At 44.3% G+C, this 143,171-nt stretch overlaps 3 protein-coding genes and 2 pseudogenes across 6 annotated transcripts in view; all 5 read left to right on the forward strand.

The window, feature by feature from the left end:
• The first annotated feature begins 8,674 nt into the window (after window positions 1-8,674).
• On the forward strand, window positions 8,675-34,406 carry DDX21 (DExD-box helicase 21). 2 transcript variants are annotated; one of them, XM_055274519.2, is made up of 15 exons: window positions 8,675-9,504; window positions 13,138-13,581; window positions 15,386-15,461; window positions 16,595-16,773; window positions 18,725-18,842; window positions 20,368-20,553; window positions 22,467-22,612; window positions 23,695-23,844; window positions 25,361-25,522; window positions 27,014-27,133; window positions 28,140-28,213; window positions 28,838-28,997; window positions 30,147-30,281; window positions 32,847-32,891; window positions 33,850-34,406. In XM_055274519.2, the coding sequence occupies exons 1-15, from the start codon at window positions 9,418-9,420 to the stop codon at window positions 34,117-34,119; spliced, it is 2,352 nt and encodes a 783-aa protein (XP_055130494.1). In that variant the 5' UTR covers window positions 8,675-9,417; the 3' UTR covers window positions 34,120-34,406. The 2 variants fall into 2 exon arrangements, with proteins under 2 accessions (XP_055130494.1, XP_055130495.1); XM_055274520.2 differs by lacking the exon at window positions 25,361-25,522 and having other exon boundaries at window positions 9,324-9,504.
• Window positions 34,407-39,854: 5,448 nt separating this feature from the next.
• On the forward strand, window positions 39,855-68,805 carry KIFBP (kinesin family binding protein). The gene is made up of 7 exons (XM_055274526.2): window positions 39,855-40,499; window positions 53,187-53,285; window positions 57,736-57,815; window positions 58,420-58,603; window positions 61,513-61,597; window positions 63,577-63,692; window positions 67,364-68,805. Exons 1-7 carry the CDS (start codon window positions 40,074-40,076, stop codon window positions 68,237-68,239), a joined length of 1,866 nt encoding a protein of 621 aa, XP_055130501.1. The 5' UTR covers window positions 39,855-40,073; the 3' UTR covers window positions 68,240-68,805.
• LOC129480580 (mediator of RNA polymerase II transcription subunit 28-like) lies at window positions 41,841-45,690 on the forward strand (annotated as a pseudogene).
• A 5,572-nt stretch (window positions 68,806-74,377) lies between the features above and the next one.
• LOC129480581 (actin, cytoplasmic 2-like) lies at window positions 74,378-75,625 on the forward strand (annotated as a pseudogene).
• Window positions 75,626-107,810: 32,185 nt separating this feature from the next.
• Window positions 107,811-143,171, forward strand: part of SRGN (serglycin) — a 48,480-nt gene continuing 13,119 nt past the window's right edge. The window contains exons 1-3 of one of the 3 annotated variants that reach the window (XM_063637204.1): window positions 107,811-108,324; window positions 138,283-138,362; window positions 138,511-138,709. In XM_063637204.1, the coding sequence (XP_063493274.1) occupies window positions 138,631-138,709 (79 nt within the window). In that variant the 5' untranslated portion in view covers window positions 107,811-108,324; window positions 138,283-138,362; window positions 138,511-138,630. Of the gene's footprint in view, window positions 108,456-137,862; window positions 138,143-138,282; window positions 138,363-138,510; window positions 138,710-143,171 lie in introns of those variants that run through there. The other 2 variants (XM_063637203.1, XM_055274527.2) reach the window with 2 other exon arrangements.

A 143,171-nucleotide genomic window follows, 5' to 3' on the forward strand; every position in this document is an offset into this window, starting at 1 on the left:
GCACACGCCTGTAATCCCAGCTACTCGGGAGGCTGAGGCAGGAGAAGCGCTTGAACCCAGGAGGCAGAGGTTGCAGTGAGCTGAGATCGTGTCACTGCACTCCAGCCTGGGCAATAGAGTGAGACTCTGTCTCAAAACAAACAAAACTTGGTAGTCAAGCTAATCATAACATAAGATTACTTGGGTTTTACAAAATGTGATGTATTTGTATTCATATCATTCCTCCCATAGGTTATGTGATAAAAATAAGAAATTCCCTTCTACATTAAAGGGCTGTGTAAACTGTTGACATGGTTAGTTAGGTGTATCATTTTAGTCTAGATACAGTTAATTAAAAGGGTGTGCAAACAGTGCATACTCATTAATTTATTCCACCGATATTTATTGAATTTCTACTATGTTTCCATCACTATGCTAACCACTGGGGAGTATAGTTGTGAGTAAGGCATAATCACTATCCTTAAGGAACTTAGAGTCAATTATTACAGACTAACAAAGAAAAGCTAAGACAGTGGTAGGTATGGTATGCTAAGGACCTACTTGGGGTACACCTGACCAGTTTTAGGAGTCAGGAAGGCCTTTTAAAAGTGATACCCAACAGAGACATAAAGAAGTATCCATTTAGCCACATGTATGTACAGGTGGGAAGAGGAGTTAAGAAGGGAGAGGGTTTGCAGGCAGAGAGAACAGCATATGCGGACCCCAGAGGCAAAGAATAGCATGGTAAGTCTGAGGTTTCCATATGATAGAGAACAAGAATAAGAGACTGGTTTAGTATTTAACAGGGACAGATTTTAAAGGCCTTATGTACATTGTTAAGGAGTTTAAAGCTTTTCTTGAAGACAGTGGGTAATCATTTAAGGGCTTAAAGTAAGGAGTAACATGATTTGATTTACATTTTAGAAAGAATGCTGGCCACACTGAAGAGACTGGATTGGAGAAAAGCCAGACTGGAGGCCTGGAAACCTCTTAAGATGCCATAGGAGTAATCTATGGTAGAGATGCTGGTGATCTGAACTAATGCTAAGTAACATATTTTGAGGGATGAGAACTGAGGCACTTGAGGGGTTGTTACTTGTCCAGAATCATGCAGCTGGATGATGTGAGGTAAATGAGGATTTGAACCCAGAAAAATGCCTAGCTTCTGAACCAGCACTCTTAACCACTGTACTAAATAGTGACAGTGGACACTGAGAAACATGGATAGGTTTCAGAGGTTTTTTTTTCTTTTTTTAAATGGAGTCTCGCTGTGTCACCCAGGCTGGAGCGCAGTGGCGCGATCTTGGCTCACTGCAACCTCCGCCTCCTGGGTTCAAGTGATTCTTCTGCCTCAGCCTCCCGAGTAGCTGGGACTACAGGCACGTGCCACTATGCCCGGCTGATTTTTTGTATTTTTAGTAGAGATGGGGTTTCACCGTGTTAGCCAGGATGGTCTCAATCTCCTGACCTCGTGATTTACCGTCTGCCTTGGCCTCCCAAAGTGCTGCGATTACAGGTGTGACCCACCACGCCCGGCCAGTTTCAGAGGTTTTTAGGAGACAGAATTCTTAGGACTCAGATAGTGGATTAAAAGATGAGAGGGAAACAGAATAAAACCTAGATTTTTTTTTTTTTTTAAGATGAGGTCCCACACTGTTGCCCTAGGTAGAGTGCAGTGGCTCAATCCAGGCTCACAGCAACCTCAACCTCCTAGGCTCAAGTGATCCTCCCACCTCAGCCACTCTAGTAGCTGGGACTACAGGTGCATGCCACCAAGTCCAGCAAAAAACCTAGATTTTGTCCCTGAGACAGGGTACGAGGAGGAAGAGCAAGAAAAGTTAAGAGAGGTTGGGAATATGATTAGTTCAGGATTAGATATATTTTAATATTAAGTAGCCCATGAAATATGTAAAAGGAAATAAACTGTAAGCAATTAGATTTGTAAGTCTGAAGCTCAGGAGAGAGATTTGTTCTAGAGATAAAAGTTTGGGAATGATAGACCAAAAAATAATAATTGTAGCTAAGCTAGTAGATGAGATTATCCAAGTATGGTAAGAGCAGAGGACCGAGGAGGGAAGCCAGGGGGCTACCAATGTACTTAATTCCTAGAAGAAGAAAGAGGACTCCATTGAGAAGAGATGAGGAGGACAGAAAGCCCAGGAGTGTGTGGCTTTTAGAGGAAACAGGATGAGCTGGAAATGGCCATTGGACGTGGCAAAAGAAACTTCATAGGGAGCAACCATAGTAATAAGAGTATTGAGAATAGAAGCTAGTTAGCAGTGGGTTCAGTAGGAAATGGTAGATGAAGTGGTGAGAACAAACATGAAGATCTCATTCTCAAATTTGATTGTGAATAGGGAAGAATAAGCAAAAGCTGGAGATACAAGGACATGAAATTCTGGCAAGGATTTTCTGTGTATGTGTGGGAGGTGCGGTATTTGAGCATGCTGAAATAGGAAGAAGCCCTAAAGGAGGGAGGGCAACATGAAGTTTCAGGAGAAGGAATATATGGGATCAAGCACACAACTAGAGATTTTAGCTTTATTTATTCATTGTTTATTTTTTAAAAGTTTATTTATTAGGCTGGGCGTGGCGGCTTATGCCTGTAATCCCAGCACTTTGGGAGGCCAAGGCAGGCAGATCACCTGAGGTCAGGAGTTTGAGATCAGCCTGGCTAACATGGGGAAACCCCGTCTCTACTAAAAATACAAAAATTAGCCGGGCATGGTGGCAGGTGCCTGTAATTCCAGCTACTCAGGAGGCTGAGGCAGGGGAATCGCTTGAACCTGGGAGGTGGAGGTTGCAGTGAGTGCGGATTGCGCCAATGCACTCGCAGCCTGGGTGACAGAGCGAGACTGTCTCAAAAAAAAAGAAAAAATATATTTATTGATTGATAGGGTCTTGCACTGTTGCCCAGGCTGGTGTGCAGTGGTGCATTCATGGCTAACTGCAGCCTCGATCTCCCAGGCCCAACTGATCCTCTCACTTCAACCTCCTGAGTAGCTGGGACTACAGGTATGTGCTACCATACCCAGCTAGTTTTTGTGGGTTTTTTTTGTAGGGATTGAGTCCCACTATGTTGCCCAGGCTGATCTGAAACTCCCAGGCTCAAGCAGTCCTTCCATCTCGGCCTCCCAAAATGCTCATTTACAGATGTGAGCCACTGTGCCTAGGCATTTTTTTTTTTTTAATTGGCTGTGTTGCCCAGGCTGGTCTTGAACTGGACTCAAGTGATCGTCTTGTCTCAGCCTCCTGAGCATCTAGGATTACAGGTGCATGCCATTGTTCCTGGCTAGAGATTTTAGCCTTAGATAGAATAACATTTTGTCAGGCAGAAAGTATGATTATCTTGCAGATGTTAAGGTAACAACTACAGGTGGAGCAATTGAGTGATTTCCTGTATTAACACAGCATTCTGTTGTAGGAATGGAGATGAGGGATAGTTGATTGACCCAGGATTGGAGTTTTACTTTGTGAGTGAAAGGATGACGAGGTAAAGATGCCAAAGACTGGCAAAAGTGATCGGAGTAATGGTCCATGGAGTCTAGACTGCCTAGGGATTGAAGTGGAGATGGAGTTGATAACGGAGGATGTAGAGGAGGCAAGGGACTGAAGGTCCATGAAGGCTGTCTGAACTTGAGATTTCAAGAATGGAGCAACTGGGGAGAAGCAAGTGCAGGGTATGACCTTTGTTGGGACAAAGGTCACTTCAGTTGCGGTGGTCAAAGCAGTGGGTATGTGGGTGGTACTCAAGGACAGTGAGGTCTCCTGCGATGAAAACAAGCCAGGACTGCAGTGAGGAAGACTAACCCAATTCCAAAATATCAGTGAATGGTGGAGGCTGGGAAATTACCTGCATGAGGAGGGGTATAGGGTGACATTATGCCTTATCTTCAAAGGGATGAGAGCTTTTACATGAAAGTGGAGTAATGGTTTGGAAATAGATTTGAGGAAAAGAGGATGCTGACATCAACTGGGATATGTGGAATTTCAGGGAATGGGCAACATCTTGTGTGTGAAACCTGCAGAGGGTGTGGGTTTTCAGAAAGAGCCGGATTTCAGTTAAGCCAAGGAGGCAGGGAAGGACTTTCAGTGCTGGATTGTGGAAGGTGGAAGTTTTGATTTGGGGGGCTAGTGTTACAGACAGACACAACTGGGGGGAAAATCTCAGTCTGCTTTGCATTTGAGCAACTGAGTCGTAGCATAACCAAGATAAAACAGGGGCTCCATTCATAGTACGTTGCATGAGTACTAGTATGTTCAGTCAGATATGTTGTGTGCCTACAATGTCCCACGCAATGTTTTGGGTTAATAAGCAGTGCCCAGTCTCTGTACTCTGGAGCTCAGAATCTAGTGAAATAAGTGGACAAATAAACCTATGTCCATGGGAATGACTAAGTACAATGATTTGTGAATACTGAGCAAGGGCACCTGGTCCTGGAATGGGAGGAGGGGTTCAGGGAAGGTTTTTTAGACATGATGACTGAGCGTTAAGTAGGTAAAAGAAACAGGAAGCTTTGCATCCAGGCAAAGGCACAGAAAAGCTGATGAAACAACATGGTCTTAAGTATGGGGAACTACGAGTAGCTCTTGTTGCTGGGATCGTGACTGTGAGGAAGGCAATGGTGAGAACAAGGCAAGATGTGTTATATCTTGGAGGGATTTGTAGGTCTTGTTTTGGATAGCCATTGGAGGGTTTCAGGGAAGAGTGAAAAAGATAAGTATGTAGGTAAATGCCAACAGGGTGGATGGGTTTAAGAGATTCTACCTGCTAAAGGTCAGATGCCCTATTAGCAAGGGTCCTAACAAAATTAAATAATAGCTTTCCACATGTTTTGAAAGTAGGATGGGGCTGGGCAAATTTCTCATCAAATTCTCAGCTTTGGGCTGCACTCGGCCACTATTATCTTTACTCTTCTTCCTTTTAGAAGCCAGTACCTTCATGACTCCCTTTTTTGGCTTTTGGTCTCCTGTTTGGTACTCTGTGCTCTAGTCATTTAACAGCTATTTGAACTAGAATCGGTTACTCTGATCTTCAGTTTTTGAATTTATAAATGAAATAACATCTGCTTTATTCTCTCCAGCTTTAGAATTATGAATTCACTTTTAGGTTTAAATATCTTGAGTCTTCTCTCACATTGTTTTTGTTTCCCATATTTTGGGGATAGTGCTTAACAATAGTTTTTAAAAACCATACTCCTTTTTTTTTTTTTTTTCCTTATAAGTATACATGTCAGGCAGGGCGCAGTGACTCACGCCTGTAATCCCAACACTTTGGGAGGCCAAGACAGGTAGATCACTGAAGGTCGGGAGTTCGAGATCAGCCTGGTCAACATGATGAAACCCCATCTCTACTAAAAATATAAAAATTAGCTGGGCGTGGTGGCAGGCGCCTGTAATCTCAGCAACTTGGGAGGCTGAGGCAGGAGAATTGCTTGAACTCAGCAGCTGGAGGTTGCAGTGAGCCAAGATCGCGCCACTGTACTCCAGCCTGGACGACAGAGTGAGACTTCGCCTCAAAAAAAAAAAAAAAAAAAAAAAGATACAGCCGGGCGCGGTGGCTCACGCTTGTAATCCCAGCACTTTGGGAGGCTGAGGCAGGCGGATCACGAGGTCAGGAAATCGAGACCCCGTCTCTACTAAAAATACAAAAAATTAGCCGGGCGTGGTGGCGGGTGCCTGTAGTCCCTGCTACTTGGAGAGGCTGAGGCAGGAGAATGGCGTGAACCCGGGAGGCGGAGCTTGCAGTGAGCCGAGATTGTGCCACTGCACTCCAGCCTGGGCGACAGAGCGAGACTCCGTCTCAAAAAAAAAGATACATGTCCATTGTTGGGAATCTAAAAAAATAGAGAAGCAAATGGAAGAATATAAAAACCACCTACAGTCACATTACTCAGAAATAATGACCGCTAACATTTTATTTTGTAGACTTTTGAATTTGTTGTGTGTGTGTGTGTGTATACATGCTTTTAAAAATAGAAATTCTCCCTCTAATTTTGTAAAAACATTACATCACCAGATCAGAGGAAATGGGCCTGGCAAAATACTGATATTTAAGCATTCAAGGATATTCAACATTTCCTATCAAATTTTTTCTCTATTTCCTTTCTTTTTTTTTTTGGAGATAGGGTCTTGCTCTTTTACCCAGGCTGGAGTGCAGTGGTGCAATCTTGGCTCACTGCAACCTCCGCCTCCCAGGTTCAAGCAATTCTTGTGCTTCAGCCTCCCAAGTAGCTGGGACTACAGGTGTGCGCCACCATATCCAGCTCGTATCCAATTTATATAAGCTATTCTTCCTGTTGTTACTGAATTTTATACTGATGACAAGATAATTAATTGGCCACCTTTTGTCAAATGGGCCTTTTGCATGTTTCCTGGTGGAAATTTGGGTTTGTCCCTATATGCAGGTTACAATGGAACTTATTTTATAAGCTTTGAAAAGTTTTCCATTTAGTACCATTCTGGGGCTTACTCTCTTGTTGAATATCTCTTGATAATAAACATGTCCCTGTACTGTATGCAGTAGTATCATGTATATAGCAGGATCATGTAGTGTTGTGGTTTGTCAACCAGACTGCAGGTTCTTTGAGGTGGGGCCTGGGCCTCCACTTAGTATCTAAACTACATGATACAATGGTGAAACCAGAGATGTTAAGCATTTTGTTGGCCAATTAGTTGACTGCATTCATGCTTGCTCTCCTTTCTCCCAAATCTAACACCAGGATGACTCAAGTACTTTTGCACCTGGGCATATAGCTAAAATTTATTTCAAGGGGTTCCCCTCCACCATTGCCATGTTAACATTCAATAAACACTTAATTACAGATTACTATGTACCAGGCACTGTCTGAAATTTTGAGGACACAAAGATGAATAAATCAAGGCTCCTGACTCAGGGATATCAGAATATAAGTTAAAGCACTGTTGCACATTTTCACAAATTGTTAACAAAAATTTGAGACCATGGCTGGGTGCGGTGGCTCACACCTGTAATCCCAGCACTTTGGGAGGCCAAGGCGGGTGGATCACCTGAGGTCAGGAGTTCGAGACCAGCGTGGCCAAAATGGTGAACCCTCGTCTCTACTAAAAATACAAAAATTAGCCAGGCATGGGGGCGGGCGCCTGTAATCCCAGCTACTCAGGAGGCTGAGGCAGGAGAATTGCTTGAACCTGGGAGGTGGAGGTTGCGGTGAGCCAAGATCGTGCCACTGCACTCCAGCCTGGGCGACAGAGTGACTCCGTCTCAAAAAAAAAAAAAAATTGAGACCATGAAACATCAAATAATAGTTTAGGTGAAACAAAATTTTTCCTTGAAACTCTCAGATTAAAAAATGTGCAGTAGGCCGGGTGCAATGGCTCGAGCCTGTAATCCCAGCACTTTGGGAGGCTGAGGCAGGAGGATCATGAGGTCAGGAGATCAAGACCATCCTGGCTAACACGGTGAAACCCCGTCTCTACTAAAAATACAAAAAATTAGCCGGGTGTGGTGGTGAGTGCCTGTAGTCCCAGCTACTCGGGAGGCTGAGGCAGGAGAATGGCATGAACCCAGGAGGCAGAGCTTGCAGTGAGCTGAGATCGTGCCACTGCACTCCAGTCTGGGCCACAGAGGGAGACTGTCTCAAAAAAAAAAAAAAAAATGCAGTAATCAGAAATACAGAAATACTTTTCCAGCATTTTCCTTTATCATAAAATGTAATATTTTAAATTGTGTTTTCAAATCCTTGTGACACACTAAGTTTTAACAGTTTTCATTGATTGTGCTCTATGTGTCAGGCACTGCCAGACCATTTTCTGCCATTATCTTACTTAATTTTCTCAATCGATGAAGTAGGGTTTGTTATCCTCATTTCACACAAGGGAAACTTGGGTTCAGATTAGATAATGTGTCCAAAAATAACAGAGCAGACTGAGTATGGTGGATCCTGCCTGTAATCCCAGTACTTTGGGAGGCGGAGGTGGGAAGATCACTTGAGCTCAGGAGTTCAAAACCAGCCTGGGCAACATGGCAAAACTCCGTCTCTACAAAAAAAAAAATTAAAAAATTAGCCAGGCATGGTGGCACATGCCTGTAGTCCCAGCTACTCGGGAGACTGAGGTGGGAGGATCGTTTGAGTCTGGGAAGTCGAGGCTGCAATAAGCCGTGATCACGCCATTACACTCCACTCCAGCCTGGGCAACAGAGGGAGAACCTGTCTCAAAAAAATGAAATAGAGACTGGGCGCTGTGGCTCATGCCTATAGTCCCAGCACTTTGGAAGGCTGAGGCAGACGGGTGGATAACCTGAAGTCAGGAGTTCGAAACCAGCCTGGCAAAGATGGTGAAACCCCATCTCTACTAAAAATACAAAAATTAGCTGGGCGTCGTGGTGCAGGCCTGTAATCCCAGCTACTCGGGAGGCTGAAGGATGAGAATCGCTGGAGGCGGAGGTTGCAATGAGCTGAGATAGTGGCCACTTCATCCAGCTTGGGCAACAGAGCGAGACTATGTCTCAAAAAAAAAAGGCCGATTTTCAATGTCAGATATTACTATATTCTATCCCATTTTTGAAATTTATTTTTTCTTTTATATATATGAAATATTTTATGTATATATATGTGTGTGTGTATATATATATAGATATAGATATACAGACATAGGGGTTTTGCTGTGTCGCCCAGGCTGGTCTTGAAGTCCTGGCTTCTTTGGAGGCTGAGGCAGGAGACTCGCTTGAGCCCAGGAGGCAGAGGTTGCAGTGAGCCCAGGTCGCGCCATGGAACTCTCCAGCCTGGGTGACAGAGCGAGACTCTGTCTCAAACCCACAAGACCTCTCTCTCCCGCTAGTCTATAAAGCTTCTTGAGATAAAGCTTTTGTGTTTGCTAGTGAATACTACTCCTGTTTCTCCTACCTGATACAGTGAACGCTCATAAGATGTTTGAGTGCTCACATGAATGCACGACCAGACCCGACTGAATTATTTTTATTCTTCAGGCTCCTGAGTCTGGCCGACACTTTCAGAGTAGACGTTTCCAAGAGATGATTAAGAACACACATCCGCGCGTCTGTACATGCAAACTCGAGCAATACAACATAAAGCACTGAAGATGCGCCACTCAAAAGCAACTGGAAGCCTTCATTTATCAGGCTGGGGCTAGGGAAAATCCAGCCAGTGTTGGAGAGGTTCTACAAAGCTAATCTTTGTAATTCCTTGAGGTTCTACCGTTCCGTAGATGGCTTCTAGACCAAAGGCCGCAAGTGGTCAATTCACTAAATCTAGCCACAGTCACAGACCCCTGCTTTGAATTTACCACGCGGAGAGCAGCCTTTCCTGTGCTTCCTGCTTCCCCCGGAAGTGCCTTGCTACAGGAAGTGACGAGAGCCGGGAGGACCGAGGGTGGGGAACTACCTTTTCCTCTCCACGCGGTTGAGAAGACCGGTCGGCCTGGCAGACTGCGCTGAAGATGCCGGGAAAACTCCGTAGTGACGCTGGTTTGGAATCAGACACCGCAATGAAAAAAGGGGAGACACTGCGAAAGCAAACCGAGAAGGTGAAACGGAGGGACCTGGGGCCAGGAGGGACGCTGAGTGGAGCAGAACCCCTGGGTGCGGGAGAAGGGCCCGGGCTGGGATGGTGGGAGCGCGCGGCGGGTAACAGCGCGTCCAGACACCGGGCGTGGGTCTTGGCGGGCGGTCGCCCAGGAGTGGTGCGCTCCCCGGGCAGTGGACGCGTCGTTTGCCCGACCGAGCCAGGTCCGCCGCGCGCTGATCTCTTCCTCTGAGTTTATAGGCATCCACATGTCCTAGGAACTCTGGTAGAGAGGCCCTATTGGAGCTCGGGAGAAGGCCGGGTGTCTCACGTGGTCCCCGGCGACTTGGGCGCACCTCACACAGTGCGCAGAGTTGGACCTTCAGTCAGGCTCCACGTTGTTGGCTAAGACATAACTCCCGGCATGAGCGTGCGCGAAGGGAATTAGAAAGTCAAGTCAAAGTGGGGACTGGAGGCCGGGTGCGGTGGCCCACGCCTGTAATCCCAACACTTTGGGAGGCCGAGGCGGGCGGATCATGAGGTCAGGAGTTCGAGGCCAGCCTGGCCAACATAGTGAAACCCCTGTCTCGACTAAAAAATACAAAAATTAGCCGGGCATGGTGGCGCGCGCCTGTAGTCCCAGCTACTCGGGAAGCTAAGGCAGGAGAATTGCTTGAACCCGGGAGGCGGAGGTTGTGGTGAGCCGAGATCGCGCCACTGCAGGTCAGCCTGGGCAACAGAGCGAAACTCCATCTCAAAAAAAAAAAAAAAAAAAAGTGGGCACTGGAGCTTTAGAGTAGACTGGAGAGATCTTAACTTCATCTTCGCACGTGGGCCGCGTCTTTAGTGACTTTTTAAACTCTAGTAAGGGAAGTAGAGTTTGTTTTCTGGTAAGCCGCCCTGAGAAGATGACGTAATTCAGTTCTTCTTAAGAAAATCTGTTTTACAACTGTTTGACCCACATGAGTTGACTAGATTTCCCATGGAAATATAAAGGCATGTGTTGCGGTTCTGAGTGTACACCATATTTTTTATATAGGCCAGCAGTGTGCAGTAATTTTAACCTTGATAGCTGTCCGCTGCTTTGCTGTTGCTTCCTAGTGATTTAACTTGTGACTGAGTCTCTGTTCTGAAATCAAGTCAGTGGGAACAAAGATTGTCCTTGAACTTAGGTTGTACGCTACTTAGAATTAACTTTCCTTGTTGGTTTCTCTGTCTTTTGATATGGAGTTCTTACAATAGCAATATTTTAGAATTGTAGGAAGCCGCGGCAGATTTGTACTCAGGTGCAAGAAGGTCGTGGTCCTGGTTTACATTGCATCAGTCAATTGCGTTCAATTTGGCATGCTCAAATCCAGAGGTACATGACCAAACTCTGTTATATTCCAAAAGAGACCACCAGGATGGGAAACTCAGTCTTATTCGGTGGAACCAAGGGATGAAAACAAATTAAAATTTTGGAAGGAGACTAGCTTGTTTTTTGTTGGCAAGGAGATTATTCTTAATCTGTGATTTGAGAACAGAGACCAGGCCTGAAGTTTCCGGGAGGCAGAATTCAGCGTAATATGTACTTCCAAGATTGTTCTGGGGCTCTGCCAGAACAGGCTTCTAAGGAGGCTACAACACATGTCTAATTGTTTTCAGTAGTATGCAAAGTTGTAGAGGGTCAGAAAGTTCAAATAGGAGCCACAGTCATGTCTTACTTGGTTCTAAGGTGTCACTCCTTCCATATTCTTGTAACTTACTTTATTTTAAATTAAGCGCATCTTTTTTACACATGGGTGATAGACTGAGTTTTTATAACTTTTTGTTTCGTAAAGTGTCTCTTTTATTTATTTTATTATTTATTATTATTATTATTATTATTATTTTGAGACGGAGTCTCGCTCTGTCACCCAGGCTGGAGTGCAGTGGCGCAATCTCAGCTCACTGCAAGCTCCGCCTCCCGGGTTCATGCCATTCTCCTGCCTCAGCCTCTCCAAGTAGCTGGGACTACAGGCGCCCACCACCACGCCCGGCTAATTTTTTGTATTTTTAGTAGAGACGGGGTTTCACTGTGGTCTCCTGACCTTGTGATCCGCCCGCCTCGGCCTCCCAAAGTGCTGGGATTACAAGCGTGAGCCACCGCGCCCGGCCTTGTTATTTATTATTATTATTTTTTGGGATGGAGTTTTGCTCTTGTTGCCCAGGCTTGTTCTCCATGTTGGTCAGGCTGGTCTCAAACTTCCAACCTCAGGTGATCCGCCCACCTCGGCCTCCCAGAGTGCTGGGATTACAGGTGTGAGCCACTGCATCCTGCCCTTTTATTTTTTGTAGAGACAGAGTCTTACTGTCACCCAAGCTAGAGTGCAGTGGCATGATTATAGCTAACTGCAACCTTGAATTCCTGGGCTCAAGCAATCCTCCCACCTCAGCCTCCTAAGTAGCTAGGAGTATAGGTGTGTGCCGCTACACTTGGCTAATTTAAAAAAAAATTTTTTTGGGGGGATAGTCTTGCTGTGTTGCCCAGGCTGGAGTGCAGTGGCATGATCTCAGCTCACTGCAACCCCCGCCTCCTGGGTTCAAGCAGTTCTCCTGCCTCAGCCTCCTGAGTAGCTAGGACTACAGGTGAGTGCCACCATGCCTGGCTAATTTTTTTGTATTTTTAGTAGAGATGAGATTTCACTGTGTTAGCCAGGATGGTCTCCTCCTGACCTCGTGATTCGCCCTCCTCAGCCTCCCAAAGTCCTGAGATTACAGGCGTGAGCCACTGCGCCTGGCCTAATTTTTAAACTTTTTCAATAGAGACGGGGTCTCGCTATATTGTCCATGCTTGCCTGGAACTGCTGGCCTCAAACAATCCTCCTGCCTTGGCCTCCCAGAGTGCTGGGATTACAGGCATGAACCACTGCATCTGGCCCTAAACTGTCTTTATATAAATTCATTTGCTCTTGTGAGATACGCAAAGTGCAGAATTCCTGTTTTGGAGTTAGAGGTTGCAGTGAGCTATGATCATGCCTCTGTACCACAACCTGGGTGAAAAAGTGAAATTGTCTCTTAAAAAAACAAAAAAAATCCCTGTTGTTTTACCTGGGATTTTAGCAGGAAGAAAGAAAAGAAACCTGCTTAACATCATCAATCTGTAGATACATGGCCTTATTCTGTTGGAATAGAATTTGGACTTTTTATAGTATTGAGTTTGGAGCCTGTTGGAGTATCCCATGAGCTTATCCAAATCCCTTATTTCAAATCCCTTATGAATATCTGGTTTATAGGCCAAGCACGGTGGCTCATGTAATCCTAGCAGTTTGGGAGGCCGAAGTGGGTGGGTTGCCTGAGCTCAGGAGTTTGAGACCAGCCTGGGCAACATGGGAAAACCCCACCTCTACTAAAAATACAAAAATTAGCTGGGTGTGGTGGTGCGCACCTGTAGTCCCAGGTACTCGGGTGGCTGAGGCATGAGAATCGCTTGAACTCGGGAGTGGAGGTTTCAGTGAGCTGAGATTGTGCCACTTCACTCCAGCCTGGGCGACAGAGCGAGACTCTGTCTCAAAAAAGAAAATCTGTTTTATAACTGAAGTTGAAAATGATCTTGAAATAATCCAGAATTGATGAATGTTGCAAATGTATAAATGCCTTATTCAGTGTTTGTATTTTCCTTATAAATTTTTTTTAGAAAGAGAAAAAAGAGAAGCCAAAATCTGATAAGACTGAAGAGATAGCAGAAGAGGAAGAAACTGTTTCCCCCAAAGCTAAACAAGTTAAAAAGAAAGCAGAGCCTTCTGAAGTTGACATGAATTCTCCTAAATCCAAAAAGGCAAAAAAGAAAGAGGAGCCATCTCAAAACGACGTTTCTCCTAAAACCAAAAGTTTGAGAAAGAAAAAGGAGCCCATTGAAAAGAAAGTGGTTTCTTCTAAAACCAAAAAAGTGATAAAAAATGAGGAGCCTTCTGAGGAGGAAATAGATGCTCCTAAGCCCAAGAAGATGAAGAAAGAAAAGGAAATGAATGGAGAAACTGGAGAGAAAAGCCCCAAACTGAAGAATGGATTTCCTCATCCTGAACCTGACTGTAACCCCAGTGAAGCTGCCAGTGAAGAAAGTAACAGTGAGATAGAGCAGGTACATTTGCACTTCATTGGGTAGAAGATATCTTTCATTGTTGTTTCAGCTAAATAAGTAGGTAACTGCTATATGTACTCTTTAATAGTAGGAGAAAATGTGATGTGTCAGCACCTTGTGGGTTGGGGGATACCTTAGGCTGAGTGGGACTTCATCTTAAAAATTAGCACACGACAGGGCACGGTGGCTCAGCTAAGAGTACTCTGTCTTTTTTATTTTTTTTTTGAGATGGAGTCTCGCTCTGTTACCTAGGCTGGAGTGCAGTGGCGCGATCTCAGCTCACTGCAACCTCTGCCTCCTGGGTTCAAGTGATTCTCCTACCTCAGCCTCCTCAGTAGCTGGGATTATGGGTGTGTGCCAATACGCCTGGCTAATTTTTTGTATTTTTAGTAGAGGCGGGCTTTCACCATGTTGGCCAGGCTGGTCTCGAACTCCCGACCTCAGGTGATCTGCCCGCCTGGGCCTCCCAAAGTGCTGGGTTTACAGGCATGAGCTACTGTTCCCAGCGGACTCTGTCTTTAAAAAAAAAAAAAAAATTAGCATAGTGTCACAATGCCTCCTTTACAAATAAGCAGATACTGTTTAAGCTTAGGGAGAGTCTTGGTCTGCTTATTTGCAAGTCAGTCAACAGAAGAGATACAGTTTTGTAAATGGGCCCTAGTTTCCCTCTGAGGGGTTTAACCAAATAAGTTATTGGAATTACTGAAAAGGTTGATTGCATAAGTCCTTTTGGTTAGGCCATTAAGTAATCATCCTGGAGTTAAACAGGATGATAAAATGTCTGTCCAGAACCTAATTCTTTTATCTTTCAGAAACTCAGTTATGAAAGAAAAATACTAATTGTATTAAAAAAATTTTTTTTTTAGACATGAGATCTCGCTGCGTGGCCCAGGCTGGTCTAGAACTTGTGGCCTCAAGCAATAATCCCGCCTAAGCCTCCTGAGTAGCTGGGATTACAGGCACAAGCCACCACACCCAGCTGAAAAATACTAATTCTAATCAATTTTTTTTTGCTATAGATCATGGTCAACATTTATAATTTTTTTCCTGATTATAAAAAATATGTGATCCAGAGAAAATAGAAAATGCAGACATTTTGCAAAAAGAAAGAAATGCTTCCTGGAATTTCACCATTCATTTAGTAAATATTAATACCTGTACTTTTCAAGTACAGAAGTAATCTTGTTAATTTTTGGTGTTTCCTTGTAGTACTTTTAGGATATGCATCTATTATTTTTAATCAGATTAGGATTGTACTATGCAATCTTGTATCTTGACTTTTCTGTTTCTATCTAAGCATTTTCCTCATTAAGTACGCTTAATGGTTACATAATCCTTCATATAAATGTCTTGAAATCTACTTACTACTTTTATTGAGCATTCAGATATCTTACTATCAAATAATGCCACAGTGACTGCTACCTCATAAAACGTTTGTTCATTTTCTATGGATGTGTGTTTACGAGAGATGCTGCTTTGGAAGAGGGCTAATGACATTTCCAACAGTGTATTGTTGGTTATGGTTATGGAGTAGATCTTAGTTGAGATCTAGTCACACATAATATACCCAGTATATATTTGCCTCAGATTTTTCTTTTGTTGAGGTTTTATAGATTTATGACAATGCTTCCTTTTCAGATCTCGATTTACCTATCAAGGTTTTTGTGTTTTTTTGGTTGATTTTTAAAGTGATGTGTTTAGAAGAATTGCTTTAGGATAGCTTGTTTTGTCTCTTTCTCAGAAGGTTCTCTATTAATTTGTGTAGGTGATTATTGATTTCTTTCTGTGGCCCTTTACTTGATAGGAAATACCTGTGGAACAAAAAGAAGGTGCTTTCTCTAATTTTCCCATATCTGAAGAAACTATTAAGCTTCTCAAAGGTAATGTTCTTGGAAATATCATATGATGTTAGAACGTATTATTTTAACAGAAGCACTCCACTGTTTTTGTTAAGATGAACCAGGATGTATTCTTATTGTAGGCTGATATATGCAGTCATATAATGAAGTAGGCCTGTGTATTCAATATAGTACTATAGTAGTGATGATTCTTCATGCTTCTTAAACAAGTAGTTAAAATTTCTTCAGGCCCTCTGTGGTGGCTCACACCTGTAATTGATTGAGGCCAGGAGTTTGAGATCTTCCTGGGTAACATAGTGAGAACCTGTCCCGACAAAAAGTTTAAAAATTAGCTGGGCACGTGGTAACACACATCTATAGTCCTAACTACTCCAGAGGCTGAGGAAGGAAGATCGCTTGAGCCCAGGAGTTCAAGGCTTCAGTGAACTGTGATCACACCACTGCACGCCAGCCTGGGTGACAGAATGAAACCCTGTCTCAAAAAAAATTGTATTTAATACAGTATGTATTCAGAAGTGTAATGACTAATGGTGCAGGTGAAATTAAGCAATTAGGTGATGCCATGTTAATGTTTTATCTCTTTCACTTCTGAGGCATCTCTAGATTAATTAGCCTAATTTGTAGGCGTAAACCCAGAATTCATTTAATAATCTGCTTCTGAAGTAGCTGGAGTCACAGTTACTCAAGTAGGTGCTTCCTAAATCAGGAGCAGCACAGTTGCATTGCAAAGCACCAGATTTTCAGGCTTATGGATAAGACTTCAAATATTTACTATAATTGGATGCTTTACAGTTTGTTGATATTTTTCAGTCAAACAGATTCTTTACTATCAGAATATTTCTGAGCCAGGTATGATGGCTTGCATCTGTAATCCCAGCTGTCCATCAGTCTGAGGCAGGAGGATCACTTGAGCCCAGGAGTTCAAGGCTGCAAGTGAGTTATGATCACGCCACTGTACTCCAGCATGGGCGACAAAGCAAGACCTTGTCTCTTAAAAAATATATGTATTTGAGCCTAACTTTGTAGATGTTGACCAGAAGGTAGAATTCCTTAGTTCTACAGGACCAGAAGCATGAGTAATATACTTCAGTATGTCAGTATGGCTAATATTTTAAGAATTGCAGTGTGAGATAACACAGTTAATTTGTTCATAGGCCGAGGAGTGACCTTCTTATTTCCTATACAAGCAAAGACATTCCATCATGTTTACAGCGGGAAGGACTTAATTGCACAGGCACGGACAGGAACTGGGAAGACATTCTCCTTTGCCATCCCTTTGATTGAGAAACTTCATGGGGAACTGCAAGACAGGAAGAGAGGCCGTCCCCCTCAGGTAACTGTCTTAAATACAAGGGCTCTCAGTCAGCACAGGAAAAAACACCACTTGGGCATTGTGTACATACCCTACTATTTTGTATTGTGTTCTTATAGTCACCCATTCTATTTACTGTAGATCTTTATGTGAAAGTAATCCAGGACAATTCTTTTATATTTAATAATTAATATATACAGATCATTCTCTGTATATTTCAGTATTTTAATTTTTCCCACAGTTTTGATCATCTATATAATTAATGCTCATCATATTTCCTTCAAACCCTTAGATGTCCCTGGGGCTTATAGCTTTGGTCAAGTGTCTGACGATTTTTGCCTAGATGGAGAAAGCATTTTTGGTAGAAAAGCATGAATGGGCGGTGGCCCACGCCTGTAATCCCAGCACTTCGGGAGACCGAGGCGGGCGGATCACAAGGTCAGGAGATCGAGACCATCCTGGCAAACACCGTGAAACCCCGTCTCTACTAAAAATACAAAAAATTAGCCGGGCGTGGTGGCGGGTGCCTGTAGTCCCAGGTACTTGGGAGGCTGAGGCAGGAGAATGGCGTGAACCCAGGAGGCGGAGCTTGCAGTGAGCTGAGATCGCGCCACTGCACTCCAGCCTGGGCAACAGAGCAAGACTCCGTCTCAAAAAAAAAAAAAAAAAAAGCATGACTGGAAAGAAGGGCAAGTCAGAGGTGAAAAGGCCAAGCCCCCATATTAGGGTGAGTCCATTGGGCTCATTTCTAGAGAACTTGACATTTAACAAACATTAACCTCATTGAAATGACTGCAAATGCCCATGTTGTCACTTTGGCTGTGGGTTCTTGCAGTTGTCTTTCTGGCCTAACCTCACTTGCTCACTGGCCTTCCAGTGTCCATGTTCCCCCTTTGTTAATTTGTTTACTGCTGTATCCCTAGCACATAGAATAGTGCTTGGCCAATAGTAGTCATTAAATATTTTTTAGATGAATGTATTAGGTGTTCTTGAATCATATTAGTTTCATACCATTACCCTATTTTGAGGACCTGTAGCAGTTCAAGCAATTCTCCTGCCTCAGCCTCCCAAGTAGCTGGGATTACAGGTGTGTACCACCATGCCTGGCTAATTTTGTATTTTTAGTAGAGATGGGGTTTCACCATGTTGGCCAGGCTGGTCTGGAACTCCTGAGCTCAAGTGATCTACCCACCTCAGCCTCCCAAAGTGCTGGGATTATAGGCGTGAGCCACTGCACCTGGACTTTTTTTTTTTTTTTTTTTGAGACAAAGTCTTGCTTTGTCGCCCGGGTTGGAGTGTGATGGTGCAATCTTAACCTCTGCCTCGCAGGTTTAAGCGATCCTCCCGCCTCAACATCCCAAGTAGTTGGGATTACAAGTGTGAGCCACCACACCTGGCTCATTTGTATTTTTAGTAGAGATAGGCTTCCACCATGTTGGCCAGGCTGGTCTTGAACTCCTGACCTCAAGTAAGCCACCCACTTTGGCCTCTCAAAGTACTGGGATTATAGGCATGAGCCATTGCGCCTGGCCAGCAGTTTCATGTTTTATATATGTAGAGAGATCAAACTCATATTGCTCTAGGATTCAAAGCGCCCCTTACATTGTTGGTTCTACCTTACTTCTCTGACTTTGTTCTGCTTCAGATTTTCTTTACTGTAGAGGTTAAGACTATAGGTTTTGGAGCCCAATTGCTTGAAGGCTCTGCTCCTTCTTAGCCTTTGGGGCTTAGTCAAGTTATTTATCCTCTAATACCTAGCTCAAAAGGTTGCGAGAATTAAATCAGTATAATACATATAAAGAATTTAGTAGAGTCTAAGATCTATTAGACAAAAATATTAGCTAATGTTATTGTCATCATCAGTGTGAGACTTTGTTCAAGTCGTTCTTTTGCTGGAATGCTGTTCTTTAAGGACTAGATTAAGAAACAAATACTACACAGTAATTTGAATTCAATTATTTTTTTTTATCAGGTACTGGTTCTTGCACCTACAAGAGAGTTGGCAAATCAAGTAAGCAAAGACTTCAGTGACATCACAAAAAAGCTGTCAGTGGCTTGTTTTTATGGTGGAACTCCCTATGGAGGTCAATGTGAGTACATTCAAAAAGTGAGGGAAGTATAATGCCACCCATTGTTGACTGCTCTGATTGGATTTCTTTTCACCTTGACATCTGGCTTCTCTACATAGGATAGTCATTTATGGGGATTTTTCTTTTGCCATTGTGTAAACGTGGTCAAGAACATGATCCTGCTTGATGATAGGCAAATCCTATATATGGTTCTTAGGACTTTTATCTATTTATATTTATCTAGGGGCTACAAAGGTAACTTATTATTGAACTCAAAAAGACAGTCCATTTGGGCTCTAGGAAATAGGAAGTCAGAATTCGAGGTTACTCTTGTCTGTCAGGACCTTGGGTCTGTCCCTCTTTCTGCATGGTTGCTTCTTTCTTGATGTAGGCAGGCTTTCTTTCCTTGGGGCTCAAGGGCCAAATGTTACAGTCTCTGCTCTTGTATTCCATTACTTCCCAGTTCAAGGCCTTGGAGCTTTATTATGAGAGCAGATGTATAAATTAGGAAGGGATTTAAGGAATTAAAAAAATCATAGTTTTGGCTGGGCACAGTGGCTCACGCCTGTAATCCCAGCACTTTTGGGAGGCTGAGGCGGGCGGATCACGAGGTCAGGAGATCGAGACCATCCTGGCTAACACGGTGAAACCCCGTCTCTACTAAAAATACAAAAAATTAGCCGGGCGTGGTGGCAGGCACCTGTAGTCTCAGCTACTCAGGAGGCTGAGGCAGGAGAGTGGCGTGAACCCGGGAGGCTACCACGCCTGGCTAATTTTTGTATTTTTAGTAGAGATGGGGTTTCACCATATTGGCCAGGCTGATCTCGAACTCCTGACCTCGTGATTTGCCAGCCTTAGCCTCCCAAAGTGCTGGGATTACAGGCGTGAGCCACCGTGCCCAGCCGGAAGTAATTTCTTTCCTAGTGCTATTGTCCTCCAGTAGTGCATATTTCTTTCTTTCTTTTTTATTTATTTATTTATTATTTTTTTGTGAGACAGTCTCACTCTGTGGCCCAGGCTGGAGTGCAGTGGCGTGCTCTTGGCTCACTGCAACCTCTGCTGCCCAGGTTCAAGCGATTCTCCTGCCTCAGCCTCCCGAGTAGCTGGGATTACAGGCGCCCGCCACTGCGCCTGGTTAATTTTTGTAGTTTTATAAAAATGGGGTTTCACCACGTTGGCCAGGCTGGTCTTGAACTCCTGATCTCATGATCCACCCACCTTGGCCTCCCAAAGTGCTGGGATTACAGGCGTGAGCCACCACGCCTGGCTGCATATTTCTTTTATGTCACTTTGTACACTAGACTGTCATTTCAAATATTTACTATAATTGGGTGCTTTAAATTTTGTTGATATTTTTCACTTCTCATGTTTTTCCCACTAGATTAGGAGTGCCATGAGTATCTTTATCATTATTACTTAGCATATTACTTTGTACTTGTAGGTATTTAACAAATATTTTAGAGTAACAATACAGTTAACTGTGGTACCCCAGACAGATGAAAGTACTTACTAAAAACCCAGCAAATCTTATCATTGTTTTTTATAGTTGAACGCATGAGGAATGGGATTGATATCCTGGTTGGAACACCAGGTCGTATCAAAGACCACATACAGAATGGCAAACTAGATCTCACCAAACTTAAGCATGTTGTCCTGGATGAAGTGGACCAGATGTTGGATATGGGATTTGCTGATCAAGTGGAAGAGATTTTAAGTGTGGCGTACAAGAAAGGTAATCCACAAATTCAAGAAGCTGATAAAAAATACCAAAGGAAGGGTGGTAACTAAATAATTGTCTTTATTTATTTTGAGGCAGAGTTTCACTGTCTCACTCTGTTGTCCAGCCTGGAGTGCAGTGGCATAGTCTCGGCTCACTGTAACCTCTGTCTCGGGGGTTCAAGTGACTCTCATGCCTCAGCCACCCTAGTAGCTGGGATTACAGGCACCCGCCACCACGCCTGGCTAATTTTCGTATTTTTAGTAGAGATGGGGTTTCGCCATATTGCCCAGGCTGGTCTCAAACTCCCAGCCCCAAGTGATCCGCCTGCCTCACCCTCCCAAAGTGCTGGGATTAGAGGCATGAGCCACTGCGCCTGGCCTGGTGACTAAGTAGTTTCCTAAGAGATGAATAAAGCCTTGGGAAATTGGAAGGGGGCTTATTTTATCTAGAAACTTGGATTAAAAAAAAAAGTCATTACTCTGGGATTAAAGCGGGTGAGGAAAAAAAAAGTCATGATTTATCATATTACCACAATGGGGAAAACTTGGGAAAGTAAAAGAAGAAAAATACCATGTTCTGTCATCTTGATGTGGTCTGCTTTTGGTGTATTCCTGATGTTTTGCATTTTATTGTGTATATGTGTTGATTATACTCTGACTATACATATAAAAATTCAGCAAAAATACTGTATAAAGTGGTTGGCCATGACTTAATTCTACCATTTGCCTATTTTGATTTTTATTCAATATAAATAATTCTGTTTATATTTATTCAATATAAATAATTCTGTTTAGCCACTTTTATACAGATAGCTTCTCACCTCAATATCTGGAATTGTTTTTTTTTTTTTTTTTTGAGACAGGGTCTAAATCTGTCACCCAGGCTGGAGTGCAGTGGTGGGATCTTGGCTCATTGCAACCTCCACCTTCCAGGTTCAAGCGATCCTCCGAGTAGCTGGGACTATAGACGTGCACCACCATGCCCAGCTAATTTTTCTGTTTTTTGTAGAGCTGGGTTTCACCATGCTGTCCATGCTGGTCTTGAACTCTTGGACTCAAGTGATCCTCCCTCCCACTTTGGCCTCCCAGAGTACTGGGATTACAGATGTGCTCTACCGTGGCCGCCCTTTTTTTATTTTTAAGATAGGCCCTCACCCTGTCACTCAGGCTGTAGTACAGTGGCACCATCATAGCTCACTGCATCCCTAAACTCCTGGGCCTCAGCTTCCTGAGTAGCTTAGGGCTACAGGCGTGCGCCACCATGCCTGGCGAATGTTTTTATTATTCATAGAGACAGGGTCTCACTGTGTTGCCCAGGCTTGTCTTGATTCCTGGCCTCAAGTGATCCTCCTACCTCCACCTCTGAAAGCATTGGAATTACAGTCATGAGCCACTGTGCCTGGCCTGGAATTGGTTCTTTAGGATAGATTTCCAGAAGTGGAATTACTGAGCTTAAAAGTGTAAATAATTCATGCTCCTCAATATACACTGTCAAATTCTCTCCAGAAGGATTCTACCACACTTCTATTTGGAATGTTTGAGAATGTGATGGCACTCTTAAGTAGAATTGAACAAACAAAAATAGTAGCTGGACTCAATGATTGGACAAGAATTCTAAATTCATAAAATATTGAGAATAGAAATCTTAGAATAGATTTCGTTTGTAATTCAAAAGCCTAATGGTCAGAAAGCAAAACAACTTTAAAGTACTTTCACTATTTTAAGGATCTTTTAGATAAATTACCTAGCGGTATTTCTTTGCCCATTGGGGAACCTCTGTCTTCCAGTTTTGTGTCCTCAGTGCCTGACTTGGCCTCAGGTGGTTGCTGGTGAACGTTGATGGACTGTAGAAGTATTAGGTTAGGTGGAATACTATGTAGGCTTGTTTGGATTATTCATACTGACTTTTTTTCCCCCTCCTCAAAGATTCTGAAGACAATCCCCAAACATTGCTTTTTTCTGCAACTTGCCCTCATTGGGTATTTAATGTTGCCAAGAAATACATGAAATCTACATATGAACAGGTGGACCTGATTGGTAAAAAGACTCAGAAAACGGCAATAACTGTGGAGGTAAATTATTTACTTAGTTGCCAGAATATAAAATTGTATATTATTTTTTTCTTGTCTGTTAGTATTAAGACTGGCAAATATTCTTTTTCCAGATAAATACTAAATCCGTGTGAAAAGCCAAGGAAAGATATTTCTATTTGAGCTGTATATGATATCTGTGTTTTTATTTTTATTTTTATTTTTTGCGATGGAGTCTCGCTCTGTCACCAGGCTGGAGTGCAGTGGCGCAATCTCCGCTCACTGCAACCTCAACCTCCCGGGTTCAAGCGATTCTCCTGCCTCAGCCTCCTGAGTGGCTGGGACTACAGGCATGCACCACCACGCCCAGCTAATTTTTGTATTTTTAGTAGAGACAGGGTTTCACCATGTTGGTCAGGATAGTCTCAATCTCTTGACCTCGTGATCTGCCCACCTCGGCCTCCCAAAGTGCTGGGATTACAGGTGTGAGCCACCACGCCCGGCCTGATAGCTGTGTTTTTAAAATTTCATCATCGATGGCCTCATTTCATTTCAGAATGATTTGGAACTTAAATCTATCTGAATTATGTAAACATAAATCACACTTAAAATTTAAACATTAGAGGGCAGCAGAGAAATCTAGTGCTTTGTGTTTAAGCTTAAAAGTGTTAAAGTTTAAAATTTCACCTTCGATTCTGATACCTAGATGGATTAATTTCACTGAGGAACAGACCTGTATAAATTAATCTACTACAGATTGGGTTTTTAAGTAGATGAAAGGGCAAAACATACAGAAATTTGTTGGTTATTTGGTTTCCTGTAGAAAGCTAGGGAATGGCATTTCCTGCATTTTCCTGGTTGTCAGAAAATAAAGAAGTTAGATGCTCTTTAGAGAAAGGGGAGAGGCATGGGGAGATGGGCAGATCATGTTGCTTTCTGCTTTACTGGCTTATTTAGGTTTTTTTCTCTCAGTAGTGGCTGCAGACAGCTCTTATTAGGCTTGAGTAGTTGTTTCCAGGAGCAAGACATTAGAACATTAGTGTTGTGCTCACTCATCATTGTGTTGTGATTTTAGTTTCCAGCAAAGCTTTACTAAGTAGATGTTTTTTTTCTTCTTATATAAGCATCTGGCTATTAAGTGCCACTGGACTCAGAGGGCAGCAGTTATTGGGGATGTCATCCGAGTATATAGTGGTCATCAAGGACGCACTATCATCTTTTGTGAAACCAAGAAAGAAGCCCAGGAGCTGTCCCAGAATTCAGCTATAAAGCAGGTTGGTCCTTCCTCTTATGCCAGCAAAGCTGGGGATATCAACAAATCTTCACCTTGGGCATATCTGCTCTTGGTCTGATTTTCATTCATTCAGTGAATACCAGTTTAGTTTAGTTTAGTTTAGAAATGAGAGGAAGCTACTTTTTTTTTTTTTTTTAATTGAGGCAGAGTCTCACTCTGTTACCCAGGCTGGAGTGCAGTGGTGTAATCTGGGCTCTCTGCCTCCTAAGTTCAAGTGATTCTCCCACCTCAGCCCCCCAAGTAGCTGGGATTACAGGTGGGCACCACCACGCCTGGTTAATTTTTTTTTTTCGAGACGGAGTCTCGCTTCTTCGCCCAGGCTGGACTGCTATGGTGTGATCTTGGCTCACTGAAACCTCCGCTTCTTGGGTTCAAGCAATTCTCCTGCCTCAGCCTCCCGAGTAGCTGGGATTACAGGCATGTGCCAGCACGCCCAGCTAATTTTTGTATTTTTAGTGCAGATGGGGTTTTACCATGTTGGCCAGGTTGGTCTCGAACTCCTGACCTCAAGTGATCAAGTGATCCACCTGCCTCGGCTGCTCAGAATGCTGGGATTATAGGCATGAGCCATTGCGCCCGGCCTACCTTCTTTTTTTTTGGAGACAGGGTCTCACTCCCTTTGCCCAGGCTGAAGTGAAGTGCATTGGTGTGATCTCGGATCACTGTAGCCTTAACCTCCAGGTAGCAGGCACCACCATACCTGGCTTTTTTTTCTGGATGGTGTTTTATTATTGATATAATTCATGTGCCACATATTACCATTTTAAAATGTACATTTCAGTGGCTTTTAGCATAATCATGAGGTTGTGCCACAGTCACTACTACCTAATTGGGAAGACTCTTTTTTAATCTTCAGCTTTTAGGTTCAGGGGTACATGTGAGGATGTGCAGGTTTGTTACATAGCTAAATGTATGCCAAGGTGGTTTGCTGCACAGATCATCCCATAACCTAGGTATTAAGCCCAGCATTTATTAGCTATTCTACCTGATGCTCTCCTACCCACCCTCCACTAATTTTATTTTATTTTTTTAATTTTTTTTTTTATTTTTAGTAGAGACCGAGTCTTGCCATATTGCCTGTGCTGGTCTCAAACCTCAGGCTCAAGCAATCTGCCTGTCTGGGCCTCCCAAGTGCATGAGCTACTGCACCTGGCCTCACTTCTTTCTAATGATCAGAGTGTGCATGTCATGGCATCTCATCGCACAAATGAGGAAAGGGTGGCTCAGACCTAAGGTTACACTGATAAAATAGGTTTGATCACTCTTGTCTCATATCCTCAACTTCAATAAGTAAAGTTGGATACAGTTGGAATTGATAACTGTGGGTTTGGAAATAATATTGAGGCTTATCCATTCAAGACACATTTTCCCCTTTGTAATGTTTTCAACAGGCATATCACCAAAATATGAATGTCTTTTACAGGCGTAACTGATGAAGAGAAAAAGTACTTGTATTGTTGGAGCTGGTGTTCTTACATCCATTTATTTATTGGCAGGATGCTCAGTCCTTGCATGGAGACATTCCACAGAAGCAAAGGGAAATCACCCTGAAAGGTTTTAGAAATGGTAGTTTTGGAGTTTTGGTGGCAACCAATGTGGCTGCACGTGGGTTAGACATCCCTGAGGTTGATTTGGTTATACAAAGCTCTCCACCAAAGGTATGTGCTTTATGCTTAGATTTTATTTTGTTTTGTTTCTTTTGGGTATTAAAACAAATTGGAAATTGTATTATTTACTTTCATATCATTAGTATATAGCTATCTTTTGAGTGCTGGGATGCTAAGGGTGATTTTGAGAATGAACCTGTTATGAGACACCCCCCTCAGAACTGACACTTGAGTAGAAGTGCAATCAGCAGACAGAGGTTCAAAAGGTGACTTTGGGATATAGTGTGATTTTTGAGCCAAACCTTGAGATGGGTGGAGGGACTTAGATGGGATAGGGGTAAGTAAGATAGATAAATGCATGAGCCTAGAGGACAGGGGAGAGAAAGAGCCTGTAATTAACCTCTGTGGTTAGAGATGCTTAGCTTTGTGAGTTATAGGAACCTCTCAAGGAGGACCCTGAAGCATAGTTTACTTGATGTGGATAGTTCTTCACGTAAATAAAGGTTGTTCTAAAGGTATTCCAATCACTTCCAACATGAGGACCACAAAATCTCACCCAAATTGGCAAATCCCCCACGGTTAAAGGCTGCTTACAACAATGGGGAAAAATAACTGAAGACTATGAATTCACCAATTCTTAAAAAGGAAGTCTCATGAGTGTGTGGTATAAACATTGTTTCACGAGCCTTTAGACTTTTTGATATGGTAGCCACTAGCTGTGTTGAGCACTTGAAATGTAGGTGATCTGAATTGATCTGTGTACTGCAAGTGTAAAATACATAGTGCATAACTTTTTATTATGTGGTCTGGAGTTTGAAGACTTACAGAAAAAATACAAAATATTGCATTGGTACCCTGGTTTGTGTAGATAGTATATTGAAATGATAAGACTTGGATATATTGACAGGCATGGTGGCTCGTGCCTGTAATCCCAGCACCTTGGGAGGCTGAGGCAAGCGGATCACTTAAGGTCAGGAGTTCGAGACCAGCCTGGCCAACATGGCGAAACTCTGTGAAACCCTGTCTATACTAAAAATACAAAAATTAGCCAGGCCTGGTGTCAGATGCCTGTTGTCCCAGCTACTTGGGAGGCTGAGACAGCAAAATCACTTGAACCCAGGAGGCGGAGGTTGCAGTAAGCTGAGATCATGCCACTGCACTCCAGCCTGAGTGACAGAGCGAGACTCTGTCTCAAAAGAAAAAAAAAGACTTGATATATTGAGTTAAAATACATTAAGCTTCTTGAAGAAATCTTTTCAGTGTGTCTACTGGAAGACTGAAAATTGGAATTACATATATGCCTGTAATGGACAAGCACTATTAAGACAATGCTCTTTGTAAGTTTGCCTGCAGGACAGGGACCACCGTTCTAGAAGCTTTAAAAATTGCCAGAGGTCTTTAAATTGAAGTGCTAAGGGACCTTCTTCCTCATGTCCCCAGGCTTATAACCACAATTGCTAGTGTTCACTCACCTGCGTAGGCTACTCAGGTGTTTGTCTCTCTTTTTTGTTTTAGTGTTACTCATGTATTTTACTTCAATAGGATGTAGAGTCCTACATTCATCGATCCGGGCGGACAGGCAGAGCTGGAAGGACGGGGGTGTGCATCTGCTTTTATCAGCACAAGGAAGAATATCAATTAGTACAAGTGGAGCAAAAAGCGGTAAAACTATTCTTACCTTTCATTAAGCAAATGTTGAGTTCTAAAGTCAGTCTTTGGTTTCTTCAATTTTTATCCACTTTAAAATATTTTTATTTCTAGTGTGTGGCAATGACTGAAAGCTTATTGTTAGGTACATATGTTGTCCTGTGATAAAAGGCCCATTCTGAAGTTACTTTGCATTTGAAAACAGTGATTTTGTTTTCATATGTTTGAAAGGCAGTTTTCAGACAATGATAATATGAACCAGAGATAATTAAGATTGAGGGGCTGTAGGAATTGCTTGAAAATCAAATGAATGAGGGTATGTCAAAAGGATAAAAGGGAGAAGAGACTAATTTTTCCTCCAGGAGAATTGGAATAGTGTATGTAGATTCTTGCCCCTTGGCAGGAGCTTAACTCGTCTGCTTCCTCTTGAGTGGACTGCATTTAGGGACTTGCTTTCAAAGAATACGGTAAGGTGGGGAGTGAGGACTTTACCGTGGAGAGATGAACAAACACTACCTAGGCCAGCTGATCGTGGGTCATGTCATCAGTGATAGGCACATAGGCATGTGCCCCTGATAAGAGGTGGTGAGGTGAGCATTCATGTCGGGTATTCCTCCCCCAAATATATAACCCTGAGCATGAGGAAAACACCAGACAACCTCAAACTGAGGGACATTCTACAAAACTGTTGACCAGCACTCCTTAAAATTGTCAAAGTCATGAAAAACAAGGAAAGAAGGAAAGACAGACATGGAATAAAGTCTGGGGTTCGATTAATAGTTTAGCAATGTTGGTTTCTTAGTTGAAACAAATATACCTTAACAGTGTAAGATGTTAACAATAGCAGAAACCTGGAGCTCTCTGTACTGTCTTTGTAGCTTTTCTGTAAGTCTAAAATTAAAAGTTCATTTTTTAATGTAATAAATACATTTGGCCTATATTAAAAAATTAGGGGACTGCTTATCTTATTGGAAACAATTGATGGCCATTGTACATTAAACTGTGGTTCATTTTCCTGTAGGGAATTAAGTTCAAACGAATAGGTGTTCCTTCTGCAACAGAAATAATAAAAGCTTCCAGCAAAGATGCCATCAGGTATGTTCCCTACCACTGCTATGGTCTGTTTCAGTGTTTGTTCAAATATTGCATGTCTTTGTATAGTAATAAGATTTGACTTTAAAAAAAATTTTTTTTTAAATTTTTGAGACAGGGTCTCACTATGTTTCCCAAGTAGCTGGGACTACAGGCATGTGCCACCACACCCAGCTTTTTTTTAAAACTTCAGAATGGAAATAGGTTTTTTCTGATCCTAAAAGTAACACATGCTTCTTGTATAAAAACTCTTGACATTATTCATCATCACATCTAATGGTAGTATGACATTTTATTATGTCTGTTTTGTGGCTTATATAAGCAGCCCAGATGATGCACATTTTAAAATTATTTATACTTTTTGTATATTATAAGTAACACCATGGTGAACTTCTCGTTTTATTATTTCCTTAGGATAAAATGGTGGGGTAGGTGATAAATTAGAATTACATACAGTCAAAGGAATGGATTTATTACTATAGCAATATGATTATTATACACTGCATCAAAATAAATGTGTTACACATGTGAAAGATTTGGAAAGTTATTCATTTATCTTGAGATGTCTTAGAAATGAAATCTGTCCATTTCTAGTATCCTTTCTCCTAACACACTCTCAAACAACAGGCTTTTGGATTCCGTGCCTCCCACTGCCATTAGTCACTTCAAGCAATCAGCTGAGAAGCTGATAGAGGAGAAAGGAGCTGTGGAAGCTCTGGCAGCAGCACTGGCCCATATTTCAGGTGCCACGTCCGTAGACCAGCGCTCCTTGATCAACTCAAATGTGGTAAGGTTCTGCAGCACATTCCTGACACTTCATAATTTGGGGTATGAGCAGGATGTGAAAGGGTTTCATTTAAGCTTCCCAGTTGTTTTCATTTTCTCATGAAAGTAATAAAGTATTAATTGTATTTTACAATTTCTGGCCGGACACAGTGGCTCATGCCTGTAATCCCAGCCCTTTGGGAGGCACAGGCGGGAGGATGGCTGGAGCCTACAAGTTTGAGGTCAGCTTGGGCAACCTAGTGATACTCTGTCTCTACAAAATATAAAAAAAAATAAAAAATTAGCTGGGCCTGGTGACATGCTGTGGTCCCAGCTACCTGGGAGGCTGGGATGGGAGGAGGGAGGATCACCTGAGCCCAGGATGTTGAGGCTGCAGAGATCCATGATGGTGCCACTGCACTCCAGCCTGGGTGACAGAGTGAGACTCTGTCTCAGAAAAGAAAAGAACCAATAATTCCCATGTTTAAACACACACACATACACATTCAAATCCATATAGGCCGAAAATATGAGTGGTCCTGACTGGCTGTGTGGAGGGAGGAATGGCAGTAGCTAGTAATGGACGCAGGATTCTTTTGGGTGGATTATGCCATGTTCTGAAATTTTAGATAGTGCTGAATGGTTGCAGATCTTACAAATGTACTAAAACAAACAAAAAAAAACACTGGATTGTATACTTTCAAATGGTGAATTTTGTGGTATGTGATTTTTAATTGTTTTAATCCTAAAGTAGCCCAAACATATACATACATAAATGCATATAATACATTTAGCCAGCATACCTAGGAACTTTAGAAGGTGTATGCTTTTCTTTTCCTGTAAATTCAAATTTTTATTGAGATAATTGTAGATTTACATGTAGCTGTAAGAAATAATACAGAGAGATCCTTTGTATACTCTGCCCAGCTTCCCTAAATGGCAATATTTTGGAAAACTATAATACCACACCAAGATATTGACATTGGTACAATCAACCAGTCTTACTCAGAGTTCCCCAAGTAAAACCAGGGACTGTTTCTACTAATTGTTTGTGTGAGGTATACGTTTTTAGGAATAACTTTTCAAGAAATATTTTAGAATCACAAAAGCAGGTATTTATCAATTAGGTTTATTTTCAGCACTTTAATTTTATTCTCCTTTCTTGTGTAAGGGTTTTGTGACCATGATCTTGCAGTGCTCAATTGAAATGCCAAATATTAGTTATGCTTGGAAAGAACTTAAAGAGCAGCTGGGCGAGGAGATTGATTCTAAAGTGAAGGGAATGGTTTTTCTCAAAGGAAAGCTGGTAAGGCTGGGGTCTCTGTTGTAACCTTGATGGGGCTTTATGTGGGCAGGAAAACAGTGTGGTGTGGGTTCTTCCTGTTCTGTGGGGATGCTGCATCTCTTCACTCTCTCATCTTCCCTGGGTAATCTCATCTGTGATCCTCAGATGCCACTCTGCCACTGACAACTGCTGTACCTCTATCTCCAGCCTGAACCGTTCTCACAATGCCAGACTTGATCCAGCTGCTTCCCTGACATCTCCACCTAAACAGTTATTTAAAGTAACTTTTTCAGAATCTTTTTTTTTTTCTTAGCAATCCTATTTTAGCACTGGACTTATTCAGAATCTTGAATTCAAACGAAAAATGAAAAATTTTGCCTCCCAAACCTGGTGTTCTTTCTTCTGAGGCCTTCTCTTGGTTTATGCCATAGACTATCACAAGGATTCTCAAACATTTTGGTTTCACAATCCCTTTAGCAAATGTTAGGGACCCCCAAAAGCTTTTGTTTATATGGGTTATATCTATTGATACTTACTGTATTAGAAATTAAAACTGGAACCCTAAAACACAATATCATGTTCCATTAGCCATCAGAGCAATGATTTTATCACATCATATAGTGTCTAGGAGACTCTACTGTACCTTGAGGGAATGAGTGTGGAAAGGGCAGCATTATTATGAAAATAATTTTGACTTGGCGAAACCCCTAAAAGATCTCAGGTTTCCAGGTTTCCACTGGCCTAGTGAACCAGTCAGGTTTATCTTCAACTTATTGCATGTCTAGCCATGTTGTTTATCTCCTTAAGCAACTCCACAAAACTTGTGGGATAAAGTCTCAACCCTTTCATAGGAGGATAAGATCCTTCATGTCCTGGCCTTTGCTAGCCTTACAGCTTAATTTCTACCTCATTGCTACCAACACCATTTAATCCAGCAGTGCCCAGTACACCATGTTTTATCTCATCCTCAGTGCATGCTGAACCTACTATTTATAGTAATCTTTCGGCCAGGCGCGGTGGCTCATGTCTGTAATCTCAGCACTTTGGGAGGCTGAGGTGGACGGATCACCTGAGGTCGGGAGTTTGAGACCAGCCTAACCAACATGGAGAAAAGCTGTATCTACTAAAAAATACAAAATAAGCCGAGGATGATGGCGCATGCCTGTAATCCCAGCTACTCAGGAGGCTGAGGCAGGAGAATCACTTGAACCCGGGCGGCAGAGGTTGCGGTGAGCCAAGATCACGCCATTGCACTCCAGCTTGGGCAACAAGAGTGAAACTCCGTCTCGAAAAAAAAATTTTATATATATATATAAATCTTTTCCTCCAAAGTAGCTTTTATGACTTTGCTTAGCCTTAAATCTTACCAGGCAATGTTAGGGGCATCTTTATCTGCATTTCAGAGTCTTTAGGACACATGTTGATGCAGGTAAACTTTTACCTTGCTGTGTTTGCTAATGGAGAGCCTCAAGAACACTCAAAGGCAAAAACTGTTTTCTAATTGCCTCTATACCCAGTGAATGCCTGGGATTATACTCTACTTTGTAAATATGTAAGCGAAGATTCCCATGAATGGCAAAATCCACCAGTAGGTGATGATACCTATGTTATGATTGGGTAAATTTTGGGGTGAAAGGGGTGTTCCTTATAAAATATTGCAGTTGAAGACAGCAGGGGGAGGAGTGCCTGTATTAATTAATACATAGTTTGACTATATTTTTAGATGATTTCCTTGATTGGAGAGGATGGCACTTAATATTAAAGATGGTGTCCTGGCTAGGTGCCATGGCTTACACCTGTAATCTCAGTATTTTGGGAAGCTGAGCTGGGAAGATAATTCTTGAGACCAGCCTGGGCAATGTAGTGAGACCCTGTCTGTACCAAAAAAAAAAAAAAAAAAAGCCAGATGTAGTGGCATGCACCTGTAGGAATTCAAAGTTACAGTGAGTTGTTAATTGTACCACTACACTCCAGCCTAGGCAGTAGAGCAAGACCCTATCTTAAGAGGGAAAAAAAAAAAAAGATGGTGTCCCGTATTATTTTTTTCATACTCTTACAGAAGACTGAATTAAGAAAAACCAGAAAATCAACAATAGAAGATCACTTGTTTTTCTGCTTTTAATTAGGTCATTCTGAATAGCTGGCATTGCTTTTCTGATGGAAGGCAGTATATAGTTTAGACTATAGGTTTTAGAGCCATACAGACTAGATTTTAAATACTTGCTCCATTTAATAGCTGTGGGGCCTTAGACAAGTCAGCTAACCTTTGCAAGCCTGTTTGCTCAGCAATAAAATGTAGCTAATAGCCACTAGGGGGTTAGCACAGTGTAATAGCTAAGACTGTCTATAGTTAGAAAGTTCTAAATTGTTTGGGGTTCTTTTTTTCAATATTCCTTGTCTTTCTGCAGTGTACTTTTGGCAGCTATAATGTATTAGCTTTGGTCTAAAGTTCATCTAAAATTATACCTGGTGGTTTTTTTGCTTTATGTTTTTTGTTTTCTTTTTTTTAAAGAATACGTGGTCTTTTAAAGGGAGTATTTTTAATGTGCGTTGGTTGGATTAACTTCCATTTGCTTTGATTTCTAGGGTGTTTGCTTTGATGTACCTACCGCATCAGTAACAGAAATACAGGTATTCTTTTCCCTTAGATTTTAAAGTTAACGTACCTAAATTGTAGAATGTTAATTACGAAAATAGAGAATAATAGATTGGGAAACAATAGTTCTGGTTCCTTTAGTAAGAGATAATTGATAATTAAATTTTGGAATATTGCCCCCTAACTTTTTAATTCTGATATTTTTGTAGTTGAACCCACCTGGTTTCTATATTTCCTTTATACAAAGTTGTGAACGATATCCAGCTCTCCCCACCTTTTAACACTTACATATGTCATACAGATTTTCTGTGCGTGTGTGTGTGTGCATGCATGTGTGTGTGCGTTTTCAGACAGTCTCGCTCTGTCACCCAGGCTGGAGTGCAGTGGTGCAATCTCGGTTCACTGCAACCTCCGCCTCCTGGGTTCAAGCGATTCTCTTGCCTCAGCTTCCCAAGTAGCTGGGATTATAGGCCCACCACCACCTCTGGCTAATTTTTTGTATTTTTAGTAGAGGGGGTTTTGCCATGTTGGCCAGGCTGGTCTCGAACTCCTGACTGCGGGTGATCCACCCACCTCCCAAAGTGCTGGAATTACAGGCATGAGCCACCACGTCCAGCCTACAGGTTTTCATAGACATTTAAAATTGTTACATCTTTATTCAGTACTGTGAGAAATGTGTGCTTAATATATTTGTTTTATCACTTTTGGCTGTAGATACCCTGTAGCAATTGAGTTGAATAAATTGTTTAATAACTTAATAAATGAAGTAGTGATGCAGGCTATTTCTCATAATGAAACTATATTTTCCCACACTTCATTGACACTGGCTTTTGGACCATGATGGTTGGCCAGTGTTATTTTTGACCAGTGACTTCTTAAGCACTTATGTTATCACCTTTTCTTTGAAGAAATGGCAAATGTTTTGCTTTTCTCATGCTTTTTAAAAATCGAATACTAATTAAAGCACATGAAAACAAAACATTCTCTCAACAGGAGAAATGGCATGATTCACGACGCTGGCAGCTCTCTGTGGCCACAGAGCAACCAGAGCTGGAAGGACCACGGGAAGGATATGGAGGCTTCAGGGGACAGCGGGAAGGCAGTCGAGGCTTCAGGGGACAGCGGGACGGAAACAGAAGATTCAGAGGACAGCGGGAAGGCAGTAGAGGCCCGAGAGGACAGCGATCAGGAGGTGGCAACAAAAGTAACAGATCCCAAAACAAAGGCCAGAAGCGGAGTTTCAGTAAAGCATTTGGTCAATAATTAGAAATAGAAGATTTATATAGCAAAAAGAGAATGATGTTTGGCAATATAGAACTGAACATTATTTTTCATACAAAGTTAAAAGCACATTGTGCCTCCTTTTGACCACTTGCCGAGTCCCTGTCTCTTTCAGACACAGACAAGCTTCATCTAAATTATTTCATCTGATCATTATCATTTATAACTTTATTGCTACTTCATCAGTTTTTCCTTTTGAAAGGTGTATGAATTCATTACATTTTTATTCTAATGCATTATCTGTAGATTAAAAGATAAAATCAAGCGTGTATCTGCCTATACTTTGTGAGTTCACCTGTCTTTATACTCAAAAGTGTCCCTTAATAGTGTCCTTCCCTGAAGTAAATACCTAAGGGAGTGTAACAGTCTCTGGAGGACCACTTTGAGCCTTTGGAAATTAAGGTTTCCTCAGCCACCTGCCAAACAGTTTCTCATGTGGTCCTATTGTCTACTGAGACTTAATACTGAGCAATGTTTTGAAACAAGATTTCAAACTAATCTGGGTTATAATACAGTTTATACCAGTGTATGCTCTAGACTTGGAAGATGTAGTATGTTTGATATAGATTACCTATACTTATGTTCGTTTTGATGGATTTTTAGCTTCTCATTATAAGGTGATTCATGCTTTAGTGAATTCTTCATAGTATATATAAAAGTACATTTTAATAGAAAGCCAGGGTCTTTAAGGAATTTCAAATGTATAAGGTGGCTCCATAGCTTTATTTCTAAGTAGGCTGGATAAATGGTGCTTAAATAATAATGTACTCCACTTCTTCCTATTGGAAGATTAACATTATTTACCAAGAAGGACTTAAGGGAGTAGGGGACACAAGAGTATGTAAAAAAAAAAGAAAAAAAGAACCAAACCACCGGAAAAAATCAAATGCAAAAAGGTAACAAATTCATAACTGGAGAGCAAAGAGAAGAACAAGTATGATTTCCATGATAAAGCATTGTTTTAATGGTGAAAACTTCACAGATCACTAATGTTTCTAGAGGTTAACTTCAAGTGGGCAAGCTGGGGTTTTTAGGTAGTCAGTGGCCTAGTTCCTAAAGCCACAGTATAGGATCTGTTTGTTAAACTGAATCTCTGTTGAAAGTTTGTTTCAGCTGCTTGGAGGCTTCCTTTTAAGACAAACTGTATGTGATTAAGTTGTTTTGAGGGAACTGAAGAACCTGATGTAGCCCTGGGCTAGATAACTGCCTGATTTCTCAGATATTATTTCTCTGGGAAACATTCTGCATAGCACAGGAGCTTAAGAGTGGCATTATCTTCTTGCCTTAATTTCCAGAGATTATTTCTGTACTGAGAATCCTGGAACTACTGTGCTAGGAAATTTAAAGCCGCATGGTCTGTCTTGTTTTCATTTAGTTATTGTGAACACCTAGAATCTTTCTAGGTCCTGATTTCTCTTGCTTAATCCAGTCTTTAACTGCCCCTTATTTGATCACCATGTACTAGGAGCTCTGATGGCCAGCTCAGCTCCTAATCCTTGAGGCAACATCCTTTTTGTATTTGAACTTCAGTTCTGTCCTTGAATCCTGACTAGATATTTCTTGCCCTCTGGTCTCAGAATTCTCTTGGTTTTTATTCCTTGATCCACTTGCCAGTTTTATCACTTTACCCTTTTTCCTCATGGCTTCACATCAAGCCATGGGTATTAGTTGACAGTGTAATTTATTAGATTCTGGTTTTGCCCAAATACTAGGCATGCTTTAATAACAACTGAACCATTTCGTTATTTGGATAGGCATGGGTACCTTATCAAGCAGATTAAAAGGATATGGTACCCGTCCTTTAGAAAAGAACAGCTAAAACCTTGTTGTGGATTATGGATTTAGCCTAAAGAAAAATAATCTGGCATAAATTAAGAGTAAGAGGGAAGATTAATAGAAATTTCACTTCACATAACTTAAAACATGGCTATTTCAATAAATGAAACTAAAGTTTCTCCTGGATCCCAGAATTCAACCTGTATTTATAAATGTAGAATGTATTTAGCTACTTTTTGGTTTAAATGAACTTCTTGGGTTAGCTTGGTAAATGTTGTAATTTTTACTATTTTCTACAAAGAAAATATTTTCTAATTTAAGTTGGAGCTATCTGTGCAGCAGTTTCTCTACAGTTGTACATAAATGTTTTTACTATGAAATGAGCTAATGTATAAAATACTGCTCTATACCATAATAAAGATAGTAATACTTCATTTTGGTGGCTTTTGTTTTCTAAAATGAAAATAGCTTGAAATATTTATTATAAAAATAATAAAAGCTAGATATAAAAATCTAAAGATAAAAGAAACCAGTCACCCTTATCTAATATTTTAGTGAGCAGTCTTCCACATATTCATTTATAAAATTGGAATCATTTGATTTTGTGTATTGCTTTTCCCCCCCAACATGTTGTGCACAATTTTGTACAGGCTTACAAGGACATTTTTGATGACATGTTATCTTGTATGGATATGCCACTACACATTTAACCAGTACTTGATGTCCATGTTGGTTATTTCTAATTTTTCACCATTATAAACAACCCTAAAGTTAATATCCTCATTTATGTGTTTGCATACTTGTCTGTCACCTTAGGATACGTTTTCTAAAGGTAGATCTACAGCTTTGAACTCCTAGGCTCATGTGATCCTCCCTTTCAGCCTCCCAAGTAGCTGAGACTACAGGGGGTACCACCAAACCTGGCTAATATTTAAATTTTTTATAGAGATGGAGTCTCATTCTGTTGACCAAGCTGGTCGTGAACCCCTGGCCTCAAGCAATCGTCCTGCCTTGGCTTCCCAAAGTGCTGGGATTATAGGTGTGAGCCACCATGCCCACCCTCTTCTAATTATCTGTCATGAGATGGATCTCCAGTCATTGCACTGAGGTTTATGTATTTAATATATTTAGTGTTTTCCCTATACTGGGGCATGAATTTTTGTCTTTCTTTGAGACAGGATCTCTATCTGTTACCCAGGATGGAGTGCAGTGGCATGATCATAGCTCACTGCAGCCTTGAACTCCTGGGCTCCAATGACCCTCTTACTTCAGTCTCCCACTTAGCTAAGACTATAGGCATGTGCCACCACACCTGGCCAATATTTCTTTAAAAATGTTTTTTGTAGAAAAATTAGCCGGGCGTGGTGGCAGGTGCCTGTAGTCCCAGCTACTTGGGAGGCTGAGGCAGGAGAATGGCGTGAACTCAGGAGGCGGAGCTTGCAGTGAGCCGAGATTGTGCCACTGCACTCCAGCCTGGGTGACAGAGCAAGACTGTCTCAAAAAAAAATGTTTTTTGTAGAGCCAGGGATCTCACTGTATCGTCCAGGCTGGTGAATTTTTGTCCATTTTTTACTGCTGAATTCCCAGCACCTACAACAGTGCTGGAAAATAATAGATACTAAATACTGAACAAGTAAACAAATCTTTTTTTTTTTTTTTTTTTTGAGACAGGGTCTCACTCTGCTACCCAGGCTGGAGTACAGTGGCTCAATCACAGCTCGCCGCAGCCTCCAACTGCCAGGTTCAGGTGATCTCCCATGTCAGCCTCCTGAGTAGCTGGGACTACAGGCATCCACCACCATGCCTGGCTAATTTTTGTATCTATTTATTTATTTATTTGTAGATACGGGGTTTCGCCATGTTGCACGAGCTGGTCTTGAACCCCTGGGCTCAATCGATCCCGCGACCTCGGCCTCCCAAAGTGCTAGGATTACAGGTGTGAGCCACTGTGCCCGGCCCAAATCATTTTAAATGTACTGGGAGATGCGCTGATAAGAGGCCAAACTGGCAGCAGGACTGCCTGTTAGAAGTAATCAGATGATGGCGGCCTAAACTAATGGAGCTAAAAAGATGTACACAGAGCTCTTTAGGAGGTGGACTAAGCAGTACTATTTGGTTTTAGGTTTAATGACAGAAGAGGCCTGGTGCAGTGGCTCATGCCTGTAATCACAGTACTTTGGGAAGCCAAGGTGGGCAGATTATTTCAGGTCAGGAGTTCGAGACCAGTATGGCCAACATGGTGAACCCCCCCCCCACCCCGTCTCTACCAAAAACACAAAAATTAGCTAGGTGTGGTGGTGCACACCCGTAATCCCAACTACTCAGGAGGTTGAGGTTGCACTGAGCTGAGACCACGCCAATGCACTCCAGCCTGGGCAACAAAGCAAGACTGTCTCAAAAAAAAAAAAAGTGCAGGAAATCGGCCTGGTGGATGGTGGTGCCATTCACTGACGTGTAGAACTGCAAATGTGGCAAATTTGGTATGGGAAGGAAGGGGCATGTGAAGAGGAAGATCATACATTTAGACTTGAACATACTGATACGCAGCAGCTATTGAAACATTCAGGTGTGATTGTTCTAGCTGGATGTTGGATATTCCAGTCTGGAGCTCTGGAGAGCCATCTGGCCTGGAGACAAAGTGGGAGTAAGCAGCATGTGTAATGATAGACCTGGAAGTGGATGAGATCTCCCAGGGATAAGGTTTAGGAAAGAATTTTTAGGAGCATTAACACTTAAAGGATGGAAGTTTAATTTTATTTATTCTTCAGAATAATTCTGTCGAGGTAAGTAGTAGTATCATTCAGATTTTACTATGGGAAACCTGAAGCTTAAAAAAGTTAACTTGTCAGTAAGAAAGCTGGTCGATCTGAGGTTCAAGCCATATGTCTATGAGCTCCCAAAATCAATGCTCCTTTGTATGTCTCAAAGCACTGTACACAGCTGGTGCTTAATAGTTAAAATCTATCACCCTTCCCCATTTGACTTGATAACTTAGGAAGGTAAAAGGCATGAGGTGGCTTTCACAGCTGTGGGACTTAGCTCTTGTTACCTTGGGCAGTTGTACAGATTGCTACAACCTGTATTTCAGGGTCGAAGTGAAAATATTTGTCTATCACTGAGTGTTTTGTGTATTTACGGCCCTCGATCAAGAGATTATATGTTAATGATAATAATCAGCTCTTGGCTACATTTCCATTTTTTTTCTTTTATTTTACTTTAGGTTCTGGGATACATGTGCAGAACGTGCAGGTTTGTTACATAGGTATACATGTGCCATGGTGGTTTGCTGCATCTATCAACCTGTCAGCTAGGTTTTATGCCCCGCATGCATTAGGTATTTGTTCTAATGCTTGTGTTTTCTTTTTCTCTGAGGCAGTCTCGCTCACTGTAACCTCCACCTCTTGGGCTCAAGCCATCCTTCCGCCTCAGCCTCCATGGTAGCTAGGACTACAGTCGCGCGTCACCAAGCCCAGCTAATTTTTTAAAAAAAATTATGTAAACCTGGGAGGCGGGGCTTGCAGTGAGCAGTGATCGTGCCACTGCACTCCAGCCTGGGCGACAGAGCGAGACTCCATCTCAAAAAAAAAAAAAAATTACGTAGAGATGGGTCTTGCTATGTTGCCCACTCCAGTGGGCATCCCAAAATATTACTGGCATCCCAAAATGTTAGGATTACAGATGTAAGCCACTGCGCCTGGCCTTTTTTAAAAAAAGTTTTATCCAGTGACAGGCTGCGGTATACACTTAATGTCTAAAGGTTTTTGCCTTTCAATTCATGTCAACGCGAGTAGAGTTAGCTAGCTATGTTTATAAACAATATTCCGATATGCTTCGTTAAAGTAAGCCGATATTAAACATTTATATAAATCCATCCTCACAGGGTCAGTCTGGAGATAAACTCACCATTGCAGGGGGTGGGGAAGGAGGCGGGAACACGCTCTTTGACTACTTCATTTCCATGAGAATGGTTGCTGTGGTGATTGCTACGTCTTCCCATTGGTCACTACCAAGCGTATTGCGGTTCTCCGGGAGGGTTTTATTGGTTCCCGTTCCACAGCGGCCGCAACGTGTCGAGAGCCGTAAGTAAAGTGTCGCAAAGCAGAAGGAAGGCGGGAGTCCCGACTGCAAACATTGAGGACAGCCAGGCAGTAGAGGCCGTTATGGCGAACGTTCCGTGGGCAGAGGTCTGCGAGATATTCCAGGCGGCGCTCGCCCTGTCGCGGGTGGAACTGCATAAAAATCCGGAGAAGGAACCGTACAAGTCCAAATACAGCGCCCGGGCGCTACTGGAAGAGGTCAAGGCGCTGCTCGGCCCCGCGCCTGAGGACGAGGATGAGCGGCCTGAGGCCGAGGACGGCCCGGGTGCTGGTGACCACGCCCTGGGGCTGCCGGCTGAGGTGGTGGAGCCCGAGGGGCCCGTCGCCCAGCGAGCGGTGAGGCTGGCAGTCATCGAGTTCCACCTCGGGGTGAACCACATCGACACGGAGGAGCTGTCGGCGGGGGAGGAGCACCTGGTGAAATGCCTGCGGCTGCTGCGCAGGTACCGGCTCTCGCACGACTGCATCTCCCTCTGCATCCAGGCGCAGGTGAGAGCGAGCCCGGCCAGGCCGGCCCCTGTCGGCAAATGGCGAGGGATTGGGAGGAGTCCCTGCCAAGGCCAAGGGCAGACGTTCTAAGGCGCAATTCGTCCCCACGTTTTTGAAGCTCTGGACTGAGTCCCAGAGAGCGTCTGTGGTCTTCAAAAAAGCCAGTCTTAAGGACTTATTGCTTTGTAACTAGATCTCCCACAGTCGTCCGTCCCCAAACTCCGTGTCCACCCTCGTCGCCCACTCCAACATCGCTTGCTGCTGCTTCACTTAGACGTGGCGATGCACTGGTGTCCGAGACCCTCCTACATCGTCACGCGCTTTCCTCTCCACCAGTCCAACTCCTTTTCATTCTGTTAAGAAAATCCAAAGTAATCTAAATCTTAACTTCTCAAGGAAATGACAATGACCGGAGTACATTCTTTTTGGTTTTGTTCTGTTTTTGTTTTTTTTTCTTAGAGATGGGGTCTCACTGTGTCTCCCAGGTTGGAGTTAAGTGGCACCATCATAGCTCATTGCAGCTTCCACCTCTTGGGCTCAAGCAATCCTCCTGCCTCAGCCTTCATAGTAGCTGGAACCACAGGCGCATGCCACCATTCTTGGTAATTTTTTAAATTTTCTGTAGAGATGGGGGGTCACACTATATTGCCCAGGCTGGTCTTGAACTCTTGGACTCAAGTGATCCTTCTGGCTCGCCTTCTCAAAGTGCTGGGATTACGGGCCTGAGCCGCTGTGCCTGGCTCGGAATACATTCTTAATTCAAAATAAAATGTCCAAAATCTTCAGCTTCCTTTCTTACCAAATTCATTTGTTTGCATCTTAGGGAATTCTTCCCCATTCTTTTTTTTTTTTTTTTTTTTTTTTTTTTTTTTTTTTTGAGACGGAGTCTCGCTCTGTCGCCCAGGCTAGAGTGCAGTGGCGCGATCTTGGCTCACTGCAAGCTCCGCCTCCCGGGTTCACGCCATTCTCCTGCCTCAGCCTCTCCGAGTAGCTGGGACTACAGGCGCCCGCCACCGCGCCCGGCTAATTTTTTGTATTTTTAGTAGAGACGGGGTTTCACCGTGGTCTCGATCTCCTGACCTCGTGATCCGCCCGCCTCGGCCTCCCAAAGTGCTGGGATTACAAGCGTGAGCCACCGCGCCCGGCCCATTCTTGAAAACCTATCTCGAGAATCACTTTCTTTAGTATTAATAACTTTTTTGGGACCATTTTGGGCCAAACTGATCTCTTCTTCCTAACTTTGAATTCTTTTTTTTTTTTTTTGAGACGGAGTCTCGCTCTGTCGCCCAGGCTGGAGTGCACTGGAGCGATCTCGGCTCACTGCAAGCTCCGCCTCCCGGGTTCACGCCATTCTCCTGCCTCAGCCTCTCCTAGTAGCTGGGACTACAGGCGCCCGCCACCACGCCCGGCTAATTTTTTGTATTTTTAGTAGAGACGGGGTTTCACCGTGGTCTCGATCTCCTGACCTCATGATCCGCCCGCCTCGGCCTCCCAAAGTGCTGGGATTACAAGCGTGAGCCACCGCACCCGGCTTGAATTCTTATAATACTTTTTGTTTCCCATTTATATGGTACTTGGTTTATTAAATAAATCTGGGCAGGGCACAGTGGCTCCCATCTGTAATCCCAGCATTTTGGGAGGCCGAAGTGGGAGGATGGTGTGAGGTCAGGAGTTCAAGACCAGCCTGGGCAACAAAGTGAGACTCTGTCTCTTAAAAAATAAATAAATAAATAAAATAAATAAATAAACTCACAAAACTAGCCAGGCGTGGTGGTGCACGCCTGTAGTCCTAGCTACTGGGGAGGCTAGGCTGAGCTGGGAGGATCACTTGAGCCCCTGGAGGAGCCATGATCATGCCACTGCAACTCCAGTCTGGGTGACAGAGCAAGACCTTTTCTCAACAACAACAAAATCCACATCAATATTCTAAAGTAATATTGGTCAACACCTGTAAAAAGAAGGGGTGAAAAAAAGAAAAATACTTTAAAAAGTTAACATAATATTGGGACAGGTGAATATGGATGTTTATCACAGCAGTGTTGATTATTAAAGAAGGAAAATCACAGGGCTGAGGCAGGAGGATCGCTTGAGCCCAGGAGGTCGAGGCTGCAGTGAGCCAAGATTGTGTCACTGCACTCCAGCCTGTGCAACAGAGTGAGACCCTGTCTCAAAAAGCAAAGAAAAGGAAAACAATATAAATGTCAGTAGGAATATGATTAAATTCTGTTACATCCAAACAGAAGAACAGTACACAATTATTAAAAATAATAGTTTATATTAACAAAAATTGGCAATATGAAGAGGGAGGGAGAAGACTCTAAGCCATGTTTAGAATTATGTAGAAAAGGCCGGGTGTGGTGGCTCACACTTGTAATCCTAGCACGTTGGGAGGCTGGGATGAGATGATCACTCGAGCTTAGGAGTTCAAGACCAGCCTGGGCACATAGTGACACCTCGTCGCTACTAAAAATAAGAAAAAAAAATTATTCCAGGCATGGCTGCTTTGCTAGGCAGTATGTTCTTTGGGCAGCCAGCGGGGCCCCGACCACCACCGGGCTCTGGGGCCAGGCTTCCCTTACTTACCAGCAGCTCCAGGGGCTCTGAGACCTTCTAACAGTACTTTGGCGGACGACGTGGAGTCAGCTTTCCAGACTTGCTTTGCCTCTCCAGTAAGTTAGGACTATGTCAATGGCAGCAATCAGGAAGAAATTGGAACTGGTGGCCGGGCGCGGTGGCTCATGCTTGTAATCCCAGCACTTTGGGAGGCCGAGGCGGGCGGATCATGAGGTCAGGAGATCGAGACCACGGTGAAACCCTGTCTCTACTAAAAATACAAAAAAAAAAAAATAAGCCGAGCGTGGTGGCGGGCGCCTGTAGTCCCAGCTACTCGGAGAGGCTGAGGCAGGAGAATGGCGTGAACCCGGGAGGCAGAGCTTGCAGTGAGCCGAGACTGCGCCACTGCACTCCAGCCTGGGCGACAGAGCAAGACTCCGTCTCAAAAAAAAAAAAAAAAAAAAAAAGAAATTGGAACTGGTGTTGATCAGTGTATACACAAGTTTCTGGATATTGCAAGACAGACAGAATATTTCTTATCCTACAAAAAAGATTGCAGTTATCTGTCCAGAAACCAGAGCAAGTTATCAATGAGGATGTTGATGTCTCCAGATTAAGAAATGAGTAACATTGGAGACACGCAGTGGTCCAGAAGCACTTGACAAAGCTAAGGCATTGGCAGCAAATGCTGGAGGTCATCACGTGCAGTACAAAAAGCTAGCCGACATTCATCAAGGCTCCTTGGTCTACCTTGAGCAGGCATTCAGTATCCCTGCACTTCTGAAGTGCACCTGAGCAAAAGGGTAAAGGCTGTGGGCCTGAGAGTGGGCTGGTGTGGGAGAGCCCCATGCAGATGGTTTGCCACACATCCCTTCTCGTAGACTTGGCATTTTGGAAGAACTCTTTGACAGAAAATGAGTTGATTTTAGTTTTATGCTCCCACCTAAAATTTTTTCACTATTTTTATAAGACGTTAATTTCTTGAGTACTTTATTTGTAACATGCCTGTACCTTGGGTAAACCAAGTAAACTTTTTTTTGTCTTAGGCAAAGTTTAGACTGTTCGTATGATGATACACTTTCTTTTTTATGTGGGTTTTTTTTTTTTTGCTTGTTTTTTATTTTTATTTTTGAAACAGAATCTTCCTCTGTTGCCCAGGCTACATAGCAGTGGCACCTTCACAGCTCACTGCAACTTCCACCTTCCTGGCTTAAGCGATCCTTCCACCTCAGCCTCCCACAAAGCTGGGACCACAGGTGCATGCCACCATGCCCAGCTAATTTTTGTATTTTTTAGAGAGACGGTGTTTCACCATGTTGCTCGGGCTGGTCTCGAACTCCTGAGCTCAGGCAATCTACCCACCCCTGCCTCCCAAAGTGTTGGGATTACCAGTATGAGCCACCGTGCCTGGCCTTTTAAAAATTTTTGCATGACTTTTCATCTTTTTATGTGTGTTTCCCATTTGTTTGATATGAGGGAAAAATTTCTAATAGCTTGAGAATCAAGGGGATGGGGATTTTGGTTGTAGGCATTTTGTAATAATTACCCCTTAGCAGTGGTGTAGAAAAATAGGTAAATTTTTTCTGTTTCAAGACTTAAAACTACCTCAAGAAGAACAATCTAATGCAACAGTATTTGTAATGCTTCCAGAGGTCTCAGATGAGGAATTTTTTTGTAAATGGGTTGGAAGAAGATTAAAATATCCTGGGTTAGTGTAGTAATATTATGGTAGGATCCTTAGGTTGATGCTGACTTTTGTTTGGGGTAAGTTTATATTTTGTGTGGTGTTTATTTATTTTTTTTGAAGAGGAGGATGTAGTAGGTAGCAGTGTTACAAATCAGTTGAAGTAATGGAGTAGACCCTGTTGTCAGTAGGTGAGTTATGAGGGCTAAAGCTTGGTATGATGGTCTCTTTTTGTTTTGTTTTCTTTGCTTTTATCTTTTTTGTTTTACATTTGGGGAGGGGAGAGATTTTCCATTAAGGAAGGTTATTGCTAGTGGATTTGATTCCAAGGGCCTGGGGTATCACAATAGGGTTGGGGAGGGGCTGCAGGGTGATCCTTGGCTACTGAACCTCCACAAACAGCATGTGGTGCCCCTGTCCTTTGAAGATAATTTACTCTCTTGTTAGTTTTGCAGTCCACCTCAGATTCTCTGTTGAATTGCTGTTAAGAAATACAGACCAGTGTTGTTTCTGGGCTCTTGTTGGGTGAGGTTTTCCTGAGTTTTATGTCTCTTCTTAGTTCACATCGTGTTACCCAGAACAAATGCTTCACTGTCTTCTGAACAGGCAGTACTCCTGTGGCTCTGTGTCTTGGCTCGTTTAGTTTTCTTCAGCCTTGAAGGCTCCTTCCCACACTTACTGACATCCACTCATGTTCCTGGTATGACCTGGATTGCTGCCTGGACCTTTCAACCTCCCAGTGCCCTTTCTGCTGCATTCCCAGAGCACAGGACTTTTTTCTACTGACCTTGCTTGGTTCTCCCTTGTGGGTTAGTAAGTTCTGTCTGTCTCTTTGCCCCTCACTAGTTGTTCATCCATGAGAATTAGGTATTATTCCTTTTAAATATACAGGGACCATATAGTCTTTATCTTTTATACATGATACTTATTACTCAATTTTGTGTGTGCAAGGTATCTGGCACATGGACCTATGATTAGTAGCCTGAGGTCAACAAATCTCAGTTAGAATGCATAGGTTAAAAAAGCTTTTTTTTTTTTTTTTTTTTTTTTTGATTAAATTTAATTTTATCTTTAAAGAGATGGGGTCTCACTATATTGACCAGGCTGATCTCAAACTCCTGGCCTCAAGTGATCCTCACATCTCGGCTTCCCAAAGTGCAAGGATTACGGGCATGAGCCATTGAGCCCAGCCTAAACAAAGCTTTTAGAAGCTCCTGCAACCTCAAGGTTGTTAACCTGGTCATCTCATGGTAATTAGAAACTCTGATTGGCTGCTTTAGATTTCTTGATTAAAAACCTAAATAAACTGATTAAGTTTTAGGCATTCTTTTTTTTTTTTTTTTTTTTTTTTTTTTCTGAGACGGAGTCTTGCTCTGTCGCCCAGGCTAGAGTGCAGTGGCGCGATCTCGGCTCACTGCAAGCTCCGCCTCCCGGGTTCACGCCATTCTCCTGCCTCAGCCTCTCCGAGTAGCTGGGATTACAGGCGCCCGCCAACACGCCCGGCTAATTTTTTTGTATTTTTTTTAGTAGAGACGGGGTTTCACCGTGTTAGCCAGGATGGTCTCGATCTCCTGACCTCGTGATCCGCCCGCCTCGACCTCCCAAAGTGCTGGGATTACAGGCTTGAGCCACCGCGCCCGGCCAAGTTTTAGGCATTCTTTCAAAGGTTTCTCAGTGAAAAGATTGGGAACTATTCTGTTTGGTGCTTTGTGAAAATATTTTGAATTAGTGTATGTGCCAGTTATTGCCATTTCTTAAGTCCAAAATGTTCTTCTGGTCAAATAAATAGCAGTTTTTCAAAAACAAAAATTAGCTGGGTGTGGTGGCATGCACGTGTAGTCCCAGCTACTCAGGAGGCTGAGGTGGGAGGACTGCTTAAGCCTGGGAGATCAAGGCTGCAGTAAGCTATGAGGGTGTCACTGCACTCCAGCCTGAGTGACAGAGTGAGACCCTGTCTCAGAAAAAAAAAAAAAATTTGTAGAATGATCCTATTTTTGTATAAGACTAAGTATACACACGTACACATATTTACATTATATATACACATATAATAAGTTTATATACATGTGAATATATACAAATACATATATACGTGTGTGTATATGGAAGAGTTTTGCAAGTATCAGTTCATGGGAATTCATGATATTCTAGCTGCTTTGTCTTAATCTGGTGTCTTCTCCTTGGGGAACTACAGAACTTGGATCTATATTATTTATCAAAAGAGACTGATATTACATTAGATTATCAAAAGAGACTTCTGTCTTCTCTGTGTGCCTTAGGAATAATTTTTATCTGGTATTCCTTCACACTGGCACTACCATCTTGATTACTTCACTTTAGTAAAATTTCCTAGGAAATTAGTAGATTGCTGTCCCCACTCCAGGTTATATATGTATAGGAGTACTTTTTGTTGTTATTGTTCACAGCTTCATTGAGTTGCAGTTGGCATATAATAAACTGCACATATTTTTAAGGGTACAGTTTGATGAGTTTTGACATATGTATTTATACCTGTGAAACAATCACTGCAATCAAGATATGAACATATCTGCCACCACCAAAAGTTTTCTTGTGCTCCTTTGTAGTCCCTCCCTCTCTCCTATATTCTTTTCCTCCCTTCTGCTTGCCCCCAACCCTGCATTTTGTAGAATTTTATTTTATTTTAGAGACAGGGTCTTACCATGTTGCCTAGGCTGGCCTCAAACTCCTGGGATCATGTGAACCTTTCACCTCAGCTTCCTGAATAGGTGGGACTATGTCGAGATTTTATTTTATTTTTGGAGACAGGGTCTGGCTCTATCACCCAGGCTGGAGTGCAGTGGCGGGATCTCAGCTCACTGCAACCTCTGCTTCCTGGGCTCAAGCCATCCTCCCACCTCAGCCTCCTAAGTAGCTGAGACTACAGGGTCACGCCACCACGCCCAGCTCATTTTTGTATTTTTTATAGAGGCAGGGTTTCACCATGTTGCCCAGTCCTCAAGTGATTCGCCTGCCTCGGCCTCCCAAAGTGCTGGGATTACAGGTATGTGCCACTGTACCCAGCCTGTGTAGAATTTTATATAAATGAAATCATATTGTCTATACTTTTGTTTTGGTATACCTTTTTTCCACTCAACATCGTTATTTCATTCTGTATCTACTGAGCTGATCGTGTCTTTTCATTTTCAGTCTGTTAATAGGGTGGATTACATTGATTTTTGTAAATGTTAAACTAATCTTGCATTCCTGGGATAAACTCCATTTGGTCATTAACGTATTATCCTTTTTATATATTGTTGAACTGAATTCACTAAATTTTTGTTTAAAATCTTTGCATCTGTGTTCATGAAGGATTTCAGTCTGTAGTTTTCTTGTTATATCTTTGGTTTAATATGAGATGGGAAGTGTTCTGTCTTTTTCTCTTTTCTGGAAGTGTTTGTGTAGTGTTGGTGTTAAACTTCGTTACATGTTTGGCAGAATTTGCCAGTAATACTTTTTTAGCTGTTTTTATTTTATATTTACTTTTCTCCTTACCTAGTTTGATAGTGACAAGGATATGATATGTGAAAGATGCAAGACCTTCCATTGTAGCTTTTCTACCCTTAGTAGGATTTATATTGTATTTAAAGAATAATTCATGTAAAGGCTGGGCACGGTACCTCATGGCTGTAATCCCAGCACTTTGGGAGGCCGAGGTGGGTGGATCACTTGAGGTCAGGAGTTTGAGATCAGCCTGGCCAACATGATGAAACCCTGTCTCTACTAAAAATACAAAAATTAGCCAGGTGTGGTGGCAGGTGCCTGTAATCCCAACTGCTCAGGAGGCTGAGGCACAAGAATCGCTTGAACCTGGGAGGCGGAGGTTGCAGTGAGCCGAGATCATGTCACGGCACTCCAGACTGGGCAACAGAGCAAGACTCTATCTCAAAAAAAAAAATGGTAATAATAATTCAAATTTCAATAGTGGTTATCTCTATGGAGTCAAGCTTTAAAAAAAAAAATCCAAAATACCAAACCTAATTTAATTTTTAAAATAAAGGCAGGCCGGGTGTGGTGGCTGATGCCTGTAATCCCAGCACTTTAGGAGGCTGAGGTGGGTGGGTCACCTGAGGTCAGGAGTTCAAGACAAGCCTGGCCAACATGGCAAAACCCCGTCTCTACTAAAAATACAAAAATTAGCTGGGCGTGATGTTGGGCACTTGCAATCCCAGCCACTCTGGAGGTTGAGGCAGGAGAATAGCTTGAACCCGGGAGGTAGAGGTTGCAGTGAGCTGAGATTGCGTCACTGCACTCCAGCCTAGGCGACTAGAGGGAAACTGTCTCAAAAAAATAAATAGGCTGGGCACGGTGGCTCACGCCTGTAATCCCAGCACTTTGGGAGGCCAAGGCGGGTGGATTGCCTGAGGTCAGCAGTTCGAGACCAGCCTGGCCAACATGGTGAAACCCCGTCTCTACTAAAAATACAAAAATTACCCAGGCATGGTGGCACACGTCCGTAATCCCAGTTACTCAGGAGGCTGAGGCAGGAGAATCGCTTGAACCCAGGAGGTGGAGGTTGTAGTGAGCCAAGATCGTGCCACTGCACTCCAGCCTGGGCAACAGAGTGAGAGACTGTCTCAAAAAATAAAATAAAAAATATTTTGGCCAAGCTCAATGGCTCATGCCTGTAATCCTAAGACTTTGGGAGGCTGAGACTTGAGTCCAGGAGTTTGAGACCAGCCTGGGCAACATAGTGAGACTTTGTCTCTATTTGAAGAAAAATAAAATAAAAATGATTTGATCATTCCACTGGAACATAGCACTTTGGTCTTCTGGCTTTACAAAATATATCCATTGTATATATATATTTTTAAGTGACTTGATCAGTCCTCAGTATCCAGGACTATAGGTCATACTGATAATGTGAGATTGGATAGTTCTCTCCTCTGTGTTACTTATGAGGTCCTTTCCAGGACCTCATTAAACTACATAAGTAATAGAGGCTTAACATAATAGAGGACGTTATTAAACCTCATAAGTAATAAGAGACTTGAAGGGTGATATGGTTTGGCTCTGTGTCCCCACCCAAATCTCATGTTGAATTGTGATCTTCAGTCTTAGAGGAGAAGCCTGGTGGGAGATGACTGGATCATGGGGGTGGATTTCCCCTTGCTGTTCTCATGAGATCCGATTGTTTGAAAGTGTATATAGCACTTCCCCCTTTGCTCTCTCCCCTTCCTGCTCCAGCCATGTAGGATGTTTGGGCTTCCGCTTCACCTTTTGCCATGATTTTAAGTTTCCTGAGGCCTCCCCAGCCATACTTCCTGTACAGCCTGTGGAACTGCGAGCCAATTAAACCTCTTTTCTTTATAAAGTATCTAGTCTCAGGTAGTTCTTTATAGCAATATGAGAATGGACTAATACAAAGGGTTCTGCCTTCCTAATAACCTACTGATTGTAATTTCCTGATGTTAGACCTACAAGCCACCTTTTCCTTACTCTTCAGTTCAACTTATTTCTCCTTTGATGATAGACGGTGCGTGGGAAACTCCTTTGACCATGTCACCAGTAAGCCCCACTGCAGCACACTGCAACTAACCTAGGTAGTCTAGAGACTCACCTAGTACCACAAACTGGTTAGTCACACTATTTTTGGGACAGGGTTGTGTTTGGCCTGCTATATCCAGAGTAGACTATGCCACAGAAAGCAACAATTCTTGGTATGTGACAAATCTGAAACCATGAAACCATGATTGTAAGTTTCCCGAGGCCTCCCCAGCCATACCTCCTGTACAGCCTGTGGAACTGTGAGCCAATTAAACCTCTTTTCTTTATAAAGTATCTAGTCTCAGGTAGTTCTTTATAGCAATATGAGAATGGACTAATACAAAGGGCTCTGCCTTCCTAATAACTTACTGATTGGTCATGTTACATGTTGGTCAGGCTGGTCTTGAACTTCTGACCCCGTGATCTGCCCGCTTCAGCCTCCCAAAGTGCTGGGATTACAGGCGTGAGCCACTGCACCCGGCCCAAAAGATTTTTAAAACAAAATGTGTGATATAGTAATATATATGCTTCTTTATTAACACATTATATAATGTGTCTAATATCTGTGGTGATTTTCAAGTAATGATGAGCATAAATGATATTTTGAGATATCTGCAAACTAGCATAATAGAAAGGTTTTTTTTTTTTCATTTCTATTGTTCACAAAGTCCCAGGTCCTATAATACTGCTACAATTTGTTTCCTGTGTTCGTAATGAAAAGAAATGCTGTATTTTAATAGGAGATTAGTGAAAAGAAATTTGTATTTTTTTCGCTATCCAAATTCATGGACTCTGAATTCTCTTTATGGATGCCTTGGGGGTCCTTAGACTTGAGGTTAAGAATTTCTGCATTAGGGCCGGGCGCGGTGGCTCACGCTTGTAATCCCAGCACTTTGGGAGGCCGAGGCGGGCGGATCACGAGGTCAGGAGATCGAGACCACAGTGAAACCCTGTCTCTACTAAAAATACAAAAAAATTAGCCGGATGTGGTGGCGGGCACCTGTAGTCCCAGCTACTCGGAGAGGCTGAGGCAGGAGAATGGCGTGAACCCGGGAGGCGGAGCTTGCAGTGAGCCGAGATTGCGCCACTGCACTCCAGCCTGGGCGACAGAGCGAGACTCCGTCTCAAAAAAAAAAAAAAAAGAATTTCTGCATTAAAAACTCTGTTTCCTTAACCTGTTCCTTCCCTAGTGGCAAAAGATGGTAGAAGGCCAGCCTCAGAAGTATCCTTGTGCCTGAAGGACTGACTATTCCAAGGGAAGTGAGGTAGACTAACCCCACTACATACATAATTTTTTTTTTTTTTTTTTTTTTTTTTTGAGATAGAGTCTCAATCTGTAGCCTAGGCTGGAGTGCAGCGGCATGGTCTCGGCTCACTGTAACCCTCACCTCCTGGGTTCAAGCAATTCTTCTGCCTCAGCCTCCCAAGTAGTTGGGATTACAGGCATCTGCCACCACACTCGGCTAAATTTTTTTTGTATTTTTCAGTAGAGATGGGGTTTCACCATGTTGGCCAGGCTGGTCTCAAACTCCTGACCTCAAGTGATCTGCCTACTTCAGCCTCCCAGAGTGCTGGGATTACAGGTGTGAGCCACTGTGCTAGGCCCATATATATAATTTTTTGGTTTTGGTTTTGTTTTTGAGACAGAGTCTTGCTCCATCACCCAGGTAGGAGTGCAATGGCGCGATCTCGGCTCACTGCAACCTCTGCCTCCCAGGTTCATGCAGTTCTGCCTCAGCCTCCCAAGCAGCTGGGATTACAGGCGCACACCACCACTCCTAGCTAATTTTTATGTTTTTAGTAGAGACGGGGTTTCACCATTTTGGCCAGGCTGGTCTTGAACTTCTCGCCTCAAGTGATCTGCCTGCTTTGGCCTCCCAAAGTGCTAGAATTACAGGCGTGAGCCACCACGCCCGGCCTATTTCTTTTTTTTAAAAAAAGATCTCTGGAAGAGTGTAGTATTTTGAAAGTATTATATGTTTCTGATCCGTCTGTGTCTATTATCTCAGAAATCTCAGCATGGCTTAGCTGATTGTCCCTTACTCAAAGGCCCACATCATATTGTTGACCTGCTGGGGCTCACAGTAATACTTGAAGACTGAGACGCCAGGAGGATCCACTTCCAACTTACTCACATGGTTGTTGGCAGGATTCAGTTCCTCACAGGCTTTTTGACTGAGGGCCTCAGACTGTTGACCGCTCTCGTTTCCTTTCCATATGGTCCTCTCCATAGGGTGGCTCACAACATGGCAGTTGGCTTCCTTAAGAAAGAGCAGGCAATTGACTGGGCGCGGTGGCTGACGCCTGTAATCCCAGCACTTTGGGAGGCCGAGGTGGGTGGATCACGAGGTCAGGAGATCGAGACCATCCTGGCTAACACGGTGAAACCCCGTCTCTACTAAAAATACAAAAAATTAGCCAGGCGTGATGGCAGGCACCTGTAGTCCCAGCTACTTGGGTGGCTGAGGCAGAAGAATGGCATGAACCCGGGAGGCAGAGCTTGCAGTGAGCCGAGACCATGCCACTGCACTCCATCCTGGGCGACAGAGCGAGACTCCGTCTCAAAGAAAAAAAAAAAAAAAAAAAAGCAGGCAATAGATAGCATCCAAAATGGAAATCAAGGGTTTTGTTAACTAATCTTGGAAATGACTTTCCATCACTTCTGTGATAGTCTAGTCGTTAGAAGCACATTACTAAAACCAGCCTGTACTCAAGGGCTTCAAGAGGTTACATAAGAGCATGAATACCCCGAAGCAGGAATTATTGGGGGTTAATTTTAGCAGCTACTTGCTGCACTACATAAGGTCAGTATCATTGTGAATAATTAATTCATTGGTAATCCAACTCCACTATTTGGTTGGTAAGTATTGACTTCAAAACTATGAAAGTTACTTTAATTGGAAGTCTTATATCATTGTTTGTTTCTCTTTTTCTTTATTTTCCAGAATAACCTGGGTATCTTGTGGTCTGAAAGAGAAGAAATTGAAACTGCACAGGCTTACCTAGAGTCATCAGAAGCACTGTATAATCAGTATATGAAAGAGGTATGTTACATATCAGATAATTTTTAAGTTTTGATTGAAACTAGTCAAGAATTGATAGTAAGAATCCCTCATTTGTAATATTGGTGTGACTCTTCACTGTGCCCTAGAACTTCTCTATAGAGCTATCTGGGAAGTCACCTAATAGCTGAAATTATTGCATATTATAGACTTCAGGGTTTTAAAAAAATAATCCTTGGATAGGGATTTAGGCAACCTAGTCTAAATACAATTATAAAGGAAATATTATTCTAGTGTTATCCTAAAATACTATTTGAATGTTTTTGTATTTATAATCTAAACATTCTATTTTAGTTTTTCATGAAAATAGCACTACTTGAAGGAAACAAGAACTACTTTAACAAAACATCTGAAATCTCTGAAGCAATGGTTCTCAAATTTAGCACCCATCAAAATCTGGAGAGCTTGTGAAAGCACAGCAGACTGGGCATCCAGGCTCTGATGTAGTAGTTCTGGGGTGGGGCCTAGGAATTTGCATTTTTAATAAGATCCTGCCTGGGTGATGCTTAAATGCTGCTGGTCTAAGTACTATACTGTACTTTGAAAACCACTGCTTCAGGGCAATGGTTTTTCAATGATTTTTTTTTTTTTAACCTGTGAAACCCTTCTGAAAATGCAGCATATAAAAATTGATTGAATTACTCGGGTTAAGCAGGTTAGAAGGACCCAGAGCCCAATCCACTACAGATTCTTCCTCCTCCCCACTGCAGTAGCACCAAAGAGATGCTGTTGAACTTTCAGGGGTCTGGGGAGCCAATGTTGAAAACTCTCACTTTAGGGGTCACAGCCTGCAAAGGTGACAAGCCACTGTGTTACCATCTGTTTCCTTAATAAACTTTTTTTAATATGAAAGGGAAATTATCAGGCACAATATTTTCTTGTGGATTACTATTTGTCACAGCTATCTGCTTTAAAAATCCATTAATACGGCTGAGCATGGTGGCTCATGCCTGTAATCCCAGCATTTTGGGAGGCCGAGGCAGGTGGATCACTTGAAATCAGGAGTTTGAGACCAGCTTGGGCAACATAGTGAAATCCCATCTCTACTAAAAATACAAAACAGCAGGCGTGGTGCTGCACGCCTGTAGTCCCAGCTACTTGGGAGACTGAGGCAGGAGAATCGCTTGAACCTGGGAGGCAGAGGCTGCAGTGAGCCGAGATCACGCCACTGCACTCTGGCCTGGGCAACAGTGAGACCCCGTCTCAAAAAAAAAATCCATTAATAAAGTGCTTTTATAACACTAAAAAACTTGAAATAACGTTAGATATCACATAAAAGAGACTAAACATACAAAATTATGTTTGCTAAATTCATGCGTCAGAATGCTTGACTGCAAAAGGATATAAGAAGCTCGGTATGCCTGTAATCCCAACACTTTGGGAGGCTGAGGCTGGAGGATCACTTGAGCCCAGGAGTTTGAGACCAGCCTGGGCAACACAGGAAGACCTCGTCACTACAAAAAATTAAAAAATTTGCCAGATGTGGTAGCACACACCTGTAGTTTTAGCTACTTGGGAGATTGAGGCAGGAGGGTCACGTGAGCCCAGGAGTTTGAGGTTGTAGTGAGCTATCATCGAACCACTGTACTCCAGCCTGGGTGACAGAGCAAGATTCTGTCTTTTTTTTTTTTTTTTTTTTTTTGAGATGGAGTCTCGCTCTTTGCCCAGGCTGGAGTGCAGTGGCGTGAGCTTGGCTCACTGCAACCTCTGCCTCTTGAGTTCAAGTAATTCTTCTGCCTCAGCCTCCCAAGTAGCTGGTATTATAGGTGCCCGCCACCGTTCCCAGCTAATTTTTGTGAGACCGGGTTTCACCGTGTTGCCAGGCTGGTCTCTAACTCCTGACCTCAAGTGATCCGCCCACCTCAGCCTCCCAAAGTGCTGGGATTACAGGCATAAGCCACCATGCCGGGCCTCGCACCTTGGCATTTTAACGTTCTTCCTGAAGTACTAACAAGAGCAGAGTGCCACAAAGCCAAATAGAGATGTTAGTCTACCCTTTCTTGCTTTTAGGCTCACAGTCTTGTATGTGAAATTGTTAATTTAAAATGTAAAGGCTGAGGCCAGGCAGAGTGGCTCACGCCTTTAATCCCAGCACTTTGGGAGGCTGAGGTGGGTGGATTGCTTGACCTAGAAGTTCATGATCAGCCTGGGCCACATAGTGATATGCTGTCTCTGCAAAAACTAAAAAAAAATTAGCTGGGTGTGGTGGCGTGTGCTTGTGGTCCCAGCTACTTGGGGGGCTGAGGTGGGAGGATGGCTTGAGTCCGGGAGGTCAGTCCAGGAGGTCAAAGCAGGAGTGAGCAAGGATCCTGCCACTGCACGCCAGCCTAGGTAACCAAACGAGACGCTGTCTCAAAAATAAGTAAAATAAAACGTAAAAGCTGAGCGCAGTGACTTACACTTATAACCCCAGCGCTTTGGGAGGCCGAGGTGGGAAGATTGCTTTATGCCAGGAGTTCAAGACCAACATGAGCAACAAAGCAAGAACCCGTCTTTGCAAAAACAAGGAAAAGTTACTAAGCCTCAATAGTATTTCATTAAAAATAGTATTTATATGGAAACATAACACATATAGTGAAATTCCTTGTGCTTAGTTGTACCTCTATTTCAGTTAAGAGACTGATTTGACTGTTAATATTACCTATGACGTGTGAAAGCCATAACAGTGAAGTATGTACATAAAATAATATATTGATTAATTCCCCTCATCTAGACAGGGGTAAGCATGGTAAGCAGCCCTCGGAATTGTTGAAGAGTTCTCTGAAGAATTACTTATCTATTTTGTTTGCCTTGGGCCTTGCTTCCTGTCTTAGTTGTTTTTACTTTATGTGAATCCTGGGAGCCCAAGTTGTGATGCTTTTAGTGTTTACATCCAGAATGTAAAATCATATTTTTATGGAAAGCATTGTTCCTTTTTGAGTTTAATGAATTCAGTTAAAAGCAAGAGTGTGTTTCTAGATGGGACTATCCTCATAGAAGTAGAATGAGGCAGAGGTTAGGTAGTTCTGCTCTTTTGGAAGACGTAAGAGGGGATTGTAAGTGATTTATAAATATTAACGCCCTTAATCCTCATGAGATAGATACTGTTATTACCCTTATTTTATAGATGATTAAACAGAAACACAAGAGATCAAGTGACTTGCCCAAGGCAATAAATAATGGAATCTGGTTTTAATGTCCCTGTGCTGAAAGGGGGTAATATACTTTTGTTATTTCCTTGAGAAAAAAATATTAGAATAAATATTAAAATCTCTCATTTGATTTTTATTAGTGGTCAGTTTAGAATACTGCTACTGTAGAAATAAATACATTTTTCCTATTTGTTTTGCTTATGCAGGTTTTTAAAAGAGCCCTTTTACCAGACAAAATTGCCAAAAGGGGTCGGGCACGGTGGCTCACACCTGTAATCCCAGCACTTAGAGGGGCCGAGGCAGGCGGATCATGAGATCAAGAGATTGAGACCAGCCTGGCCAACATGGAGAAACCCCGTCTCTACTAAAATACAAAAATTAGCTGGGGGTGGTGGCACGTGTCTGTAATCCCAGCTACCCAGGAGGTTAAGGCAGGAGCATCGCTTGAACCTGGGAGGCAGAGGTTGCAGTGAGCCGAGATCGCACCACTACACTCCAGCCTGGCGAAAGAGCAAGACTCCATCTCCAAAAAAAAAAACTTAAAGTGCCTGTAGTTTCAGCACTTTGGGAGACTGAGGCAGGAGGATCACTGGAGGCTAGGAGTTCAAGACCAGCCTGGGCAACAGAGCAAGACCCCCATCTCTAAATAAATAAATAAATAAATAAGAATTAAAAAAAGAAAAAATACTTAAAGAATTATATATGTCTACAAGCAAATTGGTGGATTTTTTTCATATTTGCAGTTTAACTGCAACAACAGTAAAATTTTTCAAATGTGAACTTACAGGATGTCTTTTATTTGTTTGACTCAGATTTTATGGTTAAGAAAATTACTTGTTGAGCCAGGTGCAGTGGCTCACGCCTATAATCCTAGCACTTTGGGAGGCCAAGGCAGGTGGATTGCTTGAGCCCAGGAGTTTAAGACCAGTCTGGGCAACATAGCGAAACCCTGTCTCTACAAAAAAATATAAAAATTAGCCAGGACTGGTGGTGCACACCTGTGGTTCCAGCTACTCGGGAGGCTGAGGTAGGAGGATTGCTTGAGGTGGGAGGATCGGGAGATGGAGGTTACAGTAAGCCGAGATTGTGCCACTCCACTCCAGCCTGGGTGACAGAGACCCTGTCTCAATAAATAAAAATTTAAAAAACGGAAAATTACTTCTTGAGTAACATAAAAATGAACTAGGAAAAAATGAAATGTATTTGGCTTGTAGAAGTTGATTTCTCCAGGTCCTCCAGAAGGGGGCACTTGGTGTTTACAGTTTAAAACTTTAAAGAGCTTTTGTTTTTCTTAATTGTAGGTTGGGAGTCCTCCTCTTGATCCTACTGAGTGTTTTCTTCCTGAAGAAGAGAAACTTACTGAACAAGAGAGATCAAAAAGGTGAGTAGGTGTAGAAATCAGCCCTTGCAAATATTTCCACATATCATAGATTAGTGATTGTTCAAAAAGGCACTTATAAAGGTTATAGAATGTGGATTCTGACATGAGTAAAACCTCCATTTACCACTTGTTATGTGACCTTGTTCAAACCTGAGACTCAGTTTCCTTATCTGTCAAATAGATACAATAAACAAATCCAACTCAGAGGGTTGGTGGGAGGATCAAAATAAATATATATGAAATTTACTTATAAAACGTAAACCATGGTCCGGACACGGTGGCTTACACCTGTTATCCCAGCACTTTGGGAGGCTGAGGCAGGTGGATCACAAGGTCAGGAGTTCGAGACTGGCCTGACTATTTTGGTGAAACCCCGTCTCTACCAAAAATACAAAAATTAGCCAGGCACAGTGGCAGACGCCTGTAATCCCAGCCACTCGGGAGGCTGACCCAGGAGAATTGCTTGAACCCAGGAGGTGGAGGCAGTGAGCCAAGATCGCTCCACTGTACTCCAGCCTGGGCAACAGAGCGAGACTCCGTCTCAGAAAAAAAAAAAAAAAAAAGTAAACCATTACACAAATATTGGTTTATTTTTTCTTTACAGATTTGAAAAGGTTTATACTCATAACCTATATTACCTAGCTCAAGTCTACCAGCATCTGGAAATGTTTGAGAAGGCTGCTCACTATTGCCATAGTACACTAAAACGCCAGCTCGAGCACAACGCCTACCATCCTATAGAGTGGGCTATCAATGCTGCTACCTTGTCACAGTTTTACATCAATAAGGTAAGCTTCTTGAAGTAGTTATCTAACAGAGTACCAATAGTGAGTATAAAAGTAGAACCAGTAGTACCTTGAAAATACCATCTTTTAAAAACAGGTAGCTTGTATTTTATGATGTACAACTGAACCCGAAAATGCAGCCCAGTTTGCCCTTGTACTAAAATTTTGTAGCTTTTTGTTATATAAATTATTTTGAGTTTTAAAATACCGAGTTTTATCATTGTTTTACATGTTACCTAAGACCAATTCTTTTTTTAACATAGGCACGCTATCTCAACTCATTTTAGTGAGATATTACCTTAAATTGCAGATTTTACCTTGTAGATATAGCTTTATCTTTATGTAATGGTAATCTCATAACTCTGAGAATTTGACTGAGGAAGTTGACTGTTAAATGTGGGCTTTGATAAAAGCATGTGATGCATTTCAGTTATTTTTCAGAATTAACTCTGTAATAATTTTTTAATGTTGGAAATATGTCTGCTGAGTTCCAAAGTTCTAGGTCTTTATGCCATACTTCTTTTGGATTGTTACACAGGGACAATGTTTTTGAGCTTCTTAGTTATTTATCAGAATTTCTCATAAAAATTTAAAAAAGCATTGCTCACATCATGTTGGTGTACTCTTAATTGACCCATTTATTCCTTTAATCCCTGAGAGTTTTTAATGCTAAAATAATTTTACACCACCTTTTCTAACCAGATTTTCCTATTAATCCTTAATAAGACATCTCAGCAATATAAAGTACTTTTATTTATATTTCTGATTCGCAAGCTTCTGAAATTTTGGTAATTCTCTGCTTATCAGAGTTCCTTCTTTCATCTCTCTGGTAACCTGCTGCCTTGTCCTTGGGCCTTTATCCTTTTCGAGCATTTCGTTAGCGTTGGTTCTGTAAATGCGCCCGATGATTAAAGTATTGTCCCACAGAATTTCATTCAGAAAAGCTATTAGCAGGAGAGAAAGGGCTGTGGTGACTGCAGCATCGCTTCTAGGACTTTGGTCTAAGATCAAGTGTGTAAGTAACGCTACTGCATATATCAGAGCATTCAGTTAACTAATTCTCATGAATCCATTTCATTGTCCTCATCCAAAGTGTTATCCAGTGCCTCTGCTTGTGACATCTTTTTTATAGCTGTTGGAGGCCCCTTATTCATTCTGTTTAGCAACTTTAAAATTATATATTCACTGTGACTTTAATTTATACTTAAAACTCCGTGGATATTGGCAGTACTAAGATATCTAGATAATTAAAGTGTGATTAAAATTTAAAGTTGTTAAGCATTACTTTTGTGGAGCATGCAGTAATTTTCATGAGACCTCCCACACCCTGCACTTCTATTTTTTTACCAAAATCTTTTTTAAGTTTTTGTTAAAACCAACTAAGTCATATTGCAAAAAGAGGGATTTGAACCATGTTTTTAAAAATGCAATTGTCATTTATATCATTGTCATCTTCATCTGATTCCAGTGATGAGGTTTTGCTACTTGGTGAATCCCTACCTGGCAGCTGCTAAAGTCCCACATTTACCAGCCACCTAGAGGGCATAAGACACTCACTGTTCTAGCAGTGGTTGCTCAGAGGGAGCCAATCTGGACAAAGCTGAAATGACGATAATGGTTAAGGGATTGGATTATAGAGAGATAGTTAAAGTTTCATTATGTAAACTCTAACTTTCTTTTGGCTTTTAAGATTTAACACATTTTTATGTATAGATGTTGCTGGGCTAATACTACCCGTGTCCAGCTATTCTCAAGATGGCTTCTGAATTTGCCATAATGGAAAGATACATTTAATGCTGCAATTTTAAAGTTATAGCCAACCATTTAAAGCCTTTCGGGTATTACTAATATTTAGTAGACATTCTATTTAATGAGGGTGGCTTCCAACTAAAAGTTGGACTTTAACTTTGAACTTCTGCTGGGTGGTCCTTTGACTTACATGACAAATACAAAATGTTTCTATTAACAAGGAGGTCTTCTCTAATTGTTTGAGAAGTTTGCCATGCCGGAATTGAATTATGAAGTCTTCAGGAGTGTTGGTAAAGCAGTTCCATAAAGTTCATCTGTAGAAGTCTGTTGACTTTAAAACTTGGTGGGAAGCCTTATTGTATGTAAAGTTTAAAGATTTTAGAACACAGGAATATCTTCTTACCTGAATTTATCCTATTTGCCTTTGTATAGTAGGATGTAAAAGGGCTCTCTAAACCTAATAAAAATTAAATCCTCAGGCTGGGCAAGGTGGCTTACATCTATAACCCCAGCACTCTGGGAGGCCAAGGTGGAAGCATTGCTTGAGGCCAGGAGTTGGAGACCTGTCTAGGCAACATAGAGAAGCCCCAGAATTAGTTGGGCTTGGAGGCTAAAGGTGGGAGGATCCCTTAAGACCAGGAGGTTGAGGCTGCAGTGAACTATGATTGTGCCACTGCACTCCGGCCTTGGGTCAGAGTGAGACCCCTGTCTCGTAAAAAAAAAAAAAAAAAAAAAAAAAAATTCAGTCCTCTGACACAATGTAAATAGTCTAAGAATTTATTGTGCATGGGATTTTGGCTATTTAGACTGAACCTAAAGGACTTTTTGAGACAGTTTAAGTCTAGGATGACAGCCATTCTTGTATATCTGTTGATTATATAAGGAGAGCTAACTTTCAGTTGGCAGTTGTCTTTCAACCCGAGTGGATTATTATTAAGAGTTTGGGGGCATTAATATTTTAACCTTTGGGGTTACATTTTAACCAGATAATACGATAATATATCTTTTATACCTTCTGAATGATCTGCAGCTGTACAGGGCCTCCTTTGTAGTATTTTTATCTGATTTTATACCTTTTCCCATATTAAAAGAAATTATGCAAGTATCAGTTGCAAATTAATCTGTGTGATAGTCGCATTCACTGTTGTTTATTTCCCTAATAGCTATGCTTTATGGAGGCCAGGCACTGTTTATCAGCTGCTAATGTCATTTTTGGTCAAACTGGAAAGATCTCAGCCACAGAAGACAGTAAGTTTACCTTTGCATGTTTTACATAGCTTTTAAAAAAAGTTTGATTTTGAAATTATTTTAAACTTTTGTGAAGTTGCAAGAACAGAAGAGCTATCATATGCCCTTCTCCTAAATGCACCAATTTTTAGTATTTTCCTTGCTTGGAATCAAATTTTATTTTTCTCTCTGAACCATTGGAGAGAAGGTTACATACATTAGGCTCCTTTACCCTTTCATACTTCAGTGCATATTTCCTAAGAAGAATATTTTCTTACATAATCATAGATCATTTATCAAATTCAAGAAATGTAACATTGGCCAGGCATGGTGGCCCACGCCTGTAATGCTAGATTTTGGGAGGCCAAGATGAGAGGGGCCAGGAGTTCAAGACAAGCCTGATCAACATAGTGAAACCCCATCTGTATGTTTTTAAAGAAATTTAAAAAAAAAAGTAACTTTGATACAATTCTTTTATCTACACTGCATATTTCTATTTCATCAGTTGTTGCCATAATATTCTTTCTAGGCATTTGTTTGCCAGTACTGGATTATACAGTTCAAGATTGCATAATGCATTCAGTTGTCACATCTCTGTAGGCATTTTTCATCTGGAATTGTTCCTCAGCCGTTCTTTCCCTTTCATCACTTAACATTTTTGAAGAATATAAGCCAGTTATTTCATAGAATTACTGCCAACTGGGGTTTGTGTGATGTTTCCTTATGCCATGATTCAGATGATATATTTTTGGTTGGAATACTACATGCATAAGCGATGTAGCCAAATATCCATCTTTTTAAGTATAGTGTTTCCTTTAGTCTTAGAAAATCACAGTTAACATGTGTCTTTGAGTCATTTAACAGGTTTTGTAATAAGTTCATCATTTTCTTTAAAAATAGTTTATTTTTAAAAATAGTTTGATTCTATTACTCACTGTTGAACAGTTTCCAACCTTCTTACGATGTTTTAGATTTTGAAACATCATGTCTTCCTTACAAATGGACATTCTAATTGTGGATCTGAAAAATGCAGAGACTCTTAAGAGCTAAAGGAAAGTACATTATCAAAGTAAATAGTTGCTTTCTCCCCTAATATATTAACTACATTAATTATAGATTAGTTGAAGTCTAAGAGGCACTTGTCTCAAAAAATGAATAAAAACTAAATTGCTGAGATATTATTTAATAATTCACTTTATTTAAAGTAATATCGTGAGATTTATTTTGTTTTTACTCTTCAAAATAGCTGAAAAAATGACAGTGTCCAGTGTTTTCAAAATGTTCTTATTGAGCATTCTCATATATTGTTGGTTGGCATATTTGTTGAAAATAATTTGGCTGTATGTTGTGAATTATTTAAAATTGTGTAAACTCTTTTACTCAGTAAATTCCACTTCTAGGAACCTGCCCTAAGGAAGAAATCCAAAATCCAGACAGATTTTTGCACAAATGTATTCATGTTTCGAGTTTAAAAAAATGTGTGTGTGTGTATAAACTTTACAAACCTTTGTGTTGATGGCTGACTTTCAATAGATTGCAGCAAGAAAGCTGCTCTGCTATGTATGACACTCTGACCCAGAAGCAGGTCATCTGAATAGTTTAGCACCAGGTTCTCCACAACCATCTGTTGTGTGACATAGAGGTTTTTGTGATAGTAAAGAATTGAAAACAACAAATTCCAGGTTAGAATTAGAAGAATGGTTAAATAATAGAATATCTATTTAATTGTATATAATGGTGTACTTAAAAATGAAGCTAAGAGTTGATAATGATATGAGTAAAGTGTTTGTGGTATGAGAAAGAAATATGCAAAAATAATAGTGAGTGCTTCTGGGTAGTAGGATTTGGGGTGGATCTTTCTTCCCTTTTCCTCAAACCCCGTGCTTCAGTAAAGATCTGTTACTTTTATAGTCAGGAAAAGTGATATAAAAAAAATTACAGTACCCAATGAAAATTACAGTTGTGACCCTTAACTTAGACAAATCACATGTATATTTTAGCTCCTGAAGCTGAAGGAGAAGTGCCAGAGCTTTATCATCAAAGAAAGGGGGAAATAGCAAGGTGCTGGATCAAATACTGTTTGACTCTCATGCAGAATGCCCAACTCTCCATGCAGGTAATGCAGTCAGAAGTTGCCTTTTTCTTTCTTAAATGAGGAAATTGTAAGTAAAAACTCATAGTGGGGATTGTGCTCATTGGGGTCACATTGTATTTAATATGAAAGGTGTGTAGAATGTTTTCGTAACTATTTCTTTCTTGGTTTTAAGTCGTACTCTTTGAATTGCTTGAATCCGGGAGGCAGAGGCTGCGTGAGCCGAGATTGGACCACTGCACTCCAGCCTGGGCAACAGAGCGAGACTCCATCTCTAAATAAAGAAATAAATAAAATAAATCTTACTCATCATTCAAGGCCTATCTTAAATACTACCTCTTCCTTGAAGACTTTTCTTTGGTTAGAATATAAACTTCTTGAGAGCTGGGAACTATATCATATTCTGTTTTTTGTTTTTTTTTTTAAAGACAGGCTCTCGCTCTGTTGCCCAGGCTGGAGTGTGGTGGCATGATCATGGGTCACTGCAACCTTGGTCTCCCCGGCTCACTCAGTCCTCCCACCTCATACTTGGAGTACAGGCGTGTGCCACCATGTCCAGTTAATTTTTAAATTATTTTGTAGAGACTGGCTCTCACTATGTTGCCAAGGCTGGTCTTGAACTCCTGGGCTCAAGTGATCCTCCCACCTTGGCCTCCCAAAGTGCTGGGATTACAGGTGTGAGCCACTGTGCCTGGCCTAACTAATCTTTTATTTTTATTTTTATTTATTTATTTTTTTGAGACAGAGTTTTGCTCTGTCGCCCGTGCTGGAGTGCAGTGGTGTGATCACAGCTGCAACCTCTGCTTCCCGGGTTCAAAGGATTCTCCTGCCTCAGCCCCCCGAGTAGCTGGGATTACAGGTGCCTGCCACCATGTCTGGCTAAGTTTTGTCTTTAGTATAGATGGGGTTTCACCATGTTGGCCAAGCTGGTCTCGAACTCCTGACCTCCAGTGATCCACCCATCTCGGCCTCCCAAAGTGCTGGGATTACAGGTGTGAGCAACCACACCTGGCCAAGCCCTTACTAATCTTTATATACTTCTCAGTGTTATCTTACACACAGCATGGACTTGATAAACTCTAAAAGGGTAGACTTTTAAGAAATAGCTCATGTAATAGTTCAAAAATAGAAGCAGAACTGATGGCAGTGAAGAGCGTGGACTCGAAATACACTAGGCAGGTATGAATTCCAGCTCTGCCGCTTCGTAGCTATGTCTTTGTGGCAATTTACTTAATATATTTTTGCCTCTATTTCCTCACAAGTAAGTTGGAGATAATAGTACTTAATACTGTTGTTATGAGAGTTAAATCAGTATATATTAAGGCCTCAGAAAAGTGCCTGAGACATACTAAGTCCTTAATAAATGTTAACTAATATCATCATTATTAATTTATGCCCAATTCTAGTTTCTAACCACTAGGGAGGATAATAAAATTAATCATTTAGATGCAATATACTAAGTGTAGATACATAGGAAGCTCTCCTGGGGGAGTCATTGTGCTTTTGTTTTTTTATATGTGTGTATTAAGGTATGACAGGAAGTAGGGAGAAGAACTATGGGGCTTTATATCTAGAGAATTTGGAGCCAGGAAGAGCTGTCAAGTTTATTCTGGCCAGGTAAAGAAAGCTGGAAAAGGAGGGTTGCAGGGACTATTGGAGCAAAACAGTAGGCTAATTTAAGAAAGCATCCTAGAGAGAACATGTAAGTAAACAAGCAGCCCCAGAAGGAAGGAAGTATACAAGATTTAGAGACTTATGATCTACATTTGAAGTATTGTGTCAAGCAAAACACACTGTGATTTGACCCTTACCTTTCATTTTGTTGATGTTTCTAGTCTGGGAACTTAGAACTTCATCACTTGGTTAGTTTAAACTCACATATTTGCCATGCTACTAAATTACTCAGATTTTCCTTAAACCGGTTTTGTTTTTTGAGATGGGGTTTCTGTCACCCGGGCTGGAGTGCAGTGGCGTGATCTCCACTCACTGCATCCTCCACCTCCCTGGCTCAAGCAATCCTCCTACATCAGCCTGCCAAGCAACTGGGACAACAGGTGTGTGCCACTGTGCCCGGCTAATTCTTTGTATTTTTGTTAGAGACGATGTTTTACCATGTTGCCCAGGCTGGTCTTGAACTCTTGAGCTCAAGCGATCCACCCACGTCGGCCTCCCAAAGTGCTGGTATTACAGGTGTGAGCCACTGCGCTCACCCCTGACTTTCTTTTTTAACCTTAACTTCATCCTTTATCATCTGTATATTTATCTGAAAGACCTTCTTCAGTTCAAGCTTTAAGACATACACAAATTTATTCAATTAAGTATTTATTTATGCCAACCCTGTGCTAGTCATTGGCCAAGGATACTATGATGAACAAAAATGAACCTAGCCTTTGACTTCATGTAAAAGTACAATTTTGCTAAGTTCCACAAAGGAGAGACACATGATATGAGAAGGCACAATAGGAGGAAATAACAAGCAAGCTCCAGGGATGAGTAAGTAGGAGTTACCTAGACTGAAGAAAAGAAGGCGCACCATGTCAAGGAGCTGAAGCAGCATGTTTAGAAGTTCTGTGGCGTAAGGGAGGATGATATCAGAAGGGGTGGAGCAAAGGCTGTGAGGTTGGAGCTGAGGGAGAGGGAGTGTGATATAAGCTAAAGTTAGAGTTAGAAAGGGGCTGGAGCAATCAAGGCTTTGAAGCATTGTTGTCTTCATCTTCTGAGCATTTGGAAACCTTGAAGGGTTTGTGGAAAGATCACTGGTGAGACAGTGTCAAGTGAAAAGAAGAAAAGTCCTTGGGATCCATTATTTATTTTTATTGGCCAAGAAGAGCTTACCCTATTTCTTAACCACCTTAGTTATTCTTTCTTTTTTGATTTGCTCCCCGACCCCCAAGAGGTAGAGGAGATAAAACTTTAACTAGGAAGGTAGATTTAACTCTTTGTTCACTTTGATGTCTTTAAGAGACCTAGAGCATTTCTCTCTGATATATTTCACTAAATAACTAATAGCATAAACATGGTAGCATTAATCTTAATGGCATCCTTGTGAAACATTTTTATGATGTAGATTACAGTCTTTTTGTTTGTTTCTTGAGATGGAGTCTTGCACTGTCACCCAGGCTGGAGTGCAGTGGCGCAATCTCCACTCACTGCAACCTCCGCCTCCTGGGTTCAAGCAATTCTCCTGCCTCAGCCTCCCAAGTAGCTGGGATTACAGGTGCCTGCCACCACGCCTGGCTAATTTTTTGTGTTTTTAGTAGAGACAGGGTTTCACTATGTTGGCCAGGCTGGTCTTGAACTCCTGACCACGTGATCCGCCCGCCTGGGCCTCCCAAAGTGCTGGGAGTAATGTATCACATGTATATAATGTTTCACAATTCTCAAAGTACTTTTACATGTAGCATTTATCTTATTGGAAGGAGTAACTGTAAATGAATTTCAGTTCCTCAGAATAAATGATATGTAAGCAGCTTGTCTATTTAAATACTTTTTTTTTTTCACATTTCTTGAGTTTTTAGTATAATTGGAAGAAAGAAAACAGTTTTCAAAGGTGTTTAAGATTATGATACCCTTCTAAACCAGGCCGGAAAGTAAGAGACTTCTCTTTTCTAAAAAACTCTGAAGTTTGCTTTAATATTATTTAATAGCAGGAGGTGAGTGTCCTACTTAACCATAATTTATTTTTTTTCCTTCAGGACAACATAGGAGAGCTTGATCTTGATAAACAGTCTGAACTTAGAGCTTTAAGGAAAAAAGAACTAGATGAGGAGGAAAGCATTCGGAAAAAAGCTGTGCAGTTTGGAACCGGTGAACTATGTGATGCCATCTCTGCAGTAGAAGAGAGAGTGAGCTACTTGAGACCTTTAGATTTTGAAGAAGCCAGAGAACTTTTCTTATTGGGTCAGCACTATGTCTTTGAGGCAAAAGAGTTCTTTCAGATTGATGGTTATGTCACTGACCATATTGAAATTGTCCAAGACCACAGTGCTCTGTTTAAGGTGCTTGCATTCTTTGAAACTGACATGGAGAGACGGTGCAAGATGCATAAACGCAGAATAGCCATGCTAGAGCCCCTAACTGTAGACCTGAATCCACAGTATTATCTGTTGGTCAACAGACAGATCCAGTTTGAAATTGCACATGCTTACTATGATATGATGGATTTGAAGGTTGCCATTGCTGACAGGCTAAGGGATCCTGATTCACACATTGTAAAAAAAATAAATAATCTTAATAAGTCAGCATTGAAGTACTACCAGCTCTTCCTAGACTCCCTGAGAGACCCAAATAAAGTATTCCCTGAGCATATAGGGGAAGATGTTCTTCGCCCTGCCATGTTAGCTAAGTTTCGAGTTGCCCGTCTCTATGGCAAAATCATTACTGCAGATCCTAAGAAAGAGCTGGAAAATTTGGCAACATCATTGGAACATTACAAATTTATTGTTGATTACTGTGAAAAGCATCCTGAGGCTGCCCAGGAAATAGAAGTTGAGCTAGAACTTAGTAAAGAGATGGTTAGTCTTCTCCCAACAAAAATGGAGAGATTCAGAACCAAGATGGCCCTGACTTAATCCTTGTTTTTAAAGAAAGGAAATGTGCAATATTGAAGTGATCTTTTTCCCTAGTCAAACAGGCCCAATTCCATTGTGATATTTACCTTTATAGCCAGATGAGTGCAGTTTGAACTTGAGATACAGTCAACTGAGTGTTTGCTAGGATCCTAAGGAACATAAAGTTAATTAAAAACTTACACCTAATTATGTAAATTGCCTTGTTAAAGACATGTGATTTGTATTTTAGATGCTTGTTTCCTATTAAAATATAGACATTTCTACTCTCAGTTTCTAAATGTAGATTATTTGTTGGCTAGTACTTGATAGATTCCTTGTAAGAAAAAATGCTGGGTAATGTACCTGGTAGACAAGCCTGTTAATATATTAAGATTGAAAAAGTAACTTATATAGTTACTCCTTCTAAAATATTTGATTTCCTAAATTCCCCCCACCCAAATATTTCCCTTTTGAAAATACTGAAAACTAAGTTATGTTACTATAAAGTGTAAAATGGTTTGTCTTAATTATAGGAGAAAAAGGCCTTGTTGGAAATAAAATAAACTGACTTATTTCACTAATGAAAACTTCCATTTCCTCTTTTGTTTTATTGTGAGCATTGGTTTTTTTGATACCTCAAAGATATTAGCTTATTTGCACAGTTAGAAAACATTAAAATATCATTCATGGGCCAGGCGCCATGTCTCACGCCTGTAATCCCAGCACTTTGGGAGGCCAAGGCAGGCGGATCACAAGGTCAGGAGATCGAGACCATCCTGGCTAACGCGGTGAAACCCCGTCTCTACTAAAAATACAAAAAATTAGCTGAGCGTGGCCGCGTGTGCCTGTAGTCCCAGCTACTTGGGAGGCTGAGGCAGGAGAATGGCGTGAACCTGGGAGGCGGAGCTTGCAGTGAGCCCAGATTGCACCACTGCACTCCAGCCTGGGTGACAGAGCGAGACTCCATCTCAAAAAAAAAAATACCATTCATGGCTGAGTGTGGTGGCTCATGCCTGTAATCCCAGCACTTTGGGAGGCTGAGGTAGGAGGATCACTTGAGGCCAGGAGTTCGAGACCAGCCTGGGCAACATAGTGAGACCCCATCTCTACAAAACATACAAAAATTAGCTGGGGCATGGTGCCACCTGTCTGTAATCCCAGCTACTTGGGAGGCTAAGGTGGGAGGATTGCTTGAGCCCAGGAGGCCAAGGCTGTAGTGAACCATAATTGCCACTACACTCCAGCCTGGGTGACAGTGAGACCCTGTCTCAAAATAAAATAAAATATTCACTTAGTAAATATTTATTGAGCTGCTACTGTGTCCCAGGAAACCTTACTGACTGATTTCTCATCAGAGGATCCTGGCATGTTTATAAACTTTTAAGCACTTTTGAGAAAGGATATATATGTCATAATTAAACCTTGTTAATATGTGTTAGTCATGTTAGGAAATGCAGGAATGGAGTTCCTATCCGGTGTATTGTCAAGATCAGTCATAACATTTAATATAGAGAATAGCTCTGTGCTTCAGCTTACCTGTTACTTTGCTTCTCAAAGCTTAGGTCTGCGTCAACGCTAAGATCCTGTAACATTTATGTAAAAAAACACACACATATGAAAATCACCTTGCTTTCCCTTTGAGATCAATTTTCCAGGAAGAAAAATCTTTGAGTATAACGGTCAGAAATGTGTAATTCACTCAATATTTAACTGATATTTATTCAAGTCTTTACTAAGGTCAGGCCCTGCTCTCACTTTTCTAATCATAGAGGATATGGTGATAAACAGGATAAACAAGGACCTGTTCTCACAGAGTGAATAAACAACTAAGATAATTTCAGGTCATAAATGCTGTTAAGAAAGGAAAACTGAAATGGTAAGCTTTTTTTTTTTTTTGAGACGGAGTCTCACTCTGTCGCCCAGGCTGGAGTGCAGTAGCGTGATCTCAGCTCACTGCAACTTCTGCCTCCCAGATTCAAGCAATTCTCTTGCCTCAGCCCCCCGAGTAGCTGGGATTACAGGCGCACAACACCACACCTGGCTGATTTTTTGTATCTTTAGTAGAGGCAGGGTTTCACCATGTTGGCCAGGCTGGTCTTGAACTTCTGACCTCAAGTGATCCGCCTGCCTCGGCTTCCCAAAGTGCTGGGATTACAGGTGTGAGCCACCATGCCCAGCCTGAAATGGTAAACTTTCAATGGAAGGGGTGCTGTCTTAGCTGTGTTGATCTGGAAAGGTCTTTGAGAAGGTGGAAAGTGACACTGAGCTGAGAACGAAATGGGGGAAGAAAGCAGCCAAGTCATCTTTAGGTAGGGTGTTCCCGGGAAGCCAGGCTGGAACAAGCTCAGGAAGGAGTTTGGCATGAGAAAGACCAGTGTGGCTGGAGCAGATAAGGGTGAGGAGTGGGGGCAGCAGTGGGGAGTACAGATGGAGAGGGCTTTGTAGATCAGGGTAAGGAGTTTAGATTTTATTCGATGTGCAGTGGGAAACTTCATGGAATTTTGAAAAGGGAAGCAGCATGATCTGATTGGAATTTTTTATTTATTTTATTTTATTTTTTTGAGACAGAGTCTTGCTCTGTGGCCCAGGCTGGAGTGCAGTGGTGCAATCTCAGCTCACTGCAAGCTCCGCCTCCCAGGTTCACGCCATTCTTCTGCCTCAGCCTCCCGAGTGGCTGGGACTACAGGTGCCCGCCACCACGCCAGGCTAATTTTTTCCATGTTAGCCAGGGTAGTCTTGATCTCCTGACCTTGTGATCCACCCACCTCGGCCTCCCAAAGTGCTGGGATTATAGGCGTGAGCCACCGTGCCCAGCCAATCTGATTGGAATTTTTAAGAAACTACTCTGGCTGTTAGGGCAAGGAAGGGGGAAGGGACAGCCAAGAACCAGAGGAAGAAGAGAGACAAGTGAGATTCTGTTAAGATTAATCCAAGTGAGAGATGAAAGTGGTTTGGAATAGGATGAGGGAGTAGGGATGGAGAAAAGTGGATACATTCTGGATGTGTTTGAACATGCTAGAGGGTAAAGTATAGAGCATGAGGGGAAAAGAAGAACCATGTTAAGTTGAGGAAGTATGGAGGCAAAGCATGTTTTTATGGGGGATATGTGGATTTAGAATTAAGAATTTTGTTTCGGTCATGTTGAGTTTAGGATGTTAAGCTTGAGATGAAATGATTGCTATTTAATAATATCTGCTCATCAGACTTTAAAAGGAAAGCAAGGAGGATCAAGAGGAGGCAAAGAAGGGAGGGAAGTTTCTTGAGGATAGTGATATATAGCACTTCAGCTCTCTTGAGAACTGATTCTAAGACAAATCCCCCTGTGAAAAGCCTTCCTTCATATAGCCATTTTCCTCTCAACCTTAATCAACTTCGTAACTTCATTTATATATCCATTCATTTATTTAAGAAGTACTTAGCTCTTTTTTCCCCCACAAGTATATCCAATGTGTATCTTTATTTGTAATGGAAGATAAAAAATACTGGGGAGTAAAAAACAGGTCTGGGCCGGACACGGTGGCTCATGCCCGTAATCTCAGCACTTTGGGAGGCTGAGGTGGGTGGATCACCAGAGGTCAGGAATTTGAGACCAACCTGGCCAACATGGTGAAACCTCGCCTGTACTAAAAATACAAAAAAAAATTGGCCAGGCCTGGTGGTAGGCACCTGTAGTCCCAGCTACTCAGGAGGCTGAGGCAGGAGAATCGCTTGAACCAGGGAGGCGGAGGTTGCAGTGAGCCGAGATTGCATCAGTGCACTCCAGTCTGGTGACAGAGCGAGACCCTGTCTCAAAACAAAACAACGACAACAACAACAAAAAAAACAGGTCTTATATTAAGGGGGATAAAGATAGCTATATCAATACAATGGAATATTATATACATTTGTACATATTACGGCATACAAGTACAAGTAATTATAAAATGTAAAAGCATGGAAAATGCATGGCTAAATGTCAAGAAAGGATAGCAACATATTAATTTATAGATTACATTTAACATCTAATCTCAACAATTAAAAATGTATATTTAGCAGGGGGTGGTCATGTGCATCTGTAGTCACAGCTACTCGGGAAGCTGAGGTGGGAGGATCACCTGAGCCTGGGAGGTTGAAGCTGCAGTGAGCCAGCCAGGCACGGTGTCTCACGCCTGTAATCCCAGCACTTTGGGAGGCCGAGGCGGGCAGATGTCAGGAGATCAAGACCATCCTGGCCAACATGGTGAAACCTCGTCTCTACTAAAAATACAAAAAATAGCTGGGTGTGGTGGCGTGCGCTTATAATCCCAGCTACTTGGGAGGCTGAGGCAGGAAAATCACTTGAATCTGGGGAGGCAAAGGTTGCAGTGAGCTGAGATCACGCCACTGCACTCCAGCCTGAGCAACAGAGCGAGTCTCCATCTCAAAAAAAAAAAAAAGTTGCAGCGAGCCACGATTGCACCACTGCACTCTAGCCTGGGTGATAAAGTGAGACCCTGTCTCTCAATAAATAAATATTTTAAAATATAAAAACGTAAGTCCGGGTGTGGTGGCTCAAACCTGTAATCCCAGCACTTTGGGAGACCGAGTCAGGTGGATCATCTGAGGTCAGGAGTTCGAGCCCAGTCCGGCCAACATGGTGAAACCCTGTCTCTACTAAAAGTACAAAAATTAGTCAGGCATGGCCGGGTGCCATGGCTCATGCCTGTAATCCAAGCACTTTGGGAGTCCGAGGCGGGCGGATCACGAGGGCAGGAGATCGAGACCGTCCTGGCTAATACGGTGAAACCCCATCTCTACTAAAAATACAAAAAATTAGCCGGGCGTGGTGGCGGGTGCCTGTAGTCCCAGCTACTCGGGAGGCTGAGGCAGGAGAATGGCGTGAACCCAGGAGGCGGAGTTTGCAGTGAGCCGAGATCATGCCACTGCACTCCAGCCTGGGCAATAGAGCGAGACTCTGTCTCAAAAAAAAAAAAAAAAAAAAATTAGGCATGGTGGTGCATGCCTGTTGTTCCAGCTACTTAGGAGGCTGAGGCAGGAGAATCACTTGAACCTGGGAGATGGAGATTGCAGTGAGCCAAGATCGCACCACTGCACTCCAGCCTGGGCGACAGCAAAACCCTGTCTCAAAAAAATAAATAAATTAAATAAAATAAAAATAAATAAAAATGTATACTTAGTCAGAGGTGGTGTCATGTGCCTGTGGTCCCAGCTACTCAGGAGGCTGAGCCCAGGATTTGAGGTCAGCCTGGGCAACACAGTGAGATCCTATCTCTTTAAAAAAAAAAAAGGTATACCTGTTAGTGGAAATGTAAAAAAATTGGAAATAGTCATATTGTAATGGAATTATAAACTTTGTTTTTAAGATGGAATTTTACTCTGTCTTCCAGGCTGGAGGGCAGTGGCATGATCTGGGCTCACTGCAACCTCTGCCTCCTAGGTTCAAGTGATTCTTGTGCCTCAGCCTCCCAAGTAGCTGGGACTACAGGCATGTGCCACCATGCCTGGCTAATTTTTGTATTTTTAGTAGAGACAAGGTTTCACCATATTGGCCAGGCTGATCTTGAACTCCTGACCTCAGGCAATCTGCCTGCCTCGGCCTCCCAAACTGCTAGGATTACAGATGTGAGCCACCGTGCCCAGCCAGAATTAAAAGCATTTTGTTATTATTTCCTTAATATTGTGATCTTTATCTTTCCAATGAACATTTGAAAATTCTTAGACAACATACTAGGTCTTCATTAGAGGCTTTTTTTACTGAGCACTTTTTGTGTGCTAGGCACCCTGAGGACATGATCTCTAAGCCACAGTCTCTTAAACCTTAGCTTTTATTCTTCTTGACTGTATTACTTAACTTGAATTCAAAAGATAAAATTCAATTGGCTGGGCGCAGTGGCTCACGCCTGTAATCCTAACACTTTGGGAGGCCGAGGCGGGTGGATTGCCTGAGCTCAGGAGTCTGAGACCAGCCTGGGCAACACAGTGAAACCCTGTCTCTACCAAAATACAAAAAATTAGCTGGGCGTGGTGGCACGTGCCTGTAATCCCAGCTACTCGGGAGGCTGAGGCAAGAAAATTGCTAGAACCCGGGAGGCAGAGGTTGCAGTGAGCAGAGATCGCGCCACTGCACTCCAGCCAGGGTGACAGAGTGAGACTCCATCTCCTAAAGAAAGAAACAAAAAAGATAAAATTCAGACCGCCAAGACTGCATCTGCCCCACCCGCACAGAGCCTCGCCCTTGCCACTCCACAGCCGGTCCACACGCGCCGCCAGCTCACCAGGGTGGTATCACTGGGCTCCAGCATGGGCAAGGCCAGCTTCGCAGGCGACAGTGCCCCCTGGGCCTCCTTCCCCTCCATCGTGGGGCGCCCGCGACACCAGGGCATGATGGTGGGCATGGGCCAGAAGGACTCCAATGTGGGTGATGAGGCCCAGAGCAAGAGAGGCATCCTGACCCTGAAGTACCCCATCTAGCACGGCATGGTCATCTGGGACTGGGACGACATGGAGAAGATCTGGCACCACACCTTCTACAATGAGCTGCCTGTGCTGCTGACCAAAGGCCCCCTGAATCCCAAGGCCAACCATGAAAAGATGGCCTAGATTATGTTTGAGACCTTTAACACCCCAGCCATGCACGTGGCCACCCAGGTCATGCTGTCCCTGTACACCTCTGGTCGTACCACTGGCATCGTGATGGACTCTGGCGACAGGTCACCCACATGGTGTGCATCTATGAGGGGCATGCCCTCCCCCACACCATCCTGCGTCTGGACCTCGCTGGCCAGGACCTGACTGACCGCCTTATGAAGATCCTCACATTGCGCGGCTATAGCTTCACCACCCGCAGAGGGAGAGATCCTGTGTGACATCATCAAGGAGAAGCTGTGCTAAGTCGCCCTGGACTTTGAGCAGGAGATGGCCCCCACGGGTCCTCTTGGGAGAAGAGCTATGAGCTGCCAGATGGCCAGGTCATCACCAGCAGCAACAAGCATTTCCACTGCCCCGAGGCGCTCTTCCAGCCTTCTTTCCTGGGCGTGGAATCCTGTGGCATCCACAAAACTACCTTCAAATCCATCGTGAAGTGTGACGTGGACATCCACAAAGACCTGTACACAAACACAGTACTATCCGGCAGCACCACCATGTACCCCGGCATCGCCCTGCAGGATGCAGAGGGGGATCACTGCCCTGGCTCCCAGCATGAGGAGGATCAAGATCATTGCTCCTTCTGAGTGCACATACTCTGTGGATGCATGGCTCTATTCCGACCTCATTGTCCACCTTCCAGCAGTTATGGATGAGCAAGCAGGAATATGATGACTCCAGTCCTTCCACTGTCCACCGAAAATGCTCCTAGGCAGACTGTTCCTTAGTTGCATTACACCCTTTCTTGACAAAAACCTAATGCGCAGAAAACAAGATGAGATTGGCATGGCTTTGTGTGTGTGTGTGTGTGTGTGTGTGTGTGTTTGTGTTTGTGTTTGTTTTCGGCTTGACTCTGGATTTAAAAACTGAAACTGTGAAGGTGACAGCAGTCGGTTGGAGTGAGCATCCTCCAAAGTTCTACAATGTGGCCAAGGACTTTGACTGTACATTCTTCTTTTTTTTCTTTTTTCTTTTTTTAATATTTATTTTATTTATTTGTTTATTTTGGGACGGAGTCTCACTCTGTTGCCCAGGCTGGAGTGCAGTGAAGTGATCTTGGCTCGCTGCAACCTCCACCTCCCAGGTTCAAGTGATTCTCCTGCCTCAGCCTCTTGGTAGCTGGGACTACGGGCATGTGCCACCATGCCCAGCTAATTTTTTTTTTTTGTATTTTTTTTAGTAGATACGGGGTTTCACCATGTTGGTCAGGTTTTTTTTTTGTGTGTGTGTTTTTAGTAGAGACGAGGTTTCACCATATTGGTCAGGTTTTTTTGTATTTTTTTAGTAGAGACGGGGTTTCACCATGTTGGTCAGGCTGGTCTCAAACTCTTGACCTCAAATGATCTGCTCGCCTCATCCCCCAAAGTGCTGGGATTACAGGCGTGGGCCACCGTGTCGGGCCACATTGTTCTCTTTTAAATAGTCTTTCTAAATATCATGAGGTGCATTGTTACAGGAAGTCCCTTGCCCTCCCAAAATCCAGCCCACTTCTGTCTAAGGAGAGTGGCCCAGTCCACTCTCAAGTCCACACAGGGGAGGTGATAGCATTGCTTTCATGTAAATTATGTAATGCAAAATTTTAAAAATCTCCCCCTTATACTTTTTTATTTTGTTTTATTTTGAATGATCAGCCATCGTGGCCCCCCTTTTTTGTCCCCCAGCTTCAGACGTATGAAGGCTTTTGGTCTCCCTGGGAGTGGGTGGAGGCGCTCTTCCAGCCTTCTTTCCTGGGCGTGGAATCCTGTGGTATCCACAAAACTACCTTCAAATCCATCGTGAAGTGTGATGTGGACATCCACAAAGACCTGTACGCAAACACAGTACTATCCGGCAGCACCACCACTCAGGGCTTACCTGTAGAGACCAGTTGAATAAAAGTGCACACCTTAAGAAAAAAAAAAAAAAGATAAAATTCAAGTATAACAGGCAGTGGTCTTAAAACCAGTCTTTATCCCAATATCCATCAACATACTCTGCTGTTTGTCATTTGTTCTCTGTAGTGACTTGTTACATTTTAAGACTGTGTTTTTAGTTATCAGAAGAAAATCTCATTGGCTGCTTTGCAGTCCTGCCCTCTGTTCACATAGCCTGTGCCACAAACACTGCTTTCCCTGAGCCTGGCTTCCCAGAGACAGCTGTCTTCCAAGACCTCAAGGCCCCTTGGCACTTAAAATTATTGAGGACACCAAAGATCTTTTGTTTATGTACGTTATATATTTCTATATTTACCCCATTTGAAATTTAAGTGGATACATTTTAATAATTTATCTTAAAATGACAATAATAAACCCACTGCATTTAAAGATAACTTTTTTTTTTTTTTTTTTTTTTGAGGTGAAATCTCTCTCTGTCGCCCAGGCTGGAGTGTAGTGGCACAATCTTGACTCACTGCAACCTCTGCCTCCCGAGTTTAAGTGATTCTCCTGCCTCAGCCTCTGGAGTAGCTGGAATTACAGGCATCTGCCAACACGCTCGGCTAATTTTTGTATTTTGACTAGAGACGGTGGTTTCACTGTGTTGGCCAGGCTAATCTTGAACCGCTGACCTCAGATGATCTGCCTGCCTGGGCCTTCCAAAGTGCTGGGGTTATAGGCGTGAACCTGTAATCACCTTACAATGTGTTTATATAGGCTGACGTTATTGAGTGCTAACTAATCTATTCCAGGCACTCTGCTAAGCAGTTTATATACATTATCTCAAGTAATTGTCTCAAAACCCCATGACATGGATACTATTACCCTCCTACAGAATGTGAAACTTTGGCTTAGGGAGAGCTTCAATGACTTGCCCAAAGTCAGATAGCTAGTAAATGGCAGAGCTGTTTGAACCAATGTCAACATAAATATCTTTTATAAAGTTAACAAGAAGTTGGTTCTATCAATTTTAGTTTGAATGGAGTATAAGAAGGGACAACTACACCTCAAGTAAAATTGCTGACAAGTCACTAAGCCAGACAGAAGCAACAAAGGAAATCAACCTCAAATCACACAATGTCCAAATCAGAATTATAGCTGTATCTATACAGATAGAGATTTTTAAAAAATTATCCATTTTGTTTCTAAGTAGTTGTAGCAATGTTTCTTCTTTTTAATTAAGAAAAAAATACTGGCCAGGTGCAGTGGCTCACGCCTGTAATCCCAGCACTTTGGGGGGCCAAGGTGGGTGGATCACTGAGTCCAGGAGTTTGAGACCAGCCTGGCTAACATGGCAAGACCCCGTCTTTACTAAAAATACAAAAATTAACCAGGCATGGTGGCACACACCTGTAATCCCAGTCACTCAGGAGGCTGGGGCACGAGAATTGCTTGAACCCGGGAGGTGGAGGTTGGAGTGAGCCAAGATTGCACCACTGTACTCCAGCCTGGGCAACAGAGTGAGATGCTATCTCAAAAAAAAATATATATATATATATATAAAAGAAAGGGAAAAATATATATTTATATATAAATATATTTATATAATATATTATATGTATATGTATTTTTCCTCTTCTTTTTTATAGAGATGGGCGTCTCACCATGTTGCCCAGACTGGTCTCAAGCTCTTGGGCTCAAGCAGTCCTCCCACCTCAGCCTCCCAAAATGCTGGGATTACAGGCGTGAGCCTATAACAGAACTTGAGGCATGAGTCTGTTTCTAAGCTTGCCATAGACACCTTCAGTGCATGTCTGCTTTTTGATTACCATAGTTGCTAATCATGGGTTATAAAAATATAGAATTCAAATATGTTAGGGCAATAATAAATTATATATAGATGCATTGATGTTGCAGTACATAAATGAGCCTTTCAGTCATTTTGCACTCTAGATAGATGTAATCTTCTTTAAAAAATTAATTGCTTTCATCTTGAGCCTGGGATGTCAAGGCTGCAGTGAGCCATGATTGCATTACTGCACTGCAGCCTGGGTGACAGAGAGAGACCCTGTGTCATAAACATAAATAAATAAATAAAAATTTTAAAAAAGATTCTAAGGCTGAGCATGGTGGCTCACACCTATAATCCCAGCACTTTGGGAGGCTGAGGCAGGAGGATTGCTTGAGACCAGGAGTTCGAGACCAACTGGGCAACACAGGGAGACTCCTGTCTCTACAAATAAAAATTAAGAAAAATTTATTGGAGGCTGCAATGTCTATTACTATTTTTAAATTATTTTTTATTATTAGGGTTTGAAAAAAATCTAGGATGGGAAAACAAAATTCAAGAATGCAACCAGGAACTATGTGTCAAGGAGAAATCCCAGAGAAAGTATAGCTTTCGTTAAGCGTTGCCCATATAACTCATAATGCAACCAGAGTCTTTTTTTTTTTTGAGATGGAGTCTCACTGTGTTGCCCAGGCTGGAGTGCAGTGGCGTGATCTCGGCTCACTGCAACCTCTGCCTCCCACGTTCAAACGATTCTCCTGCCTCAGCCTCCTGAGTAGCTGGGATTACAGGTGCCCGTGACCATGCCTGGCTAATTTTTGTAATTTTGGTACAGACAGGGATTTCACTGTGTTGGCCAGGCTAGTTGAGAACTCCTGACCTCAGGTGATCCTCCAGTCTCAGCCTCCCAAAGTGCTGGGATTACAGGCATAAGCCACCTCGCCTGGCCCCAACCAGACTCTTTAAGCCAGTAACCTCTTTCTCAGGAAGGTCATGACCCAATATTAATTTTTCATCTGCAGGAAGTGACAAGAAGGCTTTATACATGTGCTGTGTAAAAATGGGGTTCAAAATGTAGTTAATAGAAACAGACCTGAGAATGTGCTAGATGATTATGAGTCGCTGAATCTGACATGACCTACAGCAGCCACACACCAACTCTACCAGTACAGAGCTCTTTCGCCCCACTTCCTTCTGAATTATCTCACCCGCTTTTTCTCCACTGGTTATCTTAATCATTTTGCCTTTCCTGTTACCACTGTAAGTCAGGTTTTGTTATCAGAAGAACTCATCACCCTTTAGTTATCTATACTTTTGTGTGGATGATTTTTTTTTTTTTTTTTTTTTTTTTTTTTTTTTTTGAGACGGAGTCTCGCTCTTTCACCCAGGCTGGAGTGCAGTGGCGCGATCTCGGCTCACTGCAGGCTCCGCCCCCCGGGGTTCACGCCATTCTCCTGCCTCAGCCTCCCTTGTAGCTGGGACTACAGGCGCCCGCCACCTCGCCCGGCTAATTTTTTGTATTTTTAGTAGAGACGGGGTTTCACCGTGTTAGCCAGGATGGTCTCGATCTCCTGACCTTGTGATCCGCCCGCCTCGGCCTCCCAAAGTGCTGGGATTACAGGCGTGAGCCACTGCGCCCGGCGTGTGTGGATGATTTTTATGCTTTAAATTTACCCAAAACCTATTGCTTAGACACTAAGAAAATGGAACAAACATGCAAGAAATGTTAACAATGAAAACAGAATAATATCCAATCTGCTCCACTGATTGTGCGAAACTGTAGGATGGCTTTATGTTCAGAATCATTGCCCTTTTAGACTCAGGAGTTTTGAACTCTGCTTCCAAAGAGTTAATCCTTCATCCGTGTTTTCTGTGCATGGAGCCTGTAAAATCTAATTACGTTCCGCTTCTAAATAAGGAGAAATGACTCCCAAATTCGTCTGGAAAAGTAGCTTTTTTTTTTTTTTTTTTTTTTTTTTTTTTTTTTTTTTTTTGAGACAGAGTCTCGCTCTGCTGCCCAGGCTAGAGTGCAGTGGTGTGATCTTGGCTCACTGCAACCTCCACCTCCCAGGTTCAAGTGATTCTCCTGCCTCGGCTGAGTAGCTGGGACTACAAGTGTGCACCACTGCATCTATCTAATTTTTAAATTTTTAGTAGAGATGAGGTTTCACCATGTTGGCCAGGCTGGTCTCAAACCCCTGACCTCAAGTGATCTACCTGCCTCGGCCTCCCAAAGTGCTGGGATTCCAGGTGTGAGCCACTGAGCCCGGCCAGGTTTTGTTCACTGAGGATGTGCCAGTGTCCCAAGTTATAAAAAGTTAATTCCATAGGCTTGCTTCTTACCTTCTTAGTTCGAAAATCATATATATCTTATCATAGGAATACACTAAGGCATGGATACTAAATACAGAAAGTATGTTTGGGATGATCTGACTTGAAATATGGTTGTGTTATAAATGGAGATCACTTTGTGTTACATTGGGGTGCATAGAGAACTAGGCAGAACTCTCAGGACAGCTGATAAGGTGCTAGAGAAGCAGGGTGCTGTGGCTCACACCTGTAATCCCAGCACTCTGGGAGGCAGAGGCAGGTGGATCACTTGAGGTCAGGAGTTCGAGACCAGCCTGGCCAACATAGTGAAACCCCATCTTCACTAAAAATACAAAAATTAGCCAAGCATGGTTGTGGGCACCTGTAATCCCAGCTACTCGGGAGGCTGAGGCAGGAGAATTGCTTGAACCTGGGAGGCAGAGGTAGCAGTGAGCCAAGATTGCACCACTGTACTCCAGCCTGGGTGACAGAGTGAGACTCCATCTAAAAAAGAAAAAAAAAAAAGAAAAGAAGGTGCAAGAAAAGAAGGTGCAAGAGGCCGAGATGCTACTAAGCTGACACAGAAGACAAATAGGTCTCAGCTATGAGCTCCAAATTTAAGTATTGATTGCCAATTAATCTGCTTCTCACATGAGCAACTCTGTGTTCCTGGGTCAGCAGCAGAGATTTGTTTGTATCATTCAATTATTTAATGATAGTTACAAACTTAACTTAATAATAATATACAATGATATGCTGAATAATGGGGGTAATTATACTTAACATCATAATTTTAATATAGATTGTGTCCACATTCAATATAAGGCATTGTTTCCTAGAGTCAAATCCCAGGACTATGTGCATCAGAAACATTTAGTGATACTTATTAAAATGCAGATTCCTAGGCTCTGGCCCAGACCTGATCAGAAACGCTGGGAGGTGAGGTCCAGGAATCTATGTTTTAGCAGAACCCCATGTGATATTTATGTACATTAAGGTGCTAGAACCCCATGCTTCTGGAGTTAAGGAAGCTCAAGCTACAGAGTATTGGAAAAGCTTTTACAGGGAGAAGCATCTGAACCAGAAAGTTATTCCCAAGGGGAACCCAGCCTGGGGACAGAGGGACACAAAAGTGCTCCCAGCTGCCTTAGGAGCCTAGGAGCTGCAACCCTCTCCTTCCCTAGAGCTCCCTGTACTGGGAGTAGAAGTCTGCTGTGTGGACCCCAACTGGGGGCTGAGCCTGTAACCACAGCACTGGGTCTCTCAGGGATCTAAGGGGAGATCTCCGAGATGAAAGGTAGGCACTCTCTAATGACCTTTGGAGAATATTCTAGATTGCTTCAAGGAAGGTGAGAAAAAGAAAAGAGAGATTGTTTGACTAGGAACACAGACTCGGCAGGAGTCATTCCTGGGGCATTTGAATGGAATTACCCAAAGGGTAGTCCCAGGGCTGTGGTAATTAACTATTTCCTCGGCAATCTAGAGCCAGGACCATCTCTCAGGAACTCTCCAAGTTTGGAGTAGAGCAAATACTTCAGGATTCCCCAACTTTTGTTCCCAGACCAAACTGAGGGTCGGGCTGCTATTTCTGGTGGCCCAATAATGAGACCCAGATGAAACTGAGGAGGAAGAGAGTTTTTATTTCTGCAACCAGTGACAGGGAGAAAAGGCCTAGAAATTATCGCCAGACCAACTCAAAACGACAAAGTTTTCCAGAGCTTGTATACCTTTTAAGCTATATGTCTACATGTAAGTGTGCATTCATCTGAAGACATAAGTGATTAATTTCTTTTAATCTGTAACTAAGGTGTGAGTCCTGAAGACCTTCCTCTGGAGCCTCAGTAGGTTTACTTAATCTAAATGAGTCCAGGTGCTGGGGTGATTACCTTTATCTTGTCTCCTGCTACATCATAGAGGTTTGGGGAGTTCCTTCAGACCCCCAGTAAACTTGTTTGTGGACACCTGGGGAGTTTCTTCAGATCCACAATAAAACTTGTTTAATCCTAAATGGGTCCTGTTAAGAATTCCTTCCTTATTCTGTGATGCTTCAAGGCCCAGGAAAGGCATAGGCAAAACTCTTGATGGGCTTTTGTTACATCTCAGCCTTTGTATAAGAAAACCAGCTTCTAATATTCAACTTAACCACTCATTCAGTACTCAGACAGTTGTTATGGAGGCCTGCATTAGTGAGACCTGGCCTGCCACACTGTAACACCCCAAGAAGGGTTATATTCCGGTGATGTCTGGCTAAAATAAAAACTGAATGCCTGCTTATAGAGAAGCAATCTTTCCTCCCATAGCAGACAGAGCATGCCTTCCCCAGGGAAATCTGCATCTGCAGGATGGAGACATTTTGTATCTAAAACCTACCGTCAGTGCTATCTTCCTTTGTTTTTTGTTGTTTGTTTGGTTTTCTTTTGAGACAGGGTTTCACCCCACCATCCAGGCTGGAGTACAGTGCCTGGATCTCGGCTCACTGCAACCTCTGCCTCCTGGGTTCAAGAGATTTTCATGCCTCAGCCTCCAAGTAGCTGGAATTACAGATGCGTGCCATCATGCCTGGCTAATTTTAGTAGTTTTAGTAGAGACAGGGTTTCGCCATATTGGCCAGGCTGGTCTCAAACTCCTGACCTCAAGTGATCTGCCTGCCTCGGCCTCCCAAAGTTCTGGGATTGCAGGGGTGAGCTACTATGCCCGGCCAGTACTATCTTCCTTTGAAGGGGATAAAAGTCACATGCCAGGTAGATAAGAGCTTGGAACTTGGTGAATGAGAAAAATGCAGTTCTCCCCTCATATCTCTGTAGCCAGGCAGCCCAATTTATTAATATATGCACATACAGTGCATACAGCACATAGTGGACTTAGCCATTGACTGGAGGTCCAGGGACCTCCTTGCTGCTGTCCTAATGCTAACTTTTCAGTCCTGACGATTCCTGACCTCTTGGTAGGATGGCATTTAATTGACTGCTTCTTCCTTTTTTTTTTTCTTCCTTTTGAGACAGAGTTTCACTCTTGTTGCCCAGGCTGGAGTGCGGTGGCATGATCTCGGCTTACTGCAATCTCCACCTCCCGGGTTTAAGCAATTCTCCTGCCTCAGCCTCCCAAGCAGCTGGAATTATAGGCACCTGCCACTACGCTCGGCTAATTTTTTTTTGCATTTTTAGTAGAGACAGGGTTTCACCATGTTGGCCAGGCTGGTTTTGAACTCCTGACCTCAAGTGATCTGCTTGCTTTGGCCTCCCAAAGTGCAAGGATTACAGGTGTGAGCCACTGCACCTGGCTGTTTCCTCCTTGAAGCTCCTTCCTCCTTTTCCGTCTACAACACTGCACTTTTCTATTCTTCTATCTTACCAGCCTTTCCTTATGTTTCCTATAGGGCCTTTTCAATCTATCACTTGACTATAATGATCCTTAGGATTGTGATGTAGTCTTTTAGTCTCTCCAGGCACCCCAGGGCAATGCTGTTCATTCTCTTTTTTCTTCTTCTTCTTTTTCTTTTGAGGCAGGGTCTCACTCTGTCATCTAGGCTGGAGTGCAGTGGCGCGAACTTGGCTCACTGCAGCTTTGACCTTCCAGGCTTAAGCGATCTTCCCACCTCAGCCTCCAGAATAGCTGAGACTACAGGTGCATGCCACAATGCCTGGCTAATTTTGTTCACTTTTTTTAGAGAGGGGGTCTCACTATATTGCCCAGGCTGGTCTTGAACTCCTGGGTTTAAGGGATCCTTCTGCCTCAGCCTCCCAAAGTGCTGGGATTACAGACATGTGCCACCTCGCCTGGCCTCATACTTAAGACATATTACTTACCATCTATATCTAATTCTTCATCTTAAAACAATTGTTTTAGAGATGGGGGTCTCACTATATTGCCCTGGATTCCCGGGTTCAAGCAATCCTCCCTCCCCAGGCTCCCAAGTAGCTGGGATTATATTTTCAAGCCACTGTGACTGGCTTTTATTTTTATTTTTTTCATTAGTTCTTCATCTGTTTAGCTTACTTATCCTTAAATTAGAATTTATTGAATGCTACTGTCTCTTTCTCTCTCTCTCTCACATGTGCACACATACATATACTTTTATTCATTTCCTTTTTAAAGTTATTTTATTATAAATAAGTACATATATACTTAATTTTTAAAATTATTATTATTATTTTGAGTTGGAGTCTCACTCTGTCACCCAGGCTGGAGTGCAGTGGCACGATCTCCACTCACTGCAACCTCTGCCTCCCAGGTTCAAGCGATTCTCCTGCCTCAGCCTCCCGAGTAGCTGGGACTACAGGTGCGTGCCACCACGCCTGGCTAATTTTTTGTATTTTTAGTAGAGATAGGGTTTCACCATGTTAGCCAGGATGGTCTTGATCTCCTGACTTCATGATCCACCTGCCTCGGCCTCCCAAAGTCCTGGGATTATAGGTGTGAGCCACCACGCCTGGCCAAGATCCATCTCTTAAAAAAAATAAATTTAAGAAACACCCCAAATTTGGCCAGGCACGGTGGCTCATGCCTGTAATCCCAGCACTTTGGGAGGCCGAGGCAGGTGGATCACCTGAGGTCAGGAGTTCGAGACCAGCCTGGCCAGCGTGGTGAAACCCTGTCTCTACTGAAAATACAAAAATTAGCTGAGCGTGGTGGCGGGCACCTGTAATCCCAGCTACTCAGGAGGCTGAGGCAGAAGAATCGCTTGAATCCGGGAGGGGGAGGTTGCAGTGAGCTGAGATCGTGCCATCACACTCCAGCCTGGGGGACAAGAGCAAGACTGTATCAAAAAAAAAAAAGAAACACCCCAATTTGAAAATAATAGTTGCAAGGAGTTTAAAATGAAAGTGCCAGTCCCAGTCCCTAGTACTATCGTTCCCTACTCATTCCCCTCCACCACTCCCAGGAGAAAATCTGTTTAACTGTCTTTTGGTGGTTACCTGGACATGTTGTAATAACATGTTCATATCACTATTTGTTGATTTAGCAATTTAAAACATTATGTGTTGATTTCTCCAATGATGGCAAATGATTCAATTCACTTACAACACCCGACTTCCCCTCCTCACTTCTTTCAATATATCTCCCAATATAACACTTTTTTGTTAAACCACATATGTAATGTATATACATATATCTGCTTGCATATGTATAATACATATAGTAAATTTGTAGATATAGGTGTGTGTTGTTCTATTTCTTGACCACCCACTAAGATAAGGGTATTATCTACCCTTCAAACTTCCCTTTCTTCATCAACCTCACAAATCCTCTGTATTCTCATTTATAATTGTCAGGGGTTAAGCATACATTCTATTATGTAGTCATAATTATTAGTGTATCTCTTAGCCGGGCATTGTGGCGGGCACCTGTAATCACAGCTACTCAGGAGGCTGAGGCAGGAGAATCGTGTGAACCTGGGAGGTGGAGGTTGCAGTGAGCCGAGATCATGCCACTGCCCTCCAGCCTGGACAACAGAGTGAGACTCCTTCTCAAGGAAAAAAAAAAAAATATTACTGTATCTGTCTGTAGGGAGATCCTGAAGGTTGGTAATCAATCAACAAATATTATCTACATTATGACTGTGTATATATATTGTCCACTGCAGAATCAAGTAAAATATACGTCATCATTATTGTTGTTGTTTTGAGACAGGGTCTGTCTCTGTTACCCAGGCTGGAGTGCAGAGAGGTGATCATGGCTCACTGCAACCTCAACCTCCCAGGCTCAAGTGATCTTCCCACCTCAGTCTCCCACATAGTTGAGACTATAGGCACGCACCACCACACCCGGCTAATTTATTTTTATTTTTGTAGAGATAAAAGTCTCCTTATGTTGCACAGGCTGGTCTCCAACTCCTGGGCTCAGGCGATCCTCCCACCTTGGCCTCTCGAAGTGCTAGGATTACAGGCATGAGCCACTGTGCCCAGCCTGAAATATACTTTGATTATATTCCTTTCCTGCACAGATTTGTGTTCTTCCTGGAGTTCCTAACTTTGCTCTTTTTGCCTTCAGTATTTGCCCTTAATATCTTCAGATTGTCAAACTCACCATCATCATAACAAATTCTATAGAGTTATTTTCTCCCCCAAAGACCTCCCTCCAGGAGCTCCCCTTCCTACTCCAGTCCAGGCTGATTGTTCTCTGACTGCTGCTCAGCTACCACCCTGGGATGTGGAGGTGGAGGTGAGATTCCTCTCTAAGAAGATGAGCTGGGGCTGGGCGAGGTGACTCATGCCTGTAATCCCAGAACTTTGGGAGGCCGAGGTGGGCAGATCACTTGAGGTCAGGAGTTCGAGACACCAGGGCCAACATGGTGAAACCCCCGTATCTATAAAAATACAAAAATTAGTGGGGCATGGTGGCAGGCACCTGTAGTCCCTGTTACTTGGGAGGCTGAGGCATGAGAATTGCTTGAACCTGGGAGGTAGAGGTTGCAGCGAGGTGAGATCACACCAGCCTGGGTGACAGAACGAGACTCTGTCTTGAAAAAAAAAAAAAAAAAGATGAGCTGGGAGGTGAGGTGCACAGTTTGGGAAGGAAGTGAGCCCTCTTGGATCTGTAAGCCAGTAGGCTCACCCAAAATGAGTCTTGTGTGTCGACACTGAGGAGTGAAGTTCACCTGGCCGAGCTGGGATGAAGGAAGAGACACATGCAGTTACAACAGGCAGAGGAAGCATGGCATGTTTTGCAGGGGAAGAGATGGAAAGACCCGGGTTAGTTTTGGCACCAAAGGCTCAGAGAGAAAAATAAGGAGATCAATCCTGGCTGAAGACATTGAAAGAAGTACTGATCAAGACACAAGGCCTGGCTTGGCGCGGTGGCTGACACCTGTCATCCCAGCATTTTGAGAGGCTGAGGCAGGAGGATCATTTGAGCATAGAAGTTCGAGACCAGCCTGGGCAACATAGGGAGACCCCCATCTTGGAAAAAAAAATTAATTAATTAGCCAGGCATGTTGGCACATGCCTGTAGACCCAGCTACTAGGGAGGCTGAGGTGGGAGGATTACTTGAGCCTGGGAGATTGCACTATGAGGCTGGAGGTAGATTAGGGCCAGACAGAGCAGCCCTTGAAGGACCTGAATTCTGGGTGAGGAGTGTGAGCTTGTCCTGCAGGCAGGCAGGTGGAGTCACTGGCTATGCTTTAACAGAGGTGTGTTATGAACCAGCTGGTGAAATACTGGATGTTTTAGTTTTCCATTTGCTGTAACAAATTACCACAAACTTGGTGGTTAAAACTACATGAATTTATTATTTTACAGTTCCGTAGATCTGTAAGTGTGACATGAGTCTCAGTGGCATAAAACTTAGGTGTTGACAGGGCTGCAGTCCTCTCTGGAGGTTCTAGAGAGAGTTTTCTTACCTTCTCCAGCCTCCAGAGGCTGCCCACATTGCTTGGCTTGTGGCCCCTTCTGTCATCTTCAAGCTGGCGAAGGCAAGTCTAGCCCCTCTCACGTCACATCATTCGGACCTTATCTTTTGTCTTCATCTTCCACTTCTGTGAGGAAGGACCTCTGTGATGACGTTGGGCCCACCCGGATGATCCAGGAGAATCTCTCTTTTTTAAGGGCATATGATTGGCCGGGCGCGGTGGCTCACGCTTGTAATCCCAGCACTTTGGGAGGCCGAGGTGGGCAGATCACGAGGTCAGGAGATCAAGACCACGGTGAAACCCCGTCTCTACTAAAAATATAAAAAATTAGCCAGGCGTGGTGGTGGGCGCCTGTAGTCCCAGCTACCCAGGAGGCTGAGGCAGGAGAATGGCGTGAACCTGGGAGGCGGAGCTTGCAGTGAGCTGAGATCATGCCACTGCACTCTAGCCTGGGCGACAGAGCGAGACTCCGTCTCAAAAAAAAAAAAAAAAAAAGTGCATATAATTAGCAGCCTTAATCCATCTTCATCTCCAATTTCCCTTTGCTGTGTAAGGCAACAGTCACCATTTCCAGGAACTAAGACAATTAAGACATGGACATCCTTGGGGAGCTGGCGGTGCTATTATTCTCCCTACTACATTGTATTAGTTGGGTCTCTTTGCAAGCAAAAAAGAAAGAAAGAAAAAAGAAAAGAAAAGAGCCATGTATTGACTTAAATAACCAAGCGCTCAGCATCTTTCTTACTTTACCTCTTGGATCTGCTTTCCTTGCTTTTGATTTTGGGCAGTCTCCTTCTATGAGTGGCCCTGGTACCCCAGGCTTACATCCTACCAGCTTAGCAATGTTAACGAAGGGTCCCCTCTCCTGGTAATTTTAGCATAACCCAGGATGATGAGTATTGACTCTCACTAACCCAGCTTCTGTCCAGGGCTGTCCCTGGACCAAACCCTGTGGCTTAGGAGAAATTCTCATGGGTCAGGCATGAATTTCATATGCATCCCTGAAGCTGAAACTTCAGAAGCCCCCCTAAACCACAGAGAATGAGACGTGGGGGCTGGTGATTCCTTAGATGAAAACTGGCAAAACAACAATGGCGGTGATAATTGCACAACAGCGTGAATATACTTAATGCTACAGAACGATACACTTACAGATGATTAAGGCTGGGCATGGTGGCTCATGCCTGTAATCCCAGCACTTTGGGAGGCCGAGGGGGATGGAGCACTTGAGCCCAGGAGTTCAAGACCAGCCTGGTCAACATGGTGAAACCCCGACCCTACTAAAAATATAAATACTAGCTGGATGTGGCAGTGCGTGCCTATAGTCCCAGCTACAAAGGAGGCTGAGGCAGGAGAATCGCTTGAACCTGGGAGGCAGAGATTGCAGTAAGCCATGATCACATCACTGCACTCCAGCCTGGGTGACAGAGTGAGACCCTGTCTCAAAAAAATAAAAAATTGATTAAAATGCTAAACTTTATGTTACGTATATTTTACCACACACAAAAACACAGAATCAATCTAGGCTATAGCATCAACCCACGGACTTTTGATGAACCTGCTAAAAAAGAGGATTTTTCTCTTTCTCCTGAGGATGCTAGGCTGGTCTGAGCTTAGGATGGAGCTGTTGGGGCCACCATGTCCCCAGGTGAGGAAAGGACCCGCCTGAGAGCAAAGACAACATGAGGAAAGCAGAGCCCAGAGATGCAGGCAGTCAGGTTCCTGATGATGACTGGGACACGTGGACCCAGCTGTGCCTGAAGCCCTCATCTATCCAATAAAGTCCTTCTTATGCTTAGATCAATTCAATTTGAGTTTGAACTGGCCATTAAAAGAGTCCAGACTTAGAAAAACAAAAAGTATAAGGGATGGTGGGTAGTAAGCAGCAAGATAAATCCACAAACAGCATTCCTGGACAAGGGTGAAGCAAGGACAGTCTAAAGGCCAGAAAACAGCAGAATGTTCTTAAACAAATGTAGATGTGAGATGTTGAAAAAATGGAAAGGAAAGATGGTAAGAGAAGCTTTAAATCAGCAATCCTCAAACTTTCTGGTCTTAGGACCCCTTTACACTTTTAAAAATTATCAAGTTTTGGGCCGGGCATGTTGGCTTATGCCTGTAATCCCAACACTTTGGGAGGCTGAGGCAGGAAGATCACTTGCATCCAGGAGTTCCAGACCAGCCTGGAAAACATAGAGAGACCTCATCTCTACAAAATCAACAAATAAATACATAAAAATTACTGAATTTTCTTTATGTGGGATATATCTACTGATGTTTGCCATGTTAGAAATTAAAACAATAATTTTATTTTATTTTTATTGTTATTTATTTATTTTGAGACAGGGTCTGGCTCTGTGGCACAGGCTGGAGTGCAGCTGTGCTATCACGGCTCACTGCAGCCTCTAACTTCTGGGCTCAAGCAATCTTCCCGACTCAGCCTCCTGGGTAGCTGGGACTACAGGCATGGATCACCATGCCCAGCTAATTTTTTGTATTTTTTTGTAGAGATGGAGTCTTGCCATGTTGCCCAGGCTGAACTTGAACCCCTGGACTCAAGTGATCTGCCTGCCTTTGCCTCTCAAAGTGCTGAGATTACAGGCGTGAGCCACTATGCCTGGCTGAGAATAATTTCAAATGGCAATGATAAACCAATTACTTGTTAACATAATTAATATATTTCATGACAAATAGCTATACAGTCTTTCTTTTTTCTTTTCTTTTTTTTTTTTGTTTGAGACAGAGTCTCACTCTATCACACAGGCTGTAGTGCAGTGGCGTGATCTCGGCTCACTGCAACCTCCACTTTCTGGGTCCAAGGGATTCTTAGGCCTCAGCCTTCCAAGTAGCTGGGATTACAGGCACATGCCACGATGCCTGGCTAGTTTTTCTATTTTTTAGTAGAGACGGGGTTTTGCAATGTTGGCCAGGCTGGTCTTGAACTCCTGACCTCAAGTGATCTGCCTGCCTCGGCCTCCCATGCACAGGCATGAGCCACTGTGCCCGGCCCACATACATTCTAAAATTTTTAAAAATTACTGAGAAGAGTGGCATTATATTTTAAAATCAATCTATCTTTCTTTCTTTCTCTCCTTCCTTCCTTCCTTCCTTCCTTCCTTCCTTCCTTCCTTCCTTCCTTCCTTCCTTCCTTTTTCGAGACAGTGTCTAACTCTGTCGCCCAGGCTGGAGTGCAGTGGCGCAATCTTAGCTCACTGCAACCTCCGTCTCCTGGGTTCAAGTGATTCTCCTGCCTCAGCCTCCCAAGTAGCTGAAATTACAGGCACCTGCCACCATGCCCAGCTAATTTTTGTATTTTTAGTAGAGAAGGGGTTTCACCGTGTTGGCCAGGCTGGTCTCGAATTCTTGACCTCGTGATCCACCCGCCTCGGCCTTCCAAAGTGCTGGGATTACAAGCGTGAGCCACCACACCTGGCCTGTTTTATATTTTTTCAAGTCTCTTTGATGTCCGACTTAAGAGACAAGACAGCTTGCTGGATTTTCTTATCTGTCTCCTCATTCAAGCTATTTTGACACCACCGATCACAAAGCTTCTGAAACTCTACTGTACCCTTTTGAGAGAAAAAGACTAAAATAACATCTTAGTATTATTGTGAAAATAGTTTTGGCCTTATGAACACCCTGAGAAGGTCTTGGGGATCCCAAGGGTCCCCAGACTCACTGAAAAAACCCAGCTGTTCATTGGAAAGAGACCTGGATTTGAGTTCTGGCTATCTGGCTTTCTAGCTGTGTGACCTTGGGCAAATTATTTAACCTTTCTGAGCTTCTCTTTTCTCCTCTGTAATGAAGCCCATCTCATAGATTTGTGTTGAGGGTTAAATTAGACAATATTCGTGCCGGGTTCATGTTCAGCACTCAGTAGATGGGATTTGATCCCATTGTTACTGAGGTCTGGGGCTGGGGGGGTAGGGTGAATGGTGGTGTCATTGGCAGTAATAGGGACATAAAGGGCGGAGCTGGTGAGGGGGTAAGGAAAGTTCGGTTGGGTTGTGGTGAGCTAGAGCTGATAATGGGCCACCCAGGTGGAACAGCTGGGCTAGAGCTCTGGGATCGGGTCTCAACTGGAGATCAAGATTTGTGAGTGGTAGGTTTTGAGGTAGAAATGAAAGGTGTGAGGGCCAAGAATGTTAGCACTGTGAGGGCAGGAAGGGTCTTGGAGCCCTGGGTCTAAGAACAGTGCCTGGTACAAAGTAGGTTCTTACTTATTTACCTACATTTTTTAAGAGATAGAGGTCTTGTTCTGTTGCCCAGGCTGGAGTGCAGTGGTGCGATCACAGCTCACTGCAGCCTCCAATTCCTGGGCTTGATCAAACGATCCTCCCACCTCAGCCTCCCTAGTAGCTGGGACTACAGGCATGGGCCACGAGCCTGGCTTATTTATTTATTTATTTATTTATTTATTTATTTTTGAGATAGAGTCTCGCTCTGTCACCCAGGCTGGAGTGCAGTGGCACAATCTCGGCTCACTGTAACCTCCCCCTCCCAGGTTCAAGGGATTCTCCTGCCTCAGCCTCCCAAGTAGCTGGCCTTACAGGTGCCCGCCACCACACCTGGCTAATTTTTGTATTTTTAGTAGAGACACGGTTTCACCATGTTGGCCAAGTTGGTCTTGAACTCCTGACCTCAGGTGATCCACCCTCCTTGGCCTCCCAAAGTGCTAGGGTTACAGGTGTGAGCCACCTTGCCTGGCCTAATTTTTATTTTTTTTTTTGTTTTTAAAGACAGGGACTCACTATGTTGCCCAGGCTGGTTTTAAACTCCTGGCCTTAAGCAATCCCCCTCTGCCTCCATGTGTATCTGGGGTTACAGGCGTGAGCTAGGCCCTCAGTAACTGTTGAAGTGGAAATGAAATCAGGGAAAGAGAAAGACAACTAGTCCTGGGGCCATGGGCAGGAAGGGCGCGGGGTCTGAGACAAAGCTGTTCTGAGACTCACAGGGATGCCAATTTCCTTTGGAAACATTTGCTTTTAACCACCAGGGAATCCTTCCTGAAGCGTTTGCTTGAGACATCATCTTTTTTTTTTTTTTTTGAGGTAGGGTCTTGCTGTGTTACCCAGGTTGGAGTGCAGTGGTATGATCACGGCTCACTGCAGCCTGAACCTCCTGAACTCAAGCAATCCCCCCACCTCGGCCTCCCAAGCAGCTGGAACTACAGGTGCGCACCACCGTGCCTAGCTAATTAATTTTTTTGGTAGAGATGAGGTCTTGCTATGTTGCCCAGGCTGGTCTCAAACTCCTGAACTCAAGCAATGGGAATCCAGAGGCTGGGCTCCCCTTCATACAGCCAGGGCCCCACGCAGACCTGAGCCGACCCATCACATGCCAGACGGCACACAGTGCTCACATGGGCCACTTGCTGGACCCTCTGACACCTTTAGGAAGCAGGTATTTTCACCATGGCCACACCCAATGCTAGAAGTGCCTGTGATGGTTAATTTTATGTGTCAGCGTGGCTAGGCTCTGGTGCCCAGTTGTTGGTCAAACATTGTTCTAGATATTTCTATGAGGGTATTTTTTTGAATGAGAGTAGTATTTAAATAAGTAGACTCTGAGTAAAGCAGATTACCCCCCACAGTGTGGGTGGGCCTCACCCAATCAGTTGAAGGCCTTAAGAGAAAAGACTGAGGTCCCCCGAGGAGAAAGGAATTTGTCTCTAGACCACCTTAGGATTTAAGGCCACAACATCAACTTCTGCTAGAATTTCCAGCCTCCTGACCTTCCCTGAAGATTTCAGACTTGCCTGACCAGATCATCGCATGAGCCGATTCCTTAAAGTCTCTCCCTCTGTTTTTCTGGAAAACCTGACTACTACAGTGCCTGAGGTGGGACCCGATTACCCCATTCTGCCTTCCAGCTGCTGGTGGTGCGTGTATTTGCCTGGAAGGGTGATCCAGGGCTTGATCAGGCAAAGCATTGGGGATGGAAAGTCCGGTGACTTCGTGGCCTCGCCTGGTGAGGGGCACCCCTGGGGCGAACCCCATTTCCTACTGATTCCACGTCAGCACTGCTTTCCCTGATGGCAGAAATCAAATCAAGTCAGTTGCTGTGGCTCACACCTGTAATCCCAGCACTTTTAGAGGCCGAGGCGGGTGGACCCCCTGAGGTCAGGAGTTCAAGACTAGCCTGGCCATTGTGACGAAACCCTGTCTCTGCTAAAAATTAAAAAAAAAAAAAATAGCTTGGTGTGGTGGCGGACGCCTGTAATTCCAGCTACTCGGGAGGCTGAGGCAGGAGAGTCATTTGAACCCGGAAGGCGGAGGCTGCAGGGAGCCGAGATCGTGCCACTGCACTCCAGCCTGGGCAACAGAGAGAGACTGTCTCAAAGAAAAAAAAATGTTCCCGCCATCTAGGCATGAACTGTCTGCTGAAGCCCCTCAAATCTCCTGCGTTGCCCTGAGTGGAGACCTGTTTTTGTTATTTCTGTCTATAAAAGCAGCTAGGTTACTATATTTTTCCATTTTATTGAAATTTGAAAAACTGCACACCACTTATATGAGCCACGTTATAATGGACAAGGCAGGTGCCTCCAGAGGAGACACACAGGGCGGCATGTGTCTGCGTGATGTGTGTCATCAGAATACATGTGTGTGGGTTTTTGTCTAGCTCCCTTCATCTGCACGGCGCCAACAATGATTGTGAAGTTATCTGTGAGTCATGCGTTCCTTTACTAAAGCAGCACATGCTACGCAGGGCCTCCTCTGTGCCAGGCACCACACTGGGTTCTGGGGACCCAACAGGGATCAAGACACAGTCCCTGCCCGCAGGCAACGTGCAGCCTAAGTGTCATCCCTGAAGCTGCGTTCGAAGGGAAGTGAGGAGCGTTAGAATTGGGGCCTGCAGCCTCTTTACTACTTAGCTATTTATCATTACAACGGGGCTCTATGAACCTAGTAATATTTTCTGTTTGAGTCAAAGACATTAGCATTTTTTAGAGCCAGCCAGCCGGAAATGGGCTCTCCAACCTTCCCTCCACATCCTCTCTGTGCATCTCACCGTGGCACCTTCACTTTCTGCCCCATCATGTGATTTTGTAGATGTGGTGCCCACGGGCTGAGCTTTGGCCTCACCCAGACCTCGGATTGGGTCCCAGCCACACCATTTCTAGCCGTGTGATCTTGGCCTCACGACTTAGCCTCTCTCAGCTTCCCTTTCCTCATCTATAATACTAATTCGGGGGAAAATAATAGTTCTGTACTTTTATTGGTGGGGCTGTTAGGGAAATTAGTGAGATGATACATACCACAGTCCCTTGCTAAGTGCCAAATAAATGTTACCTGCCACAGTCCCTTGCAAAAGTGCTAAAGGCAAGTCCCTTGCAAAAGTGCTAAATAAATGTGAACTTCCTTTTTTTAAGTATTTTTTTTTTTTTTGAGACCAAGTCTCGCTCTGTCACCCAAGCTGGAGTGCAGTGGCATGATATCGGCTCACTGCAATCTTCGCCTTCCTGGTTCGAATGATTTTCCTGCCTCAGCCTCCTACGAGTAGCTGGGATTACAGGCACCTGCCACCACACCCAGCTAATTTTTGTATTTTTAGTAGAGACACGGTTTCACCATGTTGGCCAGGCTGGTCTCAAATGTCTGACCTCAGGTGATCGGCCTGCCTCAGTCTCCCAAAGTGCTGGGATTACAGGGCTGAGCCACCTTGCCCAGCCATAAATGTAATCTTCTATAATATTATTTTTGTTATTGTTACTTATCTCCTTACTTATGTATTTTTCGTTATTCAAGGGTAAGGACCATTTTTCCCCTTCTCTTCTTACCCTCCTCCTTATTCTAAATAGGACTTATGGCAAATTTCAGCAAGTTGATGAGAAAAATAGAGGGAAAATGAAGATATAAACATAAAATGGAGCCAGCAGAGACTAATACAGAAAGTACATCCTTACTTTAGTGGGTCACAGAATTGGCTCTGAGCTTCCTAGCACCCAATGAGATGAAAGAAACTGAATTAGTTACATAATGTAACACTGTTGTCCATGAAATAAAACAAGTGAATAGCTCAGGAGAAACACACCTGGGCAGCATTCTTTTTTTCCTTCTCACTTCCTTCTTGACCTTGTGATTCATTTTGCTGAAGGGAAGACCCTTTGTTGGAAAGTGTTTCTGAATGTGATGGGAGTCCTGGCCCTTTGTAGAGGCCCACCCCTCACTGTCTTCAGCTGATCTATTAGTAATAGAGAAGATCTAGTTCCTGGCCCAGAGAACTAATCTTGCAATGGGGCTGTGTTTTTGAAACCAAAAGCGTCATACAGATAACAAAGGAGATGTGTCTCACTGTGGTTAGGCTATTTTGTAGCAACACTAGTTTCCACTCTTTTGCAATTTCAGGTTCCGTCCGACTTGATCTAAACATGAATGTGCAAGTCCAGTGCTCAGGCTGATATAACCACTGTCTGGGCCCTGAGTTGATTTGAATTTCCACTTCCAGTCTGTGGTGCAACGTATGTAACACAGCAGTCAGTAAGGCTTTATCAAGCACTTTCTTTGTGCAAGGCCCCAGTCCCAGGCCCTGCCTGGGAACCCTGCTTCCAGCTTGCAGTAATGGGGGTCAAGAAGGAGGGGCAGGTAACCCTGGTTTTGAGAACTCAGGAGGGAGCTTGCAAACTCAGGAAGTTAGGGAGGCCTGGAAACTTCATGGTGGAGGTAGGACTTGAAGAATGAGGGGGGTAGGAAGGAGAAGAGGCTGCACATGATGACAAGGACTCCAGCTGCCACGGTCCAGTGGTGTTCAGACTCCAGAAAGAGCCTGACCTACCTGGAGTGGAGGGAAGGAGAGAGGGAGGGTGTGGACGTCAGGATGTCATGGAGCCCAAGGCTGCTACAGCTGCTCCCTGCTCCCCACATGGAAGTCAGGGAAATCCTTGCTCCTCCTGTTGCCCACCTCACGGGATCCTAGGGAAGAATCCAATATGAGACTTTTTTTTTTTTTTTTTTTTTTTTTTTTTTGGTGAGACAGAGTTTCGCTCTGTTACCCAGGCTGGAGTGCAGTGGCACGATCTTGGTTCACTGCAACCTCTGCCTCCCGAGTTCAAGTGATTTTCCTGCCTCAGCCTCCTGAGTAGCTGGGATTACAGGCATGTGCCACCATGCCCGCTTAATTTTTGTATTTTTAGTAGAGATGGGATTTCACCATTTTGGCCAGGCTGGTCTTGAACTCCTGACCTCAAGTGTTCCACCCACCTTGGCCTCCCAAAGTGCTGGGATTCCAAGTGTGAGCCAAAGTGCCCAGCCCAACATGGGACTTTTTGAAACAATTTGCTACTTAGGGATTTATGAACTTTTAAATATATATCATCTGGCCAGGTGTGGTGGCTCACGTGTAATCCTAGCACTTTTGGAGACAAGACGGGAGGATCACTTAATCCCAGGAGTTCGAGCTCAGCCTGGGCAATAGCTGCTAAGTGTGGTGAAACGCCATCTCTACAAAAAATACAAAAATTAGACAGGTGTGACGGTGCATGCCCGTAGACCCAGCTACTCTGGAGGTTAAGATAGGAAGGATCGCTTGAGTCTGGGAGGCGGAGGTTGCAGTGAGCCGTGATTGTATCACTGCACTCCAACCTGGGTGACAGAGCGAGACTCTGCCTCAAAAAAAAAAATCATCTCTAAGTGAGTGTGGCTAGTGGTCAACATCCACATTTCTGTCCGATGGAAATTGCTAGATCCCAGCTGCTAGCTTTGTAGAAAACCTGCAGGTCAGCATTGCATTCCAGGTTTGCAGGTAGAACTAGACCATGACCTTCACTTGGGATCATGTCAAGATCTTAAAATTGGTTGCAGAAATATTTCTTTTTCCATCCGTTGAAGAAAATAACTCTACTCTGGTTATCTTTATTTTGGTATCTTGGGAGAAACTTAAGGAAGAATGTTGACCCCAAATGTGCTGTTTGGTTACTCTTCAAACCACTAGACCACATGTCCCTGATAGATGGTGGGGCCACTGAGGAGGAGGCTGGGGGCATAGGGAGCAGAAGAGGGGCCCAGTGGGCCGGCATCTGTGAGGACAAGAGCAGGGCTCTTGCATCTGTGAGTTGTTTAACCTCATCTCTCTATTCTGCATATAAGGGGATGGAGACTCAAGAAGTTAAAGAAAATTTACCCAAGGTCACAGAGCTAGAAAGTGGCAGGAGTCTGGCTTCAAAATTCAGATGACTGTAAACCCCAGTTCCCTCTCAGCCAGGCCACCTTCCTTAGAGAACAACCAAACCCACACCAAAAGGCGAACACAAGCTGAATCACCAGGACTCATCAGCAGTGAGGCTTCCTTCGTCCTTTCCCTAGAGATTCAGGTTAGTGGCTCTGGGGCCCGGGCACCTGGGTTTCCACCCTCTCCCCTCTCCCCAGGTGATTCTCAGGGCCAGCCAGATCCTGGGACCACCTTGTAAAGAGCCTTCACTCTAGGTCCCTAGAGACCTAGATGGAGTTTCACGCTTGTTGCCCAGGCTGGAGTGCAATGGCCCAATCTCGGCTCACTGCAACCTCTGTGTCCCGGGTTCAAGTGTTTCTGTGCCACAGCCTCTCCAGCAACTGGGATTACAGGCGCCCGCCACCACACCCGGCTAATTTTGTATTTTTAGTAGAGATGAGGTTTCTCCATGTTGGTCGGACTGGTCTCAAACTCCTGACCTCAGGTGATCCGCCTGCCTCAGCCTCCCAAAGTGCTGGGATTACAGGCATGAGCCACTGCGCTCTGCCTGGGATGAAGGATTTCTACTGGGAGCCTCTCTCTGAATGGCAGGGTGGAGGCTCGGGCCAATGGTAGAGTCAGATGGGGAAGAGCAAGCAAGAGGAAGTTGTGTCCTTTCTGTGGAAACTTCTTTGAGAACTGAGTAGATGGCAGCATGTGTCACTCTCGTAAGCGCAAGAAGCTGTAGAAACTGCTGCTTGCTGACTTCAGCTCCCCCACACCCTCCGCCCTCCAGCTGCTGATGTCAACAAAGAATCTTAAGGCTGGGCACGGTGGTTCATGCCTGTAATCCCAGCACTTTGGTAGGCCGAGGCGGGTGGATCACTTGAGGTCAGGAGTTCGAGACCAGCCTGGCCAAAGTGGCTAAACCCCATCTCTACTAAAAATACAAAAATTAACCGGACACGGTGGCACACGACTGTAATCCCAGCTGCTCAGGAGGCTGAGGCAGGAGAATCGCTTGAACCTGGGAGGCGGAGGTTGCAGTGAGCTGACATTGTGCCACTGCACTCAGGCTGGCGACAGAGCTAGACCCTGTCTCAAAAAAGAACAAAACAAGAATCTTAGCTGCCCTCCAGGGCTGGGGGCAGTGAAGGGAACTGATTGAGTCCTGAGCAGGGGGCTTCGAGTGCAAGCTGTGCCTCAAAGCAACTGTGATCCCTTGAGTAAGACACCCTGCCCCTCCTCTGTCCACAGGCTCCTGTACTGAAAAAAATGAAGCAGCTGGAAGCAGTCTTCAGCCCATAAATCTGTACCCACTGCAGGGGTCCTGAACCTTTTGTGGGAGGCAGACCCCTTTGAAAATCTAATAAAATGATTTACCCTCTCCTGGGGAAAAAAAGCAGACATCCAAATTTTGGCTGACAATTTCAGGGAAATGAATGGACTTCCCCAAGCTCATTCAGGAAGCTCTGGGTGTCACTGGCCTATGTTAAGCACTGCTGGTCTGTCCAGAAGCCTCTATGGCTGCACCGTTCAGTGCTGCAGCCTCTCATCACATGAGGCCCTGAGCATGTGCAGTGTGGCAGGTGTGAACTGAAAGGTGCTATAGACATGGAATGCACACTGGAATTTGAAGACTTAATAGGAAAGAAGAATGTAAAATATCTCATGACTAATTTTTATACTAATTATATATTAAAAGATAAGTTGGGGCTGGGCACGGTGGCTCATGCCTGTAATCCCAGCACTTTGGGAGGCCAAGGTGGACGGATCACGAGGTCAAGAGTTCAACACCAGCCTGACCAACATGGTGAAACCCCGTCTCTACTAAAAGTACAAAAATTAGCCAGGCATAGTGGCATGTGCCTGTAATCCCAGCTACTCAGGAGGCTGGGGCAGGAGAATCGCTTGAACCTGGGAGGCGGAGGTTGCAGTGAGCCGAGATCGCACCACTGCTCTCCAGCCTGGGTGACAGAGCGAGACTTGGTCTCAAAAAAAAAAAAAGAAAAAAAGATAAGTTGGATATTTGGGGTCAAATAAAATATGTTATTAAAATTACTTTCACCTGTTTCTCTTTACTTTTTAAAAGTGTGGCTAGAACATTTGAAATGCGGTATGTGACCGGCATTATGTATGGACTGGACCCCGCTGCTCTGTGATGACACTCTGGAGACGTGGCCTCATGGCCGGACCTCTCAAGTCAGTTTCTGCCCTTCATGGAAAGCTCAGCACTTCCTCTTTCTGGAAGATGTAGTTATGAGAATGGGCAGGGAAATTTTCACCAGAACAAGCTGTAAGTTATGTTTTCCTGACAAGATCGAAAGCTCTAGCCAGGCACAGTGGCACGTGCCTAAAGTCTCAGCTACTGGGAAGGTTGAGGCAGGAGGATTATTTGAGCCCAGCAGTCTGAGTCAGCAGTGAGCCACGATTGTGCCATTACAATCATGCATCTCAATAGAGCAAGGCCCTTCATTAAAAAAAACAAAAATAAGCCTGGGCACGGTGGCTCACGCCTGTAATCCCAGCATTTTGGGCGGCCGAGGTGGGTGAATCACAAGGTCAAGATATCGAGACCATCCTGGCCAACATGGTGAAACCCCGTCTCTACTAAAAATACAAAAATTAGCTGGGTGTGGTGGTGCGTGCCTGTAGTCCCAGCTACTTGGGAGGCTGAGGCCGGAGAATCACTTGAACCCGGGAGGTGGAGGTTGCAGTGAGCTGAGATTACGCCACTGCACTCCAGCCTGGTGACAGAGCAAGACTCCGTTTCAAAACAAAACAAAACAAAACAAAACAAACAAAAAAGGCTGGGTGCGGTGGCTCACGCCTGTAATCCCAGCACTTTGGGAGGCTGAGGCGGGTGGATCAGGAGGTCAGGAGATCGAGACCATCCTGGCTAACACAGTGAAACCCTGTCTCTACTAAAAATACAAAAAAATAAAAATTAGCCAGGTGTGGTGGCATGCACCTGTAGTCCCAGCTACTCGGGAGGCTGAGGCAGGGGAATCACTTGAACCTGGGAGGGGAGGTTGCAGTGAGCCGAGATCGCACCACTGCACTCCCACCTGGGCTACAGAGTGAGACGCCATCTCAGAAAAAAAAAAGGCACTTTTCGGGCAAAGACATGTCTAATGTGTAAGGCTTCTGGGTCCTCTCCAGGGATGGGCACCTGGCAGATGGAGTGACCTATCTTTGGCCACTTGTGGGACTGGAGCTCCAGGTAACATTGCTGTATTATTTTCCTAGGGCTGATCCAACAAAGTGCCACAAACTGGGTGGCTTACAGTGACATCCTTCGCAGTTCTAGAGGCGAGAAGTCTGAAATCAAATTGCTGGCAGGGCCATGCTGCTGCCGAAGGCTCTGGGGGAGGCACGTTCTTTCCTCCTCCTGGCTTCTGGTGTTGCCGGCAATCTTTGGTGCTCCTCAGCTTGCGGATGCACTGCCCTCATCTTGGCCCCCGTGGTCACTTGGTGTCATCCCTCTGGATCGCATCCTCTTCCTTCTGTGTCCAAATTTCCCTCTTGCTAACAGGTCATCAGCTATTGGATTAGGGCCCATCCTCATCCATTATTACCTCATTTTAACTTGATGACATCTGCAAATAGCCTATTTCCAAGTAAGGTCACATGAATTTTCCAGTACACATGAATCATACTATTCAATCCAGTATGATTGATGAGTATATTTTGTGAGAAAGATATTTCCAAAGAGTTTGGGTAGAGCTTAGGTAATTTCTCCAGCATCTTCTAACCCCAAATAGGGACAGAACACAGTGCTTACGTGTGCCAGGCAATGGTCTCAATGCCAGGGACACGATGATGGACATGACACAGTCTTTGCCCTCATGGAGCTCACATCCTAGTGATGGAGGCGGACAATCAATACGTGGATATCTGTCAGTACGTAATATGATGTTGGGTTGCATCAGCAGAGTAGAGGCATGGAGAGGAACAGGCCGGTAGAGGTGGTAGGCTATTTTTGATAGGAAAGAATGGCAGGGAAGACCACTGTCACCTGTGAGGTGACATTGAGTTGCAGAAGTAGCTGGTTTAGTGATTCAGTGATGAGAAAAAGCGCCAAGGCCCTGAGGCAGGAATATGATTGGTAAGTTCAAAGCACACGGAAGGGGAAAGATGATGTGTCTCACCCACCGTGACCTGGGCTGGGAGCTGGGTATCGGGCCTCTTGGCCCAGAGCTGCTGGTCTGGAGTGGGGAAGGTGGTGGGGAGGAGCTTTGTCCTGCTTCTGGTCAAGGGTTTCACTTCCTTCAGCCCTGCTTCCCCCATTGGTCGGCTGGGGTGGAGGCCGGTTACCCCTGGCTCTGGCTGGAGCAGTCCAATGCCATTGTCATTGTCTTTTCCAGACAATAAGAACAGAATTCAGTCTTTTCTTTGCTGCTGGCTTTAAACCTCCAGGTCCTAAAGCTCCTTCTCTCACTTCTTTGTTAACCTCAGGGTGTGCCTGAGGCTTTTCACTCTGCCTCCACTTTCACCACTGCCTGGTGGCTGGTGCGTGGGCTTCTTACCTGGCTCCCTCCTTCACCTCCTGCAAGTCTTCCTTCTTGGATGAGCGCCCCGACCACCTTACTGAAGGAGCATGCACTCCTCTCCCAGCTGCCTCTGTACCTTGCTCCTTTCCCCCACGGCATGCTGTAGAATTTCCTTAGGCATTATGTGTTGTTCGGGGTCTCTGTCACCCTCACTGCTATCTACTAGATTGTAAGCTCCACGAGGGCAAAGATGGGTACCTTTTGTTCATGGATATAGCCCAAGCACCTAGAGCAATGCCTGCCACACAGTAGGTACTCAGAAAGTATTTGTGGACTGAAATGAATAAACAAGTGAATGGGTTGTGGGGTAGAATCCTAAATGGCTGAACTGGAAGAGCTCGGCACAGGAATTCCCCTGCACTACCCCTAGGAGAGAACTGAGATGCAGAGAACAGGAAGGAATTCTTTAGAGAATCAGGTGGGAGGCTGGACACAGAGCTTGCCCTCAGGAAATTTACACGAATTGGGGGATGGGGTGGGCAGTGCCACCTCCTTGCACAACTCCAGGGGGTGTCATTTTCATTGAACACAGTATAGGTGGTGCGCCTGGAGTGGTGCTTGGCCTGGGGGTGAGGTAGTTGAGGAGAGACTGTGGCTGGACCATGGCGTGGGGCTCAGAAGACAGAGTGCAGGTGTGACAGCTCAAAGGGCCCAACCTAAGAAAGAACATCACCAGCCCAGGGCCAGGAGAGGTGTGGGTGGAGGATGGGCGCCATGGTCAACACACAGAGATCCAACACATACACTCCCAGCACCATCTCTGGTGTTTTCTGTGCCCAGCACAAGGCCTGGCCAAGCCAGTAGGTGAAGTCGCTCAAGGTGCCCAGTAGGTGAAGTCTTTTGTTGTTGTTGTTGTTTTGAGACAGGGTCTTGCTCTACCCCCCAGGGTGGAGTGTAGCAATGCTGTTTGCACTGGGCTCACTGAAGCCTCGATCTCCCAGGCTCAAGTAATCCTCCCACCTCAGCCTCCCAAATCTCTGGAACAACAGCCGCAGGCCACTACGCCCAGCTAATTTTTTAATTATTTTTGTAGAGACGAGATTTCACCATCTTGCCCAGGCTGGTCTTGAACTCCTGGGCTCAAGCAATTCTCCCACCTCAGCCTCCCAAAGTGCTGGGATTACAGGCATGAGCCACCGTGCTGGGCCTAGGAGGTGAAGTCTTGATGGGGGCTGTGATGGTCCGGCTTGGGAGCGGAGCTGAGTTTGCTCTAACACCCGGCCCTCTTGTCCAGTGGGGCTCACTCCTCTTGACTCTGTTCCCCTTGCTGCTGGCTCTTCACTTTGCTGCCTGGTAGAATCTAAAATCCCCTGGGGAATTTTAGAAAACACGGGATGCGAGGGAGTCGGGGGGTGCATCCTTGGGGATTTCCATTCAGGTGGTGAGGAGCAGGAGTGGACATCCCCTCACCACGTGTTAGCCAGGCTTGAGAACCCCTGCGCTAGAAGCTGTCCCATTGATGTGGAAGGACCCAGGTAAAAGATTCATAACCCTGTAGTGTTATCCACACAACTGGTGGGTTCGGTCGCTTGGTGGGTATCAGTTCAATGACCACCACCAGAAAGGATGTAGCAAGGGGATTTTATGACTTGTAACAAGTCCCAAAGCAGCGCCTCCCTGAGCCGGGGACTGGGTCACGTTTTACAAGCGTAGGGTAATGATCCTACTGGATCCTGCCATGGGTTGATGCCAAAAGTCGAGCCGATTAGATCCTGGATCCTGCCATGCAGTGCCTGCTTCTTCTTCTTCCTTTTTTTTTTTTTTTTTGAGAGGGAGTCTCACTCTGTCACCCAGGTTGGAGTGCAGTGGCATGATCTCAGCTCACTGCAACCTCCACCCACCAAGCTCAAGCGATTCTTTTTTTTTTTTTTTCTGAGATGGAGTCTTGCTCTGTCGCCCAGGCTGGAGTGCAGTGGCGCGATCTCAGCTCACTGCAAGCTTCGCCTCCCGGGTTCACACCATTCTCCTGCCTCAGCCTCCCGAGTAGCTGGGACTACAGGCGCCTGCCACCACGCCCAGCTAATTTTTTGTACTTTTAGTAGAGATGGGGTTTCACCATGTTAGCCAGGATGATCTCGATCTCGTGACCTCATAATTCCTCTGCCTCGGCCTCCCAGAGTGCTGGGATTACAGGTGTGAGCCACCAAGCCCAGCCTCAAGCGATTCTTGTGCTTCAGCTAGCTAGGATTATAGACGTGCACCACCACACTTGGCTACTTTTTGTGTTTTCAGTAGAGACAGGGTTTCCCCATGTGAGCCAAGCTGGTCTCGAACTCCTGGCCTCATGTGATCCGCGTGCCTCAGCCTCCCGAAGTGCTGGGATTACAGGCATGAGCCGTCACGCCCAGCCCAGTGTCTGATTCTTCATTCAGCCGCCACTTGGGATCCCCCTGTGGTTGCAGGCTTGGTTCATCTGGGCATGCTCAGGTTATGTGACCCGAGGGTCCAAGGCAACTGGGAAACAACTCACATCTTTGTTACATAAAAGCTGAACCAGATTGGTCTCATGCAGTTATAGTGGCTCCGAAGAGAGCATTCAAAGGAATTGATGAACTTGAATGGGAATAAATGACACCTTAATTTTCATGAACTTCCAACTGAAATTGAGTGTTTTCTTCCTTTATGAATGTAAATATCAAACCACAGCAGTGTCAACAGTATCTGTGACTTTGTCACCCTAGAAATCAGATCTTGTATCATTTTATGGTTGTTGTGGGTATCTTGAAATATCATTTAAGCTCATCTGCACTTAAAAAGTAAGATGATTATTAGATTCCTTCTAGATTTTGTTATTTAATGCATTAATAAAGATGCACATATATCACCATATCACAAATTTTACAATATTTTGGCTACTGGCATTCAACATAATTGTTTCAATAGAAATCCTATGTGTCTTAGATTTTTTTTTTTTTGAGACGGAGTCTCGCTCTGTCGTCCAGGCTGGAGTGCAGTGGCACGATTTTGGCTCACTGCAACCTCCGCCTCCTGGGTTCATGCCATTCTCCTGCCTCAGCTCCCCAAGTAGCTGGGACTACAGGCGCCTGCCACCATGCGTGGCTAATTTTTTGTATTTTTAGTAGAGATGGGGTTTCACCGTGTTAGCCAGGTTGGTCTCAATCTCCTGACCTCGTTATCCGCCTGCCCCGGCCTCCCAAAGTGCTGGGATTACAGGCATGAGCCACTGTGCCCAGCTGTGTTAGATGTATTTTTTTTTTTTTGAGACAGAGTCTCGCTGTCACCCAGGCTGGAGTGCAGTGGCGCAATCTCGGCTCACTGCAGGCTCTGCCCCCCGGGGTTCACGCCATTCTCCTGCCTCAGCCTCCCGAGTAGCTGGAACTACAGGCGCCCGCCACCTCGCCTGGCTAATTTTTTATATTTTTAGTAGAAACGAGGTTTCACTGTGTTAGCCAGGATGGTCTCGATCTCCTGACCTCGTGATCCGCCCGCCTCGGCCTCCCAAAGTGCTGGGATTACAGGCGTGAGCCACTGCACCCGGCCAGATGTATTTTAAGACAGCATTCTGAGAAGAGGGTCTGTAGGCTTGCCAGATGGCCAAAAGGGCCCCTGATCAAAGCAAAGATCTTCGGAAGGTAAAGAACACTCAGAGGAGGCTCCTTGTTTTCCCCAGAGAAGGCAGAGTGGCGTGTTAGTGGACACAGTAACTCCCTCTCTCTTCCTGTGTGGCCTGCAGGCAAAGGTCACACCGCTCACGGTCAGGGCCGTCTCACTTCCCTTTGGGGTGAGAGCACCCCCTCACTTACTCGTTTCTCATTTTTTGGCAGAAGTGCCCCTTGGCCTCCCATGGCAGCCCTGGAGGAGGGCAATAGGGCTTTTCTCCAGCCTTGTTAACCCAATGGGGAGGGGGCAACCCAAACAGCGAGGGAATGAGAAGAGCTTGCACTGGAGGAGAGCAGTTGTTCCCTGAGCCTCGACAGGTAGATGCTGACCGCCAGCTCCTTGCTGCCCCTCACAATTCCTTCCTGCCCTGATTGTTAGTACTCCCGCCAGAAGAGGGACCTGGGAGACCCACTGATGCCTGCTGGCGCTCCTTTAGAGCCCTTCTGCAGCTCAGCAGACGCTTGGCCCCTGTGATCCAAGCCTGACCCAGGCACAGTGCTCCACCCTTAGGGAGCTCACAGTCTGGCCAGGGGATCTGAGCCAAGAACTCAGAGCAGGAAGAGGTTTGCAGCTGGGGCCTGGTACAGGTGTGTAGAGCAAACCAGAAACAAATGGGTTAACTTCAGACGATGCTTCTACTCTCTCACACCCACCCTGGGTTGTCTGGTGCATGGCTGAGCTGAGTCTTAAAGGCTAGACAGAGTCTTAGCTGCCCAGCTCACAGCAGTGCCCTTTGGATCCACCTGCCCCTGTGGGTGGGCACACATGCTGTGTGGGGCATGCACAACAGTGACCAGTTGGTGAGAGGTGGTGGTGTCACCACAGGGGAACTTGACCTCCTGGCCCAGCAGCCTAAAACAGAGGTTGATTAAAGCAAAAAGAATCATAGTTGTGGGTGGCTGGAGACCCGGGCGTCTGAGGAGATGTCTGAGCTGCGAGTGACAGGTGCCTGAAGTAAACAACAGACCCAGGAAGTGGCTGCCGTGCTGCTCAGAGCTACGGAACAGGGCCCTTAGACTGGATCTTTTTTCCCTTGGAGTCCGAGAACTCTTTCAGCCCTCTGGTGAAAGCTGCAGAGCCATCTCCTCAGGAAAATGCACATGTATCATCCAAATTCTGTACCCCATTGTAGAGGTTCTCCTTCTCATGTTTGGAGGAGGAAGAGGCAAAGTTAGAGAGGTGGATTAATTTCCCCCAATTGATGGCTCCGCAGCAGGGGGGCAGCAGAGCCAGGACCTCAGGTCCCTGGCAGGTTTAGTGTGCCACGCTTTCCCTTCCCCTTATTGTCTCGCTGGAGAGGAGGAAGTGGGATGGGGCCGGGGGGAGCCCACATGCACTTCCAGTTCCACACCATGCCGGGGGAAACTAACTGGTGGATAAATAAACACGGGACAGCGCAGGTACAAAAGGCGGCAGAGGCCTTGGGTCCACTCCAGTTCTCATCCTCTCCCTGACTTCTTGATTCCAGTGCAAAAGATCAGCAGCTCTTCTCCCTGAGGCCTAACCTGTGACTTCCTCCTCCTGGGGAAGGTAGAAAGACTTGTCTTCTGGCCTCTTCTCTAAGACCTCCCTTTTCAAGCAATGGAAGCATTCAGAACTTTAACAAGAACCAACCACAGTGACCCCACAGTGTCTGTCCTCACTGAAATCTGAAAGCAAAGTGGTCAGAGTCATTTGTGCCCAGGCTTCCTGGAAGTGGTGTCTTCTCAGCATGAGTCGAGCAGCCCAGGACAGACTCTTCTCCCCGACTCCCCTTGGCTTTAGAGGAGAGACTGCTGGTGACAAAAGGAACCTACTGGAAATAAATGGAGGATCACCCACAATCTCCCAGCTGTCTCCACCTACAGATAAGGAGGAAAGGGTGGGGAACGTGCTTCTAGTGAGCTGAATCCCAGCCCAGATTCAGGGCTGATCCCCATCCCCAAAGGGCTCAGAAGTGATTCAGGCTGCAGGCATCCCAGGTTGAGGTTCAAGGAGCCCTGGATTTTCTGAGTTGGTATTCATTTCATATAAGTGGTTACCCTTTTGTTGTTGGGTCTTGGTTACTGATTTGGAAAAATTTGTCATTATTAAGGGTCTAGGGCACAGTCCTGGGGTGCCTGGTATGGACAGGAGTTAGTGGTTTCCTTGCGAGTATATGGCTTTGAGAGTTCTGTCCCCAGCCTTCCCTCTTGGGGCTACACTGGTTTCTGTTAATATCACTTCACTGTGGACTTCACTATCATTCTTCTCTGTTTTCTGTTTTCCTTCTTGCCCAACTTTAGCAACCACCAAAAGGATGCCAACTCCTCGTACCTGCCTCCAACCAGTTTTTATTTCATGGTCAAATTTTACTAATTTGGAGCAAACACACGGACCGAGTAGTGAAGAGTTTGTTCTTTTAAGCTTTCTTAAGTCATTAAGAAATACTCCCCAGCGAGGCATGGTGGCTCATATCTGTAATCCTAGCACTTTGGGAGGCTGAGGTAGGAGGATAGCTTGAGCCCAGGAGTTTGAGACCAGCCTGGGCAACATGTCAAAAACCCATCTCTAAAAAAAAAAAAAAAAAAATTAGCTGGGCGTGGTGGTGCATACCTGTAGTCTCAGCTATTTGGGAGGGTGAGGTGGGAGGATCACTTGAGTCCTGGGGCTGTGATTGTGCCCCTGCACTCCAGCCTGGGGAACAGAATGAGACCCTGTCTCAAAAAAATAAAAAAAAATAAAAAATAAAATAAAGAAACCCCACCTTGGCTGGGTGCAGTGGCTCACGCCTGTAATTCCAGCACTTTGGGAGGCTGAGGCAGGTGGATCACGAATTCAAGAGTTTGAGACCAGCCTGGCCAACATAGTGAAACTCCTACTCTACAAAAAAAAAAAAAAAAAATACAGCCAGGCATGGTGGCTCACGCCTGTAAACCCAGCACTTTGGGAGGCCAAGGTAGGTGGATCACCTGAGGTCAAGAGTTCAAGATCAGCCTGGCCAACATGGCGAAACCCCATCTCTACTAAAACATGCAAAAATTAGCTGGGCACGGTGGCAGGCACCTGTAATTCCAGCTACTCAGGAGGCTGAGGCAGGAGAATCACTTGAAGCTGGGAGGCAGAGGTTACAGTGAGCTGAGATCATGCCACTGCACTCCAGCCTGGGTGACAGAGCGAGACATCTCAAAAAAAAAAAAAAAAAAGCCCCATTTTGATCTTTGCACAATTCATTTGCCCTATCTGAGGAGTATGCTAACTAAAGGTAAATTTCAGCTGCATCCTTGCCAAGAGGAGCAAGAATTTCCTGAGTCTTGGGTTATATCCGGGGACTCCTTTTGCACATAATTCTCCTGGTTTATAAGTGCCTCTGAAATAAAAAATAAAGATGGAAGTGGGAGCTGCCACCACCTATTTTCATTTTATTATTACTATTATTATTATGATGTTTGAGACAGGGTCTCACTCTGTCACCCATGTTGGAGTACAGTGGCATGACCATAGCTCACTGCAGCCTGGAACTCCTAGGCTCAAGTGATCCTCCCACCTTGGCCTTCCAAAGTGTTGGCATTACAGGTGTGAGCCACTGCGCCCAGCCCCAGCCCCATGGCCTCTTCTTTTTTTTTTTTTTTTTTTTTTTTTTTTTTTTTTTTTTTTTTTTTTTTGTGAGACAGAGTCTCTTGTTGCCCAGGCTAGAGTGCAACGGCGCGATCTCAGCTCACTGCAACTTCCGCCTCCTGGTTTCAAGCAATTCTCCCGCCTCAGCCTCCCAAGTAGCTGAGACTACAGGCACCCATCACTACACCCGGCTAATTTTTTTGTATTTTAGTAGAGATGGGGTTTCACCATGTTGGTCAAACTGGTCTTGAACTCCTGACCTCAGGTGATCCGTCCACCTCAGCCTCTCAAAGTGCTGGGATTACAGGCGTGAGCCACCACGCCCAGCCCCATGGCCTTTTTTTAATACCCAAGAAAACTCAGGGATAATAACCCACCATGCCTCTTGAAATTGCCACAGAAAGAAAATGGAAAGCCACTTTTACAAATAAAAAGGCTCGGGCCGGGCTCGGTGGCTCACGCCTGTAATCCCAGCATTTTGGGAGTCCGAGGCGGGCAGATCACGAGGTCAGGAAATTGAGACCATCTTGGCTAACACGGTGAAACCCCGTCTCTAGTAAAAATACAAAAAATTAGCCAGGCGTGGTGGCACGCACCTGTACTCCCAGCTGCTCGGGAGGCTGAGGCAGGAGAATCGCTTGAACCCAAGAGGTGGAGGTTGCGGTGAGCCGAGGTCGCGCCATTGCACTCCAGCCTGGGCAACAAAGAGCGAGACTCTATCTCAAAATAAATAAATAAATAAATAAATAAATAAAAAAGGCTCAAGCCTGTAATTACAACATTTTGGGAGGCTGAGGTGGGCAAACTGCTTGAGCCAGGAGTTCGAGAACAGTCTGGGCAACTTCATGAGACCCTGTCTCTAGAAAAAATTAAATTAAAATATTAGCCAGGTGTATTGGTGGCATGTGTCTGCAGTCCCAGTTTCTTGAGAGGCTGAGGTGGGAGGATCACTTGAGCTCAGGAGGTCCAGGCGGCAATGAAGTGCGATTGCACCACTGCACTCCAGCCTGGGCAACACAGCAAGATCCTGCCTCAAAAAAAAAAAAAAAAAAAAAAGGACAAAAGAAAAAGAAAAGGCTGTGTGGGTTGGCATGCACTTGAAATCCCAGCTAATTGGGAGGATGAGGCAGGAATATAGTTTTAGCCCAGGAGTAAAAACCAGCCTGGGCAACGTCGTGAGACCTTGTCTCAAATAAAATAAAACAAAATAATAAAAAAAAAGACATATTTTAAATCTTCAATAATCTTTAAAAATATGACTTTTAAGATTCTTGGTTAATGCAATAGAAAATTCAGTGATCCCCATCTTTTCTTTCTTTCTTTTTTTTTTTTTTTTGGAGAATGGGGGTCTCACTATATTGCCTAGGCAGGTTTTGAACTCCTGGGCTCAAGCTATCCTCCAGCCCTCTTTTTAATACAAATAAGCAACTCATCCTTAATAAAGTTTACTTGAAGACAAGGCATCCTTCTTTTTTTTTTTTTGAGGTGGAGTCTCGCTCTGTTGCCCAGCTGGAGTGCAGTGGCATGATCTCAGCTCACTGCAACCTCTGCCTCCCAGGTTCAAGCAATTCTCCTACCTCAGCCTCCTTAGTAGCTGGGATTACAGGCGCCCGCCACAACACCTGGCTAATTTTTGTATTTTTAATAGAGATGGGGTTTCACCATGTTGACCAGGCTGGTTTCAAACTCCTGACCTCCGGCGATCCACTCGCCTCGGCCTCCCAAAGTGCTGGGATTACAGGCATGAGCCACTGCGCCCAGCCTACAAGGCATCTTTCAAAAGCAAACATGTTATTCCTCACACACCTTCTAAGATTAAACATGGGATGGACACTACTGATGTGTGGTCGGCTTTGTATGGCTCACTGAGTGGGAGGAATTTTTTTAATATCTTCTGTCATAACTCTCAAAGAATGTGTTAAAGCCGACCCAGGAAATTTCTTAGGAATACAGGTCAACTTGACCGTTACAGTATTTCTCGGACTTGAGGCTGATGACAAGGCACAGCAATTTGGGAATTACACAATCTCCGCTCTTATGCATTTCTTAATCATTCACTGGATACAGTTGCATGAATACTTTCTGTTCCTGTTAGAGTTTAGTAAAAATAGCAAAATAGAAGTGTCTATGGGGTTAGGAGAGGAAAAACACTCTAGCAGCAAATTCTGTTCCATGCGACCCAGCGTACACAATAGTGATCAGAGGACGTCTCTGGAGAGCTCGTTTTCCTTTTGACCTTGTGTACTTCCTGTACTTCGCTGCCTCTGTGAGCGTGCTGCTCAGGCAGGGCTCTGGGTCCTCAGCAGCACTGACGCAGCAGAAGCACTAGGCATCTGGTGCCCACCACACACCAGCAACTTCTGCAGGTCACTGCTGATCCCCACCAGGTCTGAGGGGCAGCTGCTCCTCCTGCATTTCACAGATGATTGAAGGAGGCTCCCCAAGAAAGCTGTCCTGGTCAGGTGGTTACAGGTGGCAGAGCAGGTGTGATAGCCCCAGGGCTGTCCGGCTCCAGAGCCTGTCCGGCTCCAGAGCCTGTCCTTTCTCAACCCTACTACCCTACTTTACGACTTTACCTCCACTTGTTTTTCTTGCCAAAAACTCTTAGCACTACAGGAGAAAGGAGGCCTAGCTTCAGGGCGCTCACAGTCTACGGAAGGAGAAAAGATGAATATTTTAAAAGCATTTTCTTCTCTGTGCAATGAGGAGCCTGGCATTCAGGGATTCTAATTGAACCATCAAACCAGATTAGCTCAATGCAGGATGTTGGAACAGAGCACTGTGGGAATTCTGCTTACTGTCAGAGTTTGTATATGGGTAGCGGAGCATGGGGAGGAGGTGGGAAACAGTGAAAGTTGGAGGGACCAGGATTCATACCCCAGAGTGATGGGTAAGGTGTAGACAGTATAACAGCAACCTCGATAGCTCGTATTGATTTTGGACTTGCCAGAGCCAGGTTTGAAGTGCTTTCTAGGTTTTGATGCTTTGAATCCACCCTGTAAACCTTAAAGTAGGTACTGTTACTCTGTCCATTTCCACGTGAATAATGAAGACATAGGGAGGTTAGGGAAATTGCCCAGGCCCGCCAGCTAGTAAGTGGCGAGTACTCGAACCTGGGCGGGCTGACTCCAAGCCCAAGTTCTTGATCACTGTACAAAGCAGAGGATAAGTTGGCAAATACCCTAATAGATTTCGCCATTGTGCTTGTCAAATTTGTAATTATTTGCTTACTGTCTGTTTTCTCCTCTAAACTATGTCTCCAAGAGGGCACAAACTATGTCTGTCTGGCTCTCAGAGGTAATTTCAGCACCTGGACTAGTGATTGGCACATAGAAGGGTCTCAAAAGTTTCGAAGAATGGATGAAATGCATTGAGGGAAACAGAGGATTCCTTTCCATGAGCAGGCCCCACCCTCTGAGTCCGCCATTCAAGAGCTGATGAATATGAGCAAACTCACTTCTCTCCCTCCCTCGCCATCAGCAAAATGGGGTTGATAACAGAAGTGAAGCTCCAGAAAATGGTCTGGAAGTTCCCAAAAAGTTAAAAAATAGTTACCATAGGGCTCAGCAATTCCACTCCTGGGTGTTTACCCAAGAGAATTGAGAATACAGTTATGTCCACACAAAAACTTGTGCAAGGACATTCATAGTAGCATTATCCATGATAGCCAAAAAGTGGAAACAACTCAAATCCCCATCCACAGGTGAGTGCATAAACAAAACCAAGGAGATCCATACAAGTACATATTTGGTCATAAAAAGGAGTGAAGTGCTGAGACATGCAACAACATGAGTAAATCTCAAAAACATTATGCTAAGTAAAGAAGCTGGTCACAAAAGGCCACAAAGTGTATGGTTCCATTTACATGAAATGCTCAGAACAGACATGTCCATGGAGGCAAAAAGTAGATTAGTGGTTGACAGGAGCTGGGTGGAGGGAGGAATGGGGAGTGAATGGGTACAGGGTGTCTTTTTGGAGTGATGAGAATGTTCTGGAATTAGATAGTGATGATGGTTATGAATATACTAAAAACCACTTAGCTGGAGACAGAACTGGGTTCAATCCTGGCTGCCCCCTGGCTTGGTGTATGAGCTGGGGCAAGTTGCTCCATTTTGGGATCCTCAGTTTCCTCATCTGTAGGAAGAGACTCTGATCTATTTTGATCCTCATCACCCTATTCACTCCTTCTCCTATGTCCTTGGTGACAAGCCTGGGAGGAAAGAATGTCCTCTGTTGCACTGGATTGCCCTGAGGGCAGTGGATGCCCCTGACTGCTCTGGATTAGACGGGGCAATTTCCTTTATGTTGCAGCCTCCTACCTTGCAGACCTAATTCAAGGGGTATGAGGCTTATCCTAGAGTATTGTCTATTTTGTCCCCAAAATTCCTCAGGTGATTCCAGCATGCACCCAAGTTTGTGAACCACTAACTTCAGCTAACATGCACCAGAATCACAGGAAGGCATTTGTTAAAACACCAATTGTTGGTTCCACCTCCAGAGTTTCTGGCTCTGCACACCTGGGCAGGGTGGAGCCTGGACATCTGCATTTCTAACAAGTTCCCAGGTGATACTCATGATGCTGTTCTGGCCCACAGTGAGCCCAGACTACAGCCATGGAGATCAGCCTCAGCTAGACAATAGACCCACCTGGACAGTAGACTCACCTGGGAGCTCTTGCAAACACACAGCCTGCACCAATTAAATCAGAATCTCTGAGGCAAGTCCAGGCCTAAGGACTTCCCTCTCAACATTGCATTATGAAAATGTTCAGCCCGGCACGGTGGCTCACGCCTGTAATCCCAGCACTTTGGGAGGCTGAGGCAGGCGGTTCATCTGAGGTCGGGAGTTCGAGACCAGCCTGGCCAACAAGTTGAAACCCCATCTGTACTAAAAATACAAAAATTAGCCAAGTGTGGTGGAACGTGCCTGTAATCCCAGCTACTCGGGAGGCTGAGGCAGGAGAATCGCTTGAAGCTGGGAGGTAGAGGTAGACATTGCGCCACTGCACTCCATCCTAGGTGACAGAGTGAGATCCTGTCTCAGAAATAAATAAATAAATAAACAAAAATAAAATAAAATGTTTAAACACACAGCAAAATGGAAAGACTCCTACAGTGAGCAGCTGTGTATCTACCACCTAGATTCTATCTTGGACATGTGACTATGCTTTGTCACACATCAATCCCAACACCCATTCCTCTAACATCAGGATTTCTTAAAGCCTCAATTCCCCAATATTCAGCCAAGTTTGAGAACCAAGAGCTAGAGTTTCTGGGCTCCTGCTCTGTAAAGCTCTTTCTGGCTATGATCTGGGGTTCTCTGTGATGCCCTCCCCATCCCTAAGGGTTTGTTGAGCAAGAATACATGCATTTATTGAGCACCTCCTGAGTACCATTGAGGCTCCCCTTTCCTTGAGCTGACTCTAGCGGTAGATTTCCTCTTCCGAAATGTTTTAAAGCCAGGAAAATTCAGACTAAGGAGCCCCATGTACTCAGTATGAGGCCCTCTACTGGTGGGGAGGGTCTCGCTGTGCCACCATCACCAAGACCTGACGATCCGGAGGTGACTTGTCCTGGACCTCCTATCTAACAAAAGACTGGGAAGAAATGAAGCTTCTGGAGAGGGATCCCTATTCACTGATTCCAGGGTACCCTCCAAGCTGTCATTGTGAGTTCTGTATCCTGCCCTCAGAGCTCAAGGCTTTATAGGGTCAAGCAAACTGCTCTTCAGAGTACAGTGTGATTCTATGTGATAAACGCTCTGCCAAATCAACCAAGGTTTGCAAAGAACTGGACGTACACTTTGGAGGGGAAAATAATACAGGGGTCTGCTGTGTGGAAGCTTCCAGAAGAGCGAACCTGACCAAGAACCATCCCTCCCTCCCCACACCATGGGTGTACAGCTGGCCTTCTGGGGCCTTGGTGTCTAGAGGAAGAGGGAGAACCCACAGACATGCATAAGCTTGCTCTAGGCTGCCCGGGTTTCGAGTTAGGCACCTTTGGTTTTTCTTCCACTTCAGCTTCTGGCAGCTGGGGTTGGGGTAAGGCACCAGAGAGCTGCATTTATGTAGGAGACAGTCTTGGTGGGGTGGAGTAAATGAATTTGTGTTCTTGTTTTTATTTCTAGGGAAACAGTGGAAAAGTTGCTAAATGTGGAAACCCAAGCTGTGGGTCTCTTTCCGGGGTTTCTTACTCATCCTCTGTTTGGAGTGGCAAGTGGAGAGGAGAAAGTTTCAGAGGGAAGCCAACCCACGCAGTAATTCCCCCACGGACACAGGCTGAACTTGCAATCCCAGCGGGCAGGAGGCGGGTTTGGGATTTCCTGGCTGGTCAGTAGGGTTAGAGGGTTCATTCTGAAATAAAGGGGGTTTTCCCTCCATCACCAATGAGATCAGAAGAGCTACCGTTTGGAAATACAACCCTGTGTGGAGGTAGTTTCAGCTCTGCTGGTGACTAAGGCTTGGGAGTGGGGACTTCCTCAAACACTTTTCTTCAGTCATTTTGAAAATGTCTGACTCTTCTGGCTCCCTCAGACTGGAGTCTGTTTTGCTGGGGTTTTTAGTGTGACTCATTTTGTATGTCTTCCAAGGTGTCTTCGCATCTTAAGAAAAATGGTTTGCTGGTTTCTTGCGTCTTTAAGGCCCAAAGACCTTAAGCTCTGTGAGGACCGTGGCTGCCTGGTGACCCGCTGGGCCTCCAGTGACCTCAGCACAGGACCCGGACAGACTGTGTTCTCCACAGACATGGCTCGTTCCACAAACACTGCAGTTTTCCACAACACCAGCCAACCAAGCAAACAAAAAACCCAAATCATGCCAGTCCAATCATGGGGAATGGTTTTGTCATTTTAGCACATGAACCAGAATGACAGGAGCCAGGATAGAAAAGCATGTAGCTTTTCCAAAAAAGCTAGTAAGGAAGATTAGGCAGGAAGATATAAAAATATAAATGGTAGAAAAATACAATCTGGTAAGCATGTTGTGATTGCTACTACTCTATAACATGATATAGTTAAAAACTGGGCCAGGCATGGTGGCTCATGCCTGTAATCTCAGTGCTTTGGGAGGCTGAGACAGGAGGATTGCTTGAGCTCAGGAGTTGGAGGTTACAGTGAGCTATGTTTGAGCCACTGCACTCCAGTCTGGGTGACAGAGTGAGACGCTATCTCTAAAAACCCAAAACAAACAATCAAAACTGGCCGGGCTCAGTGGCTCATGCCTGTAATCCCGGCACTTTGGGAGGCCGAGGCAGACAGATCACCTGAGGTCAGGAGTACGAGACCAGCCTGGCCAACATGGTGAAACCCTGTCTCTACTAAAAAAGTATAAAAATTAGCCGGGCATGGTGGCACGCACCTGTAATCCCAGCTACTCAGGAGGCTGAGGCAGGAGAATCATTTGAACCCGGAGGCAGAGTTTGCAGTAAGCTGAGACCGTGCGCCATTGCACTCCAGCCTGAGTGACAAGATAGATCAAAACTGTCTCAAAAAAAAAAAAAAAAAAAGAAAAGAAAGAAAAAGAAAAAAAAAACTGGAAGGCAAAGGCAAATGGAAATGATTGTGTTAGTGAGATTACGGGCAGTGACTGTTAAAGGCTTTTCTTAAATTCTAACTGTTACACCATTATTGCAATATAAAAACCAAACCTTTGTGGCTATGCTTCATGATGGACACAGCCAGAGCTTGCGTGGCAGAAGTCCTGTGGTGTCCTGGCTAGACGAAACTACTTGAGGAGTGGGTCCACTTTTTTCATGCATCTCCCCGTGGCCTCACACTTAGTAGGGCCACACCTAGTGCATAATAGGTGCTCACTAAATACTCATTGAATTAGTGGTTCAGTGTGCAGATTATGCCAAAGGGTTACATCTTTTTGGAGGTACCCAGGGGCATTCTTTTTGGTGAGGGGGCACAGCAAACGATTATTACTGTACTTGAGAAATGCTTAGGGGACACAGTTTCTCTCATTGCTCAGGCTGGAGTGTGGTGGTGTGAACATGACTCACTGCAGCCTCAACCTCCTGGGCTCAAGCGATCCTTCCACCTCATCATCCCAAGAAGCTGGGACTACAGGTGTACACCCAGCTAATTTTTAAAGATTTTTGTAGTGAAGGGGTCTCTCCATGTTGCCCAGGCTGATCTTGAACTCCTGGGCTTAAGCAATCTTCCCAGCTTGGTCTCCTAAAGTACTGGGATTATAGGCGTGAGCCACCTTGCCAGGCCTCCAGAAGCATTTTGATTGGAAGAGAAGACTTGGGAAAAGAAATCATATCTGACCTGAAAACCACCATCCAAAGGAAAATAAGTTTTGTCAACTCTCATCTTGATTGCATATAAGTTGGTTCTCTTCAATTAAAGTGATTTAGTAAATGTATTATCAAATTACCTATCTGTTTATTTAAACTCCTAAGCTTTTCTGCATGTAAATAAAATCACAAAAGAGGAGGAAATACCCCTTGTTATATGTGGGACCTCGTTCTGAGTCCAGAGTCCAAGGAAGGTGATGAAGCCTTGCTCTCAGGGAGGAGCGGCTGCCTAACTCATGTCTCCTTGTGGCTCAGGACCCAGAATCGGTCACCACAGGTCGGCCTCCCTCTTGCTTCCAATGCAGGCATCTGTGGAGCTGAGCAGCAAGGTGTTTGCTGCCAGCTCTCCTTTCCTGGGGTCCTGGTGCCTGGGTCCACAACTAGGCCAGCCTCACCAGCGCCTTTGTCAGGACATGGGTGGACTTGGCTTGGCGGGGAGGAGCAAGTGGGATGTTTTTGGCATGGTTTGATATTTGCTAACTGGTAAAGGTCTTGCTCCAAATATTCCCTCACCAACCACTTCTGTGTCTGAAATCCCTGTCACTCTTTGAGAGCAGGGTTTTGAAAATCCCTGCTCAGGTACAGATCTAGAAAGGGGGCCTTTCTGATCCATTTCTTTAAGGGAAAAAGAGCTGCAAGGTGACTCCACTCTGGGGAAAATGAACCACCAAGTCAGGTTGGAAGAAATTGTGTCTGGGAGCTATTCATGATGTGCCCCTAGCCAGGGAGGCTCAGACCAAATTCTGTCTTTCCTAGTGAGTCTGCCTGGACTACTGATATTAATTCACATACACCATTAGTTGGTTGCTCAACTTGCAAGACCCTGAGAGAAGGGAATGCAATACAGACAACAGTTGGCTTCTTACCCATTATTTCCCAAGCAGTGCACCAAGCCCTCTCTACACGTGATATTCTCTTTCTTTTTCCTTCCTTTTTTTTTTGAGACAGAGTCTCGTTGTTGCCCAGGTTGGAGTGCAGTGGCACAATCTTGGCTCACTGCAACCTCTGCTACCCAGGTTCAAGAGATTCTCTAGTCTCAGCCTCCCACATAGCTGAGACTACAGGCGTGTGCCACCACACCCGGCTAATTTTTGTATTTTTAGTAAAGATGGGATTTCGCCACGTTGACCAGGCTGGCCTGGAACTCTTGACCTCAGGTGATCCACCCACCTCGGCTTTTCAAAGTGCTGGGATGAGCCACCACGCACGACCCACGTGATAGTCTCTTTCAATTTTTCCAACAACCATGTGAGGTAGAAATATCCCTACTTTATAGGAACAAAAATGGAGGCTCAGAGATAAGCGACTTGCCCAGTGTCATGCAGCTAAACATAGTTATGCTGATTAACAGCTAGTACCATTGAGTGCTGCGGGGCAAGGCACTACAAAGGATTCCTGTTTCAACTCACTCGATCCTCATTACATGCTTGTGGAATCCCCATTTTAGCAGATGTGGAAACTGAAGTACAGGGAGGTTAAACAGGCTCTCTGAGGCATTCAGCTGGCAGATGTCAGATGTCAGCCTACTCTTCCCCGCCCTGCTGCATGCAGTGTTGGAGCCATCTGCATATGAGCCACAAAAATGTGCCGAGAGCCTGCTGTGTGCCAGGCGCGTACAGTTACCCTGGAGATCCGACAGCCCTGGCCTACTGGAGGTTACATGCTGGCGTCCTCGCACCAGGACCGGTCGGAGATGGCCTAGGGTAGCAAAAGGGTTGGGACATCCAGGGGACATTGGGCCCAGGCAGTGAGTAGCCTTGATTCCTGTCTCCCCTGCCTGGGAAGGGCAGTCAGGGGTGACCCTGACCTCTTCCTGTGTGGCTAACCTCAGGCAATGATTATCCTGTCTAGGGGACTGAGGCAAGCGGCCAGGTGTCTTGAGGGCCCACTTATCTCTGGAGTTGGACCTCTATGGGGTCTTGTCTCACACACCCACTGTGGGGCTTTCCCTATCTCTGCTTTACACGCACATTGCAGAATAAGAGATGCTGTTGAAGGACTCTATCCGAGAAGCCCCTCCCAATGAGATTTGAGGCCAGGATTAAGAGGCCTTAAATGGACATTTCAGCGAGGAAGAAATTGTGCGTGCTTAGATGTCTCTATCTTTGGAGGGTTTGGAGGGTCAAGACACCATCAAATTTGTTTCACAAACTTGAACTTGAACAAATTTGTGTTTCGCAACAGGGTTGATGGGGTCTGGACTCTTTCTGCTATGGGGTCAGCCCTCCTGGAGTCCACCCCAGCTTGAGCACTGGAAGCCCGCCCTGGATAGGACAGGACCCCTGCGTTTCTCCCCCTGGCACTCACCCTCCGGTGATCAAATTATATCCTCAGCTTCCTCAGCAGTACAATCTTCAGAGGACTGTGGAGAGGATTAAACTGTTATTACTGTACATGAGAAGTGCTTACATCAGTGCCTGCTCATAATTTACATGTGATTATTGTCATTATAATCCCACTTGGCCTGGTCAACATAAAGAAACAGGAGGCCTGTTCTGCCTCCCTACCCCACTTTATTTTAAAAATAGAGACAGGGTCTCCCTCCCTATGTTACCCAGGCTGGTCTTGAACTCCTGGCCTCAAGCGATCCTCTGGTCTCGGCCTCCCAAAGTTCTGGGATAACAGGCGTGAGCCACTGTGCCCAGCCTGCTCCTTCCCTTTATCCACCAGGCTTGAGCCCTTCTCCGTGGTGGGACCCAGAAGGCCAGCCTGGCAGAGCTGTGTGAAGACCAGGTAAGCTCTCACACCCACCCTGCCTGGCATGTAGTAAGCCCTTCCTCGCCTCTTTAAAGAACACCAAGGCAAATGGGTTTATGATTTCTCAGGAAGGTTTTGGTTCTGTTGTTTTTCCTTCCCGACTTCCCAATAGTCTGCTGTACCTGCAAACTCCCTATCCTTCAGTTCCAGATCTAGTGTGTCTCCTGCAGCTTCTGTCTAAACTAAGGATTGCCCTTTTGGTCCCTATTCGAGCCCTTCCCCTCTGGGAAATGACGTATGCCTTCCAGAACTTCTAACTTTACCACACCCTGATGGTGGGCTGGGCACTGACTGTGTGGCTGGCATTGTTCTTAATTACCACGTTCCAGGTCTTTACACAGATGGGCTTATTCGATTCTCACTGTGTTCCTATGAGGATGGTGTAATTATGATCTCTATTTCTTTAAAAAATAGAGATGGGGTCTAGCTATGTTACCCAGGCTGGTCTCCAACTCCTGAGCTCAAACAATTCTCCCCACCTCAGCCTCCCAAAGTGTTGAGATTACAGGCATGAGCCATCGTGCCTGGCCTATCATCCCCATTTAAAAGACAGAAAATCTGAGGCACAAGGAGGTTAAACAACTTGCCTGAGATCCCAGTTAGAAAGCAGTAAGTTTGAACCCAAGTAGTATGACTCTAAGCCCCAGCTCCCAACCACACCATTTTATTGCCATCGTAACTCTAATGTTTAGAATCTATTGGATACTCAAAGGTCTTGGCGTATCCTAAATTTAAATAAATAAATAAACAAATAAATAAATAAATAAGAATCCATAGGAATTGGGAAAAGGAGCATGGTCTTTGTTCTATGAATGTTGTTTGTTCTTTTTGTTTTTTTTTTTTTTTTCAGTCGAAAGATATTTTACTGCAAAATTGGAGATTTCAAATTCCCCCTGGTTATATTCTGCTGGTGTTTAACCTCCTTCTAAATAAGGCATTCTTTCTGAATCTCACTGAATTCTCCTGTACTAAAAAATGGAACTATTTTTTCTTGCTCCATCACCTGTGGAGATGGAAAAGTGCTGATCACGTTCTCTCGCATGCTTGAAAATACTTTCCCGGTATCTCACATCTCTCTAAGCCCATTCTTCTCCAAAGCCAGAGGACCTGGCTCCTTTCCACTTGGCGGGTTTCCTGTTCGCAGCCCTGACAAAAGTGTCCAGAGTTTTCCAGCCTCTCTCCTTCCACTGGGTATGCACTGGGCCATGAGGGTGGCGTTGAGGGTGCACACAGGGTCCAAAGCAAGCCATGTGGCTTGGGGTCCTCCATCTCTGCTCAGAATTTTATTTTAGCTTACTTTGTTATTTTTTATATTTCAGAACATTTAAAAAAGAAATGAAGGGGTAAAGAAGTGGGGTGGGAGAGGCAGGTGGAAAACGTTAGCCTTATTCTCTCCTTCCCTGACATTTTCATACAGGTTGGAGTTGACTTTGAACCTGAGGGCCTAAGTGCCCGGCACTGCGAGGGTATGGCAGGGACTCCATTCTTGATCCTGGCCTTGAGGTTCTCACAATCTGAGCTTGTGAGTATCAAGAACAGCTCTGGGCTAGGCACGGTGGCTCACACCTGTAATTCCAGCACTTTGGGAGGCTGAGGTGGGCGGATCACCTGAGGTCAGGAGTTCGAGACTAGCCTGACCAACATGGCGAAACCCCATCTCTATTTAAAAATACAAAATCTAGCCGGGTGTGGTGGCAGGCACCTGTAGTCCCAGCTACTCGGGAGGCTGAGGCAGAAGAGTCACTTGAACCTGGGAGGCAGAGATTGCAGTGAGCCGAGATCACGCCACTGCAGTTCGGCCTAGGCAGCAAAGCGAGACTCCATCTCAGGAAAAAAAAAAAAAAAAAAGAGGAAAGGAAACCAGGCATGGCTGCTCACCTCTGTAATCCCAACACTTTGGGAGGCTGAGGCAAGAGGATCAATTGAGGCTAGGAGTTCGAGACCAGCCTGGGCAACATAGTGAGACCCCATCTCTACAAAAGATTAAAAAAAAATTAGCTGGGTGTGGTGGCACATGCCTCTAGTCACAGCTACTTGGGGGTCTGAGGTGAGAGAATCACTTGAGTCTGGGAGGTCAAGGCTGCAGTGAGCTGAGATTGCGCCACTACACTCCAGACTGGATGATAGAGTAAGACCCTGTCTCTAAAATAAATAAATAAATAAATAAATAAATAAATAAATAAATAAATAAAGGAAAGGAAGGGGGCTATGGCATGCTGTAGGGTGTGGGGGAGGTTGCAGGATTAGGTGGGACGCCAGGGTTGGCCTCCTTAAGAAGGTGAGATTCAGCTTCTCGAAGCTGAGGGGTTTAACCATGTGAGTATGTGGGAGTGGAGCATTTCAGTCGGAGGGAATAGCTACAGCCTAAAAGAAACAAAATCCAACACAAACATCAGGAAGGGGCCACCTAAGAGATAAGGAGTCTGAGAAAGGGCCAAGGGAAGGGAAGAAGGAGGTTTCATGCCTGTGCTAATTGCATTGTGGCTACTCTGAGGGTGGGGTCATTTACCCAACCCCGGGGACCACCCTCTGCCCAAACCCTTAGGCTAACGGAAATCAGACCAATGTGGTGGTGGAAATAGCTCTGATCCAGGCTCTTTCATAACTAGGACACGGCCTTGAGTAAGCCACATGCTCCTTGGGCCTCAATGGCCTCGTCTGTAAAAGGAAACAGCTGAAAACTGGGTGCTTGCAGACCCCTGAGTGTGCTTTGTAATAATAGCAATGTTATAAATAAGATGGCAATTGTAGCATCTTGCCAAGGTGAATAAGTTAATTATTCTTATGATTGAGACTTTTAAAAATAAAAAGCAAAACCATCTGATTTCTGTGGTTTCTGAGGAAAAGAAAAGCAGGAAAGAAAGATGAAGTGAGGCCGGGCGGGGTGCTGACACCTGTAATCCCAGCACTTTGGGAGGCGGAGGAGGGCGGATCACTTGAGCTCAGGAGTTCAAGACCAGCCTGGGCAACATAGTGGGACCCTGTCTCTAAAATAAATAAATAAATAAATAAGCTGGATGTGATGATGTGCACCTGTAGTCCCAGTTACTTGGGAGGCTGAGATGGAGGATCACTTGGGCCTGGGAGGTTGAGGCTGCAGTGAGCTGTGATCATTCCACTGCATTCCAGCCTAGGCAACAGAGTGAGATCCTATCTCTGAAAAAAAGAAAAAGACACAAGTTTTCCTTTCGCCACCATTTAACCATCTTCACTTTGTGGGAACTGTGCTGGGGTGGTGGGTGGGGGGTTGGGGGACCCTCTCAGCTGCTTGTGCTGGGGTGGTGGGTGGGGGGTGGGGGGACCCTCTCAGCTGCTTGTGCTGGGGTGGTGGGTGGGGGGTGGGGGGACCCTCTCAGCTGCTCCCTGGCAGTAGTTCCTTAGCTGAGGTTCAGAACATTCGCAAGCAACCAACCGCCTGTCTGTTGGGAAGGTTTGGAAAGTATTAGGCAAATGGTGAAAAAAACGGTCTTTGACAACTTAGGAAAGAATAAAACCTGTCAGAGTGTCCTAGCCTTTAGGCTGTTGGGGCCAGAAATACAAAGTCATGTTCTCATAATCTACTAAGTTGCCAAAAGGAGGGATTTGAGAGCATCATGTTGGCAGACACGGGGTTCTGCCCAAACTCTGAGATTTAGGGCCCTGTGATTCCAGGAAGGGCTTTCCCTGCTCACGGCAGACAGGAGTGTTTGATTTTTAAATGCCAGGGCAGAGGTGGGATGGGCTTGCTGGGGAAACTGGACTGATAAAGAAAATCCTCCCAGAAAGCTACATCCAACAAAGGAGAGCTCACAGGAGTGTCAGAACGCGTAAGAGTCGGGATCTGAAGTCAGATTGCCAGAAGTCAAATCTCTGTATTCAAACCTTTCTGTGCCTCAATTTTCTCATTTTTTTTATAGGTATAAAAATGATGCCTATTTCACAGGGCAGTTATGATGATCATGTGAATTAATACACACAAAGTCCTCAGCGTGGTACCTGGAATATCCTAATGAAACCCACCAGTGGTGCTTTATCTTTGGGTTACATGGGTTCTTCCAAATGATGTCTGAGTGTTTTTCATTGAGAACTGTCTATTTATGGAATACTTTTTGGTGCAGATACACTTTCAGGTCATGAATCTCTCTTCTTTCTAACCAAGGTTTTCTTTAATTTTGGCTGGGTGTGGTGGCTTACACCTGTAATCCCAGCACTTTGGGAGGCTGAGGCAGGAGGATCGCTTGAGCACAGGAGTTCAAGACCAGCCTGGGCAACACGGCGAGCCCTTGTCTTTGCGAAAAAAAGAAAAATTAGCTGGGTGTAGTGATGTGTGCCGGTAGGCCCAACTGTTCAGGAGGCTGAGGTAGGAGGATTGCTTGAGGCCAGGACTGAGGCTGGAGACTGAGGCTGGAGGATCACTTGAGCCCAGGAGTTCAAGGCTGCCTGAGCTATGATTGGTGTCACTGCATTCCAGTCTGGGTGACAAAGAAAGATCCTATCTCAAAAAAAAAAAAAAATTCCTTAATTTTAAAAAAGTTACAATTTTCTAAGCCAGCACTGTCCAACAGAATATAATGCAAACCACAAACATAATTTCAAATTTTTAGTAACTATATTTTAAAAAGTAAAAGAAGACATGTGAAATTAATTTTAATAATATGTCTTAATCCAGTATGTCCAAAATATTATTTTTTCAATGTATAATCAATATAAAAATTATTAATGATACTTTACATTCTTTTTTCCTTACTATGTCAAATCCAATGTGTATTTCACAAATATAGCACATCTCAGTTTGGACCAGCTGCATGTCAAGTTTTTAACAGCCACATGGGGCTACCATGTAGGACAGTGCAGTTCTAAGGAACAAGAGGATGGCTCTTGGCAGTGAGCTTGAGTGGACTAATCAGGCTGAGCACAGACTCCCCCTAATCACACTGTGATGATGGGCCTCTGAGATGGGGGCTGTCTTCTAGTCACACAGAACAAGGAGGATCCCTGGCCAGGTGCCATGGCTCACACCTATAATCCCAGCATTTTGGGAGGCCGAAGCAGGCGAATCACTTGAGGTCAGGATTTCAAGACCAGCCTGGGCAACATGGAGAAACCCTGTCTCTACCAAAAATACAAAAAATCAGCTGGGCGTTGTGGCACTCGCCTGTGGTCTCAGTTACTCAGGACAGATGGGAGGATTGCTTGAGCCCAGGGGGCAGGGGCTGCAGCGAGCTGAGATCATGCCACTGCACTATAACCTGGGTGACAGAGTGAGACTCCATCCCCCCGCCAAAAAAAAAGAAAGAAAAGAAAAGAACAATGAGGATCCCAATGCAAGCCCCATATTCCAAGAGTGTGGTTTTGAACTGAGGTATATTGAGCAAGCTCTTGCTTGCCCCCAACGGTCTTTTCCTCCCTCTCTACTAACCGCACCCCTTACCTCATCCTGGCTTGAGGATTAAATACTAAGATGATCATCAGTCCTTCAGTGATTATCATCCTCTATTAAGATGCAAATGTTGGACAAGATTTCAGTTAAGAGGAATAAGTTCAAAAGATCTACTGTACAACATGATGGCTATAGTTAATTTTTTTTTTTTCAGACAGTGGCTAGAGTGCAATGGCAAGATCACAGCTTACTGCAGTCTCAAACTCCTGGGCTCAATCAATCCTCTAGCCTCAGCCTCCTCAGTAGCTGAGACTACAGACATGCACCACCATGCTCAGCCTTGACTATACTTAATAACACTGTATTGTATTATTTTTTGTTGTTGTTGTTGAGATGGAGTCTCGCTCTATCTCCCAGACTGGAGTGCAGTGACGCAATCTCAGCTCACTGCAACCTCTGTCTCCGGGGTTCAAGTGATTCTCCCGCCTCAGCCTCCTGAGTAGCTGGGATTACAGGTGTGCACCACCACACCCGGCTAATTTTTATATTTTTAGTAGAGACAGGGTTTCACCATGTTGGCCAGGCTGGTCTTGAACTCCTGACCTCAGGTGATCCACCCGCCTTGGCCTCCCAAAGTGCTGGGATTACAGGCGTAAGTCAATACACCCAGACCAATGTATTGTATTCTTGAGAATCACTGAGAGTAGATTTTAAGTGTTCTCACCACAGAAAACACTATGTGAAGTAATGCATGCTAATCAGTTCAATTTAGGGATTCCACAATGTATACTTATTCTAGAACATTATGTTGTACACAATAAGTATATACAATTTTTATTTGTCGATTAACATAACAAATAAAAATATGCAAATATTGGGAAGAATATCTTCATTGAGTATCAGCTGAGACTAACGTAGTTGAGGTAGAGATTAGGACAGGAAGCAGAACATGTTTTTGGGTTCTGTCTGGAAACTCTGAGAAGTGGCCTTGCTTAAAAACCAGCATTGGTAGGATGGCCCTCAATGGAGTCTTTAGGGTCCCAGCCTTTAAAGAGTCCTTTCAGTACACAACACTTTATCCTAATGGGAACCTTATTAACCATGGCAGCAGCTATGTGAGCAAGAGCAGACTTCAAAATGCTGGGCACCTTGGGTCCATATATATGTATATATATATATGTATATATATATATTTTTTTTTTTTTTTTTTGAGACAGAGTCTCACTCTGATACCCAGGCTGGAGTGCAGTGGCACAATCTCGGCTCACTGTAACCTCTGCCTTCCCAGTTAAAGCAATTCTCCTGTCTCAGCCTCCTGAATACTGGGATTACAGGCTGCCACCACACCCGTCTAATTTTTGTATTTTCAGTAGAGACAGGGTTTCACCAGGTTGGTCAGGCTGGTCTTGAACTCCTGACCTCAAGCAATCCACCTGCCTTGGCCTCCCAAAGTGCTGGGATTACAGGCGTGAGCCACGGTGCCTGGTGATGAATGAGTCTGTATCTGAAAACTATAATAGGAGTCCTGTGAAGGAGAAAATTTGCAAATTTGTCCTGCCCATCCATTCCTACCCATCCAGAAGGAGAGATTACCCCCTTCTCCCTAGGGAAGTGCCCTTTGACCCTATTCAAGGAGACAGCTGGTCTTTGAGGTAGGATGTACCTTGGGGAAGGCTGGCTTGACTTTGAGGACAGAATCTCTTCTCTTCACCTCTCCCTCCCTCCATTCAGTCATGTTCCAGTGAATCTGCACATCTTTCCTCCAGAGTTTTCTTGAAGGAGGTCTCATAGCCCTATTTCCAAGTTCTTGGGAAAAGTGAAAGGGACCTCACTTTCCCCTCCGTAAGCTAAGACTATTATTACCACCATAGATGCTCTAAAATCTGAAAAGAAACAGTATTCTTTTTGTTTGTTTGTTTTTGAGACAGTCTCTGTCACCTAGGCTGGAGTGCAGTGGCACAATCACAGCTCACTGCAGCCTTGACCTCTTGGGCTCAAGTGATCCTCCCACCTCAGCCTCCCAAGTAGCTGGGATTATAAGCACGCACCACCACACATGGCTAATTTATTTCTATTTTCATTACTTATTTATCTATTTATTTATTTTTATTTTTACTTTTTTTGAGATGAAGTCTCGCTCTATAGCCCAGGCTAGAGTGCAGTGGCATGAACTTGGCTCACTGCAACCTCTGCCTCCCGGGTTCAAGTGATTCTCCTGCCTCAGCCTCCTGTATAGCTGGGATTACAGGCTTGCACCACCATGCCTGGCTATTTTTTTTTTTTTTTTTTTTTTTTTTGTATTTTCAGTAGAGACAGGGTTTCACCATGTTGGTCAGGCTGATCTTGAACCCGCCTTGGCCTCCCAAAGTGCTGGGATTATAGGCGTGAGCCATCACACCCGGCCTAAAGTAAAACTTTTGTAAACAACCAAAATATTTTTATTGAGCCTTTTTTCTTGATTATTAATATGATACATATTTTTTTTCTACAAAATTTAGAGTAGTCTGGAAAAGATGAAGAAGAAACATTTGTGATCCTACTGTCCAGAAAACACCACTGTTAATTTTTTGGTCAATGGGTAGTTGAACTGATTACGTTCTAGAGCAGCAGCCGGGCGCAGTGGCTCACGCCTGTAATCCCAGCACTTTGGGAGGCCGAGGGGGGCAGATCACGAGGTCAGGAGATCGAGACCATCCTGTCTAACACAGTGAAACCCCATCTCTACTAAAAATACAAAAAATTAGCCAGATGTGGTGGCGGGCGCCTATAGTCCCAGCTACTCGTGAGGCCGAGGCAGGAGAATGGCGTGAACCTGGGAGGCGGAGCTTGCAGTGAGCCGAGATAGCGTCTCTGCACTCCAGCCTGGGTGACAGAGCGAGACTCCATGTCCAAAAAAAAAAAAAAAAAAAAAAATACATCCCTAGTATAATCTTGGTGTGAAGCCAAGACAAGAACATGCAAAAAAAAAAAAAAAAAAGAGGAAATATTCAATACATATTTATTCATCTATTCATTCATTCAGTGCCTTGAGGGGAGGTACAGAAGCATGTGAAGCTAATCAGGAAGTTCAGTCCAGTTGAGGATATAATCAACTAAAGGTCATCAAGGTGTAGAGCATTTCACTGAAGTTGGAAGAGTGGAAGAGAAGCAACCTATTTCAGTAGTAGATACTATTTTTTTGGATGGAGGGTGGCTGTATCCTTTCATTCTTTAGTGAGAATTAAAAGTTAAAATTTAGCTGGGTGTGGTGGCTTACACCTGTAATCCCAGCACTTTGGGAGGCCAAGGCAGGCGGATCACTTGAGGTCAGGTGTTTGAGACCAGCCTGGACAATACAGTAAAACCCTGTCTCTACAAAAAATACAAAAATTAGCTGGATGTGCTGGCGAGTGCCTGTAATCCCAGCTACTTGGTAGGCTGAGATAGGAGAATTGCTTGAGCCCAGGAGGTTGAGGCTGCAGTGAGCCGTGATCCAGCCACCGCACTCCAACATGGGTGACAGAGCCAGACCCTGTCTCAAAAAAAAAAAAAAAAAAAAAAAGTTAAAATTCATCATGTGAAAAAATTTTTACCATCTCAATGAAGCTGCTAAATCTCATTTCACTAAGTGATGCTGTTTATATTTTAAATTTTTAACCAAAGCAAAAAAAAAGAGCCTAGAGTCTGGCAAAAAATAAGAACCAACTAAAGTGTAGTAACTTAATTGGTAAATGTGGTCAGCATCGGGAACTGAAATGAAGAGGCCGTTGAAGATCAGGTTGATGTTCTGTGATTACAGATTAAGGGGCAAGAACTTCCTTCTTCTTTAGTGACTCATAACCTTAAGTATAATTGCAGGTATGGAGTATAATGGTGTGTGTCTGGAGGAGAAGGAAGTAGGGGTGATGTTGGAAACATTGTCACTGAATTTGGGAACTTTGATAGGTTGCTTATCTTTGGAGGGAGCTCAGCATCTCATGGTGGTAGAATGGATGGATGGGTTATAGGATTGGCAGGAATGAACAACCAGGTGAGTTCTGGGGACATTGGTGGGGCTATGTAGTGCTGCAGGATAGGGTATAAAATAAGAGCAATGAAGGAAGCTGAGGGGGATCCAGTGTGCCAGGGAGTGGTGTGTGCTACTTTGAGTTGCACACTCAAAGTCATCGTGATGGAAGACATGATAGTCATGATCTCTGAGTGGTAGGTGACAAAGGATTTGTCCTTTCTTTTTTAAATTTTTTTTTGAGATGGAGTCTTGCTCTGTTGCCCAGGTTGGAGTGCAATGGCACAATCTCAGCTCACTGCAACCTCTGCCTCCTGGGTTTAAGTGATTCTCCTGCCTCAGCCTCCTGAGTAGCTGGAATTACAGGCGCATGCCACCACACTCAGCTAATTTTTGTATTTTTAGTAGAGACAAGGTTTCACCATGTTGGCCAGGCTGGTCATGAACTCCTGATCTTGTGATCTGCCCACCTCTGCCTTCCAAAGTGTCAGGATCACAGGCGTGAGCTACTGAGCCCGGACTTGTCCTTTCTTTTAAGTCCCTCCTTGCAATTCTTCACCTGCTGACTTTTCCATAGTAAGTATTAATTAGTTAATTATTTTTGAGATAGGGTCTCACTATGATGTCCAGGCTGGAGTGCAGTGTCACAGTCGTGGCTCACTGCAGACTTGAACTCCTTGCCTAAAGTGGTCCTCCTGCCTTGGCATCAGCCACTGTGCCTGGCCTATTAATTGTTTTTTTGTTGTTGTTTTTGAGAGTCTCATTCTGTCACCCAGGCTGTAGTGCAGTGGCATAATCTCGGTTCACTGCAACCTCCGCCTCCCGGGTTCAAGCAATTCTCCTGCCTCAGACTCCTGAGTAGCTGGGACTGCAGGTGCGCACCACCACGCCCAGCTATTTTTTTGTATTTTTAGTAGAGACAAGGTTTCACCATGTTGGTCAGCCTGGTTTTGAACTCCTGACCTCGTGATCTGCCCACCTCAGCCTCCCAAAGTGCTGGGATTACAGGTGTGAACCACCATGCCCAGCCCTAATTTTTTTTTTTTTTTGAGACGGAGTCTCGCTCTGTCGCCCAGGCTGGAGTGCAGTGGCGCAATCTCGGCTCACTGCAAGCTCCGCCTCCCGGGTTCACGCCATTCTCCTGCCTCAGCCTCCCGAGTAGCTGGAACTACAAGCGCCTGCCACCATGCCTGGCTAGTTTTTTGTATTTTTAGTAGAGACGGGGTTTCACCGTGGTCTCGATCTCCTGACCCCGTGATCCGCCCGCCTCGGCCTCCCAAAGTGCTGGGATTACAGGCGTGAGCCACCACGTCCGGCCTCCAGCCCTAATTTTTTAATTAGAAAAGATAGCTAACTAAAGATAGACAAAAATAATTTTAGAATAGCATCGATAGATGGTGTGTGTTGGGAGAAAGGTAAGACTCAAGAAGTCAAATAAAGACCTCTTTTCTTGATTCATATTCAAAGGGTCCTGCTCTCTCTAACCCACATATCCACTCCTGTGCCCCTTCTGAAATTTCCCAAGAGATGTGTTTCCACTATTTGTAATATCCTATAATTTTTTGTAAGTCCTATAGTTTTGGAATTGAAATTCTGTGTCCTATTAGACTCAGGGTAGCATTTTGAGAAGTTCTTCAATGCCTTTCTTTTTTTAAAATAGTATTTTTTGGCTGGACAAAGTGGCTTACACCTATAATCCCAGCACTTTGAGAGGCCAAGACCCAAGTTCAAGACCAGTCTGGGCAACATAGTGAGACCCCATCTCTACAAAACATTAAAAAATTAGCTGGGTGTGGTGGTGCATGCCTGTAGTCTCGGCTACTCAGGAGGCTGAGGAGGGAGGATTACTTGAGCCCAGGAGGTCAAGGCTGCAGTGAGCCACAATTGCATCGCTGCATTCCAGCCTGACAACAAAGTTGAGACGGAGTCTTGCTCTGTCGCCCAGGCTGGGGCTGGAGTGCAGTGGCGGGATCTCAGCTCACTGCAAGCTCTGCCTCCCGGGTTCACGTCATTCTCCTGCCTCAGCATCCCAAGTAGCTGGGACTACAGGCGCCCGCCACCACGCCCAGCTAATTTTTTCTTTTTTGTATTTTTAGTAGAGACGGGGTTTCACCATGTTAGCCAGGATGGTCTCGATCTCCTGACCTCGTGATCTGCCCGCCTCGGCCTCCCAAAGTGTTGGGATTACAGGTGTGAGCCACCGTGCCCAGCCTAAAAAAAAAAACAACTTTTTTTAAAGAACAGTTTTAGGATGGGCACAGTGGCTCACGCCTGTAATCCCAGCACTTTGGGAGGCTGAGGCAGGGAGATCACTTGAGGCCAGGAGTTCAAGACTAGCCTGGCCAACATGGCGAAACCCTGTCTCTACTAAAAATAGAAAAATTAGCTGGGCATGGTGGCACATGACTATAATCCCAGCTACTCAGGAGGCTGAGGCAGGAAGATCACTTGAACCTGGAAGGTGGAGGTTGCAGTGAGCCACTGCACTCCAGCCTGGGTGACAGAGTGAGACTCTGTCTCCAAAACAAAATAAACAGACAAAAAAACAAAACCAACCCAATAACCCCAAGTTCCTCAACTTTTAGGTACCTAGAGAGGTTTCTGGACTAGGACTCTGGAGGCAAAATTTTAAGAAGGGGAGCAATCCTGCTTTTGGGAAAATATCTCTATATATATTTATATATAAATATATATATATATATATATATATTTTTTTTTTAGACAGAGTCTCCCTCTGTCACCCAGGCTGGAGTACAGTGGCACAATCTCGGCTCACTGCAACCTCCACCTGGCGGGTTCAAGGGGTTCTCAGCCTCCTGAGTAGCTGGGATTACAGGTGCATGCCACCACACCTAATTTTTTATATTTTTGGTAGAGAAGGGGTTTCACCGTGTTGGCCAGGCTGGTCTCAAACTCCTGACCTCAAGTCATCTGTCTGCTTCAGCTTCCCAAAGTGCTGGGATTACAGGCATGAGCCACTGCACGCGGCCATGGGAAACTAATATTAATAGATGTGTAGCTATGGTGATGGGAAGGGAGGAGGTGGAGAAGGAGCTACATGGCCCTGCCAGGGATGACCTTGAGACTATGCCCTCTTCCAGGGCATCCCTACATTGTTCCTCGGTAAGGAGACCAAGGACACAATGAGAGCTGCTCCTTTGGGACCAGAAGCATCAAGATAATTTCCTGACCAGGCGTGTGGCGTGTGCCTGTAGTCCCAGCTAACTGGGAGGCTGAGGCAGGAGAATTGCTTGAGCCTCGGCATTTGAATCCAGCCTGAGCAACATAGCAAGACTTTGTTGTAAGAAAAACAAAAGGTGATTTTTTTGTCTTGGCCACAGTCTCCCTGTCCACTAAATGATTGAGGGTGGGAATGGAAGTAGAACTAAAATAATAGGAAACTCAAAGTTGTCTGAGATCCGTGAAAAAAATGTCACTTTTTAAAAAACATGCCTTTTTTTTTCTGTAATATCTTTTTTAAAATCAGATGTTTTCTCATTTATATGGACTCTAAATAAAATGAAGATCTCTTTCTAAAAGGATAATTTTTTAGAAGTTTTATGGAAAAAAAATTTTTTTTGAGACAGGTCTGGCTCTGTCACTCAGGCTGTAGTGCAGTGGCATGATCTAGCTCACTGCGACCTCCACCTCTTTGACTCAAGCTAGCCTCCCAACTCAGCCTCCCAAGTGGCTGGGACTACAGGCATGAGCCACCATGCCCAGCTGATTTTGGTATTTTTCATAGAGTCGGGGGCTTGCCATGTTGCCCAGGCTGGTTTCAAACTCCTGAGCTCAAGTGATCCTCAAACCTTGGCCTCCCAAAGTGCTGGGATTATGAGTGTGGGCCACTGTGCTGTCTTATTATGAAAATTCTCAAAAATATATTAAAGTAGGGAGGATAGTATAATGAACCTTCATTTACTCATTGCTCAACTTCAGCAGTTATCAAACCACCACTATACCCTTCCCATCCCCCCTCAAACCAGATTATTTAGAAGCAAATCCTAATCATTTTATCATGCTAAACAGAAATGCTTAGTATGTACCTCTACAAGAAAATAAAAAACAGGACTTCTGATTATTTACAAATCTTAATCTTGTTTCCCTTCTTCATTCCTCATCTATCCTGGGGCATGGATTAGGAAGCGTGAGTTCTAACCCTGGTTTGCCCCTTGCTAACCGTGTGAGCAGGGGCAAATCATTTAACCTTTCCGGACTTGCATTTTTCTCACCTGAGTAAGGGAACTAGATGATTTCTAAGGTCCCTTCTAGTTCTAGAAATCAAAAATTCATGCAGGCGCCATCCTTCAAGCCTCTAGATTTATACAGATTTGGTGCAGTATCTATTTACCGGTTTTTGTTTGTTTGCTTTGTTTTTTTGGTACAGCGCCCAGTTCAGAGTCAAAACCCTCTGAATGAAGAGCCAAGCAAAAGTCCTAGAGGCTGCTGGTGGCGGAATCTTTAACCTGGAGCTTTAAAAAAGAGACAAGCCTTGGAGCTGCCCTTCTGTGCAGTTTCATGCTGCCCTCAGTATCTCTTCTTGTAACTGCAATTTATCATTTTTTTTCTTTTTTTGAGATGAAGTCTTGCTCTGTCGCCCAAGCTGGAGTGCAATGGCACTATCTCTGCTCACTGCAACCTCTGCCTCCCAGGTTCAAGCGATTCTCCTGCCTCAGTCTCCTGAGTAGCTGCTATTAGAGGTGCCTGCCACCATGTCCAGATAATTTTTTTGTATTTTTAGTAGAGACAGGGTTTCACCATGTTATCCTCAAACTCCTGACCTTAGGTGAGTGATCCGCCCACCTTGGCCTCCCAGAGGGCTGGTGTGAGCCACCCCACCCTGCCGGCGACCGGTTACTTTATTAAACAACAGGAACTGATTTCTGTCATGTTCCAGGTGACTGTTAAGGAATAAGAATACTCATTTTATGGGCAAATCAACTGAATGTGAAGTAAAGTATGTGTATTTCAGGTTGCCTGGTGAAAGAAGGATTAAGTCTGGTATACGGTTTGTCTTTTAAAATTGTGGAAAACGTGCATATCGTAGATTGACTTTTAGGGACAGATGTGGGTCCTATTGGGTTAATGGCGGAAACTTTGGGGAAGATTGTGCCCAGCCCTGAGGACTGTTGCCAATGCTTCCCTCACCACGTGTGCCATGTGCTCTTGAGGACATCCTCTCATTGGCTTCCCACACCATCATTACAACTGGAACAAGGGACGCATAAAGAGTGAGCGGCCCAGTGTGGCTCAGCTGGTAAGTGAAGGACATGGGCTTGGACCCAGGACTTCTGGCTGCTGCAGCATGTATCCTGCTCTCCTACAGCTTGAAGAGGGCTAGGAAAATGAGACTGGAGGACTTCTTAGAAAAAGAAACTTGAGGCGGGCGGATCACGAGGTCAGGAGATCGAGACCACGGTGAAACCCCGTCTCTACTAAAAATACAAAAAAAATAGCCGGGCGTGGTGGCGGGCGCCTGTAGTCCCAGCTACTCGAAGAGGCTGAGGCAGGAGAATGGCGTGATCCCGGGAGGCGGAGCTTGCAGTGAGCCGAGATTGCGCCACTGCACTCCAGCCTGGGCGACAGAGCAAGACTCCATCTCAAAAAGAAAAAAAAAAAAAAAGAAAAAGAAACTTGATTATCAGCATAGTGGCAGAAGAGCAAATGCTTATGAATACTGCACCTGTGCTTTAAAAGTCACCATGAGCTGGGCGTTGTGGCTCACGTCTGTAATCCCAGCACTTTGGGAGACTGAGACAGGTGGATTACTTGAGGTCAGGAGTTCGAGGGCAGCTTGGCCAACATGACAAAAACCCCATCTATACTGAAAAAAAAAAAAAAAAGAAAAGAAAGAAAGAAAGAAAAAAATTAGTCAAACGCGCTTGCTTGAACCCAGGAGGTGGAGGTCCAGCCTGGGCGACAGAGAGCGAGAGAGGAAAAAAAAAAAAATAACACCATGACCCAGAGAAAGAAAGAAAAAAAAATGAAGTTCCCAAATGGAAAAAGCCCCTAAAATTACCATTTTAAAGCACAAGCCCTAATCAGCTCGGGGATTTGCAGGAAACTCATCGAAGCCATTGATAGGAACTATTGTTCTGGTGCCAGGGTTTTCAATTGGGAGTTAGATTAAAAAGGACCAAAGATGACATCTGATATTTCAAACTGAAACCAACGTTCCTCAGTGGAAAGCTTTCCAGGCCAGTGCATTTTGGGATTGGTTATTGCACTTGGAGATGCCCCTGAGTTGGAGGACACACTTCTGGCTGATTTGAGGGGCTTCTGAGGAGGGCCAACACGTACACTCTTTGTGTTCTTGCACCACGGCTATTAGACTCTGAGGCTCTGTCCTTAGCAGGAAATGGTAAAGGAATCAGCAGGAAGCCTAAAACAAGGGAAGGGAAACTCCTCCCTCCTATCAAAGGCCAGGCAAGGGCGAGGATGAGAATGGAAAGTGGGGCACATGCATTAAGCCGTCTGGGGGAACGGTAGGAATAGACATGTTGAAATGGAGAGTGGTTGAATCTTGAAAGGAAGTAAGGAAAATGTATATGCCACAAGGGCAAGGATGTATGATAGGCTCGTAATTATTGTATAACTTTATTTTATTATTTTCATTTTTTTGAAATGGAGTCTCTCTCTGTCACCCAGGCTGGCGTGCAATGGTACGATCTCAGCTTACCTCAACCTCTGCCTCCCGGGTTCAAGCGATTCGCCTACCCCAGCCTCCCGAGTAGCTGGGACTACAGGCATCTGCCACCACACCCGGCTAATTTTTTGTATTTTTAGTAGAGACAGGGTTTCACTGTGTTAGCCAGGATTGTCTCGATCTCCTGACCTTGTGATCCGCCCACCTCAGCCTCCCAAAGTGTTGGGATTACAGGCGTGAGCCACAGCACCTGGCCTTTATTGTAGAACTTTAATATGGAGCCTTAGTCCTCCAGAAATCTGCACCATGCCCAGGGAAAATGCTGTTCCTTTATTTACATGAGGCAGAGGCTTGTGTTGTTTGCTAAGGTCCAGCAGCTCATCGTGAGGACAACCTCTCCCTCGTTCCTGATTTCTGGCTTATTCAAGGCCAGATGACCCAAAACTCAAGTTGAAAATTTTGACTAGGAGAACAGATAAAAATAGAAATGGAATCCAATCTTAAGAAATGCACAATGTGAAGGAGAGAGGAATGCAAAATAATTTTTCTGTTTTACCACAGTCTTTGCAACTGAAAATCCTATGTTCTTGAGATAGAGAGAGAGCCGATGATCTAATGCAAGAAACTGAGTTTAAGAAGAAACTGTTTGCCAGGCGTGGTGGCTCACGCCTGTAATCCCAGCACTTTGGGAGGCTGAGGCGGGCGGAAGGCCTGAGGTCAGGAGTTCGAGACCAGCCTGGCCAACATGGTGAAACGCCATCTCTACTAAAAATACAAAATTAGTCCGGCGCAGTGGCGTGCGCCTGTAATCCCAGCTACTCAGGAGGCTGAGGCAGGAGAATTGCTTGAACCCAGGAGGTGGAGGTTGCAGTGAGCTGATATCACGCCACTGCACTCCAGCCTGGGTGACAGAGTGAGACTCCATCTCAAAAAAAAAAAAAAAAAAAAAAAAAAAGAGAAGAAGAAGAAGAAACTGTTCATCTGAAATCCGACAACTCATTCTTGAAGGTTAGAGCTCAGCTTTGAAGTTTCACTTCACGAGCTTGGCTCAGTGAGGTATGTTACTCCCCGGTGAAAAAGAAAATGAAGAGAATGTTTTATGTTGAAAGTGCTTGGTGACGAAAAGGCAGCACCTAGCTCCCCCTTATCTCATCAAAAATGCAGCAGATTCTTAATATTCGCAATCTTGTGTTTAGATTGTTACCTGAAGAAAGGAAAAACAAACTGTCCCGAATGCTGTTTCTACTGTTTCGGTGGGAAAAAAAATTTCTAGCAGGCAAGTGGCAAACAACAAAACATTTGAAAAAGCAGGCCTGGGGGGAGTCCAGTACAGTTTCATAATGGGTATGAATAGTTATTTTACTGTGTTCCCCCTACCCCCTTTCTTTCTGGGTTTTGATGTAGGTGTCTTTCTATTTGTTCAGGAAATTGTGACGTGTGTTCTGGGCAGGGTTTGAGGTTTTGGAACATTTTCTAAAAGCACCCTGCTACATTTCCTAATCAAGAAGTTGGTGTGCAGCCGGGAGAGCTGGACTGAGTTGGTCATGATGCAGAAGCTACTCAAATGCAGTCGGCTCGTCCTGGCTCTTGCCCTAATCTTGGTTCTGGAATCCTCAGTTCAAGGTAAGACTCAGGAGTCTTGTTCCCCAGCCATCTTCTCTGTAAGCCCCATGGTCCATACACGTCATTATATTCATTTTAAGGCGTAGAATGTATAATATTGTGGGAAAGGAGGCAAAGAAGAAGGATTTGGGGTCGCTGAACCCTTTAATATGAGTTCAGTTAAGTTAGGTATCAAGAAAAATTAAACTCTGTGGCGTGTGCAGTCTTGTAAACTCTTACAATGATTGAAATGTACTATTTTGGGATGAAAATGTGAGGTATATAAATTTTAAAAGCTCAAAAAAGGAATCTAGAAAATGACTCCTGTGTCTGTTGCATGGAGGAGATGGTACCTTTGAGTGTTGGGGGGTTTCTGCCTACCCCTAAGTGTCTACATCAGCCCCAAGTTTTAGTGCGCTGTGACGGTGTCATTGTTATTTTAACACGGGGAGATGTTATATTCCAACTGGGGTGAATCTGACTGTGTGTATTTTTTTTTCATTTTTTTTTTTAAAGATAAACTTGGTTCTTACTGAAAACTCAATTATGGTTAGACATAGTTAATGTAAAGCCTCTCAGATTTTAAAGAGAAGGCCAAATAATTTGGTATTTGTGCTCTTGCTCAGAGAAGCATCATATTCGGAAATACCTTCCTAGGTTTATCTATCATTTAGTGTTGTTTAGTCAGACTGAAACAACTTAAAACCTTTAATGACGAAGATAATGAAAATGATAGGCTTGTAAGAAAAATACAATTTGTTCTTCTTTGGCAAATAAGGAATCATGTCTAAATAAGACAGAGGTCATGGCTTGATAGAGGGATGGCTGAACTTATAGTAGAAAAACACTAGGTTCTGCCAAATGGTAAGGGAAATGTTGAGTCACAGTGACACACACGTCCTAGGTTTGTTTCGTCAAAGTGACTTTTGGTTGTCATGATCTTACTTCCGGTGGAGATGAAATCTTACAGATGATCGCAGAGACATTCATTTTATGTTGGAAATTTATAAAATCATTTTCTTCTAGTTATGCTAATATTGAAAAAAGAGCAAGCAATGTTTCTGGAACTTTATTAATCTATGTATTTTTAAAATATAAAACATTGTCAATTGTAGGGAACAGGCTTCACTGGGATCTTTTAGGGAATATCTTCAGCTTGATGAAATAATTCCCGAATAACCATGTGGTCTGACAAGATCGAGAGTAATGAGGCCCATACTTTAGTACAGTCTTGAGTGGCCAGATGGTGCTGGGCATACCCCAACCAGAGATACATAAGTCTATGTTTTCAAAATTTCCCAGCAACATGAATTTCCCACTAAGATTCATTAAGGAAAACTAGAATGAAAACAAAAACGTTCCTTGTATAATATTCATTAGAAAGAAATGAAGAAGGCCGGGCGTGGTGGCTCACGCCTGTAATCCCAGCACTTTGGGAGGCTGAGGTAGGCAGATCATGAGGTCAGGAGTTTGAGACCAGCCTGGCCAACGTAGTGAAACCCCGTCTCTACCAAAAATACAAAAAAATTAGCCGGGCATGGTGGCATGCACCTGTCATCCCAGCTACTCAGGAGGCTGAGGCAGGAGAATTGCTTGAACCTGGGAGGCGGAGGTTGCAGTAAGCTGAGATTGCACCACTCTACTCCAGCCCAGGTGACAGTTCAAGACTCTGTCAGAAGGAAAGAGAGAGAGAGAGAAAGAGACAGAGAGAGAAAGAAAGGAAAGAAAGGAAGAGAAAGAAAGAAAATAATTCATCATGAAATTGTATAGAATACTAGCATTTATGTCATGACCTCATAGGTTTAGCTCATTGTTAGAAAAGGAAACCATAGAAAGAGACAAGGGAGAAACTGACAAACTAGGGTGTTTCCGAAAAAAGGCTCTTGGTATCGGGCTCAAGGGCTTGTGCCCACATCTGAGCGTGCAGGGAAATAGATGTCCCCCACTGGCTGCACATGTGAGTGACTGTGGCACAAGGCTGTGATGTGAAGAGTCGTGACACCATTTCCTCACACCTCCGTGCAATGCCAGATATGATTCGACAACATTCTTCCTGTCTTATAAAAAGTGTTTATCTAGCCCCTTGGTTTGGCTGATGAAATCAACTAGGCTTTTGGCTTGCTTTTACTGAGCATATTCAAAACCATTTCGGTTACTATAGTGGTTTGCTCGGGTTGCCATAACAAAGTACCATGGACTGAATGGCTTAAATAACAGAAATGTATTTCCTCACAGTTCTGGAGATGGGAGTCCAAGATCAAGGTGCTGGCAGGGTCGATCGCATTCTGAGGCCTCGCTCCTTGGCTTATAGATGGCGCCTTCTCCCTTGTCTGTCTGCACATGGCCTTTCCTCCATGCATCGGTGTCTTAATACCATCTTCTTAGAAGGTCACCAGGCATTGGATCAGGGCCACCCTAATGGCCTCATCTTAACTAACTATATCTGCAATGACCCTATTTCTGAACAATTTCACATTGTGAGATTCCATGGGTTAGAACTTCAACATATGAATTTGGTGGTGGTATATTTTTATTATAAGTCAAACCCAAGTAAAGATGTGGGGTAAGATTGTGTCTACCAAGCACAAAGAAATGGAAATTTGGGGATGTGTGGGTAACTCTGGAGAGCACAGATGACTAATCTATTTAATGTAGAACTCCAGGGGATTTGATGAGGCCTGTGAATCTCACACTCTTATTGCCTCTCTTTTCCAATGATGCCCATAAAGAAAAAAAAATGGAATATCCACGAACAGGTGCAGCCAAGGTGGCCAGGCCTGCCATGTGTCTACTGTATACTGTCTCCTAGCTCACAGGAATGATATTGATCCACTTACTGTGCTGCTCTTTGTAAAGTGATTTCACATCCATTCTCTGGTAATCATCATCACATTCCCTGTGAAGAGGAATTAGCACCAATTATAGAGGAGAAAACTGGATCTGACATTTCTCATCTCATTTGCTCTATACATCAACCTCTTGCAAAAAATGTGTGAGTCTTGCCCAAGAGCCATTACAACTAACTAACGGCCGAACTGGTCATCTGATTTCAAGGCCAGAATTAACCTTTTACTGCAGCTCATGGATCAGAGGTTTTCTTTATTTAAACAAACAAACAAAATATCCTTTGACTGTAGCCCTTGCTATAACGTTTCCCACTGAGCTGAGGGAGAAATTGAAAGTAAACTTAGGAGCTTTTTATAGCTTGTCAAACCATGCAAGAGTGGGGGGAAGCTTATCCATCTTGTGGAATTGATAGACCAGGAGGAAGTAACTCCGGCTTAGATAATGCTACCATTCTGAATAAATCAAATGGTCTTCTTTTCCCCTTCACGGTAGTTGCTGCTTAAGTTTCTCTAACATGCCTGCAGTAAGTTTCCATTAAGAATAGGAAATTAGGCTTGGTACAGTGGCTCATGTCTGTCGTCTTATCACTTTGGGAGACCGAGGAGGGTGGATCACTTGAGGTCAGGAGTTCAAGACCAGCCTGGCCAACATGGTGAAACCCCCATCTCTACTAAAAATACAAAAATTAGCCAGGCATGGTGGCGTGCACCTGTAATCCCAGCTACTCGAGAGGCTGAGGCAGGAGAATCACTTGAACCTGGAGGGTGGAAGTTGCAGTGAGCCAAGATCATGGCCGGGCGCGGTGGCTCACTCTTGTAATCCCAGCACTTTCGGAGGCCGAGGCGGGCGGATCACGAGGTCAGGAGATCGAGACCACGGTGAAACCCCGTCTCCACTAAAAATACAAAAAATTAGCCGAGCTTGGTGGCGGGCGCCTGTAGTCCCAGCTACTCGGAGAGGCTGAGGCAGGAGAATGGCGTGAACCTGGGAGGCGGAGCTTGCAGTGAGCCGAGATTGCGCCACTGCACTCCAGCCTGGGCGACAGAGCAAGACTCCGTCTCAAAAAAAAAAGATCATGCCACTGCACTCCAGCCTGGGCAATAGACTGAGACTCCGTCTCAAAAAAAAAAAAAAAAAAGAAAAAGAAAAAGAAAAGACAAGGAAAAAAAAGAAATTAGTATATTGTGACTATGTTGAGGGAAAGGTTAGTACCATACTATAAAAAAGGTATGGACTACTGGAGAAAGTTGTTTGCTTTGGTAACATTTACTTATAGAAAGTATTTTGGTAAAGCAGGACTCAGGGTGGTGGGGGAGGTGGGCAGTGAGGCATAGGATTCAAATAAAAACCATTCTTTCCCTTGGAATCCACTACACAATTAACCAACAAATCCCATAAGTGGGCCTTTTAGGAAGATAACATTTCTGTCCATGAGCATACCCACTATAATCACAAGATATTTATCTCAAGCAAGATAGAGTCAAGATACTCTCACAACCTCAGGGGCTGGAACTATAAATTTTAACATCCTGCCAACACCCTAGAATAGCTATGTCAAGAATTTAGTGTCTGTAACTTGTTCTTTATTTTAAAGTACATTTAACGTCACTGGCCCCAAATTAGATAGGCTTTTGGA

Source organism: Symphalangus syndactylus, chromosome 4 (genome assembly GCF_028878055.3).
Source record: "Symphalangus syndactylus isolate Jambi chromosome 4, NHGRI_mSymSyn1-v2.1_pri, whole genome shotgun sequence".
Lineage (NCBI taxonomy): Eukaryota > Metazoa > Chordata > Mammalia > Primates > Hylobatidae > Symphalangus > Symphalangus syndactylus.

Excerpts from the sequence above, each read along its gene's own strand:
- KIFBP (XM_055274526.2), top strand. The coding sequence starts at position 40,074 with ATGGCGAACGTTCCGTGGGCAGAGGTCTGCGAGATATTCCAGGCGGCG. Across the intron at positions 53,286-57,735 it reads ATAATCAGTATATGAAAGAG|GTTGGGAGTCCTCCTCTTGA; the intron begins GTATGTTACATA and ends TCTTAATTGTAG. Across the intron at positions 61,598-63,576 it reads GATCTCAGCCACAGAAGACA|CTCCTGAAGCTGAAGGAGAA; the intron begins GTAAGTTTACCT and ends TGTATATTTTAG.
- DDX21 (XM_055274519.2), top strand. The coding sequence starts at position 9,418 with ATGCCGGGAAAACTCCGTAGTGACGCTGGTTTGGAATCAGACACCGCA. Across the intron at positions 22,613-23,694 it reads AAACGGCAATAACTGTGGAG|CATCTGGCTATTAAGTGCCA; the intron begins GTAAATTATTTA and ends TTCTTATATAAG. Across the intron at positions 32,892-33,849 it reads CATCAGTAACAGAAATACAG|GAGAAATGGCATGATTCACG; the intron begins GTATTCTTTTCC and ends TTCTCTCAACAG.